This window comes from Pogoniulus pusillus, chromosome 21, assembly GCF_015220805.1.
Source record: "Pogoniulus pusillus isolate bPogPus1 chromosome 21, bPogPus1.pri, whole genome shotgun sequence".
NCBI lineage: Eukaryota > Metazoa > Chordata > Aves > Piciformes > Lybiidae > Pogoniulus > Pogoniulus pusillus.
The window spans coordinates 21,644,775-21,777,705 of NC_087284.1; the positions used below are offsets into that span (position 1 = coordinate 21,644,775).

At 45.8% G+C, this 132,931-nt stretch overlaps 3 protein-coding genes and 1 long non-coding RNA gene across 14 annotated transcripts; 2 read left to right on the forward strand and 2 right to left on the reverse strand.

Annotated features, from left to right (window-relative positions):
- Nucleotides 1–9,738: 9,738 nt before the first annotated feature.
- Nucleotides 9,739–30,416, reverse strand: NSUN2 (NOP2/Sun RNA methyltransferase 2). The gene is made up of 19 exons (XM_064161223.1): nucleotides 30,157–30,416; nucleotides 29,930–30,087; nucleotides 29,686–29,790; nucleotides 29,212–29,317; nucleotides 28,433–28,504; nucleotides 26,407–26,491; nucleotides 25,108–25,300; nucleotides 24,147–24,221; nucleotides 23,177–23,307; nucleotides 22,143–22,216; nucleotides 20,990–21,120; nucleotides 19,381–19,477; nucleotides 17,782–17,957; nucleotides 17,093–17,185; nucleotides 16,554–16,689; nucleotides 13,290–13,370; nucleotides 12,389–12,527; nucleotides 11,387–11,426; nucleotides 9,739–10,289 (listed from the first exon to the last, which is right to left on the reverse strand). Exons 1-19 carry the CDS (start codon nucleotides 30,253–30,255, stop codon nucleotides 9,896–9,898), a joined length of 2,385 nt encoding a protein of 794 aa, XP_064017293.1. The 5' UTR covers nucleotides 30,256–30,416; the 3' UTR covers nucleotides 9,739–9,895.
- Nucleotides 30,417–30,576: 160 nt separating this feature from the next.
- Nucleotides 30,577–50,464, forward strand: SRD5A1 (steroid 5 alpha-reductase 1). 8 transcript variants are annotated; one of them, XM_064161230.1, is made up of 5 exons: nucleotides 30,577–30,968; nucleotides 35,596–35,762; nucleotides 37,689–37,790; nucleotides 41,505–41,655; nucleotides 50,121–50,464. In XM_064161230.1, the coding sequence occupies exons 1-5, from the start codon at nucleotides 30,604–30,606 to the stop codon at nucleotides 50,185–50,187; spliced, it is 852 nt and encodes a 283-aa protein (XP_064017300.1). In that variant the 5' UTR covers nucleotides 30,577–30,603; the 3' UTR covers nucleotides 50,188–50,464. The 8 variants fall into 8 exon arrangements, with proteins under 8 accessions (XP_064017300.1, XP_064017301.1, XP_064017303.1 ...); XM_064161231.1 differs by lacking the exon at nucleotides 50,121–50,464 and adding an exon at nucleotides 48,809–48,879; XM_064161233.1 differs by lacking the exon at nucleotides 50,121–50,464 and adding an exon at nucleotides 43,471–43,612.
- Nucleotides 42,253–55,961, reverse strand: LOC135184966 (uncharacterized). Its single transcript, XR_010306280.1, has 2 exons — nucleotides 55,346–55,961; nucleotides 42,253–43,768 (listed from the first exon to the last, which is right to left on the reverse strand). It is a non-coding gene; the product is annotated as an uncharacterized LOC135184966 (long non-coding RNA).
- A 119-nt stretch (nucleotides 55,962–56,080) lies between these two features.
- On the forward strand, nucleotides 56,081–113,991 carry TENT4A (terminal nucleotidyltransferase 4A). Of its 4 annotated transcripts, none has more exons than XM_064161225.1 (12): nucleotides 56,081–57,215; nucleotides 69,107–69,230; nucleotides 74,331–74,377; nucleotides 76,495–76,615; nucleotides 79,250–79,357; nucleotides 80,046–80,174; nucleotides 82,457–82,670; nucleotides 87,860–87,986; nucleotides 96,935–97,035; nucleotides 97,314–97,486; nucleotides 103,447–103,605; nucleotides 111,704–113,991. In XM_064161225.1, exons 1-12 carry the CDS (start codon nucleotides 56,389–56,391, stop codon nucleotides 111,881–111,883), a joined length of 2,310 nt encoding a protein of 769 aa, XP_064017295.1. In that variant the 5' UTR covers nucleotides 56,081–56,388; the 3' UTR covers nucleotides 111,884–113,991. The 4 variants fall into 4 exon arrangements, with proteins under 4 accessions (XP_064017295.1, XP_064017296.1, XP_064017298.1 ...); XM_064161226.1 differs by having other exon boundaries at nucleotides 111,707–113,991; XM_064161228.1 differs by lacking the exon at nucleotides 103,447–103,605 and adding an exon at nucleotides 102,962–103,018 and having other exon boundaries at nucleotides 111,704–111,787.
- Nucleotides 113,992–132,931: the final 18,940 nt, after the last annotated feature.

A 132,931-nucleotide genomic window follows, 5' to 3' on the forward strand; every position in this document is an offset into this window, starting at 1 on the left:
CACTGTTTCCCAAAGCATCCTCTTGGAAAAACTAGCTGCACATGGATTGGATGGGTGCACACTTCACTGGGTTGAAACTGGCTGGATGGCCAGGCCCAAAGAGTGGTGGATGAATGCAGTTAAATCCAGTTGGTGGCTGGTCACCAGTGGTGTTCCCCAGGGCTCACTACTGGAGCCAGCTCTCTTTAATGTCTTTATCAGTGGTCTGGATGAGGGAATTGAGACCACTCTCAGTAAGTCTGCAGATGACACTAGATTGGGTGGGAGTGTTGATCTGCTCAAGGGTAGGAAGGCGCTGCAAAGGGATGTGCACAGTCCAGGTCAATGGGGCATGGTCAGTTGTATGAGGTTTAACAAAGCCAAGTGCCAGGTCCTGAGCTTGGCTCACACCAACACTGTGCAATGCTACAGGCTTGAGGCAGAGGGGCTAGAAAATTGCCCAGCAGAAAAGGACCTTGGGATGCTGGTTGACAGCTCTCAGAACATGAGCCAGCAGTGTGCTCAGGTGGACAAGAAGGCCAACAGCATCCTGACCTGTGTCAGGAATAGTGTAGCCAGCAGTAGTAACAAATTGATCATGCGCCTGTCCTCTGCACTGGTGAGGCTGCATCTTGAATACTGTGCTCAATTTTGAGCCCCCTACTTCAAGAAGGATGTGAATTGCTGGTGCATGTCCAAAGGAGGTCAGTGAAGCTGGTGCATAGTGAACAAATCTTATGAGGAGCAGCTTGGGGAACTGTGCATATTCAGTCTGGAGAAGGCTGAGAGGAGACCTCACTGCTCTCTGCAACTACCTGAAAAAGGGGTTGTAGTGAGGTGAGAGTCAATGCCCATAGTCTCAAGTGATAGGATGAGAGGAAATGGCTTCAGATTGTGCCAAGGGTAGTGTAGGTTGGATATTAGGAAACATTACTGAAAAAGTGGTCAGGCATTGGACTAAGTTGTCTATGGAGGTGGTGGGGGGAAAAAACCTGTAGAGATGGCACTACAGGACATGGTTTAATGGTCATGGTGGTGTTAGGTAGACAGACTTGCTCTTACAGGTCTTTCCCAACTGGAACAATTACATGATTCTGTGGTCAAATAATTGGCAATCCTTAGTGGGCCACCCTAACAACATACAGAGGAGTCATAGAGTCAACCAGATTAGAAGAGACCTGCAAGACCCTCCAGTCCAACCTATCACCCAGCCCCATGTAGCGCTGTAAAGCATAAGGTTTGTTATTTCCCGTTGGAAAAACTCTTCCCTCCTGAACCCTGCAATGCTATGTTAAAAGCAGTGTGAAAGTGGTAAGTCTTTGGAGGGGCTTATTTCATTCTCTGTGGGTTTTTTATAACCTGCCCCCTCCCCTTTTCTTTTTTCTCTTCTGTCAGTGGGTTATTTTAAATCTGCCTGAGAACCAGATCTTTAATATTAAATTAAAGGGTTAGCTAAAAGGAGCATAGTGGGTGGATTGCTACCACTTTCCTCAAACCTACTTATTACATGTCTTCTTATGTGTGCTTTATATAGTTAGAGCAAACATCATCGCTAAAAATCACAGTTACTTTCTGGCTGTGGGAGGTTCTCTGTATCACTCAGAGTCTTGAAGCAGGAGGAAAGGCAAATCAAAAAAAATCTGGAGTGCTCTGAAGCTGTAGCAGAAGGGGAGCAGAGAATGTGTGATAAGCCATAGCGAGAAATCATGCGAGGAGGAAAGAAGGAAAAGTACCCTGCATGAACTAGGGCAGGACGAAGTTCCAGCTACACCAAAAATAAGCTTGCTGCTATTGAAATGGCTACAGCAGGATCAGCCTGTGCTAAGGGAGATGCAGGGAAAAGGGGACAGCAGGAAGCACTGAAGCATGAGGGTGATGATGCTGGTGGGAGGCCTGGAGCACAGCCCTGTGAGGAGAGGCTGAGGGAGCTGGGGGTGTGCAGCCTGCAGAAGAGGAGGCTCAGGGCTGACCTCATTGCTGCCTACAACAGCTCCCTCCAGGTTGGACTGGATGATCTTGGAGGTCTCTTCCAACCTGGTTGTTTCTGTATTTCTGTGATTCATTCTCCTTGTCCAAAGCAGTACATAGCATCCTAAAATGGAGCTTCTTGCATAAATAGCAGGGTAGGGACAAAGCCTTTCTACTCTAACAAATAGATGTGATATGACTGTGTAATACATATACTTTTGGAAAACTCATTTAGAAAGCCATTTAGAATCACAGCTGCCAAGTCATGAGCTCTGCAATGGCAGTGGTCTGATGTTTATGTACTTTCCATTCCACAGGAACTTGCAATAGAGAGGAATCTATTCTGGGTAGGCTGACTGCATAGAGAAAGCAGTGTACAAGGAACTGGCATTTGGGCTTTAAATATCAGGGTTTTCTTCACCATATTTTACTTCTAATTTATTTTAGCACTGCCCCCCTCCCCCCCCCCCCCCCCCCCAAGAATTTTAGGCACAGACTTGGAGCCATAGTCTGTTTTAAACTAGCGTAGTGGTCAGTATGGTTATCTACATGACTCCAGTAAGGTTGTTGATTACAAGTGGACAATTTTTTTAGAGGCTAACTGTCTTCCAGCTGAACATCTGGATGTGGAGGTTGGCTTGGTGTACTGGAGATTTACTTTTTAGCATCACACAGACAGATTTGGTGCATGCTAAGGCATCTGAAAGCTTAGCGAGAATCACACAGGGAAGCATTTGCTAACTCCTGGAGAGGAAGGCTCCTCATGAAGCGCAGTTTGAGAATTATGAGCAGTAAAAATAGAATTAAGGAGGTCAAGCTGCTGGTACAATGTCATTTTCCAGTTATATATCCCCTCCCTGACAAACACCAACCTGTGTTCTGCTATAGACATCGTGTTTCGGATGATGGTCAGCAGAGGTGATGAAGAAAAACTATGCATTTCCTCCAACCTTTTCAGTGTACTTCTCAAGGGAAGATGCAGCCCTGACCCAGATAAATGAGACAGGCTGACAGGGCACTGCATATGCTCTGAGGGTATGCACTGCCCTGCAAAGTGCCAGATGGGGGAAGGCTGGAACACAGCCCTGTGAGGAGAGGCTAAGGGAGCTGGGGGTGTGCAGTCTGGAGAGGAGGAGGCTCAGAGGTGACCTCATTGCTGTCTACAACTACCTGAAGGGAGGCTGTAGCCAGGTGGGGTTGATCTCTTCTGCCAGGCATCCAGCAACAGGGCAAGGGGACACAGTCTCAAGTCATGCCGGGGAAGGTCTAGGCTGGATGTTAGGAGAAAGTTGTTGTCAGAGAGAGTGATTGGCATTGGAATGGGCTGCCCAGGGAGGTGGTGGAGTCACCGTGCCTGGAGGTGTTGAAGAAAAGCCTGGCTGGGGCATTTAGTACCATGGTCTGGTTGATTGGCTAGGGCTGGGTGCTAGGTTAGACTGGATGAGCTTGGAGGTCTCTTCCAACCTGGTTGATTCAATGATTCTATGATTCTACAATTCATTCTCCTTGTCCAAAGCAGTACATAATATCCTAAATTGGAGCTTCTTGCATATTCTATGAATAAGCCTCTGATCTTACCTAGGCAATGTACATCCTGTCCTGTATTCCTGTACTGACCTTGCCAATACTTTACCAATATGTATATTACTTGGATTGAGTCAAAACTCTGGCCTGAGTTTAGGTCTGCAGAGCAGATGGTTGCTAAATATGTTCTGGAAGTTTGTGTGTAAGTTAGTGACACCTTTGAAGTTTTGCTTTGCTCACTTTGAAGAATGAAGTGGCTGACAAACTGGGTCTGAGGACAAATAGGTTGAAAGTGAAGTCATCTGCTATTATCAGCACAGCTGCACTGGAGAGATGGTTTCGTTTGTGCATGGAAGGGTAGAGGTGAGGTACTGCAGCAAGAGCAGCCAGCAGGACCCCACAAGAGGTTGTGAAGTCAGAGCTCCCCTCTGTATTACTGATTAATTAACTGCATCTTCTTAAGTGTACGTTGCTCTGCTTTGTCAATTTTAAGCCCCATATAGCTTCCAAGTTTTACTGATAAGCTAAAGGAAACTTAAGTGATGAAAGATCACGCTTAAGGCCTGCATGTCAATCTAGAAGCATGCAAATGCCATGCTGACTTCCATCAAACTGCACCAAAATGCCCCAACTTCCACCAAAAGCTTCTTCAGGCTAGAAAGTCTTGGACAGGTAGAATCATAGAATCAGTCAGGGTTGGAAGGGACCACAAGGACCAGCCAGTTCCAATCCCTCAGACACCTCACACTAGATCAGGCTGTTCAGAGCCTCATCTAGCCTGGCCTTAAACACCGCCAGGGATAGGACCTCAACCACCTCCCTGGGCAACCCATTCCAGCCTCTCACCACCCTCATGGTGAAGAACTTCTTCCTAACATCCAACCTGAATCTACCCATTTCCAGCTTTGCTCCATTCCCCCCAGTCCTATCACTCCCTGACAGCCTAGAAAATCCCTCCCCAGCTTTCTTGTAGACCTCCCCTTCAGATACTGAAAGGCCACAAGAAGGTCACCTCTGAGCCTTCCTCCTCTCCAGACTGAGCAGCCCCAAATCCCCCACTCTGTCCTCACAGCAGAGCAGCTCCAGCCCTCTGATCATCCTCGTGGCCCTTCTCTGGACACCTTCCAGCACATCCACATCCCTCTTGCAATAGTGGCTCCAGAACTGGATGCAGTACTCCAGGTGGGGTCTCAGCAGTGGGGAGCAGAGGGGGAGGATCACTTCCCTCGCCCTGCTGCCCGCACTTTCTTGATGCAGCCCAGGCTCTGGCTGGCTCTCTGGGCTGGAAGAGGACACTGCTGGCTCAGATTTGGATCACTTGAGTTCAGCGATGACAGTAGTTAACATGAAAATAGAAGCTCTGTAATTTGAGTGTTTGCCTTAGTCTTTTCCCTGATTGCTTTGTCTTTCAGTTTGATTGACTTCAGGCAAGAACACCAAGCTAAAGGCAGTGAAACTGTCATGGTGGTGTTTATTTATAACCGTTCCTTTTGTTCATGCTGCTAAAAAAGGTGGCAGTAAATACTGCAATTGGGTTGCACCAAATAGGAGTTCAGAGATAATTGGCTGAGGCACTCAGTGCCATGGTCTGGTTGACTGGCTAGGGCTGGGTGCTAGGTTGGACTGGATGAGCTTGGAGGTCTCTTCCAGCCTGGTTGATTCTATGATTCTAACTCCTCACACTCTGAAAACTTTACCTTTTATACTTAGTGTTTTCCACCACGCTTACCTGTTGCTGGCAAATGTTCTGTTTTCTCCCTCAGTGACCTCATGTGCTTTGGATTATTCGTGGTTTACTAACAAAACATTGAAGTATGTTGCAGGTCAGGTCCTTTTAGCAAGATCAGTGAAGTCAAATAGAAACTTAGAATCACAGGATCAGTTCCCAGACAGGAAAGCCTTCTCTGTGCTTATTTTGACCCCACTGCTGAGATAAAGTTGTGTTGTCAAGGACCCTTCCCTCACAAGCACAGTCAGAGCCCTTGGAAAAAAACCAAAGGGATCTAACAAAAGGGCTAATGTGTACAAAGTGAGTAGCTCTAGAGCACAGCTGTTAACATTGCAGCAGCCAACAGTGATGTGATTCAGCTCCAGCATCCTCGGCGCAGCCAAAATGGAGTAAGGCTGGAAGAGCAGTTGGTGTGAATGCTAAGCAGTGCAAGAGGAGTTCTGCTGCTTTCAGGGAGCACAAATGGTTCCCAGCCTTTGCAGAGTCTTGCACAGGAGGTGTACCTACGTTGGCTTGCCTGACACCACTCCTCCATTGCCAAGCAGAAAAGAAATCTGTCTCTGGGCCTCACTCTCTGTATTTTTTTACTTTTATAATGTGTTTTATTTTATATATATATATATATCTGCATCCATATACACAGCTAATGTATCTAACAGATAACAGACATTGTGTATACTTGTACAGAGTCATAGAATGAATCATAGAACCATAGAATGGTTTAGGTTGGAAGGGACCTCAAGGATCATCCAGTTCCAACCCCCCACCACAGGCAGGGACACCTCCCACTAGAACAGGTCACTCAAGGCCTCATCCAACCTGGCCTTGAACACCTCCAGGGAGGGAGCAGCCACAGCCTCCCTGGGCAACCTGTGCCAGTGTCTCACCACCCTCACTGCAAAGAACCCTTTCCTAACATCCAGCTTGAACCTCCCCTCTGCCAGTTTAAACCCATTACCCCTTGTCCTGTCATTACAAGGCCTTGTCAGTAGTCCCTCCCCAGCCCTCCTGTAGGCCCCTTCAGATACTGGAAGGCCTCTATAAGGTCTCCTTGAAGCCTTCTCTTCTCCAGGCTGCAGACCCCCAGCTCCTGTAGCTTGTCCTCAGAGCAGAGCTGATGCAGCCTCCTGAGCATCTTTGTGGCCTCCTCTGGACTGGCTCACAGTTCCCTGGCCTGTAGCTGTAGTTCTTTAGTCAAAAAGCAATACTGCCTTGGGAAGCACAGAGCAACAGTTATATCCTAGTTAAATACAGCCACAGGTCTGGTAGAAGGCTCAGTGGCAAGTGTGGGCAATACCCCTGGAGTGACGGAGGCATGGATGCTCCATGAGCAACACCACACCCTGAGGGCATGCAGCACTGAGCTGCCCTTGGTTCCTCCAGAGCAGGCCCTTGCTGGGGCTTGGCATGGGCAGGAAGGAGCCTCAGACGCCTCTGCAAGGTGCAGGCCTCCCCACGCCGTGCACTGACTGCCCTGAGTGGCAGCTGCAAAGCAGAGCAGCAGACATGGGGTGCCACAAGTGCGCCTGCTGAGTTGGTCAGAGCATTTGCTTAGCAGTAACAGAACTGCTCTTGTGTCCCTTCGCTCTGCTGGGGGTTGTTTACAAGATGTGTCCTGGAGCCACAGCAGTGCAAGATGCCATGCCCAGCTCAGCTCTGGCAGCAGCGTGGCACGGGCACACTGCTGCTTGTTTGCATAGAATAGAATCACAGAATCAGTCAGGGTGGGAAGGGAGCACAAGGAGCAGCCAGTCCCAAGCCCCTGCCATGCCCAGGGACACCCTACCCTAGAGCAGGCTGCACACAGCCTCAGCCAGCCTGGCCTCAAACACCTCCAGCCATGGGGCCTCAACCACAGCACAGTGAGGAGAGGCTGAGGGAGCTGGGAGGGTTTAGCCTGCAGCAGAGGAGGCTCTGGGCAGAGCTCATTGATGTCTACAACTACCTGAAGGGAGGCTGTAGCCAGGTGGGATTGGGCTCTTCTGCCAGGCAGCCAGCAACACAGTCTCAAGCTGTGCCAGGGGAGGTCTAGGCTGGATGTTAGGAGGAAGTTGCTGCCAGAGAGAGTGAGTGGTATTAGAATGGGCTGCCTGTGGAGGTGGTGGAGTCATCATCCCTGGAGGTCTTTAAGAGGAGGCTGGATGAGGCACTTAGTGCCATGGTCTAGTTAATTAGAAGGGTTAGAACCATAAAAGCAATCATGTTGGAAGAGACTTCCAAGCTCATCCAGTCCAACCTAGCACCCAGCCCTAGCCAATCAACCTGGTTGATTCTATGATTCCATGAAATGAAGCTTAAACTGCTGCTTAGCAACACTGATACAGCATCAGCAGGCATAATTCAGCACAATTTTGTTTCTTCACCGAAGTTTTAACACTTGACCTGATAATTTGCAGAGATCATGAAAGCACAACAAGATTATATGGATTAAAATCATTCCTCATCAGAATTAAGTACTGCAGACTGTGACGCCGCTGAGAACTTCATCATGACACTCATCTCCTACCCTTCTCCTGTTTCAAATGCTGCGTGTCAGAATAAATGCTAGGGTATGAAAACCACTACTGAGTTTCAAGTCTGAAGTTCCAAGTTGCTTTTATCTTTCTTCCTTGTATACTTTTAAGAATGAATGGCTGTACTTTGCATACATCTCTGTTCAAAAGAAAACCCTGCTGTGCTGCTCTTTCACCCCAGTCACAGCTCTCAGTTCCAAGAACAAACTCAAACCTTAGCAAACTGCAAGGGCAAGGACTGATTTTTTTTTTAACCTATTTTACAGCCTCTCAAGAGAAAAATGAGTCCCTGTCACTGGCTCTTCACGTGAGACTACTATCAGAGGACATGGCATTATTTTGCTTTTGTGTCTCTCCCTCAAGAATATTCCCTTTGATGAATTAGTTCAAGGGCAGGCATCAGAAGGTCTGCTGGGGCGAGGCACAGCAAATGGATCCAAGCCACATCAAGAGTTCATCAATAAAAACAGAGTAAAGTTCAATTTGAAACACACCACAAATATTTGTTATCTTAGAATGGTCTAGGTTGGAAGTGACCTCAAGGATCATCCAGCTCCAACCCTCTGCCATAGGCAGGGACACCTCCCCCTAGAACAGGCTGCTCAAGGCTTCATCCTGGCCTTGAACACCTCCAGGGAGGAAGCAGCCACAACCTCCCTGGGCAACCTGTGCCAGTGTCTCACCACCCTCACTGTAAAGAACTTCTTCCTAAGACCTAGTCTAAATCTCCCCTCTGCCAGTTTAAACCCATTACTTGTCCTGTCATTACAAGACCTCATCAATAGTCCCTCCCCAGCCTTCCTGTAGGCCCCCTTCAGATACTGGAAGGCCACTCTAAGGTCTCCTCAAAGCCTTCTCTTCTCCAGGCTGCACAGCCCCAACTCTCCTAATCTGTCCTCATAGCAGAGCTGCTGCAGCCCTCTGATCACTTTTGTAGCTCTCCTCTGGACTGGCTCCAACAGTTTCATGTCCCTCTTGTGTTGGGGTCTCCAGAACTGCACACAGTACTCCAGATGAGGTCTGACAGGAGCAGAATAAAGGGGGACAATCACCTCTCTTGCCCTGCAGGCCACACTGCTCTTGATGCAGCCCAGGACAGAGTTATCACTGTGGTCCCAGCAGCTGACGATCCCTTGTGTTACTGCTCACTTCATCTGAGGTCGACTTGATACAAGTATAAAGAGTACTACTGAAACTAAGCCCTAAAGGATGGCATCTATGTTGTTAAGTTTCTGAGGCAGCCACCTTTCAATTAATTGATTGGTTGATTTAAAAGTCAGATTAAGTAAACTACCTTTTTGAACCTAACCTCTTTTAAACTTTTACTACCCAAGATTTATGCCAACAGACTTCATTTAAAGAACTGTTATTTCAGCTCCAAAAAGGTATCTTGCAAAAATGAAAGATGACAGAGAAACAGATGAGCACAGTAGACACTTTCCTGTATGACCTGGTATGGGTGATCCTGCTCTGGCCTGGCGGGTGGTGGACAAGATGATCTCCTGAGGTCCCTTCCAGCCTCTGACATTCTGTGATTTGAGGGAGTCACAGACTTAAAAAAAGGCAATTTCACCCTAAGAGTTTGAGGCAGAACAGCCTGCCTGAAGGCCTAGTTAATGACATTGACTAACTGTGCCTAACAAGCAGTTTGTAACTCTGAAGAACCTCACACACACATTCTGCTGCTCCTTTTTCCTAGGATGCTGTGCACAGCTTCTGCTAACCAAGTTGCTAAGGTACCCTGTATGTTCACACTGCCCTAAGTATTCACACTGGGTAATAGGTGGGGTATCTAATCTTAAAAGAAGTCTGCTTATATAGAAGACCTTGAGTAAAGCCCCAGTTTTCAGTTGTGAAGGAATTCTTAACCAGTGACCCAGGCAAGTTCATTTCCACCTGTCCCTATTCCAGTTCACATAGGAGCTTTAAGTTTCACTTGTAGAGGTTGTGTTGCCAGCAACAGACACACAAACCTACCCGTTCTGTGGAGCTTGAAGTGTCAAAAAGAAGACAGACTCGAAGAGAAAAAGCTCATGATAATTTTAATTTAAAAAATAAAGACAGGTGAAAGGTTAGAAGAGGAACATCCCATTCCAACTGAAATTTAAAAACACATTTCCATGATAAAAGCAGAACTCTGGATCCGAGCCTCATGGAAGCGACCAAGGAATAGGTGAAGAAATTAATCCGTGGCAGCACTTGGATCTATGGTTTTCTTTTCCTGGCTTATATGACTGTTTTTACTGGATTGATCTAAATCCTCATTTTCTGTTTCCATAGCACTGCTTTCCACAGGACTGTGGGATGATTCTTCACCTATTTCTGCTTCCATTTTTGTGACTAAATCATGTTCTTTATCTTCCACATCCATTCCTTCCTCTGTTTGTGCCAGCCTCTGCTGAACTTCTTCCTCCGTTTTACCGTCTGATTCCTCCTCTTTCCTCTTTGCTTTAAACACTTCAACTCCCATCATCCTCAGGTAATGAAGCCTCTCGTTCTTGGGCACAAAGGCACGGAGTGATGTCTTTCCTTGCCAACCACACAGCACTATAGGACACTGAAGATCACCAGGTTTTCTACAAACAAGCAGTTATGTTTAGCCAACTAAGAAAATGTTAATCATCAAGACTTAATTTTACAGCCATACCCTGATAAAGAAGTGCACAATCTTTAATAGGGACTGTGTTTTAGTTCTTTATTTGTAGATGCAGTGTATTGATCTTAACCTCAATATCTAAACCAGCTACCACCTGCTTGTCTCCATGCAAGCAAGCAAAACCCCTTCATCTCAATGCTCTTGGATTTCTCCAACAGGCAAAAGAATTTCCTGGTTTTAAAAAAACAGCAAGTCCCAGCAAGACAAAATGTGACATTTCAAAACTTCTCAAGAGCTTCTAATACTCTGTCAACAGAAATGAAGAATTTCAACATTTTCTGGTCCTCATACAGAAACAAGTAATTAAGATGCAGGGATAGTGTGGACCTCTGGCAAAAACACTAATTCCCTGTTATAAAGCTCCTCAGTTTCAGAGGGACAGGGATCTGCTGGAGAGGGTCCAGCAGAGGGCTACGAGCATGCTGAGGGGACTGGAGGGCATGGCTTCTGAGGAGAGGCTGAGGGACCTGGGGCTGTTTAGTCTGGAGAAGACTGAGAGGGGATTGGATAAATGTTTATAACTATCTGAGGGCTGGGGGTCAGGAGGGGGGGGACAGGCTCTGCTCACTGCTCACTGGACAAGGAGCAATGGGAGTAAGTTGCAGCACAGGAGGTTCCACCTCAACACAAGGCAGAACTTCTTTCCTCTAAGGGTCCCAGAGCACTGGCACAGGCTACCCAGAGAGGTTGTGGGGTCTCCTTCTCTGGAGCCTTTCCAGGCCTGTCTGGATGTGTTCCTCTGTGATCTGTGCTAGGTTGTGTGGTCCTGCTCTTGCAGGGGAGGTTGGACTCCGTGATCTCCTTGGGTCCCTTCTAACCCCTAACATCCTGTGACCTCCATTTCCTTTAAGAACACACAGGCAAGATGGCCTCTTTCCCTCTTAGATTCTTCGTATCCTGTCTGGCTTTACAGTTGACCTGACTGCATCTTTATGCTTCCACTGCTGTTCTTGCTGACTGAAAAATTCTTCTCCAAGATTTAACAAGGTATGAATGGAAAACATCACATCTACTTACCCAGGGTCTGGGTCATACTTCAGAACTATGCTTCCCATTGCTACCGTGCAGAGGGGAGGGAGGAACACAAGCAAAACAGGTATGTTACTTAGTACAGTGCTAAACTGAGTGTAGTTTGAAAACAGTCAAGAAAGCAAGTTGTTAGCCATAGAGGATGAACTGGTTAGGAGCTATTTCCAACAGTACACTAAACTAGAGACAATACAGAAATAAACCTTTTCTTTTCTTCCTTTTTTTACATCTCAAACCAAAGTATTTATAGTTACAAAAGCAGCTGTCGACCCTGCCCTCCTCCCAGACAAATTAAAATGCCAAAGCAGGCAGTAGATTAATTTACTCAGTAAATCTAAGAAGGATCTTCAGTAAAACGATCCTAAGAGTAGGCCAGGCCAAGCTTTAAAAAACTGTTCTTCCTATTTTGTCTCACTGCACACTCAAGTACAAGGACCAGCAATGACCTGGAAAGAAAACAACATCAGCCAAAGGCTGAATGTGAGCCTTCATCTCTTCATGTATCCAGAGCAGAGGAAACAAAACTCAGGCATCAGTAGAAAGCACTCTTCATATGCAAGAAAATCAAGTTAAAATCTGAGTAACTCTATTTGATACATAAAATCTTGGGGTTTTTTTTATGGACAAGCAGTTGCAGATGGCAAAGAGTTGCTGCTGGAGCACTAAGAGGCATAAAGATCAGTCTCACCTATAAAATCTTTGCCTATCAGGTATTTTGAACGCTGCCTTTACAGCGCTGCTGCGCAGAAGCCACAGCTTTGGCAACTCTTTGGTTCCCTGGACATCACAAACCTGCAAGGCTGTGATCAGAAAGGACTACAGTTTCTAGCAGCAGACTGGCTTTCAACAATGTTCCTTCACCTACCTAATAAATGTATTTAAGATCAATTTAGTCAGCATTTTTTTAACCCATTTCTGTGACAGGGTTTTGAGAGTCTTCCCTGTAATGAACAGCAATCATTTTGGCATAGCACAGATGAAAAGGCTTACCCATGTCTTTGACCTTCTTCTGTGTTTCACTGCTAAATTTACTTAAGAATGGATTTTCCTGAGTTAGCAGAATTTTAACATCTTCTATGCAGACATTTATAATCCTTGCATGAATGAAGGGGTAGAGAGTATAAATTCCCTGTTTCATAAACAGATACAAGTATTTCAAAATGCAATCTCTACTTTGATGGAAAAATGCAAAAAAAACAGTTATGTCCTTTAGCTACTAATAGAAAATAATTTACTCTGCTCTTGTCAGACCCCACCTGGGGTACTGTGTGCAGTTCTGCAGCCCCCAACTCAAGAGGGACATGGAACTGTTACAGCAAGTCTAGAGGAGGGCCACGAAGATGCAGAGAGGGCTGCAGCAGCTCTGCTATGAGGGCAGGCTACAAGAGTTGGGGCTCTTCAGCCTGGAGAAGGTTTAAGGAGACCTTATTGTGGCCTTCCAGTATTTGAAGGGAGCCTACAGGAAAGCTGGGGAAGGACTACTGGCAAGGTCTTGTAATGACACAAGGGGTAATGGGTTTAAACCGGCAGAGGGCAGATTTAAGCTGGATGTTAGGAAAGGGTTCTTTGCAGTGAGGGTGGTGAGACACTGGCACAGGTTGCCCAGGGAGGCTGTGGCTGCTTCCTCCCTGGAGGTGTTCAAGGCCAGGTTGGATGAGGCCTTGAGCAACCTGTTCTAGCGGGAGGTGTCCCTGCCTATGTTGGGGGGTTGGAGCTGGATGATCCTTGAGGTCCCTCCCAAACGAAACCATTCTACGCTTCTGTAATTCTTACATTTTACAGCACTCTGCGCAATGCAATTTGCTGTTAAGCTGATAAACCTAACAGCAGCTGTGCTACAGGCTCTAGAGGACACCCAAGTCCCTCTGAAAGTGCAATGCTATCTCATTACCTCTTGTGCTAATCTGAAAGCGCATCCAAACTGTTCGCCGTCACTGTTGCGCGACCAGACTTTGATGCCTGTGTTAATAACCTGCCAGCAGTAAAGACAAGAAGCATTGTTAAGGAGTGTAAATTCTACATCACCACTCTGAACTTTGTTTCTAATGACCTGTTTACTTGAAAGGAGGAAGAAAGAATAACTCTCCTGCAATGTTTCTCATTTGCACTGGACACTTGTGATGGTTTGAGTGTTACCTGACCCCCAACTCTTATGAAATCACCCAGACTAGACTCAGCCAAACTGGAAATTAAGGAATGAAGCTTTCTATTTACAGCTCAGCACAACGTACAAGCAGATAGTTACAATCTATACAGCTATAGACAGAAATAGACAAGCTGAAAAGTACTACAGAAACACAACAGCCCTCCCAGAAACCAGAGTCCCCAGGAGGGGCTCCCAACCACCCTTCCACCTCCTTTCCATCCCTCTACCTTATCCCAGAGTTTGCCACACGAGCAAAGTGGGTTTGGAGGATCAGCCACGGGGGTTAGGAAGCACAAGGATTAGTTACACAGAAAGCAGGATAGGGAGAAAAGTGCAGGCAGCCAGAGACATACAGCAACTGTGTTACCCATGTTTATGTCCTTGTTTCTATACATCTCAGCAAGTCTATGAGTGAAGCAGACATCACCACTGTTTCCTTTTGACAGCCTACAATCTACACAGACATCGCCACTGTTTCCTTTTGACAGCCTACAATTCTTCTCACCAAAATATTCCAGTTAGGCTCAAACTAGCACAACACTGAGTTAAATTTGCATGAAAATGTATACAAGGAAAAAAAGCAATTCCCAGTACTTCACCATGAATGCCTTTTACTCCTTCCTTTCCATGCTGAAAACTGAATGCTGTGCAGAAGGGGCAGTATAAAAATGAGGGCAACAAACTACTAAGATCTAATTTTAATTTCAGGTTGAGTAAGAGTTTTCCAGGTGATTCTGGGAAAGCCAAAGCAAGGACATGACTTTAAAAAACACACAAGGGCTTAATATTAGGACACTGTATCCTTTGCAGTACCCAAAGTCTTGCTGTCTAATATAATGCACCAGTTTCTCAGCATCTTGTCAGTTATGTGGCCCTTTCCTGCATGTTTAGCCTGGAGAAGAGGAGGCTCAGGGCAGACCTCATTGCTGTCCACAACCACCTGAAGGGAGGCTGTAGCCAGGTGGGGTTGTTCTCTTCTCCCAGGCAACCAGCAACAGAACAAGGGGACACAGTCTCAAGCTGTGCCAGGGGAGGTCTAGGCTGGATGTTAGGAGGCAGTTTTCCCAGAGGGAGTGACTGGCATTGGAATGGGCAGCCCAGGGAGGTGGTGGAGTTGCCATCCCTGGAGGTGTTCAAAACAAAGACTGGATGAGGCACTTAGTGCCACTGTCTAGTTGACTGGATAGGGCTGGGTGACAGGTTGGATCTTGGAGGTCTCTTCCAACATGATTGATTCTATGTAGGATAAAAGGAGAATTATTTCTACATCTCAAAGATTCAAATATCCTTGGGAAATTGTCAATATTCAACTAGACAATGCCCCAAACTGAATCTGATCTAGCTTCAAAGCTAGCTCTACTTGGGACAGAAAGCAAGCTGGGCTCCAGGACCTCATTCTAACTGAAAGTCCTCAATAAATTTTAAGACAATCTTTAGCATTTGCAAAGTACTTTCCATGGGGAGTCACATTAAAGAAAAAATCAAACCAGCAAAACCCCAAATCCCTCTATTTCACAAAATACACTTTATCCTACTGTCATTCAGCTCAACAACTTTTCAACACGTTCAGCTGTTGAAATCACTTTGAGATCATGTCCCCATGTAACCCAGCCAGCCAACAGTGCAGCTGGAGCTATGTGTTGCTTTTAGTAGGCTCTCAAAGCCTTTCATACTTTTATAATTAAGGGACTCCTAAGCACCACAGTTTGAATGTCATCTGCTGAATACACACAAAGGCCACATAAAAAGGCTGGTACAGTGTAAGAGGGAAGAGCTGGTTTGTGTGTGATCAGGAGTTACAACACGCAGGGGACTGGAGCACTGCTTGATGAGGAGAGGCTGAGGGACCTGAGGCTGTTTAGTCTGGAGAAGAATGAGAGTGGATTTAATAAATGTCTATAAACATCTGAGGGCTGGGGGACAGGCTCTGCTCACTGCTCTCTGGCATTGGACAAGCAGCAATGGGTGTAAGCTGCAGCACAGGAGGTTCCAGCTCAAGACAAGGAGGAATTTCTTTCCAGTAAGGGTCCCAGAGCCCTGGCACAGGCTGCCCAGAGAGGTTGTGGAGTCTCCTTCTCTGGAGCCTTTCCAGGTCTGTCTGGATGTGTTCCTGTGCGATCTGTGCTAGATTGTGTGGTCCTGCTCTGGCAGGGGTTTGGACTGAATGATCTCCTTGGGTCCCCTCCAACCCCTAACATCCTGTGAGGCTGTGACAATCACTAGGTTATAAAGATAAGATCCGGGGGAAGCAGGGCTTGCAGGTGTGCGCATGAGCAGTAGGGAAAGATGGGATGGAACAGAGAGAGGAGGAGTTTGGTTCTCCTCAGTTCAGAATTCTGGGATGCACTGGACACACCACACAGAATTCTGAGCAGATATAAACTGAGAGCATGGGCAGGGGAGCTGGAGCAGCACCAGTCTTACCACCGTGATGGTGTAGTTCCTGCTGGGGATGCCTAGCTGCTGAGATGGCAGCTGACTGCCTCTGCTAGCTACACATCTTGGGAGCTCTGCTGGCCACTGGGATAGGGCGAGCAGAGCCTGCCCCTCCATCAATAGAGCTACTCGGGATTGTTTGTCCTATCCTGTTCAGCGTTGTAGTGTCTCCCTGTGGCTGCAGCACGTAAGCCACAGGTATTTTGTATATATCTTTCTCGTGATGCTTTTAGTGTTTAAGCTATAACAAAGCATTGAAACTCTACCCAGAGTGGGGTACCCATGTGTGAGAGCATTCCCTGGTCCCATAGAGCTCACATATATATATATATACAGAGCAGGCATGTACTCTTCTCCTCTGCTGTTAAGCTTACACCTGACAAAAAGCATACTGATTTTAATTTTGAAGACTGTTATTTACTTCTTAGAGACAATTTTTCATCTCTAACAGACAAGGGATAGAGAAAAAAATGGTCTATTCAGTGGGCTAATCCTCTACAACAAGCTCAAAGTTTGAGACAACCACTGATGCTCATGATCTCTGTTGTGAGAAGCTGAAGAGATGGAGCATACCTTCATCTTCTCACTGTTGTTCAGCAGCACGTTCCTTAGCTCCTTAGAAACCATGTACAGCTGTCTCTTCTTTCCTTCTTGAGTTCGAGTTAGCAAATTCATCTTGGGAAATGATGGGTCCAACGCATAGAACTTCCTGTGGGCATAGTAATTTTCTGGTTAACAGTTCTCAAGCTGGCTCTGCAAACACTTAACACTTTGGGCCCACACAAAGATCAGACTTTCTAGGATGCATGACATCACGTCCCTGCCCATGGCAGGGGGGTTGGAACTAGATGATGCTTGTGGTCTCTTCCAACCCTGACTGATTCTATGTCACAGACACTGAGATGGACTTAAAAATATCCAGTGCAAACTGCAGTTGGCTGTTTTCATTTAAGGAGAGTTTAAGTGTTGAGACAAGAGGCACCTGGGTGCAAAGTTAAGGAAAAAGTTCTCTGTGTGACCATCCAGAGCCCTCTTTTGTGATCAACTGAACTACAAATATTCTTGAACTACTAGGAATCTTGCTGCCAAAACAGAAACGTTCTGTTACTTACTGGATAGGAAGGAACAAGGGATCATCTTCAGGGAGAAACACAAAAGGGTCTTCTTTAAAACCAAACAACTTCATTTTTTTAGATGGTGGTGGTCTGAAAAGAGAAGTGTTGCATTGTCAATGTTAGTAACTAAGTATTTGTTTCAAGCCCAGTATATTCAGTTCATTTAGTCAACACTTGCCTAGTGCAATACTATGCCAGACAGAGTAGTCATAGAATCAACCAGGTTGGAAGAGACCTCCAAGCAGATCCAGTCCAACCTAGCACCCAGCCCTATCCAGTCAACTAGACCATGGCACTAGTGACATTTTTCTGTGCTCCAGTAAGACATTACCCACAATTTAACTTCTACAAAACAAGGAAGTGAAAGTAGTGCTTGAAAACAGAAACCACAAAACCAACTAAACACAGATTTCAGAGGGAGTAATTGTAAAGGCAGCAGATACGTGCCAAAGGTTAACTTCTGAAAGCATTTTTTTTCCTAACAGTGAAGAAAAGAAACAGACTTTGACAGTGCCAGCAAGCACTCCTAAGTTGCTGAAATATGAGACAATGTGGAAACAGAGGACAGCTGGGCAGATTCATTAACTCTTCTTGATCAACTTCTAAATGAGTCCAGTAATAAAAGAACTACAGAACAGTCAACGATTACAAAGCTGTCACAGGGCAAATAATTAACAGCTTCTTACCCACACACTCGTTCCTTTTTGCTTTGCTCAGTGCCCAAACTCTGCTGTTCTTGAGCTTCTTTAGACTCCTCATTTTCAGCAAGTGCTGGTTCTCCAGTAGTACATTCACAACCATTATCTGAATTAGCTGCTGTCACTTCAGAATCTGCTGCTCTTTGTGGTAAGTTCTGATGAACCTATTTCAAATTAGTTATTACCAAGGAAGCAGAAGTAGCATCTAACTTGGAACAAAAGGTACCTATATTTTCTTTCTGCATGTGCTTCATTCTTACCAGTCTGGACACAAGTACTTAAACAGATCCATTTAGGGAGTTAATCTGATTACTACATCAAAAGACCATTTTAAGATACTGATCTGGACAACTTCTCCCCAGCTGCCCAAGAAAGTTATCTTTGCACCACTTACAAAATGGTGCACGAGAACTCCTAGAGAAGAGGAGGCAGGATCTGCTCTTTTCCTCCTAGTGCTCAAAGTGACACATCCTACTGCTGCATGCTTTCTGCATGCAGAACTTTGACTAGCACAAACTATTTGGACCATGCTTGCTTCTGAGCAAGTGCTTTTTCCTTATGGCTACACACCATTTGCACATCGTGTGCTCTAATGAGGCAAATCAAAGAAAGAGAAACAGCTAAAAGGGATTCATAGCATCAGTCAGGGCTGGAAAAGGACCACAAGGATCATTCAGTTCCAACTCCCCTGCCATGCCCAGGGACATCCTACCCTAGATCAGGCTGGCCACAGCCTCATCCAGCCTGGCCTTAAGCACCTCCAGGCATGGGGCCTCAACCACCTCCGTGGGCAACCCATTCCAGGCTCTCACCGCTCATTGGGAAGAGCTTCCTCCTCACGTTCACTCTGAATCTCCCCACCTCCAGCTTTGCTCCATCCCCCCTAGTCCTGTCACTCCCTGACAGCCTAAAAACTCCCTCCCCAGCTTTCTTGTAGGCCCCCTTCAGATACTGGAAGGCCACAATAAGGTCACCTTGGAGCTTCCTCTTCCCACAAGCAGTTTCTCTCAAAGACATGAGCAATCTGAGAGATCAAATGAATCACACAGGCTTTAAATCCTGTTGACAGGCTTTTAAAGAAAATTGACAACAAATGGATTAAAGTCAGATATCTGACTGTCAGCTGTAACAGTTTTACATCCAATCCTGCTGCTGCTGATCTGCTAGACTAATCTGCCTGTGAATCACTCCTGAGTAACCCACCAGAGTAAGATGAATTGAAAGCATAATTAGCTTACAAGCTAGCAGAAAAAAGCCTGCAGCAGGAAGGACCACACACAGCTGAAGGAAGTAACAGCTTTAGCTATCCAGTTTAGTCTGCTTCTGTAATTCTTTCAAAGCCTTACTTTTATGTTCAAGTTTTACCTTGGTATGATTTCCAAATCCTTTTTTAATTCTCTCTTTTAAAAAGAGCATTTAAAGAAAGTTCTTAAGGGATTGCAGTGAGAGACACACTGAACTAAAAGTGAGGGGCAGACACAAAACAGTTACAGTATGGTTTCTGTTATGTAAGCATTCGAAAGAAACAACTCCAAAACGTTTAGAAATAGTAGAGGTTCACATTTTAGATCTTTTAAATGAAGTTACCTTAGGCTGGCGCTTATTCCATGGCATTGGAGACTTCTTTATCAACACAGCTACAAAGAAACCTCCTGTGTTCTGGTGATGGGGCAATATCCTAAGACTAGGGGGAGGAAAAAAAGACTAATCAATGTAATGCTGTGTATTCAGCAGCAGCATTCAGGCTCTCAGAAAGTATTAGAAGTGTCACACTTTATATTTACTTTTAATATAAATTAATTATTCCCAATAGGATTGTGCAGATTTCATTTAGCAAGCTAGAAACCCCAGCTGAAATAGAGCACTCTGGCAAAAGAGCATTCATTTCACTTAGTACATCTGAGCTTTACCCACTCAGAATCACAGAGTTACTGTGGCTGGAATAGATCTCTGAGATCACCAAGTCCAGCCTATGACCTAACACCACCACAGTGCTGTCTACAACTACCTGAAGGGAGGTTGTAAGCCAGGTGTCCAGAGAAGGGTGATGAAGCTGGTGAGGGGCCTGGAGCACAGCCCTGGGAGGAGAGGCTGAGGGAGATGGGAGTGTGCAGCCTACAGAAGAGGAGGCTCAGGGCAGAGCTCATTGCTGTCTACAACTACCTGAAGGGAGGTTGTAGCCAGGTGGGGTTGGTCTCTTCTGCCAGGCAACCAGCAACAGAACAAGGGGACACAGTCTCAAGTTGTGTCAGGGGAAGTATAGGCTGGATGTTACGAGGAAGTTCTTCACAGAGAGAGTGATTGGCATTGGAATGGGCTGCCCAGGGAGGTTGTGGAGTCACTGTCCCTGGAGGTGTTCAAGAAAAGACTGGCTGAGGCACTTGGTGCCATGGTCTAGTTGACTGGCTAGGGCTGGACTGGATGATTTTGGTTAGCTAGGTTGGACTCAATGATCTTGGAGGTCTCTTCCAATCTGTTTGATTCTATTCTAGTGTTATTTCTAGAGAAATTTCATCAGGCAAAGCTATCTCCTATACACATTGCCTTAAAACACCTCCAGGGTTGGTGGCTTCATCGCCTCCCTGAGCAATCCATTCCAGTGTCTAACTGTCCTCTCCATGAGGAAGTGCTTCCTAACATCCAACCTAAACCTCCCCTGGTGCAGCTTCGGACCATGTCCTCGTCTGGGAGAAGAGCCCAACCTTATTATAGCTTCCCTTCAGGCAGTCATAGAGTGTGATAAAGTCTCCCCTGAGTCTCCTCCAAGCTGAACAGCCCCAGCTCCCTCAGCCTCTCCTCCTAAGACTTTCCCTCCAGTCCCTTCACCAGTCTTGCTGTTCTTCTCTGGACCCACTTTTAGAGTAGCTTGTAAAGGTTTTCACAGCAAGTAAGTCACACTGCTACAACATTAAAGTTTTACATACTTTCCCACTAGTTTTGGCTCTGTAGATCTCTTGGATGCAAGGAATTCAAGCTGTCTGCATGAGTACTTATTCATTCTTAGCAACCTGCAATACTTTTTCAGTTCAATGGAATTAAATATTGTGTATTGGCATTACAAAGGACATAATCAGAACAGACATATATAAGCACAGGCATGTACTGGAACAGATTCCTAGTTTGACCTGGTTATAATTTGCCCACCATCAGGCAGGGGAACTAGCAAAACCTCTGGATGTACTCTGCAAAATCCTACCAACGCTCTAGATTCATTGCCTTTAGCTTCTCTTCATCTGTCACGGGAAACATAGTGGGACGTATTTGTGTTTGTCTGTTTGAAGGCACATCTTTCCACTCTTCAAACCACTGTCCATCTTTCAACATAACCTTCAAAGGAGTAAATATAAACACTGTGAAGAACATAAGTCACCAGTTAACAAGTTTTCATCAAAATACTTTCAAACCAAGGGTCAGATGCCCCCAAAAAAGTGAAGTTATTTTCTAGTAGAGGAAATGAAGTTCTTTAAACTGCATTGGTTCCTTTGTGCACTGTATGTAGTGCAAGACATTCCTTACACCTGGGCTTTTGTGCAGTGTATGTGTGCAAGACATTCCTTACACCTGGGCTTTTGTGCAGTGTATGTGTGCAAGACATTCCTTACACCTGGGCCTCTGTGCACCATAAGTGTGCAAGACATTCCTTACACCTGGGCCTCCGTGCACTGTACGTGTGCAAGACATTCTTTACACCTGGGCCTCTGTGCACTGTATGTGTGCAAGACATTCCTTACACCTGGGCCTCTGTGCACTGTATGTGGTGCAAGACATTCCTTACACCTGGGACTTTGTGCACTGTATGTGTGCGAGACATTCCTTACACCTGGGCCTCTGTGCACTGTATGTGGTGCAAGACATTTCTTACACCTGGGCCTCTGTGCACTATAAGTGTGCAAGACATTCCTTACACCATACAGTGCAAGACAGTCTTTACACCTGGGCCTCTGTGCACTGTATGTGTGCAAGACATTCCTTACACCTGGGCGTTTGTGCACTGTATGTGGTGCAAGGCATTCTCTGCAAGACATGTACAATCTCACACTCACAGACTGTGAAAATGAAGGAGGAAGGATAACTTAAGAAGTGGCTGAAATGATGTTGCCATCTACAGGCCACATGCACACAAAAGAAAAGGGTATTACGTGAAAAAACATAGTAAACAAGACAAAGAAATTAAGAGTAAAAAGAGGAAAGCAGATGACAAGAAAGATTTTTAGCCCTCTCCTCAACAATGCTACATTGCCTAAAGCTCTAAAGAGTAAACTGCTGCCATTACTTCGTTTCCATCTCACAATTGCCTGATTTGACACTCCACCAGATCTGCCACTTTACAGACATATCAAATTAAGTACCTTCCATTTTGTAATTCCTGGCATCCTCTTCAAACCTGGTAACTCAGAAGAGACATCAGCAAGTTCTAAGGCACCTGAAACACCAAGAATATAAACACTCTTGAGAACAGAATTTGAGTTATATTCCTAATAATTACCTTTTATGAAAACAAATTTGAACTCTCTCAAGCAGTTCCATGCCCCTCTTGAACTGGGGTGCTCAGAACTGGACACAATACTCCAGATGTGGCCTCAGCAGGGCAGAGTAGAGGAGCAGGAGAACCTCTCTCAACCTACTAGCCACACCTCTTCGAGTACACCCCAGAATGGCGTTGGCCCTCCTGGCCACAAGTGAGCATTGCTGGCTCACTGTCAACCTCACATCAACGAGAACCCTCAGATCCTTTTCCTCTTCACTGCCTTCCAACAGGTCAGTCCCCAACCTATACTGATCCCTAGGGTTGTTCCTTCCCGGGTGTTAGACCCTACACTTGCCCATGTTGAAGTAAAAAGATACTAAAGGTATCACCTACATGTGCACAAAAACCATTCCTCTAACTGCTTAAGTACACCCTTAGTTTTTTACTCCTATGCAGTACACAGCAGTAATGTCCTATGTAGTGTTTTCAAAAGGAAACAAGGATGTCAGACAAGGAAACAAGGATGTCAGACAAGGAAACAAGGATGTCAGACAAGGAAACAAGGATGTCAGACAAGGAAACAAGGATGTCAGACAAGGAAACAAGGATGTCAGACAAAGACTCCAACCAGTGGAAATGCTAGAGGAACCCAACTAATGCAGATGGAATTCCACAGGTCTGCAGAAGTCTTTTGTGTTTCATTAACAGTACTTCTTTAGGCTTTGCATCTGCACCTGATTTAGGCCCATTTAAGACTGCTCATACCAATACTAACGAAACCCTACAGGTACCAAAAAAGTTACTGCTGCTTTGCTTACCAGGAGCATTTTACTCACACTATGCTCATCACATGCACATCCTTTTTAAGGCTGGGAAAAGCAGATTTTGTCACTCTGTCCAAGCTTGCCTTCTCACCTTGACTCTTTTCCAGCAGAGATGCGATCACGGCTTCGTTTTCAATGGGATTCAAGGAACAGGTAGAATACACCATCCTCCCACCTTCTGCCAGCTGCTCCACACCACGGGTTGCAATTCTTAACTGCAATCTAACAGAACACACTTGGTCTAGCCAGGCTTGAAGAGCCAGAAAGACTGTCCCTCAAGTTCATTATAGGTGAAGCTATACTGCAGTCACAGCCGTTCACTACCTGATAAGCTTTGAGCCTAATTGGAGTATTTTAATGGGAGAAATTAGGTCACTGGCTGTGAAAAGAAAATAACAGTGATGTCTACATTGCCCATTCATTCTGCTGAAACATGTAAGAGCTTATAGGCTACCTGTGCACCTGCAACTGAAATAAACCCTGCAATTGCAAAGGCAAGCAGTAACAAGTCACCACAGGCCAGCTGAATTGCCATTACTGATGGCATTCCTAGTTTGTTACAACCAGGCAGTAAAAGGCCCTAAGATTTTTTTCATCAGTGTTTTAAATTAGTTTTTACTGTGCCTTTGCTAGGCTAAGTACTCATTTATCATTAAGCAACATAATTCAGTGTCAAGTAACTGAAATTGTTCGTGTATTGCCTCTAACACTCCATAAAGTCTTTAAAACATTACTATCAAATTTTACAAGTCTCTCTATTTCCTAATAGTCTTTTATCTGCCTCATGTTCAGAGCCTCAACCAAATGATTCCTTCCCTGTTTTATGAGCTGCCTTGTCTAAATTAATTCAGTGTCAGACATTCATAAGAATTTAGATTCATATTCTTCACTTCTCACATTTGAAACGCTACACTTTCTCTGAACAGCACATAAGCTCAACGTAACAGAAAAATGATTCTTAGTCTTTGCTTTGCTGCATAGGTGAATGCATGCAGATGTTAAAGACACAGGGAAAAGAGGAGACAGAAACCAAAGTGCAGAGGCATAATAAGCATTTTTACCCATGAAGCTGCAAACTGTTCTGTGTTGTCCATTTTTTCCATACATCAATGTTTTTCCTCATAGTTCCATCTCCACTGTAACAGATTAAACAGATTTGTACTAATTATCATTTACAGGGGCAAAAAACAAGTCCCTTTCCCATGTTAACTGGTTCTCCTGTGCTGTACTCTTTGCTTCTCTGCTATCTTTGTATTTTAGCATCCTCAGTGCAAGTCTAAAACTTGAAGGTCTTCAGATCATAGAATGGTTTAGGTTGAAGGGACCTCAAGGATCATCCAGCTCCAACCCCCTGCCATAGGCAGGGACACATCCCACTGGGGCAGGTTGCTCAAGGCCTCATCCAACCTGGCCTTGAACACCTCCAGGGAGGGAGCAAACACAACCTCCCTGGGCAGCCTGTGCCAGAGTTTCAGCACCCTCACTGGAAAGAACCCTTTCCTAACATCTAGTTTAAATCTCCTCTCTTCCAGCTGAAACTCATTACCCTTTGTCCTGTCACTACAAGACCTTGTCAATAGTTCCTCCCCAGCCTTCCTGCAGGTTCCCTTCAGATACTGGAAGGCCACTATAAGATCTCCTCGAAGCCTTCTCTTCTCTAGGCTGCACAGCCCCAACTCTTGTAGCCTGTCTTCACAGCAGAGCTGCTGCAGCCCTCTGAGCATCTTCATGGCCTCCTCTGGACTCACTCTAACAGTTTCATGTCCTTCTTGTGTTGGGAGCTCCAGAACTGCACACAGTACTCCAGGTGGGATGACCAACTTTAAATACCACTTGGAATGAATAAAGTTCACCTTGATCTGGTATCCCCTTAGGTAAGACAGGTTAAACCATTCACCTGTTTTGAAAGCTACTATAAATCCTAACTTCCTGTGCAACTCCAAAACAGTAACTCAGCCAAACAATTCTAGCACTGCACTTCATGCAGCAGCTTCGGTGCCTTGACGATTACATGCAAGATACCTGCAGGGGACATCACATAATATCCTGTCATAGAAGAGAATCTCTTTTCTTCCATCAACATCTATTTGTAGATTAGGAATGCTGGAGGCATCATGATTTACCACCATGATACACGGACTGTTTAATCTCTTAGCCTGATGAACCAGCAGATAGCAGCGTTTGTTGTCGACATCATTAGCAATTACAAACCCCTCTGGGAACACAAAATAGTGGAAAGATGTTTTACTGTTCAGCAGCTAAATAGTTTTACACAGTTTATTGCCTTATCTTCAAAGTTTTGTAAAGCTTACACTAGATATTTATACCCAAGACTGCTGATGAATACCTTAGCAAACATAAAAGAACATAAAGATGTCAAGGATTAAATGATGCACCAAATGCAGCCTCAAACGTTTTGTCTTTCATGCAGTGGACATACAGCACTAGCCAGGGTCTTTCAACTTTTCACTCTCAAATTAGAGAAAACCTCCACTGCCACCAAAGGGTGCATCAGATTTTCCACAGAGCAGACTTGCTCTCAACTGGAAGCGTTCCATGGGCAGTATGTATGTGAGCATCTAACTGAAAGCTTCTGTAGCTTAAAAAAAGGTTAAATATCCTGACCTCCAAGATCAGCCAGTCCAACCTAGCACCCAGCCCTAGCCAAACAACCAGACCATGGCACTAAGTGCCCCAGCCAGGCTTGGCTTCAACACCTCCAGGCATGGCAACTCCACCACTTCCCTGGGCAGCCCATTCCAATGCCAATCACTCTCTATGCCAACAACTTCTTCCTAACATCCAGCCTAGACCTGCCCTGCCACAACTTGAGACTGTGTCCCCTTGTTCTGTTGCTGGTTGTCTGAGACAAGAGACCAACCCCACCTGGCTACAGCCTCCCTTCAGGTAGTTATAGACAGCAATGAGCTCTGCCCTGAGCCTCCTCTTCTGCAGGCTGCACACCCCCAGCTCCCTCAGCCTCTCCTCACAGGGTTTGTGTTCCAGGCCCCTGACCAGCTTTGTCGCCCTTCTCTGGACACATTTCAGCATCTCAACATCTCTCTTGAATTGAGGGGCCCAGATGACATACAAAAATTAAGCCCTAATCACATCCACTGTAGTCTCAACTATGAAGACAAATACCTAACTCATATCCTTCAAATCAAGTCCACAAGAGTTCAAGTACTTCCCATGCCATTCACTTTGGGAACTTGCATGTTGTTAGATGCACTACCTATCTGTGGTGTCAAAAACAATGATCTTCAAGAAAGAGCAGAAATTTGAAGTCACAGAAGCATTTGGCACTTTGAGCAGACTTACTAGGAAAAGCAACATTCATGTCTGCGTGCAGCATTTCAATAAGTTGTGCAGTCTTGGATCCAGGTGCAGCACACATATCCAGAATCTACAAAGACCAAGAAGTTAAAGAAAGAGCTACTTGGTATTCTTTAAGTACTTGAGAAATACACTACTTGCTCTTGTTCAAATGAAGCATTTCTTGCATATACTTGCAGAATGATGATGGTTCTGAACGTGAGACTGGCAAAAACAAAGTACAGTTTCATTTTTTCTGTATGCTTCATCTCTGGGGCTCTAAAATGTAAAGAAGGCTTTGGTTTGCAGCAAACAAATACATCAGCTGAAAAAAACCCAACAAACTTGTGCTGGTTTGGGACTAACTGAAATATTTTACTGAGGGAAATTAAATCCTTAGCTGTGAGAAGAAAGAAAATACCAGTACCTTGGATCACTCACTCGTCTGCTGAGAAATGCAACAGATCAAAATATAGGTAAGGCACTCACTGCTCACACACTGCTCAGCTCTCACTTTTGGGCTGTGCCTGCTTTCTGGTGGTCTGGTCTCTGTGGCTGCCTCTGCCTTAACTCTAATCTGACCTAACCCTTTCTCCTCTAACCTCCTTGTTGTCTTTCTGGCACCTCGCCTCAGACCTCCAGATATACATGGGTTGATCTGGTTATTTCTGAAGGGAGGGAAAGAGGGAGAGGATGGGGGGATTGGGTCAGGAGCCCTCCTGGGGACTTTGATTGTTTCTGGGAGGGGTATTGTGTTTCTGTACTACTTTTAACTTGTATACAACTGTATATCTCTGCTTGCATATTGTGCTAAGCTGTAAATATAGCTTCATTCTTTAACCTTCAGCCAGATGAGTCTAGTCTGGGTGATTTTCTTAACTGGGAGGGGGGCAGGTAACTCCCAAACTATCACAAACTGAAAGAGTAATCTGCATATATATAGGGGCAAATAGTCCTTTTATCAGCTCACAAGTAATTATGGCTGAAGTCATCTGGATCTGTACTTACACCCATATACATTGAGAGTTACATTCAAGTGCAAGTAGCACTTCAACTATGAGTAAACTAAACAGAAACAATTCAACACATCTGCACTGTAATGCAAAACAATCAAAACACCATAAACTGTTCCTTTCTATAACCTGGAAGAAGTACTTGCAAAATATTCAAGTTTCCCATAAATATTCAAAAGGCAGCAGAACACCACAGCACCAACACCTGATTTCAAGCATATTTCTTCCTCCTGGCACATCACAAACTTGATAATTCACAGAATTCACTTTTGCAGCAAACCATTTGACAGCTAACACTGTTTTCTTAAGTAGAGAAACTCCAAGTCTTTCTTCTTGCCTACTTATCTGAAACATACAACTCTTATCTTCTGGACCTTTAGCTTCAGTAAGACTTAGCTAAAATCAGACAACAGGATAGAAGATGACAATGAACATGACTTAAACCAACAGAAACCTAAAGAGCATTTGCTGACAGCTTCAGAGAAGATGTGTAAGTGCTGTACACAGCAGTGTTAATGTATCATGAAACACAGTCAGTAACACAGTGCTGTATCTGCCTAACAGATTTACAGAGCATATAAACCTATTAGCATTTAAATGTGAGGAGATTTATAGAGCTTCAAAAAGCAGAGAGGGCTGAAAACTACCCAGTACAGAACATTATCATTTGGCTCTGGAAAACGACATCTGTTCAGAACGTGATGGGTAGCAGGAAGTTAAAAACAGTCATCTTACTTTAAAATGGGATTGAAACATGAATATATAACATAAGTGAAGCTAATTACATTTACACTTTGAAAGTAAGATTATGCAGCTGCTTAGAACCTGTTTCTTACAGGGTGCTGCACATAGCTGTAACAGTGTATCTGTGATCTGAACACCATTGTGACCCGCTGTTTATGTGCAGAATGCAAACCACACACCAACACAAAACAGAACTGAGTGGCAGCATGGATACTGCTGTCATCTGTTATAGTTCAATCAAATCATGTTCTAGGGAAAAAACATTCGAGAGTTACCTTATGATGAGGGCTAACATTAAGCAGCAGAGGTGGGATCATACTAACAGCCTCTTGGCGACTGATGTTTCCCTTGAAAGGAAAAACAAACATCAAAACCAAACTCCTTCTAATTGCACAAAGGAATGCATTTCTTTTGCAGCAATTTTTTCTCCATCTCTACACAAAAATATTGTAGTAGAAGAATCTCTATATAGCAAAATAAGAAAGCAATCCAAACCATAGTATTACAAACCTAGGATGAAATTTGGTTAATATTTAACAACAACAACCAACAATATTTTACTCTACTAAAATTTCTGATAATTGCTTTTTTTTTTTAAGGTCCATAAGTGTAGTTTTGGCTCAAGAGAGACAAGAAATTGGCTTTAATCATGTGAGAAACCTCCATCACTAAAGGTAAGTCTTTTTAGGTACAAACTTTGATCAGATTTTTTCATATATATATATATATATATATGTATTACAGGACCATGTTTTCATATTCTCAAGCCAAAACCCAACCAAACAGCAACAGCAACACCTTCCCCCCAATAAAAAAAACAAACCTACAAACCAAACCAACAACAAAAACAAAAGCCCCAAACGAAGAAGCAATTAGTTTAGGAGAAGTACTTGTAACTGCAGTTAATGTGCCAGAGTCACAGGCTGAATCACTGCAAACAGCAACCTGATTCTTCTCAGAAGAGAACATATACTCTCGATTTCTCACAGCAGATTTAAATACAACACTGCCCAAGAGCTGAAATACAAAGAATCAAGATCCACCCCAAACTTACACATTCTGTCTCGCTAACCAGGAACTGATGAAACTTCTCCAGCTGCGGTGACTTACGCAAGATTTTTCTACTTAGGTTAGTGTGCCAGGCTAACTCTTCTGGATACCTGGGCAAAGAGATGGAAAAAAGGCAGTGGTGAAAACGAGAACAGAACCAGTTGGTCAGGCTCCACCTTGGAACACAGCCGGGTGCCTTATTTCATTTCACAGAATCACAGAATTAACAAGGTTGGAAGAGACCTCTAGGACCAGGGTCCAACCTATTCCCTAACCCTTCTAATTAACTAACCCCTGGCACTAAGTGCCTTATCCAGGCTGCTCTCTCCTCCAGGCCTGAAGCCCCCCAGGTGCTCCCCCCCCTACCTGCCCCATAAGGGCGGCCATCTCTTCCTCCTCCTTCTGAAGCGGCTGCGTGATGCGGGGCAACCTCAGCAGGCACATCGCCCCAGCTGACTTACACTTCCAGCTGACTCACCAGCTCAGCGCCTGTGGCATTTCGACTTTCTGGCCATCCACCTCCAGGTCCTGCAGTTCCTTGAAGTACTTTTCCTTCAAGCAGTGGAGAATCTCTTTGGCGTGGCTGCAAGGGAGACACCCACAGGGTAGCTGAAGTCACATCCCCAGCAAGCCTCGGAATCAAAACCGGCAGACACTTGCCCGTCCCAGGCACCTGGGACAGCGGGGCGAGGCACGTCGGCTCCGAGCCCCACGGCGCCTACCTCCGGTAGCCAGTGATTCGCAGGGTGGCGGGCAGTGGCTCTCTCAGCGCCGCCATGAAGGCATCCCACTCGCCGGCAGGCACGATGCCCATCTCCCGGTAGTACCGCTCGAACAGTTCGTTCTCCTTCACGATCTCGGGGTAGCCGCTGGCCCAGCCCTGAAACGCACCACCACTGTCAGCCCAGCATCCCCGCTGCTCCCCGCCCCGCCTCGGCGCGGCTCTCACCGCTTGGTTTCCGCCGCCATCGTCGCCGCCCAGCTCCTGCTGCCGCTGCCGCTGCTGTTGTTGCTGCTGCCGCCTGCGGTCGCGCGCCCGGCGCCCCATGGCGGCCAAGCGCCGGACGATGCCCAGCGCCCGTCCTGCCGTCGGGGCGGCCGCTCTCGTCCCCTCCACCCAGAAGTACCGCGGGGCCGAGTGCCCTCCGCGCCGCGTGCTCGTGCCGCTGCGCGCATGCGCGGTCCCTCCCGCAGCACCGCTTCCGTGCGGCGGCGCGGCGCGCCCCGACGTGACGACATGTGCGGTGCGTACCGTACCGCGCCGCGCCGCCGCCGCGCCCGCAGAGCTTCCGCTCCCAAGCGCCTCTCTACCCTGCCAGCGGGCGGAGGAGGCGGGGCAGCCCCGCCCCCGCTGCCGATTGGTGGCGGCGGCAGTGGGCGTGCCGCCCGCCGGCCGATGAATGGAGGGGCCGCAGCGCGCCCTGCTGAGGGCTGCTGGCGCGGGATGGGGCCCGGCGGCCTGTGCGGGCTCTGGAGGCGAGCGGCTGGCCCGGAGGAGCAGCGGCTGCTGGAGCTTCTGTCCTATGGACTGGTGGCCCTGGGTGCTGCCTCTGCCCTGCTGCTCTGCTTCATCCCCATGCCCTACGGCCGGTACTCCTCGCGGCGCTTCGGCTGCCTGCTGCCCGCTCGCCCTGCCTGGGTACTGCAGGAGCTGCCCTCCCTTCTCATCCCTCTCGGGCTCGCCGCCTGCGGTGGGCCTGTAACCTCCGACTGGCCCAATCGCTGCCTGCTGGGCTGCTTTGTCGTTCACTACGCACACAGGTGCGGGGCCTTGGGACGGGGCGGGGGGAGGAAGGGACACGCATTGGCAGCCAACACTGGCGGGGTGCTGGCGCTGGAGCGCTTAGCTGGGAGGCTTCTATCGGGTGCTCCCGTTTGAGGCTTGCCCGAAAAGTGAGGGGGGGCAGATGCGGGACGGGTGCAGGTTTGTGACAGCTCACGGTCAGTCTTGACAGAAATGCCCGGTTGCTGTTTTCTAGCTTCAGGGATTGAGGTTCTACTGTTAATATTGACTATAGTAATCACTAAGGCATTTTCTCCTTTACATTAAGGCACTCTATACTTTTATACGAGCAGAGTAAGTAATTGTGTCAGTGCTGTGCTCAATGCGTTGTTCTGCTGCCATTCAGCGTTGGCATAAACGGAGCGTTCGGTCCTCTCTCGGCGTGCTGTGTCGTCAGTCTGCTCTAACTTCTGTCATCAGCTTTGCAAAAGCAACGACTTGCTCGTCTAATAATGATGCAGCATTCCAACAAGGAAAGTTCAGCTCTGGATGCTGATAGAGTCTTCTTGTTGTGGAGCGGTAGCTACTTTTCAGTTGCACCTGCTGGTTTTGGGAGCTGGACTCCATGATCTCTGTGTGTCCCAGCTGAGGACGTTCGGTGGTTCACTGAAATACTGTCGAAGCTGAGGCTTAGTGCCCTATGTTGCCATGTAGCCAATGGTATCTGGGTACGTTGTAAAACTACTGGGGAGGAGGGAGCTTATCAGGGGTTCAGGTAAGTTTTTTTGTTGTTCACTTCCAGTCATTGACCACAGTGACTGGTAGTAATCCAGAAGTAATTCTGCCACCGTACTAATACGGTGGAGATTTGCCAGACTAAGGTGAAGCCTGGTGCGTGTCTGACAGGCAGTTGCTTTCTGCTGCTCGTGGGAGGCTGTCTCCCTTGGCTGAAGGTGTTCACAGACATGTTTGTGGCCAAGAGGAATGGCATGTGCTCTTCACCTGGTGGCTGATTGGCTTTGCAAACCCGGGACTGCATCTTTACTCCCACTTTTCCTGTTATTAAAAGTGAAGGGATTAGCTTTTGCATAGAATCTTAACTCGCCCTCGATGACTGGGGCAAGCTGGAAATACAAGGTAAAGGTTTGTACAGAAAGCAGAACTGAGTGGCTGTGCCTTTTGTTCAGTCAGCTGTCACTAGACTAAGGGCAACAAAGCTGGTGAAGGGCCTGGAACACAAACCCTATGAGGAGAGGCTGAGGGAGCTGGGGGTGTGCAGCCTGGAGAAGAGGAGGCTCAGGGCAGAGCTCATTGCTGTCTACAACTACCTGAAGGGGCATTGTAGCCAGGTAGGGGGTGGCCTCTTCTCCCAGGCAACCAGCAATAGAACAAGGGGACACAGTCTCAAGTTGTGTCAGGGGAAGTACAGGCTGGATGTTAGGAGGAAGTTCTTCCCAGAGAGAGTGATTGGCATTGGAATGGGCTGCCCAGGGAGGTGGTGGAGTCACCATCCCTGGAGGTGTTCAAGAGAAGACTGGATGAGGCACTTAGTGCCATGGTCTGGTTGACTGGATAGGGTTGGGGGATAGGTTGGACTGGATGATCTTTGAGGCCTCTTCCAACCTGGTTGATTCTATGATTCTGAGGCTGTTCTGTAGGTGAATATAGACTGTTTGAGACCTTTGTTATCCTGTTCTGCCTGTGGTAAAGTAGTGGGCTTTAAATAACCATACTAATGAATTGGTTATGTGTTCTTGAGAACTTCCTATGGAGAGGCTCCTTTGAAGCAGTGGTCCTTGAAAAACTGGCAAACATGTGGAGAATGTTCTGGCTGCAGTAATCATGCTCCTATGTCGTTATAGATTGTAATTAAATCTGTAGGAGATAGGGAGTTGGCTACCTACACCAGACAAAACAAAAACATTCACCTGCTTTTCTTGCTTGGAGCTTGTTTACTCCAGCAATCTCCAGAAAAAGCAATCAGCATTCCTTTCCCAGTTGGGATGGCAGTGTGGATTTGTCATGCCTTAAACAGTTGTCATAAGGTGTGCTGGTTTGAGGCTAATTGGAATACTTAACTGAGAGGAATTAAATCCTTAGCTGTGGTAAGAAAGAAAGAAACAAGTAACCTATTATCACTCTTTCTTCTGCTGAGAAACACAACTGGTCAAAATACAGATAAGAAACTCACTTCTCACACATTTCTCAGCTTCATTCCTTAACTTCCAGCCAGCTGAGTCTAGTCTGGGTGAGTTCATTGTGTGTGTGGGGTGGGTAATATAATGCAGTACTCTGCTTATCGTGTATGAATATAGCCCTAATAATTCTGATTTTAGGACTAGTGGTAGCATTGTGCATGAAAAATTCCAATGTGGCTGTTTTAAGAAAACAAAAGAGGCAGATTTGCTCCCAAACAGAGTTAGAGATAAGGTCTGGAGAACTTGGTCAGAATCCTGGACAACTTTCCATTTCTGTTTGGGGGGAGAGCACAGGGGTCTGCCATGTCCACTGCTGCACCTCCTCCCAAAGGTTTTGGGACAACTGCCTAAGTCTCAGTTGTTGACAATATCATGGCAGGCAGCCAAAGACCAGGTCCAGCTGTTGAAGTCTATGCTGTTTCTTCACCTAGTTCAAATCCTCTGGCAACAGTTTCTAAAACTAAATTGAAACTTAAAGATAGCAGTTCATACCCCCTAGAAGGAACATCTACAGGTTTTTTGGCTCCATCCAAGGCACAAGATAAGACCAAACGTTTGACAGTGATTCAAGAGACTATTTAGGGGAGGGGACTTCTGGTAGACAGAGGAAGAGGAAAAATACAGCCTTAGAGATTTGGCCAATATACTTAGATCACAATACAGTGATGAGCAGAACTATGTGAGATTGGCTGCCAGGAAGGAGAATGTCTCTAAGGAGTTTAAGAGTGCTCTTAGTAAAGTCCACGTTTTAGACCAAGCACAACCAGAGGAAGAGGAGGATGATATCTAGGATTCCAATGATCCCCTCAAAGAGATCAGGGAAGTTAGAAAGGAATATTCAAGTGAATCAGGAGAGCCAATCCTAAGCTGGCTGGTGAGATGCTGTGCTATTGGTGCAAATGCCCTACAGGTGGGAGATGAGTCTGCAAAGCAGCTAGGACCACTCACAAAAGCGAGTGGAATGGACAAATACATGGCAACTGCTCTCAGTAAGGCAATTTCTCTGTGGAATACACTGGATTTCACCATTCTCCTGCATTACCCAGTATGTGTGACCAAGACCTTCAGCAGAAACCAACCCTTGGACAGGTTTCCCTTCACCTGAAGGAGAAAACACTCAGTTTTCCCTATCAGATTCTTTTCACATACAACAGGAACTTTATCACCATCCACTGTTGATAACAAATCTGATTGTGCAGGTCCTGCACTGTTTACAGAGCCTCTACTACCAACCAGGTAGCTTGTGCTAAATGTCTGTCCCAGTTTTTCAGAGTTCCACCCCCTGGTGGCCTTTAGGGTATTTTTCAGCAAACCATTGTAGCATTCAGTCTTTCCCAGAGCCAGTGCACAGTAGGGTATGTGATAGATCCACTCAATGCTGTGCTCTTTGGCCCAGTTTTTCACAAGATTGTTCTTGAAATGAGTGCCATTGTCTGACCCAATTCTCTCTGGAGTTCCATGTCTCCACATGATCTGTCTCTCCAAGCCAAGAATGGTGTTAGGTGCAGTAGCATGTGGAACTGGATAGGTTTCCAGCCATCCAGTGCTGGCTTCTACCATCGTTAGCACATACTGCTTGGCAGAACGAGATCAAGGTAAAGTGATGTAGTCAATCTGCCAGGCTTCACCATACCATAAGGGCTTGATTTGCTTAGCCTGCTTAATAGCAGCACAAATGTCACAGTCATAGATGACTTGGCTGATAGCGTCCATGGACAAGTCAATTGACTTATCACGAGCCCATCGGTATGTTGCATCTCTGCCTTGATGTCCAGATGAGTCATGGCCCCACCGAGCTAGGAACAGCTCACCTCGGTGTTTCCAGTCAAGGTCAGAGTTTGTAGCAGCTTGGTCTGCCTGCTGGTTGTGTTGATGCTCCTCAGTAGCTCTGCTCTTAGGCATGTGTGCGTCTATGTGCCACACCTTCACTGGAGTTCTCTCCAGACATGCATCAGTGTCCTGCCATAGATCAGCACACCAAATAGGCTTTCCTTTCCTCTGCCAACCATGCTTCTTCCAGTCCTTTAGCCAACCCCATAGAGCATTGGCTACCATCCATGAGTCGGTGTAGAGGTAAAGGATAGGCCAATTTTCACGTTCAGCCACATCAAGGGCAAGCTGGACAGCTTTTACCTCAGCAAATTGACTGCATTCTCCTTCTCCATCTCTTGCTTTAGTAACTCTCCTGGCAGGACTCCAGACTAACAATTTCTGTCTTCAGTAAACCATACAAAGCTCAACATTTCTGCCATGACAGGAGGGGAGACACATCTTAATGTTCTGATTAGACAACAAAATTAACATTTAGGTGTTAAAGCAAGCATAATTATCCTTCCCAACTGGAATCCAAGACTCCATTGAGAGTTCCATAAGCAGGAGAATACTGACTATGGTTTACTGGCTTGAATATTAAAAGTGTCCTTTCTGTTTATTCATGCAACAGCTTTTCTTCCCTTGTTTGATATAGGTCACTCATATTTCCTCTCCTGATCCGGCAAGGAAAACCAACACCATTTTTCACCTTTGTGCTAGCACTTCTCTTCTGTGTTTACAATGGATACTTGCAAGGTCGAAGCTTAAGCAACTATGCAAAGTACCCCTCAGGCTGGTTGCAAGATCCATGTTTTATTACAGGTGAGTTAAAACATGCAGTGAGAGCATTAGGTGTGGTTTTCTTTTGTCTTCATGGCTTTTTATTTCTTACTGTAATTTTAGGGCATCTTCAATCCCATTTTATTGCAATGAATTGTCCTGTTTGCTATAGCTTAAAGCCTTTTAAGCTCTTTTATTTCAGAGCTGTGAACTGACAGTTCTTCCCACAATGTCAGTGTCAGATTAGTTGACAGATGAGCTGATGAGGCCTGGAACACAAGCCCTATGAGGAGAGGCTGAGGGAGCTGGGGGTGTGCAGCCTGGAGAAGAGGAGGCTCAGGGCAGAGCTCATTGCTGTCTACAACTACCTGAAGGGGCATTGTAGCCAGGTGGGGTTGGGCTCTTCTGCCGGGCAACCAGCAACAGAACAAGGGGACACAGTCTCAAGTTGTGGTGGGGGAAGTACAGGCTGGATGTTAGGAGGAAGTTCTTCCCAGAGAGAGTGATTTGCATTGGAATGGGCTGCTCAGGGAGGTGGTGGAGTCACCATCCCTGGAGGTGTTCAAGAAGAGCCTGGCTGAGGCACTTAGTGCCATGGTCTGGTTGATTGGACAGGACTGGGTGCTAGGTTGGCCTGAATGATCTTCGAGGTCTCTTCCAAACAGGCTGATTCTGATTCAATGAAATAAGGAATTTCAGTCCTAAATGACTAATTATGGCAGTAGGTGCAGAAGGAGACAATCTATTTCTGTGAAAGCCTGGTATAAATGATTCAGCTGTTTTGGTGAATGACCCAACTAAATAAGTCATTAACTCCTTCACCGTTTCATGATTCCTTTTATTGCACAGAAGTCTGCTGTGGAAAGGGGAGTGTTGCCAGTAAAAACCCCAACAAACCAACCAAATGACCAAACCCTCCAACAAACCAACCAACAGAAGAAAGGGCCACTGAGATTTGTCCCTGTGGCAAAAATGAGAAAGACTCATTATTTCAGTGTTTAAAATTCTGGTGTGTGTGTTTTGCTGTGGAAGCTAGGGAAATGTACACATTACATCTGAATATATGTTTATATGTCTAACAACATAAAAATACACTACTCTTCCTCTCTAGAGGTCTGTTGGTTACTGTGAGCTCTGCTTGCTGAAGAGCTCAATGTGAGACTGGGATTGTACAGCATGTCAATAGAACTGCTCATGCTGCTTGCATGACTGTTGCTTGGAGATAAGCCCAGTGTGTCCTAGAATCACAGAATGGTTTAGGTTGGAAACAATCTCAAAGTTCATCGAGTTCCAACCACCCACCAAAGGCAGGGGTGTATCCCACTAGAACAGGTTGCTCAAGGCTTCATCCAGCCAAGCCTTGAACACCTTGAGGGAGGGAGTATACAGTATAATCTAAACAATTCACCAACTTGCTGTGCTGGCTGACAGATTTATTTCAGTCAGAGGCCCTCTACAATCTCTCTAATCAATTACTCATCTTGTGATCTACAATAAAATATACAGAAAAGATCCACAGATAAAAAAGGCTACATGACTACATCTAATGAATTAAACACTCTTACAAGTCATTGGCTGTGCTACAATATTCATATTGGCTTCAAATTGTCATTAAATTGTGATTCTGGCTGTATACAGATGTTTAGGCACAAGTTACCTTTATCAGTCATTACATAGTTCTTGGTTTTTGAAAGGCCTGGCTGTATCTCATGACACAAATTGTCAAAGTTGTTTGTGTCAGCTGAACTGTGGAAACTGAATATGGTGTCTTAGACTAAGGCAAGTTAAAGGTACTGCTTCTTAGCTTAGACCTCCTTCTTCAAAAGCTGTACCAATTCATGCAGAAATATCCATAAGAGCATCATAGAGTCATGGAATCATAGTGTGATATATATGACCGTAGCTTGCTTTTGAAAGAGCACTTGGGTTCAGTGTACCAAACCCCAGATTTTACATCTTTCTTTTCAGGTTTCACAGGGTGGTTGGTTGGCATGGCAATCAACATTCATTCTGACCATATCCTCAGAAATCTGAGAAAGCCAGGGGAGACTGGTTACAAGATACCAAGAGGTGAGTAAAGATGCTACAGAAATGTAGATAACAAAAGAAGCATCTCTCATTTGAGGTGACTCGGAGAGGGCTGGGACTGTTCAGCCTGGAAGAGTCTCAGGATGAGCTTGTCCATGTATATGCACAGATGTGATGGTTTGGGTGTTGCCTGCCCCCCCCCTGCACTTAAGAAAAATCACCCAGGCTAGATTCAGCCAGCTGGAAGTTAAGGAATGAAGCTATATTTACAGCTTAGCACAATATACAACCACATATATACAAGGTGAAAGTAATGCAGAAACACAATACCCCTCCCAGAAATAGAGTCCCCAGGAGGGCTCCTGACCCAATCCCCCCTTCTCCCTCCCTCTTCCCCTCCCTTCAGAAATAACCAGATCAACCCATGTATATCTCACATGATAAATCTGGAGATCTGAAGTGAGATGTCAAAAAGACGACAAGGAGGTTAGAGGAGAAAGGGTTAGGTCAGATTAGAGTTAAGGCAGAGGCAGCCACAGAGACCAGACTGCTAGAAAGCAGGCACAGAAGTGAGAGTTAACTGAGCAGTGTGTGAGCAGTGAGTGTCTTATCTATATTTTGACAAGTTGCATTTCTCAGCAGAAGAATGAGTGATAGAGAGTCCTGGTGGGATTTTTCTTTCTTCTCACAGCTAAGGATTTCATTTCTCGGTAAAATATTCCAATTAGCCTCAAACCAGCACAATTACATTATTGGAGGGAGTGAAGAAGGAGCCAGACTCTTCTCAGTGGTCCTCAGTGAGATTAGAAGGGGCACTGGACACAAACTTTGAACACGTGGAATTATAGATGAACACATGTTTTGTGGTGAGGGTGTCCAAACACATGAACAGATTGCTTAGAGAGGTTGTAGAATCTCCAATCAGAGGTACTTCATACTGGAGCAGACATGGTCCTGAGCAGCCTGCTGTAGCTGACTGTTTGGTCTACAGGGAGTTCACAGGCTCATATGATGTTAGGGGCTGAAAGGCACCCAAGGAGATAGAGTCCAACCCCACTGCCAGAGCAGGACTATACAGTCTAGCTCAGGTCACACAGGAACACATCCAAACAGGCCTTGAAAGTCTCCAGAGAGGGAGACTCCACAACCTCTCTGGGGAGCCTGTTCCAGTGCTTTGTGACCCTTTCAGTAAAGAAGCTCCTCCTTATGTTGAGGTGGAACCTCCTGTGCGGCAAGTTACACCCACTGCTCCTTGTTGGACTACATAAAGCTCAAGAGGTCCTTTCTGACCTGCATAAAGGTGACCTTCTAAAGCTTGATGTGTTTGATCAGAGATGGTAATTTATGACACAAGAGGAAACTGGAAACAGCAGTTTTTCTGCCTCAAGTGATTTCACAGTGTGTCAGCAGGTGAGTGGAGAAAGACCTAAATTATCATCCCAGTGTGGGTGCAGAAGGGTAAGTCAGAAGGTAATCAGCAGTTGTGTGACTGGCCCATCTTATATTGTCCCAGGTGTGAAGAGGGAGGTGTCTTAGATGATGGGAGACACAGGGAAAAGGTGACTGAAGTCCAGAGGAAGTTGGGCATTTAGGTATATTCTGACCTTTCTTGGGAAAACGGAGACTCTGAAAGGACTTAGGGAGCTTACTGGAGCATTAAGGTTTATTGACATGTGGAAACAATAGACTCTTCTGGGTTTACTACCTTGAGCAGAAAACCAGGCTACCTCTGAATTCTGCTGGGTTTAAGTCTGCTTTTACTGAGATGTTAAATGAAATGGGAAGAAATAAATACACAGACAGGAGACTGTTAGATTTATGCCTATGAAAATTATCAAGTCACCTTGATTAAATAAAAGCAAGTACCCATGTGGAAAACCTAATATGAACCTACTTACCATGTTGACTGCATGAAAAAAGTTCTGCAGGGAAGAAGATGCTTACTGCACAGTCAAGTGGAATTGGTCTTTATGTTGCTCCTGCACTTCAAGTGCTAGAATTCTGCTTCTCTTTTGCTGCAACAGTGAATTAAAGCTAAGTTAAAATGTCCTTTATTACACTTGGCAGATATTTGTTTGTTTAGTCTCACCAGTAAAGCACATGCAGGGATGTTATCAATTTGTACTCTAACTTTGGAGTTCAGGTGAAAGTTCTTGTTTTATAAAATTCCCAGCAGATGAATATTGATTGTTTAGACATAATTTGCTGCAAAGCATATTCAATGCAGACTGCCAGTTACTACCTTCACTGAATTTCAGGACTGAAGAGGTAGAATTGATGGAAGCAAAACAATATAGCATCAGTTGGGGTTAGAAAGGACCACAAGGATCATGTAGTTCCAACCCCCCTGCCATGCCCAGGGACACCCTACCCTAGAGCAGCCTGCACACAGCCTCATTCAGCCTGGCCTCAACCACCTCCCTCTCACCACTCTCGTGCTGAACAACTTCATCCACACATCCACTCTGAATCTCCCCACCTCCAGCTTTGCTCCATTCCCCCTAGTCCTGTCACTCCCTGAGAGCCTAAGAAATCCCTCCCCAGCTTTTTTGTAGCCCCCCTTCAGACACTGGAATGCCACAAAAAGGTCACCTGAAAGCCTCCTCTTCTCCAGACTAAAAAGTCCTAACTCTTTCAGTCTATCCTCATAGGAGAGGTGCTGCAACCCTCTGATAATCCTCATGGCCCTTTTCTGGGCACACTCCAGCATCTCCACAGCCCTCTTGTCCCAGGGGCTCCAGAGCTGGATGCAGTACTCCAGGTGGGGTCTCAGCAGAGCACAGCAGAGGGGCAGGATCAGCTCCCTGGCCCTGCTGGCCACACTGCTGCTGCTGCAGCCCAGGCTCTGCTTGGCTTTCTGGGCTGCAGGTGCACACTGCTGACTCGTGTTGAGCTTCTTGTCTCCCAGCATCCCCAAGTCCCTCTCCTTAGGGCTGTTCTTCATCCACTCATTGCCCAGCCCATATTTGTGCTTGGGATTGCCTCAACCCAGTTGCAGGACCTTCTGCTTGGTCTTGTTGAACCTCATGAGGTTGGCTTGTGCCCACCTCTCCAGCCTGTCCAGGTCCCTTTGCATGGCATCCCTGCCCTCCAGCCTGTCTGCTGCACCACACAGCTTGGTGTCAACAGCAGAATTGCTGAGGCTGCACTCAATGCCTCTGTCCATGGCACTGACAAAGATGTTGAACAAGACTGGTCTCAGGACTGATCCCTAAGGGACTCCACTTGGACATGGAGCCATTGACAGCCACTTTTTGGATGTGGCCATCAACAATCTACTTCAAGCTGGATAGTTGAATTTGGAACTTTATTTCATCATCATAATAATATTATTAATAATTAACTTAATTTCTGAAGTACTTAACCATTGCATGCTAACCAAGCCTGGGAGTATTCCCTGGGACACTCAAAGGGGCAAATACACATGTATGTATCTGAGAAAGGTGTAGTTTATGTTTGAAGAGCTGGTTTGATAGAACTAAGTGATTATTTACAGAGCTATGAACTTGCTTCTGATACTGGTAAACCTACTTTTGGTTAGTGATTTTTTTAAAGAGGGAAAATGGAGCTGGTCTGTCTTAAAATGAGGCCTGAAGTGATCCTTAGCAGTGCAGCTTGAACTGAGAAATGCTGCTTCCACTGCCTTCAAAAACGATATATAGGGACATTGGTGATACAGCTCTTGCTTGACTCAAAGATAGCACTGAACATCTCCTTGATTATGCTGCTTTAAAAGTAACTCTGTCCTGGTTTCAGGAGGCCTGTTTGAGTACGTCAGTGGAGCCAACTTTTTTGGGGAGATCCTGGAATGGTTTGGGTTTGCTCTTGCCTGCTACAGCATTGAAAGCCTCTCATTCGCCTTGTGTACGCTGTTCATCTTGGGTTCGAGGGCAAAGCAACACCACCAGTAAGTGCCTGTGTCTTATTTCTGTGGCCTCTATGCCACACTTTGCGTTTCACAAATTATGCCTAATCCCCTAGGGATGTTGCAGAGCAGCTCTTGTGAAAGACACTGATATCACAGTGGCTGAGAGTGAGCAGAAACACGAGTGTCAACACAGTGAGCTAATCAATTATGTTGAAGTTGACAGTTCATCCTGGATCTGTAAAGACAAGTTCTGGAGAACTGGTTTAATTCATCATGTACTATATCCCCTTGTGCCTTAAACATCTCTATGATACTGACAGTTTGGAAATCACTCAAAGCTTCTGTAACAGGCACACTTTACACACAATCTGATATGGAGTTGACTATAATCAAGTGTACAGGCAATAAGAGAACAGTTGTGGTAGGTTATATTTAATACAATCTCTACTCTGTAACTGCAAGTCTTCATCCAGTTGCATTCTGAGTGTCTCCAAGGGTGCAAGCTTCAACACACCTCTGGCCAAGCACCAGCTGGTGGTTTGGCCCTGGCTGAGTGCCAAATGCCAATCCAGCTGCTCTGTCACTCCCAGTCTTAGACGGAAAGAGCAGAGGCAAAATACAACAAAAGGCCTGCAGTAAGATAGAAGCAACTTTAATGCAAAGCAAAAGCAAACAAAGATGTTATCATCTGGCTTGAGACAAAGTAGAGAAGTTCGGAGCACTGCTTCCCAGGAGTCACCAAATGCACATAGTGGTTGCTCTAGAGGACAGACACCATCAACGACTGTCCCCACACTTCCTTCCTTCACTTAGCTTATACATCTGAGCTGATGTCATATAGCATGGAATCCCCTTTAGTCACTTTGACAGAATCAAGCAGGTTGGAAGAGACCTCCAAGCTCAGCCAGTCCAGCCTAGCACCCAGCCCTAGCCAGTTAACCAGACCATGGCACTAAGTGCCTCATCCAGGCTTTTCTTGAACACTTCCAGGGATGGCGACTCCTCCACCTCCCTGGGCAGCCCATTCCAATGTCAATCACTCTCTGGCAAGAGCTTCCTCCTAACATCCAGCCTAGACCTCCCCTGGCACAACTTGAGACTGTGTCCCCTTGTTTTGTTGCTGGTTGCCTGGCAGAAGAGACCAACCCCACCTGGCTACAGCCTCCCCTCAGGTAGTTGTAGACAGCAACGAGGTCAGCCCTGAGCCTCTTTTTCTGCAGGCTGCACACCCCCAGCTCCCTCAGCCTCTCCTCACAGGGCTGTGCTCCAGGCCCCTCACCAGTTTTGTTGGCCATCTCTGGACATGTTCCAGTATCTCAACATCTCTCTTGAACTGAGGAGCCCAGCTGGCCCAGCTATGTCCTCTCCCAAGATCTTGATCACCCCCCCAGTGTACTCCTGTAGGGTGAAAACAGTGGAGAAGCACAGCCTTGGTACCTGGCTCAGCAGCAGCTGAAACACTGTTGTCAACACCCAGTTACAGCACTGCAAAAGACACCAGCAGAAAGGTGCTCTGCTGAGAGTGAACTCCAGCTCAGACAAACCCCATACACACTGAAGCTGAATTTTTCTCATTTTCACAGGGAGGAGTTATTTTCCTTGCTTTCAGTTGGCATTCTTTAGGCTGCAGCTTTTATGCCCATCCACTTGTCCATTTGCTGTGCACATCCAGGAGGTGTATGGCTATGCCTTCTCTCTTGTATCACCACAGGTAGTGGAAGACTGCATGTAGATATGCCTTCTAATTTCTTTTGTGTGCTGAACAAGCCCAATTGTCTCAACCTTATGATCCAGCCATGCAGACATCTTAACTCTGGATTCTGTATCTGGTTTGTGCACATCTTTATTTCACAGGAAGCTGAAAAATTGAGGCAGTAAAGCAGATGCAGGCTCTCAAAATGATGATTAGTGGAGAATAAGCACTTCTTTTGGCTTGGTGGCTCTCTGTGTGCTAAAGCAAGCTAGAATGCAAATAGCCTTCTCGACTGCAAGGATCCATTGCTGACTCATGTTTTATTTGTCTATATCCATGTGCAGAGCCATTCAGTATCTGGCCTGAACTTCTGCTTGGTGCCATTGAATTCCAGATGCAGGAGTTTGCTTTTGATTCATAGTTTTGCTCCATTGTCTTAAATAATTTCCTTTTAAGTACCTGTAGACAATAATAAAAGCTCCCCTTAGTTTCTTCTTTGCCAGAAAAAGGAATGCCAGGTTTCTCAGCTTTTTCTTGTATCTTATCACACAGAATACATCTCTTTAGAAGAGGTCTCAGAGATCGTTCAGTCCAACCGAGCCCTGCAGGGTCAATACTAAACCACATCCCGAAGCATCAGGTCCACATGCTGCTTAAACATCACTGGGGACAATGACTCTACTACTGCTCTGGGCAGACCATTCCAATGTTTGATCACCCTTTCAGTGAAGAAATATTTCCTAACATCCAACCTGAAACCATTTCCTCCATTCCTATCACTTGACAGCGGGGAGAAGAGGCAGGCCTCCTCCTCACTCCAGCTTTCTTCAGGTAGTTGTAGAAAGGGATCAGGTCTTCCCTCAGTTTCCCCTTATCTAGACTGAACAACTCCCTTAGATGCTCCTGGAAGGGCTTGGAGCACATGACTTACATAAGCCTTGTTGCCCTTCTCTGGACACACTCCATCACCTCAATACTTTCCTCTAGTAACTGGCCAAGAGCTGAACACAATACTTGAGGTGTGGCCTCACCAGTGCTGAGTACAGGAGGATGATCACCTCCCTCTTCCTGCTGCTCTATGTGTTTCTAATGCAAGTCAGGATGCCATTGGCTTTTTTGGCCACGTGAGTCAGCAGTGTGCTCAGGTGGTTGACTGTCAACCAATACCCCCAGGTCTCTCTCTGAGTCACAGCTTTCCAACTACACATCTTCAAGTCTGTAGCTTACCATGGGGCTGTATCCCAGGTGGAGGATCTGGTACTTGGCCTTATTGACTTTCATAGAGCTAGCCTTGGCTCAGCAGGCTAACCTGTCCAGATCTCACTGTAAGGCTTCCCTGATGCTGTAGCAGATGGGACACTGGCATACATCTTGGTGTCATCTGCAAACTTACCTAGGGTATACTCAATCCCCTCATTCAGATCAGTGATCAAGATATGAAAGAGGACAGGCCTCAGCACTGAACCCTGGGGGCCACCACTAGTGACTGCCACCAGCCAGACTTAATTCCCTTGACCACCATTCTTTGTGCCTGGCCACCCAGCCAGTTTTTATTCCTGTGCTCATCCAAGCCTTGTGCCATGAGTTTCTGAGGGAGAATGCTGTGGGAGCCAGTGTTAAAGGCTTTACTAAAGCCCAGGTAGACAACATCTGTGGCATTTCCCTCATCTCCTAGGCAGGTCACCTTGTTGTAGAAGGAGACCAGATTAGTCAGACAGGACCTGCCTTTCATAAACCCACGTTGGCTGGGCCTGATTGGCAGGTTGTGGTGTTAAGTGCTGTGTGATGGCACTCAGGATGACCTGCCATGGGTGAGTTCTGTCTATATTAAGCCTCAGCAGCACTTTTTCAGGGCTTTACACTTACAGTGCATTATGAAAAGCTGAAGTCATTAAAGAAAGTAGTTAGGACTAAAGGAAAAAGCATTTAGCCTGGAGAAGAGGAGGCTCGGGGTGACTTCATTGCTGCCTACAACTACCTGAAGGGAGGCTGTAGCCAGGTGGGGGGTGGCCTCTTCTCCCAGGCAACCAGCAATAGAACAAGGGAACACAGTGTCAAGTTGTGCTGGGAGAAGTCTAGGCTGGATGTTAGGAGGAAGTTCTTCACAGAGAGAGTGATTGGCATTGGAATGGGCTGCCCAGGGAGGTGGTGGAGTCACCATCCCTGGAGGTCTTCAAGAAAAGATTGGCTGAGGCACTTAGTGCCATGGTCTGGTTGACTGGATAGGGCTGAGTGCTAGGTTGGACTGGATGAGCTTGGAGGTCTCTTCCAACCTGGTTGATTCTATGACTAAAAAATGGAAATGGGTACAGGAAAACCAGTAAAAATAGAGACTCAGTGTAGGTAAGGATATTTTGGTGTAGGCTGTTTAGTTTGAGAAACTTAAAAGAAGTTGACAAGGCTGAAAAGGATAAATAGTATGATGCAGGTATTCTGCAGCTGCAGGTTATCATAGAGTGCATGCTTTATTTTCTGCTTATTCCAGCTTTGGTCTTGCACTTAGCCATTGAAATATAAATATCTGCACCTTTAAGGAGCCCAGATGAAGGTAATTTTTTTTATTGTTGTTTTGGAGATACAGAAGAGTCAATATCTGAAAATAAGAGTAAAGGTGTTTGTTATATAAGATAGGCAGACAAGTGAGATTTGGTAGTGCTATGCATCAGGAATGGTGTGGTCAGCAGGAGCAGGGAGGTCATTCTGCCCCTGTACTCTGCACTGGTCAGACCACACCTCGAGTACTGCGTTCAGTTCTGGGCCCCCCAGTTTAGGAGGGACATCGAAATGCTTGAGCGTGTCCAGAGAAGGGCGACGAGGCTGGTGAGAGACCTCGAGCACAAGCCCTACGAGGAGAGGCTGAGGGAGCTGGGGTTGTTTAGCCTGGAGAAGAGGAGGCTCAGGGGTGACCTTATTGCTGTCTACAACTACCTGAAGGGAGGTTGTGGCCAGGAGGAGGTTGCTCTCTTCTCTCAGGTGGCCAGCTCCAGAACGAGAGGACACAGCCTCAGGCTGCGCCAGGGGAAATTTCGGCTCGAGGTGAGGAGAAAGTTCTTCACTGAGAGAGTCATTGGGCACTGGAATGGGCTGCCCGGGGAGGTGGTGGAGTCGCCGTCCCTGGGACAGTTCAAGGCAAGGTTGGATGTGGCACTTGGTGCCATGGTCTAGCCTTGAGCTCTGTGGTAAAGGGTTGGACTTGATGATCTGTGAGGTCTCTTCCAACCTTGGTGATACTGTGATACTGTGATTTCACAGAATCAGTCAGGGTTGGAAGGGACCACAAGGATCATCTAGTTCCAACTCCCCTGCCATGGGCAGGGACACCCTACCCTAGAGCAGGTTTGTTCTTTTCAGATTTTCCTGATTTGAAAACAGAGATGCTCGTTGAAGGGGATCAGCAGTAAGGCTAGAGTAGTGTTTGTCACATTCAGTTTGATACCTGGGAATAAACAACCCCAGGGATCAGTTTAGGTTGGGGACTGACCTGTTGGAAGGCTGTGAAGGGAAAAAGGATTTGGGGGTCCTAGTTGATGGGAGGTTGATCATGAGCCAGCAGTATGCACTCATGGCCAGGATGGGCAATGCCATTCTGGGGTGTATTAGAAGGGCTGTGCTTAGTAGTTCAAGAGAGGTTCTCCTGCCCCTCTACTCTGCCCTGCTGAGGCTGCATCTGGAGTACTGTGTCCAGTTCTGGGTGCCCCAGTTCCGGAGGGACATAGATTTGATTGAGAGAGTCCATCACAGAGCCACAAAGATGATTAAGTCTCTCTTACAAGGAGAGCCTGTGGGAGCTGGGGCTCTTCAGCTTGGAGAAGAGGAGCCTGAGAGGTGACCTCATCAATATTTATAAATACATGAAAGTGAGTGCCAGGAGAATGGAGCCAGGCTCTGCTGGGTGATACCTGAAGACAGGACAAGAGGCAATAGGTGGAAACTGAGGCATAGGAAGTTTCATGTAAACATGAGGAGGACTTTTTTGCCTGTGAGGGTGACAGAACATTGGAACAGGCTGCCCAGGAGAGCTGTGGAGTCTCCTTTGGACACAAACAAAACCTGTCTGGATATGTTCCTGCGTGATGTGATCTAGGTGATCCTGGTCTGGCAGGGGGGTTGAACTGGATGAGCTTTTGAGGTCCCTTCCAGCCCCTGACATTCTGTGATTCTGTGATTCTCCATATCCTTACTGGAACTGAAGATGTTTCTCTCCAGAACAGGACTGTTGTTCCAGTACATGAAGTACCTCTTGCTTCCTCATGAAGTCATTACACAATCTGACACGTTAGCTCCTTGAATGTTTTTGATTTCCCCTCACATCCCTCTTTTCCTCCTAAAATGCAAATACTCAGGATGTGCAGCAACATGTGTATTGCAACAGCAGGCTATTCCTTCCCTGGCTGTTCTCACCTTGCTATGATTTCCTACTGCAGGCAGCAGTAACTGGTTTTAGCTGGCAATTAAATGTCCTTAGGATGAGTGGTTGTTCCAGTCTGGGGCCATGAGCATACCCAGTTCTGGAGAACACAATAAACTAGGTTCAGCTGGAAACCTGTAAACAGTGAAGTCCCCCAGGGATCAGGGCTGGGTCCAGTCCTCTTCAACGTCATCGATGAGGGCACAGAGTCTGCTCAGCAGGTTTGCTGAGGACACCAAACTGGGAGGCTTGGCTGATACAGCTGCAGGCTGTGTGGCCATCCAGAGAGACCTGGACAGACTCAGAGCTGGGCGCAGAGGAACCAAATGAGGTTCAGCAAGGACAAGTGCTGAGTCCTGCACCTGGGGAGGAATAATAAACTGCAGCAGGACAGGCTGGGAGGTGATCTGCTGGAGAGCAGCCCTGTGGAGAGGGACCTGGGAGTGCTGCTGGATAACATTCATGGCACAGCAATGTGCCCTGGTGGCCAAGAAGGCCAATGGGATCCTGGGTGTATTAGGAGTGTGTCCAGCAGATTTAGGGAGGTTCTCCTGCCCCTCTACTCTGCCCTGCTGAGACCTCATCTTGAACACTGTGTTCAGTTTTGGGCTCCCCAGTTGAAGAGGGACAGGGATCTGCAGGTGAGGGTCCAGCAGAGAGCTATGAGGATGATGAGGGGACTGGAGCATTGTCTGATGAGGAGAAGCTGAGGGCCCTGGGGCTGCTTAGTGTGGAGAAGACTGAAAGGGGATTTAATAAATGTCTATAAACAGCTGAGGGCTGGGGGTCAGGAGCAGGGGGGACAGGCTCTGCTCACTGCTCCCTGGGAGAGGACAAGCAGCAGTGGATGGAAGCTGCAGCACAGGAGGTTCCAGCTCAACACAAGGGGAAACTTCTTGACTGCAAGGGTCCCAGAGCACTGGCACAGGCTGCCCAGAGAGGCTGTGGAGTCTCATTCTCTGGAGCCTTTCAAGGCCTGTCTGCATGTGTTCCTGTGTGGTCCTGCTCTGGCAGGGGTTTGGACTGGATGATCTCCTAGGGGGTTCCAGGCCCTAACACCCTGTGAGCCTGTGACTCTTACCCCTTTTCAGGAGTGAGAACGAGGCTGCTGCACACTGAGCAGAAGTTGTAAAGAGAGGCTCTGTTTACAAGAGTATTTATGCAGAAGACTATCAGGTAGAATGTGCATAAAATCCACTGGGCCCAAACTGGCCTTCTAGAACCCTGCACCCTCAGTCAGGCTAAGGGTAGGCTGACACCACCTTGCCCCTGCTGGAGCCTGCAAGGCCTCGGTGGCTCAGCTCCCCTGCGTACAGAGACAGCGGCACACACTGCTGGGAGAGGCAGAAGCAAGAAAAGCAGGGAGGAGAAGGGACAGGGATCAAATCAGGCACGGTCTTTTAAGCTGTGATACTGAGAAAGGAATAGAATATTACAGCACCCTGGGATGGGCTGGTCCATCCCCCTGGCATGGGCCTCTATCCCTATGGCTTTGTGTAAGGAGGACCTGGGTGATGGTTTGGGTGTTACCTGCCCTCCCCACTGGTATGAAACCACCCAGACTAGACTCAGCTGAGCTGGGAATTAAGGGATGAAGCTTTCTATTTACAGCTTAGCACAATGTACAAGCAGTTCATAGAATCAATCAAGTTGGAAGAGACCTCCAAGATAGTTACAATATCTACAGCTATATACAAGGTAAAGGGAATACAGAAACACAACAGCCCTCCCAGAAACCTGAATGCCCAGGAGGGGCTCCCAACCACCCTTCCACCTCCTTTCCATCCCTCTACCTTATCCCAGGCTTTGCCTTACGTGTAAGGTGAGTTTGGAGGATCAGCCAGGGGGGTTAGAAAGCAGAAGGATTAGTTACACAGAAAGCAGGTTAGGGAGAAAAGTGCAGGCAGCCAGAGACACACAGCCACTGTGTTGTCTGTCTGTGTTCTTGCTTTTATACATCTCTATGTTTGTGTTCTTGCTTTTATACATCTCCACAAGCCTGTGAGTGCAGCAGACATCACCAGTGTTTCCTTTTCACAGCCTGCAATCTAATTCTTCTCACCAAAATATCCCAGCTAGGCTCAAACTTAGCACAGCCTGGAATCCCTCGAGCTACCACAATGGTAAATGGCAGTTTTTTAGCCAAAGTAGGTCCTGAAGGTAATTTTTTTTGTTTGTAGCCAGAAAATATCAATTGGATTGACATATCTCTGTCCAGACTGATCTAGGGTAGTGTGTCCCTGCACGTGGCAGGGGGGTTGGAACTAGATGATCCTTGTGGTGGTCCCTTCCAACCCTGAGTGGTTCTATGCATTGAATCGAACATGTTGTACAGTTACTTATTTTCCCTGACATCATTCTGAAAGGTCCATACTCATTAGATGTCTTTTTTTTTTTTTCCAGGTGGTACCTTGAGAAATTTGAAGACTACCCAAAGTCCAGAAAAATTGTGATCCCATTTGTGTACTGAGCTCTGCTTTCTGGATGCGTTCCTGTGTGATCTGATATAGGACATCCTGCTCTGGCAGGGCAGTTGGACTGGATGAGCTTTTGAGATCCCTTCCAGCCCCTGACATTCTATGCTTGTCTGCTTTTGAAATGAAGGCTTTTTCTAACAGTTAACACTTTACAGCACAAAGTGTTAACAACACAGTCTGATCATCACTGTGACAAAACCTTAGCACCAGTGCTGCTATTAATTACAGCCTTTCCTCTTAATTAAATCCCAGGTTTCCTCTTAATTAAAACCCAGCTCTAATGGATATGATGAATAGGAAGAGAAATGCTTTTCCAGCAGTGGAGCACCATTGTAAATGTGTTAGGCAATGGGTCTGAGTTCACATCATGCAAAGTGCTGTACAGGACTTCTGGCATTTCTTTGTCTGCCTATGCAGGCTTTTGCTGTTTTCTCTTGATCTGGCTGCAGTGTCCTGAGGAGTGTGCTATGAGCCCACTCACCTTCACCGCAGTCTGGGTGGTCTGTTCTGGCTCTTATTTGCTTGCACACACAAATGGATCAGTTTCAGTTTTTGCTGTTTTCTCCCTTGCTGGTGATGCAGACCAAGGACATTGGCTTTGGATGACATTTAACAAGGCCAAGTGCAGGGTTCTACACTTTGGCCACCACAACCCCAAGCAGCACTACAGGCTGGGGACAGAGTGGCTGAGAGCAGCCAGGCAGAAAGGGACCTGGGAGTACTGGTAGATAGTAGCTGGACATGAGCCAGCAGAGTGCCCAGGTGGGCAGCAGAGCCTATGGCATCCTGGCCTGGATCAGGAACAGTGTGGCCAGTAGGACAGGGAGGTGGTGGAGTCGCTGTCCCTGGACGTGTTCAAGCAAAGACTGGATGGGACACTTAGTGCCATGGTCTGGTTGATTGGATAGGGCTGGGTGCTAGGTTGGACTGGATGAGCTTGGAGGTTTCTTCCAACCTGGCTGATTCTATGAGTCTATCATAATGTGGTTTAGGGGGAAAAATACAGCATTCAAAGACCACTATCTACTTTAAATTCATGGTGAATTAATCTCTTCTTTAGGGATATTCATTATAAAAAAATCACTAATGGGACAACCAGCCATTAAAAAAGATCAGGTTGAAGCACTTTAGTTTCTTAATCTGCTACCTCTTTTTTTCTGTTGGTTTGATTTTGTGTGTTTTGTTTCATTTTTCCTGGCCTTTTACAAAAGGGCAAAGATCCTTTTAATAGTAAGCAGTGAGAGAAACAGTGTAGTGTTCAGTATGTCTTTTTATATTCCTCTCTGGCATTGTTTTATATCATAGCTCACCAAGACTTTGTACTGATGACTGTTTTGTTGTGGCACTATTCTGCTAAATATGTGGAATGTGATCAGAGAAGGGCAATGAAGCTGGTGAGGGGCCTGGAACACAGCCCTGAGAAGAGGCTGATGGAGTTGGGGTTGTGCAGCCTGGAAGAGAGGAGGGTCAGGGGTGACCTTATTGCTGCCTACAACTACCTGAAGGGAGGCTGTAGCCAGGTGGGGTTGGGCTCTTCTGCCAGGCAACCAGCAACAGAACAAGGGGACAGAGTCTCAAGTTGTGCTGGGAGAGGTCTAGGCTGGATGTTAGGAGGAAGTTCTTCACAGAAGAAGTCCCAGCTGCTCTCTGACCACAGGCTGCCCATGCAATGGAAAGAACTGGTGGTGAGGCTGTTCATCATGTCTCAAGTGAGACAGAGGATGCTGTAAAGAGCTATATGGGTCCATTATTGAGCTAGGAGGATTTGGTGCAAGAAAAGTGGAGTGCTGGTAGAAAGTCTGGGAGAGAGGTGTCTGATTACCATTCTGCTGGTCCCTGGCCTTCAATTCCTTCAAAGCATAGATGGCAAATGTGTGTGCTGATGGATGAGTCAGTGCACTGTCAATTATCCTGCCCTCTGGCCCACTTCACTTCTTTTGTTTTACTTATTCCTAGTCCAGGTCTTTCTTTAAATCAGATTAAGTGTTCAGGTATGCTCTCTCCTACTGACTCACACTTTTCCCTTCCTTTTTCTTTGTCCTTGTCCTAAAGGACCTGCTAAACCATATTATTCTTTCCTATCAGTCCATAGCTATCTATCTTGCAGCTGCTGCATATTAATGTCCCCTAAAAACTCTGCCAAAAAAAACCCTTGCTCTCCTTTGATCTTCTCTACTTCTCTGCTCACTTATCCATGGGCCAGCATGAATATGGCTCGGGTCAGCACTTCCATGCTGGCATCAAGCTGGTTTTCTTCTAGAAATCTCCTTCCTGAGGTGGCCAAGTGATTAAGTTGTGGTCCAAGAACAGTTAAAATAAGAACTTTGAAGGTGGCAATGCAGGACATACTTAAGGAAAGGTAGCTGCATTGCAACACAGTGCAATTCCTATTTTAAGGGCACATGCTTATAGGTATGTGCATGTGCTGCCTAGAGATGAGGAACAGTGGGCAGGATTAAGCAATGAAAAATATTAGGCAGCTAGACAAATTAGCTTCTAGAAATGTCTGCAAGATGAAAATATGGATTTGACCTAGCTTGGAAGCTAATAAAAGTGAGATACATCTCTCACCATGATAGTCTGCTGACACCCAGTGTAACTTTAATTCTGTTCACAGTCACCCTGCTATGCATAAATGAGTCTTCCAGGCTTAGTACCGAAGCAGCTGGTGCCCTACCTGATGCCACATTAACATGCATGGCAGATGAGGGCTCTGGGGTACATCCTCACTAAGCACATTTTACATCAGCTCTCTCTCAGTTTGTCCCATACATCTTAGCACTTTTTAATCCAATTTTTATGGCAGTGCCTTGGTCTCCTCAGCAGAAAGCTTTCACTGCAGTTTTGTTCTTTGAATGAACAGTGCATTACTTACAGATACTTTTCCTAGCAGAAGCTCTAGCAAGATCTACTTTGCCCTTCCATTCTAGAGCACATGTAACCACACTGTGATCTCTCCCCCTTGCCAGGATTCACACAGTAGGTTCTGAATGTCCTTAGCTGTCCTCTACACAATGGCCTAGAGAATGACATCTTAAAGATGATCCTGGGATAAAGTAGATTGTAAACGGGAGTAAGGGAGGAATCCTGACCAGCTGCCATGAACATTCATGAGTCTCCTTGCGCTAGTTTGAAGCTAGCTAGAATATTTTGGTGAGAAGAATTAGATGATAGGCTGTGAAAAGGAAACAATGATGATGTTTGATTCATTCATAGGCTTGCTGAGATGTATAAGAACAAGAACACAAACATAGATAACACAGTGTTTGCTCTCTGGCTTTGGGCTGCACTTCTGTCTCTCTAAACTGCTGTCTGTGTGAGTAATCTTTCTGCTTCCTAACCCCCCCTTGGCCAATTCTCCAAACTCACCTTGGGCATAAGGCAAAGTCTGGGAAGAAAGTGGAAGGGTGGTTGGGAGTCCCTGCCGGGGACTCTGGTTTCTATATTACTTTTACTTGTCTATTTCTGTCTATAGCTGTATAGATTGTAAGTATCTGCTTGTATCTTGTGCTGAGCTGTAAATATAAAGCTTCATTCCTTTATTTCCAGCTCGGCTGAGTCTAGCCTGGGTGATTTTCTTAAGTGTGAGGGGGTGGGTAACACCCAAGCCATCACACTCCTGAAGATGTTCTTTCGAGTTGTCATTCAAAGGCAAGTGATCCTTTTCACAAAAGCAACTCTGCAGGGTTCTGCATTAACCAAGACAGGGAGATGGAGCAACTGCTACCATACAACTCTTCAGATCCCACTTAGAAAAATACTTTCACAAACTTTACAGATATACAGTACAAACTTCAGCAGTTTATGATCTCTCTCACGGGTTATTTTCTACACCTAAAATATGCTTAAACCTCTCTTCTGTGCTTGTTATCTTTCCAGTAATAAGCCTTTGAAGTTAGAAAGCCTGTAAGATTTAATAGTCTTCAATTAGGTGCTACTGCTAGCAGCATATTCCCTCTTAAGAAAACTTATGCCAGAAATTCCTAATCTGAGAGTTTAAAAACAGACTTCCCAAACTGGTATCCTTCCAAACTTTCTCTAGATGAGAAACAAAATAGCACACAAGAACAATTTCAACATTCGTATAGGCTATTCCTGATGCACAACAAGTAAATAATTATTTCTGTTCTGGAAGACAAACATCTAGTGTTAAATATTTCACTGCTGTGTAATAAGATAAACCAGCACTTTTAAAGTAATACTGATGGGAGGCTCAAATACATAAATGGAAATAGGAAGTGGATATGTCAGAGTGATATGTTTATCTTGCTCCTCTTGCAGTACTGAAGGGAGGTTGTAGCCTGGTGGGAGTCGTGCAGCCTGGAGAAGAGAAGGCTCAGGGCTAACTTCATTGCTGTCTACAACTACCTGAAAGGAGGCTGTAGCCAGGAGAGGTTGGTCTCTTCTGCCAGGCAACCAGCAACAGAACAAGGGGACACAGTCTTAAGACTGGATGGTCTTGGAGGTCTCTTCCAACCTGGCTGATTCAATGATTCTGGAAAGTGGGGCATTCTTCACAGAGAGAGTGATTTGCCATTGGAATGGGCTGCCCAGGGAGGTGGTGGAGTCATCATCCCTGGAGCTGTTCAAGCAAAGCCTGGCTGAGGCACTTAGTGCCATGGTCTGGTTGACTGGACAGGGCTGGGTGCTAGGTTGGACTGGATGAGCTTGGAGGTCTCTTCCAACCTGCTTGATTCTATGATACTGTGGCAGTAAGATGTTAAATCACCTATGATCTAGATCACCTTAGACCACCAACTGCACTGGAAGGCTGCTGTAACTGGGATTCTCTGTATTTGTCATCACACATGTAAAACCTTTCTCTGTGCTGTTCTGCAGTCAGGTAAGAGCTGTATCAAACTGAGCAATGATTTCTGGACCACTGGAGACTCTGGGGGTAGTTGTGGGGAGAAGACACTTGACTCATGCATGCTGAAGCTGCTCATAGAAGAGGCCATATCACTGCATTATAACGAGGATAGTTACCAACATCGTTCTGGAAGGCTGGCTGTTAAAGCAAATCTTTAGACCACAGTGGCAAACCAGCGTTATCTGCATTTGAAACCATGCCAACACCCGTATGCATTTTGCCCAGGGATCGCTGCACATGAAGCCTGCCCGTTAGAGATACCGCCTGGCACAGGCACTGACCTCCAGAGATTTCAGATGAGCACCCAGCGGGAGAGCACGGCGCTCTCCGCCGCTATGAAGGCAGGCAGGCAGGCAAGTACACCTCCCCTTCTTCCACGAACCTGTGCTTCTGCCTGCAGCCGCACTTCTGGGCTCACCTTTGCCCTAGGGCATCAGCACGGCGCAGCTCAGCCCTGCGCTGCCGCCGTTCAGACCCTGGAGACGTCGGTAACCGCTTCTCGGCTGCACCCTTAAACACTCCTGTATTTCTGTGGGCTCAGGGGTGCACCTCTTCAGAGCGACAAGACCCAGCACCCAGGCCACAACGCCGTGCTTCTGCAGAACTGCCTCTGGGCCAGCTCTGCTCTCGCCTCTGACGGCCGCGGCTGGCCACACGCACCCAGCAGCAGCGGCCAAGCTGGCGGCGCCCGCTGGCAGTACTGCGCGCTCCACAGCCAGCCTGCCAGCCCTCCTCCGTGCCCGGGGGCGCCCGGGCCCAGCGCAGCCCCTCGCAGCTCCACCAGCGAGCGGCTCCGCGCAACCGCCGCGGACATCCGGACAGCCTCCGCTGCCCTCAGCCGCGCCGGGGCACGCATGCGCGCTCGGCCGGAGCGCGGCGGCAGCAGCCGCGCTCCCAGCGCCCTTCTCCTCGCCCCTCCCGCGGGCGGCAGCGCGCATGTGCGGTTGCCAGGGCGGCCGCCTCCTGCGAGGGTTTAAACTCCGCGGGGCATGCGCACTGCCGGCTCTGGCCCAGGCGAGGGGGACGCCACATTGGAGCGGCGAGGGGAGCGCTTCGAGCGGTGCCGGGCCGGGTACAGTTTGCGCCGCCGCTGCTCCTGCCGAGCTGCGCTCGCCTCGCTTCGCCGCGCCTCGGCCGGCTCTCTTCCCGGCCTCCGGCCGCCCTCCTTTCCTCCTCCGCTCGACACATGCCGCTGCTCCCGGTCCGTGTCTAGCACCGCTGCCGGGCCCGGCGCTCCGAGGCGAGGGAGTGCGCGGCGGGCGGTAAGCGGTCGTCGGCGCGGCGCTCTGGCCGGGCCGTGAGGGTCGGAGGTGGGCGGGCGTGGATGGATCCCCGCGTGGCCTGGATCCAGCCCGAGCAGAAAGGCCCCGCGAATGCGCTGTGGATGCAGATCTGGGAGACCTCGCAGGGCGTGGGGGGCCGGGGCGGTGCCAGCTTTTCGCACTACCTCTGCCTTAACTCCCCGGCGCTGGACTCTGCCGTCGCCGCGTCCCCGCCCTGCGACCACAGCTGCGTGCGGCTCGGGGCACCCGGCGGCAGCGCCTGCTGCTCTTCCTCGCCGCCTTCACCTTCGCCTTCGCCTCCGGCCTTGCTGAACGGACTCGTTCCTGCTGCCACCGCCGGCTCTGCGGCCATAAGCGGCGGCGAGGGAGGGCGGCGGCTGCAGAAGTCGCCTTCCGTGTCTTCCTCGTCCTCTTGTTCGTCGGTGGAGTCCGGCACCGAGAGCCCCGGCTTCTCCTCCTCGGGATCGTGCAGCGGCGGCGGAGGCGGCGGCTCCTCCTCTTCCTCCTGTGGCCCCCGGGCGGCGGCGGTGGCTCCTCCCGGGCTACTGGGCAGCGGGGCCGGACCCGGGGAGTTCTTCAACTTCCACGAGAACAAAGTGAACGGTGTGAACGGGCACCACCAGCCCCCGCACCTGACGCGCAGCCCTCACCCGCCGCCGCCGGCGTCTCCCCAGCAGCATCAGTACCACCCGGGACGTAGGAAACGAGAAAATAAAGCCAGCACCTATGGGATGAATTACTTGCTGTCCGGTAGTCGAGGTGTCGCCATCAACAGCTCCCCGCACCAGCAGCGGCAGCCGCCTCAGCCAGCACTGCAGAGCCCCGGCACACCCTGGAAGACCAGGAAATACAGCCCCGGCGTGCAGGGGTGAGCAGCCGGGCACCGGGCGCTGCTGCAGCCCGAGAGGAAAGGGGCACATCGGCAGCTTCTCCTGCGGCCCCTCCGGGCGCGGGGTCGGGTGATTTGGGGCCACACACACTGCTCTGGAGCTTGCAGCGGCAGTGAGGTTGATCACGGGGTGGGGTGGACCAAACCAGTGTTCTGTAAATCACCTTGATCTGTGCCGGGTGGATGGAACCTGGCCAAAGCGGTCGTGCAGGCAGGACCTGGAAACCCATAGGTGGTAGGGGCTTAGGCCTGTAGGTTGACAGGTGAAGTTATCAAACGGCACCTGCAGTGGTTAAAGAGAACAGGGATGAGAGGTACTTGTCAAAGCTCCTAGGGATCACTTCAGTTCGAAAGAGTTGAAAGGAAACCCTTGCACTAGTTTTTAAGTGCTGTTGCTTAGGCTGTAGCAGACTGGTTACTTTGAGGAGTGTTGAGAGCATCAGTTGAAGTAGGAGGTGAGAAAGGCAATGTGATCTTAACATTTTTGACGGAGTTGTTACAACTCTTTAATAGATTGAGGCAGCCAATATCCCAGCAGAAATCTCGACTTCCTAAAGAGGACGTTTCTATGTTAAAGAGCCAGCTGACCGTAACTCTTCCCTAGAAATAGTTAGCAAGGCTTGGTAGCATATGGAAGGAGCTAAACTTGAGCAGATCACCTCTGGGATGCTCCGTGGAATTTCTGTGTTTCAGGTGTCACATTTCACAAGGGGAAATGTTGCTTTCGGTGTTAAGGTTATTTTATTCGTGGAGTAAGTGCTAGCTGCACTGACTGACCATAGCAGATTTCTCATGTAATTAGAAAAATAATTCTTTGGAATTCCTAAAATCCAAGATCCTTGGATGTCCATGGAGTAAAGACACTGCATATTTGTATAGAGAAATAGATAATAGGGTACACTTTCAGAGCTGGAGAGCTTGAAGTGAGATTTAACTTACTGATAGTGTCTTCGTTTTCTGTTTTGGTTTGATAGAGTCAAGCACTGAGTATGTTACAGTTGTTTGGAAGTATTGAAAGAGGTTTTAAATGTTCTGTTTCTGCAAGCCATAGTCCTCCTGGGGAGAACAAGGCTACTGCTTTTTAATTTTAAAGTAACATTGAAAATGAGAACTGCTTATAGGAAGCTGAGATTTAAATGTTTCAGAGGTGGCATATGCTAGCAGCTTAGACTCTTGTACTGATAAGATTGTCTAAAATTTCAATAGTATCTCCAGGGTAGTCTGAGTTTCTTGAGCTTATCTATCTAGAGGTACAGGACAACACTAAATTAATGTGTGAATTTCTCCAGGACAGGTTTGACTCACTGAGGTAGATCTCCAGACAAGTGAATGAGGGAGTTGCTTGAGATGACCTAGCAGGTCTATGGCAAATCTGGGAATCAAATCTAGGCGCTGCAGGTTCTGTTGTCTAGCTGTTAGGTGCCAATCACTTGTCCTTTATTTTCTCCCCTTCTGCTTTCTGTTGGTTTTCCTTTAATTTATACTTTTCAAGTATGAATGTGCAGAGAATCTGTACATTAGACAATGGTTTAGTTCACGCATCGATGGCACCTTTAGTTCTGTAGTATCTGTTGTTCTTTTGCTGATATGTTAAGGAGAAGCTCTTTGCTAAATATCTTTGAAAGTGGAAAGTGTTTCCTGATATTGTTCTAGTACAGTAAGACTGGATTATGGGAGAGGGACACTAAGTGCAGCATGTGCACGATCCCATCTTTCCTTAGAACAGTAGGAAACTAGTGTGGAAGGAGAGCATGGGAGTTGAAACCACAGACTTAAATGAGGGAAGTGATTTCTGCCTTAAACTGTTGAGTTCTGTTACCCAAGGTAAATCATGGAGAGGTGTGCATTTTAAAGCAATTTTCTGTTTGATGTTAGAAATTCTTCTGTGAAGTGCTTCTGTGGTTGAAATAACAAAAACATTGACACTGATGGAGTGATTCTAAATGTCTGTCATCTTCTGCAGTAGTTCTTGGCTACTGGTGAGTTTAACTTAATGTTCCTGAAGCCAGCCTGTTGTATTATTTGGCTGTCCAAATGAAGATGCACAGGAAAAAATGGGTGGGAACAGGAGCCTACAGAAGTTTCTCCTGGATTCTTTACCTTCCTGACTTGCTGCACAGAGTTACTTGGAACTGTCAGCCCAGTCCTGAAGCATCGTGTTCATAACTGATGGTCAGTTGACAGTGTGTTCAGAGGTGTTGAACTGGTGTACACAACGGTCAAAAAGTGCAGTCCTTACCATTTTCAGTTGTAGTCTGCTTTGGTTATAGGTAAAGGAAGAAAGATTTCGATTATAGATGCTCTTATGTTATGCATGAGTGTTACATCTTGCTCTGACGTGAATATTGTTCTCTGCAAAGCCTTTTCCTACAGCACACTACAATTTCCAAGTGACACACAGTATCTCACAGTAGTACAGGATTGTCTTTTGTTAGTAGACTGAGAGGAATACTCTCTGCCCTCTCCCAGGCTACTGTAGTACATTCTCACGAAATGCATGCACGCTTTGAAATAGTGCTGTGCTCCTTCCACTTTCTCATTCAGAGCTGGAGGTGGTCTGTAGCAGTGCAAGTTGTCACTTTTATAGGGGGCTCATATGCAGTGTCTTTATGGTGGTAGGTGTGGTGATATTTAGAAATGCTTTATGCTGCCCTGCCAAGACCAAACCTGGAATACTGTGTCCAGGTTTGGGCTCTCCATTTAGAGGCAGAGATGTTCAAGATTAGGTTAGATAGGCCTCAAGTGACCTGTTCTAGTGGGAGGTGTCCCTGCCTATGGCAGGGGATTGGAACTGGATGATCTTTGAGGTTCCTTCCCACCTAAGCCTTTCTGTGATCTATGGGAGAGAGTCCAATGCAGAGCTACAGGGATGACTGGAGGTCTTGAACATCTCTCCTATGAGGAAAGGCTGAGAGAACTGGATCTGTTTAGTCTTGAGGAGAGAGAAGGCTGAGATTGGATCTTACTACCATCTAGAAGTATCTGAGGAGTGGGTGTCAAGATGAAGGTGGTGGTTGCTCTTCAGTGATACCCAGTGATAGGAGAAGGAGCAACAGGTTCAATCTGGAACATGGGAGGTTTTCACTTCAACATGAGGAGAAATTTATGTTGAGGGCACAGAGTGCACTGTCAGCAAGTTTGCTGATGGCACCAAACTGAGTGGAGTGGCTGCCATGCCAGCTGCCACTCAGCCAGACTGGGACAGGCTGGAGGGGTGGGCAGGGAGAAATGGAATGAAATTCAACAAGGGCAAGTGTAGAGTCTGGCACCTGGGAAAGAACAACCCCAGGGAGCAGTATAGGTTGGGGACTGATCTGTTGGAAGGCAGCAAAGGGGAAAAGCATCTGGGGGTCCTAGTTGTTGGGAGGTTGACCATGAGCCAGCAATGTGCTCTTGTGACCAGGAGGGCTGTCTTGGTTCTAGTTTAAATTTCCCAGAGACTCAAATATAGCTAATAGAACCAACACAATTACAGGATGCCTTCCCCTCTTCCCCCCTGCTTTTGGAAAAGGAAGGAATTAGATGAAGAGAGAAAAAGGTAAAGCACACCAAATAAATAGTCTCACTTTGATTTAGAAGGTAAAAGATAAAACTTTAACAATAAATAAAAGGTATTTGAGGTGGGAGAGATACAAAGAGCTATAGGGAAGGGGAAAAAAAAGATACAAATATATATATATGTATATATACAAGCAGATTGAGGGTTTGGCCACCCCGTGGAAGGATGGCCGTGTGGGAAAAGAAAGAGCAGCAGGAACAAAAGGGTGGTGCTGGCAGGCAGGGCAGGAGAGAGAGAAAGAGGCAGTTCCTCTGTTGTTACAGGGGGCTAGACAGGGAGTGGGTGAACCACTACACCTGGGGCAAGGTTCAGAGCCCCCCCCCTTGGAGGAGTCAGGAGGACCCTGGGGGGCAGGGTCAAGGCCACCCCCCCAGGAGGCTTAACCCTTTATAAGGGCCAATGCCATTCAGGGGTGGATTAGAAGGGCTGTGGTTAGTAGGTCGAGAGAGGTTCTCCTGCCCCTGTACTCTGCCCTGGTGAGGCCACATCTGGAGTACTGTGTCCAGTTCTGGGCCCCCCAGTTCGAGAGGGACATAGAAGTGCTTGAGAGAGTCCAGCACAGAGCCACAAAGATGCTGAAGGGAATGGAACAGCTCTCTTACAAGGAGAGCCTGTGGGAGCTGGGGCTCTTTGGCTTGGAGAAGAGGAGACTGAGAGGTGACCTCATCAAAGTTTTTAACTATGTAAAGGTGAGTGCCAGGAGGCTGGAGCCAGGCTCTGCTGGGTGATGCCCGATGACAGGACAAAGGGCAATGGGTAGAAGCTGAAGCAGAAGATGCTTCATTTAAACATGAGATTTTTTTTCCCAGTGAGGGTGACAGAACCCTGGAATAGGCTGCCCAGGGGGGTTGTGGAGTCTCCCTCTCTGGAGATAGTCAAAACCTGCCTGAATGTGTTCTTGTGTGATCTGTTCTAGGCAGTGCTGCTCTGGCAGGGGTGTTGGAATGGATGAGCTTTTGTGGTCCCTTCCAGCCCCTGACATGCTCTGATTCTCTGATGTGGTAATAGTTATGTTTCATGCTGGTTTATGTACAGAATTCATTTTTCTCTGGTGTACTCATACCTATTGCTTCTACCTTCTTCTGACAGCAGCATGCCAGTCTTTTCTTGTAAAGGAAATTATCTCTATCATAAAACATGACTGTGAATAGCCATGTTTAATTAGATTTCATAGCTTTAAGATGCCCTAGATTGACTTGTGTTACCTTTTTTTCCAGATTTTTAAGAGCTAAGGAGGGAGAATTAAGCTATATTTGTTCCAGTACTTAAGCAATGATTGAAATAACAATGATGTACGTTCTTCAATGTCTGAGTTTAGGTTAGGAGCACAGATGGCAAAATGATTTGGGTTCAGGTGTGATTAAAATGTCCTTTAAGGTTAGCTTGAACTGCTGTGACTGATGTTCAGAACTACATGTGGCTTCTTGCTAATGTAAGCTATCCTCTTCAGTGGCTTTAAACTACATCTGATTATCTCAGGGTCTGCCTTGTTTGTACATAAAAGCAGTATGTTCTGTTGCAATAAAGTCAGTAATTAAATACATCTAATTTAAGCATTTAGGGTTTAAAATTGTTGGAATTTTATTTCAGACTATGCAACCAAACTATTCTGGACCTTATACTAAGGAGTCTGCTACTAAATTTGCACTGCTTGGGTACACAGCTAATAGGGCACTTGATTTAAGATGTACCTAGTAACTTATAGTATAAAATAATATTTGATTTAATTATCCCACTTCTTGATATGAATTTAACAAAGTAAACTTTGTTTCAACTAAGTGCTTCAGATTAATTGTCAGTGTTGAGTGAAATTGATGCTGCAGTGCCTGGTATATCTACACTGTATTACAGCGCTGTGTGGAAACAACTTGTTGAGGATTACTGTGGCTGTAAGTGCTGTGGCACATTGGAATGGTACTCTGCCTGGACTAATTAGTGTTAGAAAGCATCTGATAACTTCATGAATGTAGTGCCCTCCACACCTGTTGTCCTTACCCCTCTCTTGATTGTAACACAAGTTCTGTCACAGAGCACAAGAGTATGAAGACCTCAGTCTTTGCTTAAACTGAAGGAGGATTCAGGCTAGCATTGTCTGGTGACCACAGCAGAGACCTGGGTGGAGTTCTCATAAGCAAGGTAAGCTTATGAGGATGCATCCCCAGATAATTAGCTCCAGTGTTCACCAGCTTGCAGCTGAAGGATACTGTATACCTAAAGTGATGTCCAGAGATGAATTTTTGTGGCTGCTCAGATGTGGCAGTGCTGTATAGTAAGTGTATTAGGCTTTGTTTGTTTCTTAACCTGTATGTGGGTTTCTAATTCTAGTCTTAGTGCTTGTTTTTTGCTTTTATGATACACTGATGAACTTTGGTGACCAAGATAAGTTTAATGGGTTTTGTGCTATGTGCTGTTAAAATTGCACTGCATTCAGGACCTTCCACAGCTCTAGTTCCATGTTCATCAAACTTTGCTTCTTATGCTGCTGTCAGAGCTGGACAGTGTGAATTAATGTGTAGGGATGCCATGGTGTCAACCTCTTGTCGATTTTTTTCTTGTACTTTAAGCTGAAAAATGCTGACTGGAAACTCTGTGAAGCTTTTGCTGTCTGTACTGGGGTGTATAAGCAGTGGTAAGAGCTTTAAGGTATTCTCCTCTGTATATTTAACAGTGCTATCTTACTCTAACACCTTCCAATAAAGACTCATCACAGTGGACTATGCTTCATCCACACCACTGTTAAATCCTTAGTGTCTCTATCTGCAATGGTAGATGAATACTTGAAGATCTGAATGTAAAATGCAGGCAGTGCTGGCAACACATACTTGCCTTGTTTTGTCTGGCTGTGGGACCAGGGCAGAGCTTGGCAGTAGATGGAAGGAGGAATCATAGAATGGTTTAGGTTGGAAGGGACCTCAAGGATCATCCAGTTCTAGCCCCCCACCATAGGCAGGGACACCTCCCACCAGCACAGGTTGCTCAAGGCCTCATCCAACCTGGCCTTGAACACCTCCAGGGAGGGAGCAGCCACAACCTCCCTGGGCAACCTGTGCCAGTGTCTCACTATCCTCACTGGAAAGAACCTTTTCCTAACATCCAGTTTGAATCTTCCCTCTTCCACCTTAAACCCATTACCCCTTGTCCTGTCATTACAAGACCTTGTCAATAGTCCCTGCCCAGCCTTCCTGTAGGCTACCTTCAGATACTGGAAGGCCTCTATAAGGTCTCCTTGAAGCCTTCTCTTCTCCAGGCTGCAGAGCTTTGACTCTTGTAGCCTGTCCTGATAGAGCTGCTGCAGCCTTCTGAGCATCTTTGTGGTCTCCTTTGGCCTTGCTCTGACAGTTCCATGTCCTCCTTGTGTTGGGGTCTCCAGAACTGCACACAGGACTCCAGATGGGATCTGGTGAGAGCAGATTAACCAAAGAGAATCACCTCCCTTGCCCTGCTGAAGGTAGGATGTGAGTAGTTTTCTGTTAGGCATAGTAAATTTCTAGAGGCATGTGAACATCAGGTGTGGTTGAACAGATGCTTTCATGCTTGAAGGTCAGTATGCAGCAGAGTTCAAGGGTAGCTGCTGGATTATTCTTGTCAAAGAAACAGGAACTCCTGGTTTTGTGGTTGATGAAGGTGACGAGGCAAAGCTTGAAGTTTCCCTGCAAACTGGATGCACAGACAGTGATGGAATGAAAGCAGTATCAGGAAGGCTGAGCTGCAGTATCAAAGTGTGAGAAGGCTTTGTATGACAGGTGCTCACATCTGTGTAAAAGAGAATGGGACACCGTTTGGAGCAGTTTAATCCTGGCATCAATGTTGTTGCTTTTCACTGTTGTTAGGCTTTGGCAGTAGAGAGAGTTTACAATAAGAACCTAAACAGCTGTATGAGGAGAGTCTGTTAGAGGCCAGTACCAAGTACTGGGAGAGGAACGTACCAGTGTGGGCTTGTAGTGATGTTTCCTGGAAGAGTGTCTCAGATTTGAATGACCTTGCACTGCCTGGGCTGCAGGCACTGCATTGTTGAGGTTGCTGTGAAGTTTATGTATGAGTTTGCTCCATTGCAGCTTGAGCTGGTATGAGCTTCTGGAATCATCTGTGTTCTGAGGCAAGGCATTTCTCAATTAAGCCATGCATGATGCAAAGGTCTATTTTTGCCATTGTTCCAAGGCTGTCACTAGGGTTGTAGTTGCAGCCAGTCACAGGTCTAAGCGTTAGGGCAGCAGTTCATTAGTACTCTTTACAACTGGTTTGAAAGAGGGAAGAAAAAAACTGAATCACCTGACAGTTACCTGGTTTTTCTCCTGTGTGTAGTTATACCTTCCACTGAAGCTGTTTCCTGCCTCTGGGTACTTATCACCTCTGTATGCTTTGCAGTTCTGATTTATCTGTGGGGCCTGGCTGAAGAAGCTGTGTGATGCTGTCACTGTGTTCTTACATCTTAGGCTATCTTGTTCTATCTTGTACTTTGTTTGCTGATCGCTAATGTGGGACTTGGTGTTCTCTTTGGCTACAAAGTATGGAACAGATCTTTAGAACAGCATTCTTATTTCAAGATCTTGATTTTCAGTGTTGAGAGCTGGTGCAGAGCACCTCATTGAATCTTGGTCAAAATAGAGTTTTCTTGTATGCCTCTTGTGCTTATTTATCTCATATTCTGCTCATTGCTTTGTTGTGCAGTCTGTATTTTAATGTCCATCTGCAGTTCTTGAGCTGGCTTATTCTAGATAACCTGGCAGCCTCAGCCTTCCCTGCTTCTCTATTTCATCTCTTGCCAGTTCACGTGTGAGAATGTTGAGGGCACTGTTGGGCTTCAGTAGTGATCTTCCTTTAATATGGAAACTAAGAGTACCAGCTTCTTGCTTTCTGCTTAAGAAAGTTCTTTGTGTGAAAAGGCTTGCTCTTGCTGCTCAGTGTTCCTCTGATAGGAGCACAATATGAAGTGAGTACTGCTTTGGGAGAATACCAAATTGCCAGGAACAGACTTGGGACAAATGCTCCCTGCATAGTCAGGGATCAGGGAAACTGAGGGATTAAAAGTATTGATTAAAAATACTAGCTTCTCTGCTTGTCACACACTGTGATCGCTTCAATTTCTCTCTTCTGATCACTTAATTCACTTAACAGAAGCAGGGTTTTCAGCTCCTGAGCTAGTTTCTTACCTCAAGCATAGGTTTGCATCTTGTTAGGTTATTCTTTGTAATCCTTTTCTGATATCCCTAATCTTCCAATCCTCTTTTCCTGCTTTGTGCATGACTTCAGGTCTTCCGAAGACATCTTTTGTGACAAGGTGGTAGAAGCTCCTACCCCCTGAAAATCTGATTAGTGATGCACACTGTTGTTAAACAACCAGTATACCTTTTAATAGTTTGTGAAACACCTTATTCCTTTTCCAAAATGATGAAGCTTCCTCTCATGACCTGCAGCAAAATTTAAATATGGAAAAGGCTTCCCTAGCTTCTCTTGCCTCGCAGGCAATCTGACTTTGGATGTGCAGGTTTTGCTGCTAGCAGTGCTTTGATGGATGCATTTTCAATTAGTCTCTGCTGCTTGAAATAGTCAGGTGTTCTTTCTCTTAAATGTTTCAGTGGTTCACCTGGTATAATGCCTGTGTCATCTACATGGCAATCATTAGTCTCTCATTGCTAATGTCTTTCTGTTGTTACAACTCTTTTGACTTGTGTGGGATGTGAATAGAATGAAGTGTTATCCCACATGCTGCTGCAATAGGGCCCGTAAATGGAGTGTTAGGTGAGGGATGAAGGCTCATCTTACCAGGACACCATTCCAGCAGCCCTTCCTGGATGTGAGAGTCTGAAGAGTGTCCCTATGGGCTCAGCACTGGGCATGGCATCCCTGATGGGCATGACATACTTGCTCATAGAATCAGCCAGGTTGGAAGAGACCTCCAAGATCATCCAGTTCAACCTATCACCCAGCCCTGGCCAGTCAACCAGACTATGGCACTAAGTGCCTCATCCAGGCTTTTCTTGAACACCTCCAGGGATGGTGACTCCACCACTTCCCTGGGCAGCTCATTCCAATGCCAATCACTCTCTCTGCCAACAACTTCCTCCTAACATCCAGCCTGTACCTCCCCCAGCACAACTTGAGACTGTGTCCCCTTGTCCTGTTGCTGGTTACCTGGCAGAAGAGACCAACCCCACCTGGCTACAGCCTCCCTTCAGGTCGTTGTAAACAGCAATGAGGTCTACCCTGAGCCTCCTCTTGTCCAGGCTGCACACCCCCAGCTCCCTCAGCCTCTCCTCATAGGGCTTGCTGTCTTTGGGCATTTGGAAAAGGATAGTATTAAGAAAGGAATTTCAGTCTTCAGGGGTTCTATTTACTGGCATAGTGAGCTTGCTGTTTCACTTCTGAAGTTTACCATATGGTATGCACCCTCACTGAGGCAGCAAAACACTGATGTGATGTTTTATTGATGGTGTTTGTTGATGACTTAGGTGCAGCCTAAGTCATGAGTAATGTACAGCTGTTCAGAAGCATAAGTAGCAGATGTATTTTGCCGTGTATTAACTTGGAGAGGTGTCAGTTTCTTTTCTGGATTTTTGTAATACAGCTTTTTCAAGTACATCCAACCATTCATAAGGTAGTTGGTTGAGTTTTATTGGATTTGCAAAAATAGACTAGTTCTTGGTTACTCTTTTCTTTGCAAACAGCAAGCAAATTCTGTTGCTTAAGTCTGCAAATCTGCAGTGCAAATCAGTCCATCAAGCCTGGTTTCTTGAGTGTGTGAACTGTCAAAGTGGTCATAAGAGGTAAAGTTCAGTTGGGAGGAGATGCCATCTAAAATTAGGGTGGGCTCTGACATGCAAAAGTGTGGGGCAAGGAGAAGGTTTGAAGAGGAAATAAGAACAGCACAATCACTTGTGGCAAAGCTAGAATATATTTTCTAAATCTCTTTATTCTGTGAATGAGAACAGAAATACTTTTCCTTCCTTTCTCTAACTTGCAAAGCAAGCTTGATTCATATTGCAGTTTAACATTTAAGTTACCTACCTATGAACCATTTCACAGCTCTGACTCATAAATTCCATATAGTTGAGATTTTATTCTGCCAGTCTTTGAGTTTGCTGCCTTCTATACAATTACAGTGACAAAGATAATTGCTGTCTGAATTATAGTAATGGGACTGATTTGGTGTGGCAGTAGAGTCTGAGTGTAGCACTATTTTTGTAGGGGATTTGTTCAGCTGTATGCCCAGAATGTTGTATAGAGAACTATTGCCTGAATGTACCCTGGTGGGTATTGTGTGTGTGGGTGGGAAGAGAAGAATTGCAAGTTTGTCTCCTTGGTCACACTTCTGTTTTTCTGCTTTTGCAGATGTCCTAATCTGGACCATACTGGAAAAAAGTTTGTCTCAGAATAAACTATTGATTTAAATCATATGTTCCACCACCTCCCTGGGCAGCCCATTCCAATGCCAGTCACTCTCTCTGGCAACAACTTCCTCCTAAAATCCAGCCTAGACCTCCCCTGCCACAACTTGAGACAGTGTCCCCTTCTTCTGTTGCTGGTTGCCTGGGAGACCAGCCCCACCTGGCTACAACCTCCCTTCTACCACTTTAAGGCTTCTCACTTTGTAGTTCAGGTGAAAGATCAATTCTTATGTGAATGAATGGCTTGTAAAGGGCTTGAGTGGTCAAAGTAATCCTTATTTGTCAAAGTGGATGTTTTCACATCAAGGAATATTCAAATATCTCTTTTATTGCCCTCTACAAAAGCATTAATAGCAGTGGTCTGCTTCCAAGTCTGTGTAAAGTTCCACATGCATGGAAGAAAAAGACCTCTGGAAGAGTAAGCTAGCTTGAACGTTTTAGCTCTCCTTGTGCTGCTTCAGGTCCAGATCACTATAGTTTTTAGAACTCTTTTGGGCTTTAAAGGAAATAATCTTCAGGAACCATGAACTGAGTATGCCCTTCGTTGTTGAGCCAGTAAGAAAGTTTGTACATACTTGCTTGTGTCCTTTGTCTTTTGGCATCTTCATTTAGGTAACGTGTTGAGGGCTGACATGTTGAGTTTTTGAACCTGAAATTGCTATAAGGTCCTGGCATGAAAATAAAGTAGGAATATGTGTCCTAAATCTCAGATCAAAATCCTTCAGTTTACCATCTTGAAAGCCTGTTTGCTGAGCCTTGGGTGCTAGGTTGGACTGGATGATCTTAGAGGTCTCTTCCAACCTGGTTGATTCTGTGATTCTATGACTGCTACTTCCAATGAAATGATAGTAAATGAAGCTGCCTTGTGTTGAAATTGACTATGATAGTTAAGCTGTCATTGTAACTGATGCTGCTTTCTCTTTTAGCCTACATGAAGAAATAATTGACTTCTATGACTTCATGTCCCCTTGTCCTGAAGAAGCAGCTATGAGAAGAGAAGTGGTAAAAAGAATAGAAACGGTCATCAAAGATCTTTGGCCTACAGCTGATGTGAGTGTAATTTTAAGTGTTGGTTTGCTTCCTTGGTAAATCATAGAGCTCAGTTCACTTAACTTTGTTTTCTTTCTGTGCTTTAGAAAGGAATAGATAAGACTTCAGCTGTGATGTTAGGTCAACGGCCCTGTGCAGTACTTCACAGTTTACTTTAGAAAGTGGAGGAAACTTAAGCTAGTTTTCAGGTTAATGGAGGCTCCTGATAAGTTCCTCATTTGGAGAACTGGGGATGTGAACTGGCCACTTTTAAGTACGTTTCTTGAAGCAAAAGCTTATCACATTGATTGTCTGACTTCATGGTTGAATATGAAAGTAAAACTTGCCTAGTTATGTATCCATTTCTGCAAGGAGCCTTGCCTCTATGGACATGTGTGAATAGAAATATTTGACAAAAGAACAGTTTAAAAACCCATTATTCTTTTGTACTCCTCACAAATACCATTTCAGGAAATAAATTTTGTGTGACTTCAGTGGGACAGTTTGACTTGATTTCCTGAGATCTCGCAAGCAAAGTTGTGTTTCTAAATGGAATCAGAATGCTACAGGTTGGGAGGCACTTCCAGAGATGAAGTCTAACCCTGCTGCAAAGCAGGACCACTTAGGGCAGGTCACACAGGAATGCATTCAGGCAGGTTTTGAAGGTCTCTAGAGAAGGAGACTCCACAAGCTGTCTGGGTACCATGTTCCAGTGCTCCATCACCCTCATAGTAAAACAGTTTTTTCTGATGCTGAGATGGAATTTCCTTTGAGTTTACATCCTTGTCTGGTCACTGGACTGAAAAGAGACTGGTTCCATCCTCCTGACAGCCACCATTCAGATAGTTGTAGACATTGCTAAGGTCTCCTCTCAGCTGTCTCTTCTCTAGACTAAACAGCCCCAGCTCTCTCAGTCTTTCAAGAGAGATGCTCCAGTCTCTTAATCAGAATTGCTAGAGGTTGGAAGTGACCTCCAGACCCAGTCCAGTACACCTGGCAAAGCAGGATCACCTCAGGTAACCTGCACATGAATGCACCCAGACGGGTTTTGAAAGTCTTCAGAGAAGGAAACTCCAACTTCTCTGGGCAGCCTGTTTCAGTGCTTTGTCACCCTCACTGTGAAGAAGTTCCTCCACAAGTTGAGGTGAAATCTCAGCCCTCTTAGCCATCCTTTTAGCCCTCTGTTGAACTCTCTCCTCTAGTTCCTTGTCCCTCTTGAACTAGAGAGCACAGAACTGTACACAGTGTTCCAGATGTGGTCTCACTCGACCTGCTGGACACACTTTTAATGCACCTCAGTATCTTTTTGACCTTCTTGGCCACCAGGGTGCATTATTGTCCCACGGATAACTTATCAACCAGGCCTCCAAGTTCCTTCTCTGTGGAGCTGCTCTTCACCAAGTTGACCCCTAACCTGCATGGTGTTATTTCTCCTCAGATGCAGGACTTGACTCCTTGTTGAACCTCATTATGTCTGTGTTTGTCCAGCAGTTCAGTCTGTTCAGATCTCACTGAATGGCAGCACAGCCCTATGCTGTGTTAGCTGCTCCTCCCAGTTTTGTGATAGCAGCCAGTTTGAGGATACATAACCACATTTTGTCTAAGTCATTGATGAATGTGTTGAACCAGACTGGACCCAGGACCGACCCTTGGGAAACACCATTAGCCGCAGGCCTCCAGCTGGACTCTGCCATTGATCACAACCCTCTGGGCTCTGTTTAACCAATTCTCAATCCATTTCATTATCCAGTCCTCACAGTCACATTTCCTGAGCTTTCCTGCCAGAATGTTAGGGATGACAGTGTCAAAACCCTTGCTAGAGTGAAGGTAGACAAAATTCACTATTTTCCCTGTATCTACCCATTCAGTCACATCGTTGTAGAAGGCTACTAGGTTAGTCACATAGACCTTCCCTTTGCTAAAGCCATGTTGGCTGCTCCTGAGAACCTGATTTTCCTCCATGTGCTTAGAAGTGACCTCCAGAGTGAACTCTTCCATCACCCTTCCAGAGATGGAAGTGAAGCTGACTGCTCTGTGGCTTCTTGGGTCCATCTTCTTACCCTTCTTGAAAACTGGAGTGACATTTGCTTTCCTCTAATCCTTGGGCACCTCTTCTGTTCCCCTTGATCTTTCACAGGTGGAGAGTAGTAGAGGAAGATCATCTGCCAGCTCTCTCAGCACTCATGGGTGCATCCTGTTGAGACCTGTGGGTTTATGATCGGCTTACTCAAATGATCTCTAACCCAGTCCTCACTGACCAGTGGAGAGTCCTCCCAGAGCCTGGGATTCCTGGAGGCTGGTCCTAGCAGTAAAGACTGAAGCAAAGAAGGCATTCAGCAACTGCCTTCTCTGTGTTCTCAGTTACCAGGGCTCCCTCATCATTCAGCAGTGGGCCCACATTTTCCCTGTTCTTCCTTTTGCCACTGTTGTATTTGAAGAAGCCCTTCTTGTTCTCTTATTTCTGTTGTTTCTTGTTGCATCTCTACATACCCTGACTATGTTCCTGTAATTCCTCCAAGTGAATGGTTCTTTTTTCACACATACTGTAAACTTTCTTCCATGTTACTTTTCTCAGCAGGTCTTGACTCATCTGTGCAGGTCTCCTGCCTGCTCTACTTGATTTTCTTACTCAAAGGAGTGCACCTATCTGGAACTTGGAGGAAGTGCTGTTTGAGCTAGAATTCTAGTTCAGACATATAAAAAATTTGGAACAGAGAAACTTAGAAGTGGAAGCTCTGTGTGGAGAGGTGAACATTGTAGGGCTAGGCCATATGTTGGCAACAATGGATAAGTTTATATAATTCCATTGGAATATCAAGAGCTTTATGTCTGGAAGCACAGCTTGTTCCTGCCCTTGCTGCTTCTGCTGCTGTTTTGGCTGCTGCTGCTTTGCTGCTGCTTGACCCCTTCCTCATCTTCCTTAAGGTTATTCTATGTCTCTAGTAGTTTATTCTTAAACTATTATATTTTGAACTGTACAAAAATACAATTTCATTTTTTCTCTGACTTTCCAAAATTCTGAGCTGCAGTGAATTTACTGGGGGAGGGATTCGCTCTAACCCACCACAACTACTATCTTTTACCATTGACCCACCTCTCCTGGACTCTCCACCTTCTAGAGTTTTGGCCCACAGGATTCCTCCAAATAGGTCTTTGAAGGGGACAAAGTTAGCCCTCCTGAAGTCTAGGGCTGCCATCCTACTGAATTCCCTAATTCTTTGTGTCATGCTGAACTCTACCGTGTCACTGCCTTTGTGTCTTCAAGCAATCCATCTTTGTTTATTAATACAAGGTCCAGCAGCACACCTCTCCCTCTTCTACCACCTGTGCCAGAGGGTTATCATCAGTACACTGCAGGACCCTTCTGGATTGTGTGTCCTTGCTGTGTGGCCTTTCCAGCAAATACCAGAGTGATTGGAGTCAGCCATAAGCACTGGGGCATGTAATCTTCAATCTACCACCAGGAACCTTCTGGATTGTGTGTCCTAGCTGTGTGGCCTTTCCAGCAAGTATCAGGGTGACTGAAGTCAGCCATAAGCACCAGGACATGTAATCTTGACTCTACCTCCAGTAGGCTTCATATTCCTTTTTTTCCCCCCCTGGTGTGGTGGTCTATAGTAAACACCCACAACAAAATCTCCCATTTTAGCCTGCTCCTTGGTTCTTAACCTGTAAACTTTCAACAGGTTCTTCATCCCCTGTAAGCAAAGTTCAGTAGTTCCAGTTGCTTACACATGCTTTGCCTGCCTGCTCTGTCTTTTCTAAATAGTAATAGCCATCCATGACCAGATTCCAGTCATGTGAGCTGTTCATCTGTCTGGCAGCTGAGGCCAGCGTGCCTGGTGCTGTGGAGGCTAACCCACTGTGAAAGAACCCAAAACTCTGCTGCTGTCACCAGCCACAGAGCTATGTGTTAATGGAATCTATTTGCCTGTTCCTTCCAGTGTCTCTGCCTGCTACTGGGAGGATAGAGGAAAAGATAACCTGTACCCTAGATGTCCTCACTGTCACAGGACCCTGTAGTATCTTTTAATAGCACTTGGGCTCTGTGCTACTACTACAAAATCAGACCACTGATTTCATAAGCCTTTCATGAAGAAGAGGGAGTGTTGTGGCCATAGTAGTGCAGTATTCAGCTAAAGAGACTGTAAAGCTCATCTGCTATGTCCTTACCTGTGGCCTTCCTTACTAGCTCTTGGGAACAGATACAAACAGTGAGATGGATCAATGTTGCCCAACCTTTTTGTAGGTCACTTTGAAGTGAACTTATAAATTGTGCTCTGTTGTAGTGGAGTGAGAAGGATGTCTCAGTTGTCTAGGCTGGAAGCATACCAAAAATTGCAGCCTGAGGACATCTCTTCATCACACCTTCTTTTCCATACACAATCATTACCATAATTTCATAGTAGACCTTACTGTAAAACCTGGAGTACTGTTGTTTGTCTGAGATCCTGTTTAGATGCATTTGCCATTCTTTAAACCTAAATATTTGGAGGGGAGAAAAGTTTCCCTTTGATCCAGTTTCAGTAATGCTGTCCTATGAGGAATAAAGAGAAGGAAGGAAGTCTACAACTACCTGAAGGGAGGTTGTAGCCAGACAGAGTTGGTCTCTTCTCCCAGACAACCAGCAATGAAATGAGGAGACAGTCTTGAGTTGTACCAGGGGAGGTATAGGCTGGATGTGAGGAGGAAGTTCTTCCCTGTGAGAGTGGTGAGAGCCTGGAATGGGTTGCCCAGGAAGGTGTTGGTAAGGCCCCATCCCTGGAGGTATTTAAGGCCAGGCTGGATAAGGCTCTGGCACCAGCCTGATTTGGGTAGGGTGCCCCTGGCCATGGCAGGGGGGGTAGAACTGGATGATCCTTGTGGTCCCTTCCAGCCCTGACTGATTCTATGATTGGCATTGGAATGGGCTGCCCAGGGAGATGGTGGTGGAGTTGCTGTCCCTGGAGGTGTTGAAGAGGAGAATGGATGAGGCACTTAGTGCCATGGTCTAGTTGATTGGCCAGGGCTGGGTGCTGGGTTGGACTGGATGATCTTGGAGGTCTTTTTCAACCTGGCTGTTTCTATGATTCTATTCTATGATTCTAAAAAAGTATTTCACTGGTGTGGGTTCTTTTTCAGGTCCAGATATTTGGCAGCTTTAGTACAGGGCTTTATCTTCCAACTAGGTAAGTAATAATTTATTTTTATCTAAAAGCTTTGCTGTCTTTTAGAGTAATGGTAAATTTCAAGGGAGAATTTAGATAGAAACCTGTAAACCTGTCAAACATCACCTAATGTCCCAAGTGACAAAGGGAAGAGCTTTTGATCTTACTGGTTTGACACAAGTATTTGACTCACAGTTGTACTCCACTAGGTACTTACTGACCCTTTGGTGAATCACCTCCACGTTTTTGTGTTTGGCATTAATCTCTGACTCTGTTTTCAAGATACAGTGAAAAGATGTTCAGTATTTCCCGTGTAAAGATTGTGTTTTGCTGAATACAGTGAATTACTGAGGTGTCACTTGTCACAGAGCTCCCAGAGCTGCAAAGTCAGTCATCATCACAATTGTGTTCTGCTTTTTTGAAAGCAAACTGTCTGAAGTGTTTCATGTGATGGTTCAACAGAAGGATGTGGAAAACCTGTGTAGCTGTGTCTTAAAGACTGTTGTCTTTACATCAGTGAAGTGTTCATTTCTATGAATCACTTGATAAAACGTTTTGACTACTAGCATGCCTGTCAACGTGGGTAAAGGAGGAATGAAATCAGGCTGTGGAAGTTGGAAAGAAGGAAGAAATCCAAAAGGGCAAGTTGCTCAACTCATCAGAACTGGAAGCAAGAAACTAGAGTGCTAATTTGTATAGCAGTGCACACTTAGACCATCTCTTGTGCAGGGAAGCTTATTAAGAGTCATAAAGCGTTTGGGGTTTGAAGAGATTTTTCAAGGCAATTTAGTCCAGCTGCCCTGCAGTGATCAGCAACATCTTTAACTAGGTTGGGTTGCTCAGAGCCCCGTCTAACCTGACCTTTAATGTTTCCAGGGATGAGGCAGCTGCCACATCTCTGGGTAGCCTGTTCTGGTCTTTTACCACTCCCACGGTAAAAATGTTCTTGTATGTAACCTAAACCTGCTGTCTTTCAGTTCCAAGCCATTAGCCCTTATCCTCCTGCTGCATGCCCTTGTGAAAAATCCCTCCTATCTTTTCTGAAGGCCCTTTTTAAGTACTGAAAGGCTGTTGTAAGGTCTCTCCAGAGCTTTCTCCAGGCTGAACAGCCCCACTTCTGTCTTGCTTCACTGGAGAGATGTTCTGTCCTCCTGCTAATTTTTGTGTCCAGAGGAACTGACTTGCTTCAACAAGTCCATGTCTTTCCCATGTACCAGTTCTGGACTTGGTACTTCAGGTGATGTCTTACTATAGCAGAGGGGCAGAATCACCTCTCAGTCTTCTGGCCATGCTTTTGTGGAAGCCCAGGATGTGATTTGCTTTCTGGGTTGCAAGTACACATTGTTGGTTCATGTGCAGCTTTTCATGTACCTATGCCCTCAAGTTCTCTGCAGGACTGCTCTCAGCTCCTTTATCTCGCAGCCTTGATGATAGCAGGGGTTGCTGTGATCTAGATGCAGGACCTTGTACTTGGCCTTGTTAGACCTCATGTCATTCACACAGTCTCACTTCTCATTTTTTTTCAATCTTTGTTTAATTCAGGGTCCTAACTTTGCTCCTTGCTTGATCCCTCAGGACTGAAGTCCACCAGTCACTGCAGCCCAAGCTGCCTCCAGTGTTGATATCACCTGTTAGTTTGCTTGCCTTAGTAAGCATTGCATTCTCTCTGGTAGGATTGCCTGTTACATGGCTTAGAAGTTATCTTTGATGCATTGCAGGGGTCTCCTGGACTGCCTGCAGCTTACCATTTCACTTCTCCAGCAGGTGTCAGGCTGATTCAAGACTCTCATCAGGAAGAGCCTGAGTGTGCAAAGCCTCCCGTAGCTGGAGTAAGGAGGCTTTGTCAGTAGGCTCCCCTTGTTTAGGTTGGTCGAGACACCAACCACAAGGTTCTCTTTGCTGTGGTTCTTACCCATCAGCTTGTATCCATTTCTTGATGTAGAGGGCAATGTTTCTTGCCCTCTTTCTTGCCTGTTCCTCCTGAGCAGCCTGCACCCATCCAATAGCCACAAGCTTACTAGGAACCTAGACTAAAGTTGCAAAATGGCTATCCTGCAGTATTCTTAGCATCTGGAATGCCAGTTTTACTGTCTTTGCTTCAGACCTAATGAGCCTTGTGCTGTATTCTCTTTGCCTAGTGATATTGATCTAGTTGTTTTTGGGAAGTGGGAACGACCCCCTTTACAGCTGCTGGAGCAAGCACTGAGGAAACACAATGTGGCTGAGCCCTATTCCATTAAAGTACTTGATAAAGCTACGGTAAGTAGTAGTCTTTTGAATGCTACCCTGAAAGTCTTTCAGACCCCCTAAGATGTTGGTGGGAAATAGTGTTTGTGTTCCTTGAAGCAAACCATGCTGTCTTAAGCACTGCATTTTGCTCTCTGCAAGGTTTTAGTCTGACATGCTTGCTTAGCAATAGCACATAGTTTTTTACATGGACAATAATAATTTGCACTGTTTGCTGGGAGGCCATACTTATGTTGTCAGTATTTGCAAAATCTGTAGTAAAATAAACGTTTGTATTAAAGTGCTACCTTTTGAGAGGACTTTTTGTAGCCAGGGGCCAGTAACTAGAGCTGCCTGGCTTGAAATCCTGATTTTTCAGGTTGCTTTGGTTCTGGTGGCATAGTGAAGTGCTCCAAAGCTTTGCTTTTGCCTTCCAAAGCGTGCTGTGTGAGAGCTTTATTTTGCTTGTTAATCTGACATTTATTGTGTCTTGCATGTCTTGTAAGCCTAATCCATCACATTGAATATGTTAAAAATAGGAGCATTTTCTCCAGGAGATTTAAGCAGAGTATTTCAAACTTCTACTAGCAGGCTGCTGTTTCTTGTGGTTTCTGAAGTAGGGTCACTCTTAGGTCCAGAAGATTCCTATAACTTGTGTTGGAGTAGCAGGACACAGCTGTAGCTCTGATAGCCTTTGGCTCGCCTGAGAATGAATGGAACTTGCCCAGTCAGTGATACCAGCTAGTGATGGACTATGGCACTAGGCTTAGCAGTTTTACTAGCCTTTCTTATTGTATCCCTGCTGCTCTTGGTGTAAAATGGTGTCATATGTCCTGTTTCCCATTTCAGATTAAAAATGCAAGTTCAGCTAATAACTTCTTCATTAGTAGTTCTATAATAGTTTATTGCTGATAGAAGAGGAAGTGTTGGCTACACCTGCTTTGCTCTTTGTCATTCTGGCTTTCATTTGATTCTAGAGAACTATAGAGGAGTTGTCAGGGCATGTAGGAAGGCAACAAGGAAGACCAAAGCCCTCTTAGAACTAAAATTGGCAAAGGAAGTAAAAGAGAACAAGAAGGACTTCTTCAGATACATCAATAGTGAAAGTGTAGGCCCACTGCTGAGTGAGGTGTCCACCCTGAGGACTGAGGATGCAGAAAGGGAAAGCTACTGAATCTGCTTCAGTTTTTACTCCTAAGACTGGCCCCTGTGAACTCCAGACTCTGGATTAAGGGGCCTGGAGGAGTGAAGAGTCTCCACTGGTCAGTTACACAACTTGAGTATTCACAATTCCATGGGCCCCTGATGAGATGCACTCAAGAGTGTTGAGAGTACTGGGCTGACCTTGTCGCTCTGCCACTCTCCAGTTTTTGCTAAGTGTGGCAAACAGGAGAGGAGCCTGAGGACTGGAGGAAGGCCAGTGTCACTCCAGTGTTCAAAAATGGCCAAAAGGTTCCAGGAAACTACAGACCAGTCAGCTTCACCACCACCCCTGCAAAGATGCTGGAGTGGCTCATTCTGGAGGTCATCTCTAGGCACATGGATGAGAGGAAGGTTAACAGGAGTTGTCAGCATGGATTTAGCAGGGAGAAATTGTGCTTGACTAATCTAATAGCATTCTGTGCTGCTGTAATTGAATGGGTAGATGCAGGGAGACCAGTGGATGTAGTCTACCTTGACCTTAGCAAGGCTTTTGACACTGTCTCCTATAATACCCTTGTGAGCATTCAGTTTGAGGCTCCCCATTTAAAGAGTGTTAGGGATCTGTGGAGAGAGTCCAGCAGAGGGCTATGAGCATGATGAGGGGACTGGAGCACTGCCTGATGAGGAGAGGCTGAGGACTGCTTAGTCTGGAGAACTAAGAGGGGATTTAGTAAATGTCTGTAAATATTTGAAGGTTGGGGGTCAGGAGGGGAGAACAGGCTCTGCTCACTTGTTGCCTATGATAGGAAAGGAGCAATGGATGTAAGTAGCAGCACAGGAGATTCCAGCTCACCACAACGGGGAGCTTCTCTACTGGAAGTGCCCCAGAGCACTGGAACAGGCTCTCCAGGGAGTTGTGGAGTCTCCTTCTCTGGAGACTTTCAAGACCCATCTGGATGCGTTCCTGTGTAACCTGCTCTAGATTATGTTCCTGCTGTGGCAGAGGTTGGACCTGAATATCTCCTTGGGTCCCTTCCAATGCCTAATGTCCTGTGATCCTTTGATCTTCAATGTACCAGTCTGGCTTGATTAAACCAATAGTCAGTTTTAATTTTCTCCCTGCTAGGCAAGTTTCTGTCAGTTCAGCAAGTGACTGGGGCAGTGCTGGTCAGATGGCTGTAGTACTTGCAGGCTATGAATAGAATGTCTCCAGTTAACATCAGTGAGGCATTTTGAGTTGTTCTATGAAATACAGGTGTTGCCCTTATGAAGGTAGATACCTAATAGCTGTGGGAGAGTACATGAGTGAGCAGAAGTTAACATGATCATACAGGCCTGGTTTTAAAGACCTCAATTAAAAAGTCAGCCCAGTTAGCTTTGTTACCTTTCCCAAACACTTCCTTGTCTTGATAGTTGCATTCATTTGGACTTAATAATATCCATGTGTGTTAAGTACCTAAGCTGGAGAATTGCACCAGGGTTGTGTTTCTGGGGATTCATCAAACCTTGTTCTAATCCTTTCAGGTACCAATAATAAAACTTACTGACCAGGAAACAGAAGTGAAAGTCGACATCAGTTTTAATGTAGAAACTGGTGTGAAGGCAGCTCGATTTATCAAGGAATACATGAAGGTATCAGCCCTATAATATGTGCTATATTACTGAGCAAGGGTGTGCTAGGAACTTAACAAACCTCCTTTGGTGTTCCTTAAGACTTTAAAAAACGTATTGGTGAAGTTTGTTGTCACAAGTATCTGGTTAATTAGCATTAGACTTTATTTTCTACTAGTATCTATTCAGTGTTCCCTTCCAGTGCTAGGGGTGTGGATAAACCTGTGCACTGAATGGCTTCTGCAGTCATAGCTAAATCTGCAGATAGCTACTAAACTTTGCTTCTAAAACACTTGTTCAAGTGTTGCTTGTTTGGAATGTAAGAGATGCTTACTTATTCTATCTTGCTAAACAATGTCTAAAGCATGCTTGATTTTAAGTTTGCTCTTATGCTCTGCAGTAGAAGTACTGTTTACATGGAAAGTTTTGACTATGAGATTGGCATTTTTAGAAGGATATAAAAATATTGGTTGGGGGAATTCCATTAAATCAATTTGTGAACTGATCAAAAAAGAGCTGAAGCCTGTTCATCTGCTTCTAGAATGAAAAGGTTTTAGTTCTCCCCTTGGAAAGGAAGTGTACTTTAAAGTACACTGTTGAATAACATTTTTGTGTGAAATGAGTTATCTCCTTGTGCTGTGATTGGTTTTCTTTCTCTTTGTTTTGGAATGGTGACATGGTCATTGATAAGACTTATTTTGCTTTGCAGAAATATTCTTTGCTTCCTTACTTGATTTTAGTATTAAAGCAGTTCCTCCTACAGAGGGACTTGAATGAAGTTTTTACTGGTGGAATTAGCTCTTACAGCCTAATTTTAATGGCAATCAGTTTCCTGCAGGTAAGTCTATTCCTTCTTTGTGTTCTTTAAAGCTTTGTTTTCTGCACTTATGTCCTGTTATGGTGGTGTTTCTTCAGACTCCTCTACCAGTGCAGTTTTACTGTTAGGGCTCCAGTTGTCCAATAATTAGCAGTTCCTGTGGACTGTCAAAACTCTAGGAACTTATATTCACTATGCAAACTTAAAACAGCAGCAGGATCCTTGTGAACAGGAGCCCTTTGTGCCCTGCAGCACTGTGTGAGTTGCCACCCTTGTCCAACCCTTTCATAGGGGCCCTTTGAAGCAGGAGGACAATGATGAGGTGGGTTGGATGGGGCATCCAAGCTACCCTTAAGCACCATGAAGCAGTGGTGTTGTGTCCCCTGGTTCCTGGGGAAGCAGGGGACTCCCTTCAGAGGAGGTCTGTGTGACTTCACATTGGTGATGGGCGATGTGCAGCAGAGGCAGAGCACACTGGGTGCAGAGGTGAGGTCAAGCACCATGAGGAGATGAAGAAGAGACACAAGGGGCAGTAGATGTAAACCACAGCACAGGAAGTTCCACCTCAACATGAGGAGGAACTTTTTTTCTGTAAAGGTCACAGAGCTCTGGGACAGGCTCCCCAGAGAAGTTGTGGAGGCTCCTCCTCTGGAGACTTTCAAGCCCTGTCTGGATGTATTCGTGTGCAATCTGCACTAGATTATGTGGTCCTGCTGTGCCAGAGAGGCTGAACCTGATCTCCAGAAGTCCCTTCCAATCCCTGACATCCTGTGCCTTTCTATGTATGTGCCACCCAGCAGCACACCTGAGCTGCACGAAGCTGCTGGCCATGGCTGAGCAGCGAGAAGTCAGAGATGCTCTTCCTCAGGAATCCACCTGCCAAAACCAGCAGGTCCAGCCCAAAGGTGGAAAGCAGGTCCTGGGTGAGACCTCTGTAAACAGCTTAGAGGCTGTGCAGTGCTTTCTATACCAAGGCCTGTGGCATTTCTTATGGTACCTTCCTGGGCAGCCTGTTCCAGTACCTGAATAATCTTACTGTTGTTCTGTAATTCTGCCAGGATGTAGTTGAAGTCTGTTGCTTCCTACACTGCTGATCCTGAATGTGCAGAGTAGTTGATTTCACTTAGCTAAAATGAAGTCAATCAGGCTGGTTTTAGTTCATGACAGTTAGTTTTTTGACACACCTGAAATATCTGACAGTTATATGTAACCAGTGAAGTAGCTAACAAGCTAGAACTTCTTCTGGGTGCTGTGACAAACATTGTACAGGTATGGCAAGGTGCAAAGTTAGTGTCTCCCAGCAGCTGTGGTAATGGAATAACCTCCATCTGCTGCTGCTGTTAACGATTTACTGAAATAATTGCTGTTTCCATGACAAAATTGAGAGCTGTTTCATTTGGGGTAAACAGATTTCCCCTCTTCTTGCCCTCCCTCTGCTTCTGGAAACATTAAGACTGCTGGATTTTCTGTGGAAGAATCATGGATTGCTAACTAAGCTGTAATGTGCATCAAGAAAAGTGTGGCCAGCAGGTCTAGAGAGGTTCTTCTCTCCCTCTATTCTGCCCTGGTGAGACCACACCTGGAGTATCTTGTCCAGTTCTGGGCTTCCCAGTTCAAGAGAGACAGGGATCTGCTAGAGAGAGTCTGACAGAGAGCCCCAAGGATGTTTTGAGGGCGTGAGCATCTCCCCTATGAAGTGAGACTAGGAGACCTGGGGCTATTTAGTCTTGAGAAGACTGAGAGGGGAACTGATCAGTGTCTATAAATATTTGAGGGGTGTCAAGTGGATGGGGCAGTCTCTTTGGTGCTGCACAGTAATAAGACAAGGAACAGTGGATACAAACTGGAATCTAGGAGGTTTTACCTCAATGTGAGGAGGCACTACTTTACAGTGAGGGTTACAGGAACAGACTTCCCAGGGAGGTTGTGGAATCTCCTCCTCTGGACACTTTCAAAACCCTCTGGATGCATTCCTGTCTGAACTACCCTGGGTGATCCTGCTTTGGCAAGAGGGTTGGACTCGATCTCTGGAGGAGATAGATAATATTCTATGATTGCTTTTGGCTTATGCAAAATAATTTATTAGTCCTTAAAAAGCTGGAAGAGGAGGGAATTCTTCAGCTTTAAGGGACTGCTGATGTGCTGCCCTCTTTTGGTTACACGAAAGTGATTTAAGTGCTAAGGGCTCAGTTCAGACACCTGTAAAAGATATGTTCAGCTGTTGAAATGAGAGCTTTTTATTGCAGTAGTGTTGGTCTGAAAGGCATTAATTTTTAATAATTCAAAACTCTTTTGTGTCTCAGCTGCATCCAAGAATTGATGCTAGAAGAGCTGATGAAAACCTTGGAATGCTTCTGATAGAATTTTTTGAACTCTATGGAAGGAATTTTAACTACTTGAAAACTGGTATTAGAATAAAAAATGGAGGTGCCTATATTGCCAAAGAAGAAATCATGAAAGTCATGACTAATGGATACAGACCATCCATGCTATGTATTGAAGATCCTCTTCTGCCTGGTAAGATTGTACATTTCTTGCAGTGTTCTGGAGCTCTGCCTTAATTTAACTCTTGCTCTCACAGGTTATGTTAGTCCCTAAAGCCTGGGAAACAGGTTAAGAACTGCATTGGGAAGAGATTGTTTCTGGTGTTGAGGTAGAGATGGGATAAGAGATAAGCATATGAATTGCCCTAGGATTCATAGGCTAAGTAAATCAGATTGCACACAAACACTGTATGTACTTAACTCATTGGAGATTTGCAGCAGTCAAGTGTGTGAGATTCTCTTCACAGTGCTGAAGGTCAGTGAAAGGAGGTCAAGAAAATCCTGGGGAGGGATTTGTTAGTTAGAGCAGCTCTCCATTGTTCATTATTGGAGAATGAGGATGGAAGGTGTCTCTCCTCCTGCCACACTTCAGACATGTTGTTCTGTAAGGGAAAGACATGTCCCAGGTGAGATATGTGTCCTACAAGGTGGTGCAGTAGGCAATGCACAGAAACTTGGGTATATATATATGGCCATGAGTTATATAACAGGGGAGCAGCTGTAGTAGAGTGTTGGTGTGAAGAGTGGTGGCTTCTGTGCTGCATGGAGACCTTTAGAGAATGCCAATTTTAGTTGCATGTACTTTTTTGAAAGTAACTTCAAATATTTTTTTCCTTCTAAGCTTTCACATTGATTAAGGAACCTTCAGAGCAATCAAGATTAATTTCACTGTTGTCTGAGCTCCTGAAGAATAATTCCAACTTCACAGTCAATTTGGGTTCTATTTAGACTGTCACAAGTAGCTGAAATTCCAAGCCAGCTTTCTAACATGTTCAGTTTTCTCTTAATTTGGATTTTAGCATTAGTATTTCTAGAATGCCACTCAAACTCCAGACTGTTCCCTCTTATGGGTAGGCTGCTTACATAGAACTCTTCCAAAGCAGATTCCATGGATCAGGAGCTAAAGTCTGACACCTTTGTAAGTGCTCAATGTGCTGACTGTTCACAGTTCTTTAGAACAGGTTGCAAGCTAAGATACTTGTTTGTGTAACTACATCTGATGTGTTTGCAGCTCTGAGTTCTTGACCATCATGACTGTTGCACTTGGCTAGGCTTAGGTGTGATTTTGCAGAACTTCAGTTCCATTATTGGTTTGCTTCAGTAGCTCTGTACTTACCTGAAGACCCTTTGGAGTATCAGTATGAGCCACATTTCCTTAGAGTCAAAAACCTTTACTGTCTTCTGTTCTTTCCTATCTGCTGAGGACTGAGAAGAAATTCTGTATGTTGCACAATGTTTTAATCACTAATAGTAGTGCTTTGGATTTTTTTCTTCTTTGATTCTTCAAATCATAGAATCAACCAGGTTGGAAGAGACCTCCAAGCTCCTCCAGCCCAATCTAGCACCCAGCCCTGGCCAATCAACCAGACCATGGCACTAAGTGCCCCATCCAGTCTTTTGAACACCTCCAGGAACAGGGACTCCACCACCTCCCTGGGCAGCCCATTCCAATGCCAGTCATTCTCTCTGGGAAGAACTTCCTCCTAACATCCAGCCTGGCTCTTCTCCAGCACAACTGCTGGTTGCTGGGGAGGAGAGAATGTATTGTCCTGCTCTGGCAGGGAGGTTGGACTCGATCTCTTTGGGTCCCTTCCAACCCCTAACATCCTGTGAGTCTGTGAACTCCCTTCAGGTGTTTGGATACTGTCTGGTATGGTTTTGTGAGTAAATATTCAAAGCTTCTCTCTAAGAAATTCTGTAACTAGATTCTATTGTGCCTTTTGCCTTAGTAACAGAGAGGAGCCTCTCAAGTCCCCTGGTGGGCAAGAGGTATAACTGAAACTAAGAACCTCTTTTCAGTTTAATGTGTGTATTTGCTAGTTACTTCTTAAGTGTTACAGCTTGCCTGTTCCCTGTGTTTATAAATACCTAAACTGTGCCTTTCTAACATTGTAAATAAGTTTTCTGGCAAGACTTAACAATTTTCACAGTATTAATCTTCTCCTGGATATCAAAATTAATATCAATTCTTCATTTTGCATAAATCATAGAATCAACCAGGTTGGAAGAGACCTCCAAGATCATCCAGTCCAACCTATCACCCTGCCCTATCCAATCAACTAGACCATGGCACTAAGTGCCTCATCCAGTCTTTAACACACTCTTGTAAGGGGCAGCCTTAACTTTATGTTCAGTAGGATTAGGTCTTTTAAGTTTTTAAGTTAACTTTTTTTCAGGGTGAAATGATGATGCCTGCCTGACAGAAATGTCATCAGGAGAGTGTGATACTTTCTAGTTCTACCTGCTCAGTACCTGCTGGTAGTTCCTGTTTCAGTTGTAGTGGGTTTTGCTAAGGTTCTTTAGGTTGTTCTAGGGTTTCCTCAGATTCTTTAAAGACTGTTTTTTGGGAGCTAGACAGTTATTTCTGTAACTTGAGAACCAAGAATGCAGAAAGCTGGATTTGGGAGGTCAGACTGATCTAGATGGTGATGAGCTTATGCAGTGGAAACTTTGTTTGATCTTTATACATAGGCTAAGATTCTTCATCTTGAGTTAGGGTCTGTCCTGGGTTACCTGCTCTCACAAGCCCCTCCACTCCCCCCACAGACAAGAAGGAAAGCAACACAAAAAACCTAGATTGAGGTAAGGAGTTTACTGAGATAATGCAGTGCAGAAAGTGTGCAGCACAGTGCAGAAACAGCAGCAGGAAGCAACCATAGAATGATTCCCCCCACCCCAAGTGCTCCAGCAGCCTCTAAGCACGCCGCAGAAAAGACCAACACCCCAAGCCTAGAAACAGCAACCAGAGCATGAAGCCTTTCATGTTAAAACTGAACTTCAAGCCTTGTGATGCTGTGCTCCAGTCAGCACTTTGATTTTGAAGATGGCATGAAGGCAACCTGGTATCGAATAATACATGTCAGCAGGTTCAACTCAAGCCATGACAGTGTCCTAGAACAGGGTGATGAGATGAAAACATTTCTCTTAGCAAGGTCCAAAGAAGGGAGTTTCTGTAGCTGCCTGTTTCTGTTTCTCAGCTGTATTTCTGTCCTGTCTTTGGCCTGCAGAAAGTGAAAACATTGCCTCTGGCCAGCCTGATCTAGGGTAGGGTGTCCCTGCCCGTGGCAAGGGGGTTGGAACTAGAAGATCCTTGTGGTGCCTTCCACCCTGGCTGATTCTATGATTGAGGAGAATTTCAAAGCTAGATTAAAAATTCAGGAAATCATTTCAAGCTAGCTTTGAAATTGGCAAGAGCTGTTGAGATTATTTGCTCTATCCTTAGTGGCTGCCCAAAGTTATTCATTGCAGGTTTTCAATATCTGCTATTTGTCATTAGAACCCACAAATAAGTGTGTATGTAAAACATGTGCACACATCAAAGCAGACAAATGCATTGAAGCTAGTGTCTGAAAGATCTCTTCTGGAAGGCTACCTGACAGTGGGAATACTGATAGTCAGTGCTGGGAATCTTAAACAGGCTTCTTCAGTGTTGAAGGGTTTTGGAGAGTGAGGACTGAAGTCACACACTGTTGTCATCAACTAATGTGTGTCTGAGGATGAAATCAGTGATTTTCTTTCAAAGGTGAGAGCATTTTGGTTGTGTGCTTTAACTGCTCTTGCTGTAGATTGTGACAAGGGGAGGCTTGGGTTTGTAAGATGTAATCTGCTAATACAAACAGTCCTTCAGAAGAAATATCTATTCAGGGCAGCAAATGCAAACATATGATCTATCTTCTTTATTATATTGCTTTCTGTGATGGTTTGGGTGTTACTTGCACCTCCCACTTTGGAAATCACCCAGACTAGAGTCAGCTGGACTGGAAGTTAAGGAATGAAGCTTTATATTTACAGCTTGGCACAATAGATAAGCAGATAATGACAGTATCTACAGCTATAGACAGAAATAGACAAGTTGAAAAGTAATACAGAAACACAACAGCCCTCCCAGAAACCTGAGTCCCCAGGAGGGGCTCCCAACCACCCTGCCACCTTCTTCCCACCCCTCTACCTTACCCTAGATCTTTGCCTTATGCCTAAGGTAGCTTGGAGGGTTGGCCAGGGGAGTTAGGAAGCAGATGGATTAGTCACACAGACGGCAGGTTAGGTTAGATAGAGGTGCAGCCTACGAAGCCCAGAGAGTGACTGTTATCTCTCTGTGTTCTTATTCTTATACATCTCAGCAGGCCTATGAGTGAAGTAGACATCACCACTGTTTCCTGTAATCTAGTTCTCACCAAAACATTCTAGCTGGGCTCAAACCAGCACTTTCTCTAAATTGGGTAGAGGCAGCTTCATACTGAATCAGAAGTTCTGCAAGTGGTACAGTTGCATAGGATGTGTTTATGCAGTCGTTGCCATGAGCAGGTGCAGAGTAAGGCAGGTCAGGCGTGCTGTGGCATGAGCTATCCTGCCTCTGCTCAAATCTGCTTCAGTCTGTAGTTTAGGAATGCAGTTGGAAGGAAGTTTTTATCGCTTTCCTAAGCAGAGTGGAGGCAGTGAATCTTTGGTATCTGCTGCCAAATAGATCTACAAAGACCCCAAAATGTTTCTTTTTGGTACTATTAGCCAGATCTTTCTTGGTGTCAAATGAGAGACAAATGCTTGTGTGTTATCAGTCGTACAGAAACTTTAGCATGTTCTTCACTGCTGAAGCTCCTCACACATGGCATTGGATTTGATGAGAGTTGTGCTGTAGATGTCATTCATGCTTGAAGAAGGGCAGTCAAGAAGTGCCACTGATGATCAAAAACCACACTGCTGTATGAGCTGCCAAAATCCTGTCATAGTTTTTGACAAACTGCTTTATCCTGGGGAGATGAATAATCTGCATGAGATGGTTTAGTGTTCTGGTTGATTAGGGGTTGGTGGAAGTATGCTTGGCTCTGTGGAGGTAATGTGGTTGCAGAAGTGGAATTTTAAGCTGAGTTTGGCCTGGGTGAAACATGATGTTCTTTAAGATCTCCATTTAGCTTCTCTCACACCCTGGTGTGCGTATATGTACTTAAAAACTGGTAAATTGAATGCATAACACTAAGTGTCATTCCTAAGCATGGTTTCTTTTGTTGAGATAGGCACAGGTAGTTCCTGATACAAGCAGGATGGGCTAACCAGTGTAAAGAGTCAAGCTTATATTGTTAAGGCTTCTGAGCTTTTAAGAATGAATGGTTTTCTGGTTACTCTGTTTAAAACAAAGCTGATCTGATGCCTGTCACATTATTGCAGGAAACGACGTTGGCAGAAGTTCTTACGGTGCCATGCAAGTGAAACAAGTTTTTGATTATGCCTACATTGTTCTTAGCCATGCAGTATCACCACTTGCAAGATCATATCCAAATAGAGATTCTGAGAGGTAATTAGTCCATTTTTTGAATATCCATTTGTTTGTGTAATCACTTGGGAGTGCTTGGGTCTAAATTGGTAAAAGGGATGCTGTTATTTATTAACTGTGTCTCTATTGACATCTAGTCAGAGATTGAGGCTGCCCGGTGGTTATGAGATCATAATACCTCAATGTGCAGCATTAAAATGAAGACAACATAAGGGATGAGTCCAGCACAAGGTTCTTAGTGTGGAAGGGAGCCAAAAGACAATTGGTCCTTCCTCAAACACTCTGCTTATAGCATCTCCAAAGAAGGTCCACTGATTTATTCTTTGCTTGTACTGTGGCAGAAAGAAATGTATAGGATAAAATTGATTGTTTAGACACAACTAGATGACAGAGCTAGAAATGTTCTTTGTTCTTTAATGCATGCTTCATAAGCTGTTTCAGAAAGATTTGCTATGCAAGTAAACTATTAAAAGAATCAGTTTGGTTTGGCCATAATAATGCCATAACTGCCATGAAAAGTAGCATGCGACTAAACATGTTGGTTTAATGCAGTTGTTACTGCCTTTCACTGCACAGCTAGTACTGTCTCAGCTCTCACCATGGCAAGGTTTCTGCTTTTTGAAAGGGCCATGAGGAAGTCAAAGCATTTCAGTCATGTTCTATTTTCATATATCTGCTCTAGCATATGTTGGTCTCACCTACAGTACAGGTTTGGTCTCGCTCAAAGGATGTCTCAAACCATTCAGAGACTATTCCAAACTCTAGTCAAGCTGTTCAGCATAAATATCACTCTAAGGTAAAATAGTTCTCCCATAGGAAGTTTACCACAAAGTGGATGCAGTCTTTCACTTGTGCATGTAAAAGTGACAGGATTTTAAGTGTGCCTGTAACTCTCTGGGTTTTCTGTGGTAATGAATTCATAAAGGTTGAGGCTGCACTTGTGCCTGTCATGGAGATTGTGACGGTTTGGGAGTCACCTACTCCCACCCCACCTCCTAGGAAATCACCCAGACTAGACTCAGCTGAGCTGGAAATTAAGGAATGAAGCTTTATATTTACAGCTTAGCACAATAGACAAGCAGATAGTTACAATATATACAGATTTGTGCAGAAATATGCAAGTTAAAGGTACTACAGAAACACAACAGCCCTCCCAGAAAACAAAGTCCCCAGGAGGGACTCCCAACCACCCTGCCACCTCCTTTCCACCCCTCTACCTTATCCCAGACTTTGCCTTATGTGCAAAGTGAGTTTGGAGGCTTAGCCAGAGTGGTTAGAAAACAGAAGGATCAGTTACACAGAAGCAGCCCAGGGAGAAAAGCACAGGCACCCACTGTGACAGACACACACACTCTGGCTCTCCTGCTGTCTTATCTGTGTTTTTATACATCCCAGCAAGCCTGTGAGTGAGTAGATATCACCATCATTTCCTTTTCACATCCTGTAACCTAATTTCCTTCATTAAAATATTCCAGCTGGCCTCAAACTAGCACAGCCATAGGAAGAGTGGTACATAGTGTTACACACTGACACTAGAGAGAGCTGGTTTAAGATAGATTAGAAGTTTATCAGTTGACAATTCTTATTCCTGAGTGAAACTGCATTTTTTACATAAGCATAGATAAGCAAAACTTCAGCATTTCTAAAGTTGTTCTGCCTCAGGTCCTGCCCTTCAGCAGCTTCTCTACAGTTCTCTAAAGGATGGAGTTATTCTCTTCTGAGCTACCTACAGACATCAAAAAGTGTATCTGTAGATGCATTTAGCAGAAGCCTCAGATGTCATCAATGCTTGCACTTCACATGTTCACTTCTTACTGTGTTTGGGAGCACACTTGAATTTTATCACAACTTCAGACCTGGGGAGAAGTCCCAGCAGCAGTGCTCAGGAGTCATGCATGTGACTTGCCTTTCTGCTACTTCTGGGCTGTTTGTGCCAGTGATGTCTCAGTCTTGGAACTCCTCATGCCAGTGGGTTGTCATTCTGTTAGAGGGAGTGCTGTTGCAAGAGGAACAGCATTGCAGAAAGCCCTGTATACATAGGGCCCACAGGTGGATGATGAGCTGTTTGCTAACAAGTTTGTTGCAGAACCTCAACAGCAGCTCATGTTTGTGCTCATTTTTTTTGTTAAACCTGATGTGCTTGAGCTATCCAAGTGGGTTTCACTTTCTTCTTCCACCTGTTTAGCAGAGTGGACATGGCTCTGTGTGAAGACTTCTGTGCTGGCCTGACTAAAGCCTTATCCATCCTGGAGCCCTTTGTCTTGATAGGCTTTTTCCCTTCTTCTAGGCTTGTGGTAGGCTAAGTTGTAAAGAGTGGGCTCCCTTTAAGACCAGTGACCAGCTCTGTGACATTTCACTAAAAGGATCATCAAAGACTAAATAAAGAGTACTTGGAAGGGTAGGAACTTGCAGGAGACTGAACTGCTCAGGCTGACTTAAATTGTTTTCAGTTTTGTCCTAAGTGGTATTAGCTTTCCCCAAAGTGGAATGATTTATTCTTGAGCTGCCTGATGGGCTTGAATTCATATCAGCTTGTTCCTAAACAAAATTCTGTGTACAGAGACTTATTTTGTAGGTGACAATCTCAGAAGGTGTCAAATCTGTGTTGGGTGATCATCATTACACCTTTTTTTCAGAGACAGTCCAACTCAAAAGAGCATAAAGCATAAGTTAAAGCTTTCCACCCAGCTGCTGCTTCTCTTTCCAGTGGTGGTGGTAGAAGTCAGATTTTGGTCCTTCAGCACAGGACATTTTCTTGTCTGTTCTGTGGTAATAATTCCTGCAGAACAGTAAGGGGTAGGTTGTCTTACCAGCATCTTCATTCAGCCTTCCAAATGTAACATCTGGAGTGTCATAAGAGTTGAAAGTTAAGTTAGATGAGGCCTGGGGAAACATGTTGTAGTGGGAGGTGTCCCTGTCTATGGTGGAGGGTTGGAACTGGATGATCTTTGAGGTCACTTCCAACCTAAATTATTCTATGTGGTGCAGCAGACAGGCTGGAGGGCAGAGATGCCATCCAGAGGAACCAGAACAGGCTGCAGAGGTGGGCACAAGCCAGCCTCATGAGGTTCAACAAGACCAAGTGCAAGGTCCTGCATCCGGGTTGGGGCAATCCCAAGCACCTCATTGCTGTCTACAACTACTTGAAGGGAGGCTGTAGCCAGGTGGGGTTGGGCTCATCTGCCAGGCAAGCAGCAACAGAACAAGGGGACACAGTCTCAAGTTGTGCAGGAGGAGGCCTAGGCTGGATGTTGGGAGGAAGTTGTTGGCAGAGAGAGTGATTGGCATTGGAATGGGCTGCCCAGGGAGGTGGTGGAGTCGCTGTCCCTGGAGGTGTTCAAGAAAAGCCTGGCTGGGGCACTTAGTGGTTGATTGTCTAGGGCTGGGTGCTAGGGTGGACTGGATGAGCTTGGAGATCTCTTCCAACTTGGTTGATTCTATGTTTAGTACTAGAATGACAGCTAAAAGGTGTCCCTGTGAACTGAGAGCTTGCAGTGTGTAGAAAGAGACTCTCCTGGGCTCATAAAATGCAGTTAAGTATGTAAACAGCTTATTACTGGTTTTATGAGATGATCTTAGGGAGGAACCTTAAAGGGACACCTTTCATAGCAGAGCTGATTTTATGAACGAGTTAACTGTTTATTTTCCACCACATCTTTCAACAGAGCATCTTTGAGGTATTGTGAGAGTGTCTCTAGAAATCTCAGAAACCCCAAAGTGTTGAATTTCTGTGAAGTGAAGATGGGGCAGATGAATGTTGTGTGCTCCTATGGAGTATTTTCTCTGTTGAAAACACATGGAGGCACAGATTTGTAAATGCTGCTCTCTTTTTTTTCTCTAACCCTGTAGATGTGCTTGAGCAAAATACAGAGGAAATGATAGAGTTTGAGAGCAGTGTCTCATCTGATTGCACTTGCTTCCTCTTTCTTTGCTGCAGTATTAAATGAATGGCACTAAAGCCTTAATCACTTCTCAGTTTTTATGTCTCTCAGTGATTAAATTTAGTTTTGGTGTGCCATCAACATAGCGTGGGCCTGCCTTTGAACTCCTGACCTGATGGCTTAGGGAATTTGCTCCTTTCACAGAGAAGGGATTCTCAGGCTCTGTATGTGCAACTCTGCCACAACCAGAGGTGTAGCAGGAGTTTCCCCCTTTACATTTGGTAGGCAGTTTTGCTCTGTCAATCACTCAGGCTGATAAAAATACCATCATTCTTTTTCCTTCTGATGTATGAAGGCCTGACTAGTTATGTGCTCCTGGGAATGTGCTCCTGAGCAGCTTCAGATTTGACAAACTCCTCCAGAAGATTTTTTACATTATTCAACCCGTATTAATTTTCTGGTTCTAAGCCCATGGCTTGTAGTATCATAGAATCAACCAGGTTGGAAGAGACCTCCAAGATCATCCAGTCCAACCTAGCACCCAGCCCTAGCCAATCAACCAGACCATGGCACTAAGTGCCTCATCCAGGCTTTGCTTCAACACCTCCAGGCACAGCCACTCCACCACCTCCCTGGGCAGCCCATTCCAATGCCAATCACTCTCTCTGGCAACAACTTCCTCCTAACATCCAGCCTAGACCCCCTTCAGCACAACTTGAGGCTGTGTCCCCTTGTTCTGTTGCTGGTTGCCTGGCAGAAGAGCCCAACCCCACCTGGCTACAACCTCCCTTCAAGTAGTTGTAGACAGCAATGAGGTCCCCCTGAGCCTCCTCTTCTGCAGGCTGCACACCCCCAGCCTCTCCCTCAGCCTCTCCTCCAGGCTGTGCTCCAGGCATCTGGGAGTAAAAGCTCCTATCTATTTGAAGGTTATTATCAGATGAGACTTCTCAGCTGCAAGGTTTCCTTCTGTGTCACAATGCTGAAGAGACTCATCCTATGTGAGTCCAGTACTGGCATTGGTGTCTTGAACTGCAGCTCCTGGGCCACAGCTGATTCTCTGCAGTCTTCATTGTCTCCTCTGGCTTAATTTCCACTTCAGAAACATGACCTGCATCAAGTATTTAAAGTGCCTGTACCTCATAGGAGTGTGCATTTGCACCAGTACAGGCTGGGAGGTGATCTGCTGGAGAGCAGCCCTGTGGAGAGGGACCTGGGAGTGCTGGGGGAGAGCATTCATGGCACAGCAATGTGCCCTGGTGGCCAAGAAGGCCAATGGATTCTTGGGCTGTGTTAAGAAGAGTGTGTCCAGCAGATCAAGGGAGGTTCTCCTGCCCCTCTACTCTGCCCTGCTGAGACCTCATCTTGAGCACTGCCTTCAGTTTTGGGCTCCTCAGTTGAAGAGGGACAGGGATCTGCTGGAGAGGATCCAGCAGAGAGCTACAAGGATGATGAGGGGACTGGAGCATTGTCTGATGAGGAGAGGCTGAGGGACCTGGGACTGTTTAATGTGGAGAAGAGAAGACTGAGAGGGGATTTAATAAATGTCTATAAACATCTGAGGGCTGGGGGTCAGGAGGAGGGCACAGGCTCTGCTCACTGCTCCCTGGGATAGGACAAGCAGCAATGGGTGTAAGCTGCAGCACAGGAGGTTCCAGCTCAGCACAAGGGGAAACTTCTTGCCTGGAAGGGTCCCAGAGCACTGGCACAGGCTGCCCAGAGAGGCTGTGGAGTCTCCTTCTCTGGAGCCTTTCAAGGCCTGTCTGGATGTGTTCCTGTGTGATCTGCGTTAGAGAGTAGTGTCCTGCTCTGGCAGGGGGTTGGACTCGATCATCACTTTGGGTCCCTTCCAACTCCTGACATCTTGTGAGCCTATGATTTACAAAACACTTTACTGTTTTATTTATTCCTTTCTTAATCTGCTCTACTTGATTATCCAGCTGTGGTTTCCAAAGAATTACCTGTTGTAACTCAGATCTTTCTGTGTTGAGTGGTGACAGTTGTGCTGTTAATTCTGCATGTGAAATTCAAGGGTTTACTTTGGAACACACATCCTTTTATCTACATGTATAGAACAGTGGACACCATTCTGTCTGTGCAGCCCTGATGCAGCTATTTGACTTCTAACTTAGATGCTGTTTCACTCAATAGTTACTTAACATGCTGGACTGCCTTTTTCCGTGCTGTCAGTGTGATGTCTCTTTAAAGATGGAAGACTGAACATGGCACAGGTGGAGTTTAGTCTTGCATGAAATAGTAGACCTGAAGCCAGTAGGAGAATCATAGAATCGTTGAATCAAGCAGGTTGGAAGAGACCTCCAAGCTCATCCAGTCCAACCTAGCACCCAGCCCTGTCCAGTCAACCAGACCATGGCACTAAGTGCCTCAGCCAGGCTTGGCTTCAGCACCTCCAGGGACAGTGACTCCACCACCTCCCTGGGCAGCCCATTCCAATGCCAATCACTCTCTCTGCCAACAACTTCCTCCTAACATCCAGCCTAGGCCTCCCCCAGCACAACTTCAGACTGTTTCCCCTTGTTCTGTTGCTGGGTGCCTGGCAGAAGAGACCAACCCCACCTGGCTACAACCTCCCTTCAGGTAGTTGTAGACAGCAATGAGGTCCCCCCTGGGCCTCCTCTTCTGCAGGCTGCACACCCCCAGCTCCCTCAGCCTCTCCTCACAGGGCTGTGCTCCAGGCCCCTCGTCAGCTTTGTCACCCTTCTCTGGACACCTTACAGCACCTCAACTTCTCTTTTGAATTGAAGAGCCCAGAACTGGACACAGTACTCAAGGTGTGGCCTGAGCAGTGCTGAGTACAGGGGCAGAAGAACCTCCCTTGTCCTGCTGGCCACATTATTCCTGAGCCAGCCCAGGATGCCATTGGCTCTGCTGCCCACCTGGGCACACTGCTGCCTCATCTTCAGCTTCTCTCTACTAGCACCCCCAGGGCCCTCTCTGCCTGCCTGCTCTCAGCCACTCTGGCCCCAGCCTGCAGTGCTGCTTAGGGTTGTTGTGGCCAAAGTGCAGAACCTGCCCTTGGCCTTGTTCGGTCTCATCCCATTGACCTCTGCCCACCCATTCAGTCTAAGTCCTTCTGCAGGGGACCTTCCAACAGCTCCACACCTGCTCCTAGCTTGGTGTCAGCTGCAAACTTACTGATGCTGGACTCAGTCCCCTTGCCCATTGTAGAATTACTGCTCCATTAAAATGTCTTACTATGAAATGACCTAATAAGACTGAATGCATTTAGGCTATGTATGGCCTCCCTTCCCATTATACAGCTAAACCAAAAGAAAGTTCTCCTACATGTACAGTATACCATTGTGATATGAAATACAAAATAAGCTTTATTATATCTATTGGAAGATTTTTTTCCAGCTAAAATAATGTCACTCTTCAGGCCTTTCAGTATCTGAAGGGGGCCTACAAAAAGAGACTGGGGAGGGAGTGTTTAGGATGTTAGGTAGTGACAGGACTAAGGGGAATGGATCAAAGCTGGAGGTGAGGAGATCCAGAGTGGATGTGAGGAGGAAGTTCTTCATCATGAGAGCCTTGAAAGTGTTGCCCAGGGAGGTGGTTGAGGCCCCATCCCTAGAGGTGTTTCAGGCCAGGTTGGATGAGGCTGTGACCAGCCTGCTCTAGGGTAGGGTGTCCCTGCCCGTGGCAGGGGGTTTGGAATTAGATGATCCTTGTGGGCCCTTCCAACCCTGACTGATTGTATGATAACTTTTTGTACAATACTCTGTGCTTCATGTATCTTAAGCATGGAGTTCATAGTTGGTGTTTAGCCAACTGGACCCTGGTGAAAGGAAAGCCTGAAAGTTTAGCTCTCAAACAGGGAGGTGACTTCTGCTGGTTGATAACTGATCAGTGTTCAGAAGGACCAGGTAGGCTTTTATTTTGCACCACTTAATGTTATGAATTTTGTTCAGTTCTAACTTCATTCTGGTTTTGGAGCCAGTCTGGTTTTAGTTCCTTTACAATTGGAGATGTTACACCTTTGAAGCTGTCTTGTAAATCTGTAAGCAGGAACTAGTGAAGGTCTATCTCCAGCATGGGGGTCGACCAGAGGGGCTAGGTGCATCACTTAACTGAGGAAGGAAAAATGGTTTCTGTGCAGAGGAGTGCAAGAACCTGTCAGTTGTTGGGGCTGTTGGTCAACAGCCATCTGAGGATGAGCCAGGGTGTGCCCAGGTGGCCAAAGCCACCAGCATCCTGGCCTGGATCAGCAGTGGTGTGACCAGCAGAATGAGGGCAGGAATTGTCTGCCTCAGCACCATACTCAGTGCTGTATCAGTACTCAGCACTGGTGAGGCCACATCTTGAGGGCTGTTTTCAGTTTTGGGGCCCTCAGTCCAAAAAAGGTATTGATGTGCTGGAGTGAGTGCAGAGAGGGGCAACAAAGCTGGTGAAGGGACTGGAGAGCAGGTCTGCTGAGGAGCAGCTGAGGGAACTGGGGTTATTCAGTGGGGAGAAAAGGAGACCTCATTGCTCTCTGTGACTCCCTGAAAGGAGCTTGGAACCAGGTAGGTGTTGATTTCTTCTCCCTATTAACAAGTGATAGGATGAGAGAAAACAGCCTCAAATTGCACCAGGTTGGACATTAGAAGAAACTTCTTGGCTGAAAGGGTTCTCAAGCACTCTCACAGGCTGCCCAGTGAGGTGGTTGAATCTCTGTGCCTGGAGATGTGTCAAAGAGGCAGAGATGTGCTGCTGGGGGACATGGTTTAGCACTGCACTTGGTTGGACTGGATGATGTTTAAGGTCTTTTCCAACCCAAACAATTCTGTGATTCTGTGATTTGTCAAGTATAGTGCATCTGTGTGTACATCCTTGATAGATACAAAGTGAAAATGTCCTTGATGCCTCAGTGCTTGCCTGTTAGTATGGTAGAAGATAAGTAACATACTACCTTAAAAACTAATGCTTCACTGGGTTCAATTGTGCACTAAAGAAATGAAAGCTCAAATGGATTATTTGTTTAGGGGTCTCTTAAACTGATTTTTAGCATAATATGATTGCTTGTTGAATTTGTTTGCAAATATGTAACCAACCATCTTTGTTTAATATTTAATTGAAAAATTTTTTTAGCACATTAGGTAGAATCATCAAAGTGACCCAAGAAGTGATTGACTACAGGGCCTGGATTAAAAAGAAGTGGGGGAGCAAAATTAATATATCACCTGAACTTGGTAGGTATAGCAGGAATCTTTGGAACCAGCTTAAATATATTTTCTTTTCTTGAATTTGCTGTAACTCAAAATACTGAATGCCTTGAAATGAAGCACGTTCAGATCTGTAGGGGAAAAAAAAACCCACACCACAAAGGAATTTGTGACTTTCTAACCCAAGGCTAGTTTTCTGAGTCTGCTTTTCAATTAGCTCGTTAAACTGGAGCTGCTCTTCAACTTCAAGGCCCCTATGTTTGTGTTCTGTGCTCTTAAATGATGCTTATGTTTTCTGTTAACAGATAATAGGTTGAAAATAAGAGACAAGCTAGCTCCGTGCAATGGAGAGCAGCAGCAGAACAGGGACTCGGAAGCGTCTTACAACCAACGCTTGACTTTGTCATTGGCTGGCACACAGCAGCTGTCCTCTGGTTCTTCTGCCTCTTCTGTGTCATCACTCTCCAGCAGTGACATTGTAAGCTCTTCTTTTTTTAATAAGTTAAGCCAGTAAGAATCAGAATTTACCATACTCAAAGTCTCAACTAATGTAACAGCAGCTCATGTGATACTACCCCTAAGCTGGTAGAGCAAACTCATTGCTTCTCCTGCTCAGAAGAGTTACTAAAATCCATTTTTTTTTCCATGAAATGGGTCTCAATTACAGCCTAAATCTTTGGTACTCTTTGAGGTAGTTGTCAGATGTAATAAAGTGTAAAAACCCAACTTAACAGTAGCCAATTAAGTAGAACAGTAGAAGGAGATTTTCAGAGATCTTGCCATCAAGTGAAATTTCCCTTTGGCAAGTTCTAGTCCTTTTTCCCCATGCCTCAAATTTAGCATGGGCATCACATGCTGTGAAGGTGAATAATACACCTTACTCTTTCAGCCAAGAAGCAGTCAGTTCATCTTTTAATGGTAATAAGACCCCCATGTGAAGTTCTACTGTTTAAAAGTGTGATTTGAAAGGAATTGCAGGACTGTATTGTAACTTCCTGGAAGAGGAAGATTATAGAATCATAGAATCAACCAGGTTGGAAGAGACCTCCAAGATCATCCAGTCCAACCTAGCACCCAGCCCTGGCCAATCAACCAGACCATGGCACTAAGTGCCTCAGCCAGGCTTGGCTTCAACACCTCCAGGCACAGCCACTCCACCACCTCCCTGGGCAGCCCATTCCAATGCCAATCACTCTCTCTGGCAACAACTTCCTCCTAACATCCAGCCTATACTTGCCTGCTGCCCTGACAAAAAGGCAGTGTGCATTCTTTACTTAGACTTAGCAGGTAAGTTGCAAAATACTATGAATTGCCACATGATCCAACAGTTGTTGAAGCTGCTAATGGAAGATGTTTTGAGAATATCTTTGCTGTCGAGTGCAAAGTGAGTTTCTGCTTTATGGAAGCAAGAGTCAAACTGGTCCACAACAGAAAAGAAGCTTCTGGTGTTAGAAAAATCTCACTTTAACCTTGCTACTGAGTTATGTGATTATGAGAATTTGACACCAGATTAAATTAGCTATGCTTGCCTCCAGCTCTTTGCTTGTTCTGACTAGTTCCAGATGTCAGTCTGAGAACCTAATTCATCTTGAAAAATGTCTTGGTTTGTTTTCCTGGGTGCTTTTTTGTTCTGGCCCTGCACTCTGTAGCTGGTAACCTGGATTTTTTTCTGTTTGCTTAAGATTGGAAAGCTGTTTATTATCTCAGGAAGTAGTAGAGTAGTGCTGAAGAGCATCTCCTGTGAAAAGTAATCCTAGGTGTCTTGCAGCCTCTCCTCACAGGGCTGTGTTCCAGGCCCCTCACCAGCTTTGTCTCCTTTCTCTGGACATGCCTCAGTATCTCAACATCTCTCGTGATTTGAGAAGCCCAGAGCTGGACACAGCACTCAAGATGTGCCCTGAGCAGTGTTGAGTACAGGTCCAGAATAATCTCCCTTGTCCTGATGCCCACACTGCTCCTAATCCAGGCCAGGATGCCATTGGCTCTGCTGCCCAACCTGGGCACACTGCTGGCTCATCTTCAGCTACCGTCTACCAGCATCCCCAAGTCCCACTCTGCCTGACTGCTCTCAGCCACTCTGTCCCCAGCCTGTAGTGCTGCTTGGGGTTGTTGTGGCCAAAGTGTAGAACCCTGCACTTGGCCTTGTTCAATCTCATCCCATTGCCCCCTGCCCACCCATCCAGCCTGGCCAGGTCAATTTGCATGGTTGTGTAATTTGGTGCTTAACTGGGTACACACTAGCTTGAAATATTATTGTACTCTTAACAATATAAACCAATTGAGAGCCTCTTAAATGAATGTTTCAGAGGTGACAAAGGGAATTGGAAGTGGCACACTCCTGGAGCATTTTATATAAGATAGCTTACCTTCAATACAGTGAGTGTTGATGGAACATGAAATAAGCCTGCAGTCAGGCCTGGCAGTATATAACAAAGTGAGGCTCAAGGGGTATTGTGCTTGTTTAATCTTGGTGGGTAACTAATCAGGTTACCTTTTAATTGTCTCTCTGTAAAAGGTACACAAATGTTGTAGGAGTATGCACATTTTTCAGCTCGCATGTGCATCCTGCATCTCTTTCACTTTTCCCCTCCTGTAAGCACAGTGACCAAGATATTTTCCTGTTGTAATGCATTTGACCTCAAGGCAGAAAAATCAGCCAGTTGCATCTTACTTGAGGTTGTTTTGTGCTGTTTACAGGCAGGTAAATGGAAATGGTGTAAATGCACTGAAACAAATTTTCTACTTGTAGCATCCCATAGAATTACAAACTTTGTTTTCTTGAATTCTCATTTATTTAGACCATAGTTTAAAGTTATGGCTCCACCTACTAAAAAGTGAAATAGGACAAGCAGATATGAAGAAAATGAGATGGAGAGGTGTAATCCATGAATCCACCTCTTGTCAGAGAGAAGTAGGGTGGGGTTAAAACCTGTTAAGGAAGAGTGTGCATTTAAGTTCTGCTCCTGCATGTGGGCTCAAACTGTGAGAAGATTTCTGGTGTTGCTGTATGTTCCAGGGAGCATTGCTTAAAGGTTTTGCTAAGCTACTCCAGTTCTTGTGGGGAATATTCCTGTTCACTACCTACTCCTGCTTTTCTGTACTGGTCTTCAGCTAATCCTGTGGTGAGCTGATGCAGAAGGTCAAGCTAGTAAAATGAGGAAATGACTATTTCTGTGGTTCACTTCTAAATTAGCTGAGTGTCAGATGCTGATGGGTAAGGCTAGAATGGGGAAAGCAGCCTGAGGGGCAGCAGTTTTCTGTTCAATCACTTCACTTGTGAGAAAGGAGAAGAGCAAATGGAGAAAAATGTTTAAAGTGTTAACTACAAACACCAATTTCCTCAGTGTTTTCAGTTCTTTGCTTTTAAAGGTGCAGCACAATTTTTACTGGAGTGGTTGTTCATTCACCCTTCATCTCCTGAATGTTGTTGGAAAGAGGGAAAATGTTTTAATAAGAGGAATTTGGAGAATGGAAACAATAAGATCTTTTTTGTCAAGGCCTCCATAGTTTGTTCTTGGCAGGTGGAAAGTGCAAGGCAAGAGCCCAAATCTGTCACATCAGCAAGAAACTTGCATTCTGCTTAAGTTCTGATTTATGAGTGCTGACTTCTATGATAATTAAACTCTTTTATAGCCCTGAGCCAAATAGACTGAGATAATCTCCTTAGGTTACTCTAGCTTTAAAAAAACAGCCCAAACTGTCTTGGAAATAGAAAGTTCCAAAAATGGTAGCTGTTATCAGTCAACTGAAACCTCCCCCAATGACATTCTGAAACAAAGCAGAGAGCAGCACTTCTTCACACATGACCATGGAAAGGAAGCTTACCAGTGTCATTAAATGCACATATATCAGTAGAGCTTACCTTGTGTCTGAAAACTTGAGTTGTTAATGCAATTGAAATAAGTGGTGTACCTAGTTAGCAAGGAGCTTCTGGGGAGAGTAAATAATCTCTTGCTGGTGAGCTCCTGGTGTGTTTTGTAATGGGATATGCGTTTTGGTGATTTCTGATGTCAGGAAGGTACTTTTGGATTGGAGAATTGGTTCAGTTCCTCATCCTCCACGTGGCTACAGCGTTTCACTCTTTGTCTAGGCAGAAGGCTAGGGGATCTCATTTTGCAAGCCACATTTGCAGTTAGTTGAAGGTCATCAGTAGCACTTGAGTTTCTACATCTTTTCTGTAACTGATCTCCTTTCCCATGTTAAGATAAATTAGAGTCCTTAGTAATCAAGACTATGAATAGTAGAAATCTCCCTTCCAGATACTTAGGTCTTCCTCAGAAAGCTGAAGCCAGTTAAAAGAGGGTATTGTAAACTGGAAACATCTCAGTAGGTTAAACCTGTATCTTTCAGTCTCTTTGTTTCTTGAAGCATCTCTTCACAAGACCCATTCCTTACAGGACGTGGGACTATGTATGATTTGTATTTGCAATAGCAGTGTTCCAGAGATCAGGAACTTACCTTGACTCATTGTACAGTCATTGGAGCCTCATCCCTAGATGCTAAAATCAATTAAGGGATGTTGCCTCCTTAATTTACATTCAGCCTTTTACAGTGTAGCCCTTAACGCAGTAAGGATCAGAACTGTTGTCATCTGGAGATGCACCTTAGGTGTCATAGAATCAACCAGGTTGGAAGAGACCTCCAAGATCATCCAGACCAACCTAGCACTCAGCCCTGTGTAGACCATGGCACTAATTTCTTGTTCCTCTTCTTCAAAATATTTTCCTAGACAACCTGTCCTCTAACCAAAAAAAGTCTGATGTTGAAAACAAAGTCATTTAAGGACAAGCAGTGTAGTGCTAGAAGTCTATTTAAAGCTTGCTGGGTTTAAATGAAGGGGTTTTGCTTCCAGGTAATTAATCTTCAGAGAATGAGCAATAAAACATTTCAATCATGATTTTAACAGTAAAGATCCGTGATGATGTGAGCCAAAAATGTCTTTTAATATGGTAACTTCTTTCAATTGGCCGAGCCCCATCTCTAGCTGTACTTTGAGCCAGATGGCTGGGAATGGAAAAAGCACTTGCAGTCTGTGTGATGGTTTCAGAGTTACCCACCCCCCACGCACTTAGGAGAGTGATCCAGACTAGACTCAGCCAGCTGAAAGTTAAAGAATGAAGCTATATTTGCAGCTTAGCATAATATACAAGCAGATATACACAGATGTATACAGTTAGATACAAGTTAAAAGTAATACAGAAACCAGTACCCCTCACAGAAACAGCCCAGGAGGACTCAACCCAATCCCCCCTTCCCCCTCCCTCTTTCCCTCCCTTCAGATATAACCAGATCAACCCATGTGTATCTCACATGATAAATCTGGAGATCTGAGGTGAGAGGTCAAAAAAAGATGCCAAGGAGGTTAGAGGAGAAAGGGTTAGGTCAGATTAGAGTTAAGGCAGAGGCAGCCACAGAGACCAGACTGCCAGAAAGAAGGCACAGCCAGAAGTGAGAGCTGAGCAGTGTGTGAGCAGTGAGTGCCTTACCTATATTTTGACCAGTTGTGTTTCTCAGCAGAAGAATGGCTGATACAGGGCACAGGTTGGTTTCTTTCTTTTCACAGCTAAAGATTTAATTTCTCTCAGTAAAATATTCCAATTAGTCTGGGATAAAGTATAGTTGGGTGTTTTTATGTTTCAGTAGTTCCTATGCATCTTTGCTTGCCTCCTTGGTCGTTGTCTAAGTCTTCCAAGCACATCATCACTATGCTTTATGGTACGTTGTGATTGTTGCTGGTGAGACTGGAAGTAGGGCAAATAGTAAGCAGAATCCCCAGTTCATTGCAGCTTTTTTTACCCTGTGCTCCTACCTCCATCTCGCTTCCCTGGCAGAATTGTCACTCAGATTTCTGGTGGGAAGGGAGGGAAACAGGACTCCTAGCTAGCAGTGAGGTGGGTGACTGGTGCACAAATAGTAGTCTTGACTGGCAGACCATCTCCTTGTTTCTTGGTAGGTGCAGCCCTAATTTTGCTGTTGCTGGGTAGAATGGGAGAAGACTATAACAATTACAGTGAGTAACTTTGCTGTACTGGTGTTATGCACACTCTTCAGAGGACTGATTTATGTCATGGCACCTAAAATGCTAGTCCTTGGATCACTAACAGTATTGCTGTTCTTGTTCTGTTGTTTTCCCAAAAGCAGTTCCCATCTTTTAATTCAAATTGGGTAGCTATAGATTGCACTAACTGGAACTGACCTCTGATTGCCATAGGCTTGTTGACATTGTCTCCTTGATGCAGGTTCAATTGAACTTTTGCTGGATGTGTAAAATAAACCCAGTGCTGGCTTGAGTTTTATGTTTTACCATTGGGAAGAAAACCCCAGTCACCTTAGAGTGTTCACACGAGTTGGTATGGGGGTGCATTTTCACGTGCTAGCCTGTATAAACTGTACTTTCTGTAAAGTTGCTTTTCTTTTCCCCTTTTTCTCTGCCAAAAGGATTCTGATACTCCACCTTGCACAGCTCCTAATGTTTACCAGTTCAGTCTGCAAGCAGCGACTCAGCTTATGGCCACTTTACCACCCGCATTGCCTATGCCAAGGGGTAAACCCCAATCTGCGCCTACGAGAACCTTGCTAATGGCCGCCAGTAATCAGGTATGAGCCAACTAAGTGGAGCAACTTTGCAACAAGAAAGCTATCAAATAGGAGGTGTAGCTCGTTTGCGCTGTGCTCTCTGCTACTTTGAGGCTAGCTGGAGTGTTTTAGTGAGAGATTAGATGCTAGGCTGTGAAAAGGAAACAGTGGTGATGTCTGCTGCACTCGTAGGCTTGCTGAGATGTGTAAAAACAAGAACACAAAACACAGATAAGGCAGTGAGTCACTGCTGCAGCTGGTGCCTGTACTTTTCTTCCTACCCTGCTTTCTGTGTAGCTAATCCTTCTGCTTTCTAACCCCTCGGCAGATCCTCCAAACTCCTTGCATGTAAAGCAAAGTCTGGGATAAGGTAGAGGGGTGGAAAGGAGGTGGAAGGTGGTTGGGAGCCCCTCCTGGGGACTCTGCTTTCTGGGAGGGCTGTTGTGTTTCTGTATTACTTTTTACCTTGTGTATTTCTGTCTATAGCTGTAAACACTGCAACTATCTGCTTGTATCTTGTGCTAAGCTGTAAATATAAAGCTTCATTTCCTTAACTTCTTGATCAGTTGGGTCTAGTCTGGGTGGTTTCATAACAGTGGAGGGGTGAGTAACACCCAAACTGTCACAGCTGTCAGTCTGAAAACCTTTGAAGGTGACATTCATACAGCATGTGCTAAGCTTCATGTAATCCAAGTTATCCATGGGGAGAACGGTGGGAAAGGGGTTGGCGATTGAGATGTATCTGAATATCAGAGCCCTTCCACAGAAAGCTGCCTCCCAGAAAGAAGTTGAAGGGAGGGTGTCAGATGCCTGACTCCTGAAGTGGTATTTGGGACTTCTGATGCCGAACTGCTGGCAGATCTTTAGGCTATTTAACTTCCCCTTCTTAAGATAGAAACTTCACGTAGGTGGTGTGTCTGTGAGCTAGGCTTTGAGTTTGAAGAGATAGTTCTGACCTGCCTTGGCTTCTTTAGCTGTCTTGATTTTTAATGATTAGAGTAGATGACAAGTGCCTGCACATGTAATTTCTCTATCTCTAAAACGTATTGTAGGAGCAGCAGGTTGTGTACAAGAATTTCTACCAAAATATTTCATGTGCTGCAGGTAAATGTAGAGGGCACCTCTGTGTTACCCAACCAGCCCCAAGTACTTTAGCTAATGTATCTCTTGAACAAAAGAAAGAAGAATAGACTCATTGGATCAAGCAGGTTGGAAGAGACCTCCAAGATCACCCAGTCCAACCTAGTGCCCAGCCCTGTCCAGTCAACCAGACCATGGCACTAAGTGCCTCAGCCAGGCTTTGCTTGAACACCTCCAGGGATAGCAACTCCATCACGTCCCTGGGCAGCCCATTCCAATGCCAATCACTCTCTCTGCCAACAACTTCCTCCTAACATCCAGCCTAGGCCTCCCCCAGCACAACTTCAGACTGTTTCCCCTTGTTCTGTTGCTGGGTGCCTGGCAGAAGAGCCCAACCCCACCTGGCTACAACCTCCCTTCAGGTAGTTGTAGGCAGCAATGAGGTCCCCCCTGAGCCTTCTTTTCTCCAGGCTGCACACCCCCAGCTCCCTCAGCCTTTCCTCACAGGGCTGTGCTCCAGGCCCCTCACCAGCTTCATCACTCTTCTCTGGACATGTTCCAGTATCTCAACATCTTTCTTGAGCTGGGGAGCCCAAAACTGGGCACAGCACTCAAGCTGTGGCCTGAGCAATGTTGAGTACAGGGGAAGAATGACCTCCCTTGTCCTGCTGGCCACACTGTTCCTCCTTCTTCCAATTCTCTATCATCTGCAACTGTGCTGAGGGTCCCTTCTCCCACCACCCAGGTCATTAACTTTTTATTCAGCCTGTGAGTTTGGTTTATTTATCTGGAAATGATAACTGCCACTTACTGCAGAATTAAAATAAGGAAACCTGTTATTTTGGAAATTGGAGCTTCTGCATGAGCAATTTCCACCTGGACAAGCATTTTCAGTATGCAGTAATATCAGCATTGAGTTAGGATATATTACAGTTCTATGCCCAAATTCTTCCTTGTTACTTCACAGATGCTTGTTTTAGGCACTTCACTGAGATGCCTTTCACTTTTTCATCTGTACCAGGATGTTTTCCCTTGGCACACTGCATGTGTTTCACTCTTTCCTTGCAGGCAAGCTAGCATGGAAGGGGCACCAGCTTTTGAAAGCTCTCCCTAATTAACCCTGCAATCCTCAGTCTGCAAAGTACTGCTTGTATCTTAAGGTGTGCCTTCTCCTTTCATCTTCTGAGTTGCTACACAGATTCCTACCCTCTTCTTCCTCCTTTTTCCCATCTTTCCCTACTGCCAAATCATACCTAGGCAAAAGCAGCTCATCTGTGCAGGGAGTGTTTTCTGGTGGTGAGAAGCTGTTAGAGCAAGGAGTTTCTCCTTCAGGGTCTGCAATTGAGTATTCACATACTACTAATAGACAATCTGAAACTTCTGAGGCTTGTTTTAAGTGGGGGAGTTATTTTAAGTCTAGCTTACTACTTTCCTTAACTCTGCTTTTCTGAAGCCTAACTTGATCAAAACTAGAGGATTTCAGTTCCAAGGCATGCAGTTGTTAGTACAGAACAAGTTGGCATCTGGAGTTGTGAAAGAGGCAATGTGTTTCATGAATTTTGGATCTGAGTTGGAAACCTGAATCTTGGAAAACAACTGCTTTGTAGCTCTCTTTGCTCCTGGCTTCCTGTTACTTGGCTGCCCTTTCCAGTACTTGGTAACTGCTTTTTAAGTAGTTTCTGCAGTACTTATATATGTAAAATTGGGAATGTTTTTGTGGCCGTTGTTTGGCAAAGATGTGCCTCTGAGATTGGTGTTAAGTCAGAGGAATTCCTTGCAATTTACACTTCAGAAATGGGATGATGGCTTTTCTGCCTTCAATTTGTCAAAGCTTATGCGTTGTGAAGTGGAAATGTTATTTGTTGAGAAAGATTATGGCCAAGTCAGGAACAGGAAATTAAATCATTCTACCCAGAATACTGTAAATGTCTCCTTCAGTTTGCAACTTCTGGGAGCATGGATTAGCTACAGTAGGTTGACTTTCCTTTTGCAGCTGATGTAACTTAAGACTATGCTACTTTAATTCATAGAATCATAGGATCAGTCAGGATTGGAAGGGACCACAAAGATTGTCTAGTTCCAACCCCCCTGCCGTGCCTTGGGACACCCTACCCTCATCCAGCCTGGCCTTAAACACCTCCAGCCATCGAGCCTCAACCACCTCCCTGGGCAACCCATTCCAGCCTCTCACCACTCTCATGGTGAGCATCTTCCTCCTCACCTCCACTCTGAATCTCCCCACCTCCAGCTTTTCTCCATTCCCCCCAGTCCTGTCACTCCCTGAGAGCCTAAAAAGTCCCTCCACAGCATTTTTGTAGATCCTTTTCAGATCCTGGAAGGCCACAAGAAGGTCACCTGGGAGCCTCCTCTTCTCCAGCCTGCACAGCCCCAACTCTTTCAGGCTGTGCTCACAGCAGATCTGCTGCAGCCTCTGATCATCCTCCTGGCCCTGCTCTGGACACTCTCCAGCATCTCCACAGCCCTCTTGTCCCAGGGGCTCCAGAGCTGGATGCAGCACTCCGGGTGGGCTCTCAGCAGAGCAGAGGAGAGGGGGAGAATCACCTCCCTGGCCCTGCTGGCCACACTTCTGCTGCTGCAGCCTAGGATATAAGGTGTGCATGAGTCAGTCATTCTTGCTCAATAATACTGGAGAGGGGTGCAGGAGAATTCTTGCTCAAAGTGCTCCCCCAGTCTTTCTGGCTACTCATCTCCCTGCTTGCATATCTCCTCCTAATGTAATATGTACTACAGGCTTGGCAGGAATGAGCTCACAGGTGGTCCCATCCCTCCTGCTGTGAGCCCTACCAATGGTCAAGAGCTTTGTGGAGCTCACCATGCGGTAGGGAGAACTGGTGGAATTTGCTGAACTGTGCAGAGTTGGCTGCAGAGAGTTTCCTAGACCTCATTTTACTAGCTCAAGGGGACTCCTATCCTGATAGACTTGACCACCTGAAAGCCTTTTTCCTGACAGCAAATGGTGTTTCATATTCAAAAAGTCTGCAGAACTCATTTGTCTGTGTAGTGTCTTCAGCCTTTTGCTGTCAGTTTTCTCCACCTCAGTTTAGCTTGGAAGCTGTAGCTAGGAGTCCAATACTAGCCTCAAAGGCAGGAGGTGCCAATGCCATTTTGAACAGCTTGCAGCTGTCTAGCCAAATTCTTTGCTCTTAGTTTCCTCATGCTTTATATATATTTTTAAACAGCTGTGCTGTGATTACCAATTCTATTTTCATAGTGCATGACTAATGAAAGAATTTCCAGGTAGTTCAGGAAGCAATTAAGCTCCTGATACAGGTCTGTGGGCTTTTGTGACCATCATACTAATTTTTCCAAGGTAATTTTCTTCTACTTTGCTGACAAGCAGTTTGAAATTGGAGTTGGGAGAGCAGAACAATTAATGCCCTCTGTAATAAGCAGGAAAACAAATACTGGCATGTGAGGAGGAAGTTCTTCTCCATGAGACTGGTGAGAGGCTGGAATGGGTTGCCCAGAGAGGAGATTAAGGCCCCATGCCTGGAGGTGTTTAAGGCCAGGCGGGACGAGGCTCTGTCCAGCCTGATCTAGGGTAGGGTGTCCCTGCCCTGTTCCAGGCTCCTCACCACCTTTGTTTCCCTTCTCTGGACACATTCCAGTATCTCAGCATCTCTCTTGAATTGAGGAGCCCAGAACTGAACCTAGGCCTGTGAGGAAAGGCTGAGGGAGCTGGGGGTGTGCAGCCTGCAGAAAAGGAGACTCAGGGGAGATCTCAATGCTGTCTACAACTGCCTGAAGGGAGGTTGTAGCCAGGTGGGGTTGGTCTCTTCTGCCAGGCAACCAGCAACAGAACAAGAGACACAGGCTCAAGTTGTGCTGGGGAAGGTATAGGCTGGATTAACATTAAGTTGTTGTCAGAGAGAGTGATTGGCATTGGAATGGGCTGCCCAGGGAGGTGGTGGAGTCGCTGTGCCTGGAGGTGTTGAAGCAAAGCCTGGATGAGGCACTCAGTGCCATGGTCTGGTTGATTGGCCAGGGCTGGGCACTAGGTTGGACTGGATGATTTTGGAGGTCTCTTCCAACCTGCTTGATTCTATGAATTCTAAGGTACTGTGCATTATAGATTGCCAGATATTTGTATGGACTGTCTTTTTGCTGGGATGTGTCCTGTGTGTGCCAACTGACTCAGCTTGACTAGACCCTGAATAACCTAAGCTGACTCTACAAAAGAAGGTTGTGTTAAATGACCTCCAGAGGTCTCCATATAAGCATCCAGCCTAGATGTTTGTGTGACTGTGTGAAGGTCTTTGGCCACCATGGTGGTTGCTTCCTGAGTGCTTTTTGAGTTGCAGGAAAGGCATTAATTCTAACTATAGTTTCTGTGAGCATAAGCAAGCCCACCACATGCAAACTTACCTAGATGTAGAAGTAATTTGGTTGTTGTTAGCATGGTTTACCAGTATCTTCCAGTGGCACAATCCAATTTGGATATTCATATGCATTTCCTTTGACTTCTTCACATATGCTGTAATTGATATCAGCTCATCTGGAGGGTGCTTTGGATCTGCTCAGTGCTCTAAATTAGAAGGCCAGGAGTTTCATTGATGTAAAGCTTTTTAAGGTTTGAATTTGATAGCTTTGTGCTAGAGAAGCTATTTCATCTTGTTCCTCCTTAGTGACAGGTGTGCAGATAGTGTCACAAAGGTGGCAAAGCTGCAATAAGAATTCTGTCTTCTGGTAGTGTTGTTTTGCCTCTCCCCTCTTGCTTTGGGATCTTGACTGCTGATAAGATCAGACAGGGTATTTTTGTGTGTCAGATTCTACTTTCTTTACCATGAGGTACTTAAAAGCATGCTCAGACTATGATGGTAGTCTCCACTGTCATCTGGCCTGCAGCTTAGGCTGTCTGAACTCTCAAATAGTAGTTTATCTTTGAACTGGTCACATTGATAGGTGTCAGGCTTGGTATTCAGTGTGAAAAAAGCCCAAAAGGAGGGGCCCAGAGCTGTAAGACTGCTACTGTAAGACAGACTTCATAAATTCGGGTTTGGGGCTTTTTTACCACCCTGCAGTTAACTTTTATTTCTCAGTTCTAGTCTTCACTGCTTTGTCTTCATGTGTGCTCAGAGCTTCTTCTGATTATAATTTGGCAGTAAAATCTTACAGAATTTTGCCTTCAATAACTGCTTTGGTTCTGTGTTGTAAGGGTGGTGTGGTCAGCTCATATTTCTTTCTTCTTGTTTGGAAAAACAGGTTAGCTGCAGATGTTTTGCATTCCTGATCAGTTGCCTCAAGTGTTAACTTTGTGATGCTTCTGTATAACCACATACAGCCTTTTAGTTCAGGTACAGGTAGAGAACTCAAGGAGGACAGTTAGGATAGGATAGTAGTAGTGCTACAGGCTGGGGACAGAGTGGCAGGAGAGCAGCCAGGAAGAAAGGGACCTGGGGGTAGCGGTAGATAGTAGCTGGACATGAGCCAGTGTGCCCAGGTGGCCAAGAGAGCCAATGGCATCCTGGCCTATATTGGGAGCAGTGTGGGCAGCAGGACAAGGGAGGTTATTCTTTCCCTATACTCAGCACTGGTCAGGCCACACCTTGAGTGCTGTGTCCAGTTCTGGGCTCCTCAATTCAAGAGAGATGTTGAGGTGCTGGAAGGTGTCCAGAGAAGGGTGACAAAGCTGGTGTGAGATCTGGAACACAAACCAGGAGAGGCTGAGGGAGCTGGGGGTGTGCACCCTGCAGAAGAGGAGGCTCAGGGCAGAGCTCATTGCTGTCTACAACTAACCTGAAGGGAGGTTGTAGCCAGGTGGGGTTGGTCTCTTCTGCCAGGCAGCCAGCAACAGAACAAGGGGACACAGTCTCAAGTTGTGCCAGGGCAGATCTAGGCTGGATGTTAGGAGGAAGTTGGCAGAGAGAGTGATTGGCATTGGAATGGGCTGCCCAGGGAGGTGGTGGAGTTGCTGTCCCTGGAGGTGTTGAAGCAAAGCCTGGATGAGGCACTTAGTGCCATGGTCTGGTTGATTGGCCAGGGCTGCAGCCCAAGACTAATGGACCTTTGGGCACAGATTAGCCAATCAGAATGGCATTTAGATGAGCTTGACCATGTTAGGTGAACCCATAGGCTTGCTTTACCCAAATTTAGGGAAAACATAGGCCTTGCATGAGGCAGGCACAAGCCAAGTGTATGCACCTTGTTTAGCACAGGTTGCAAACAGGAGCTAAACAAGTCTGAGCAAGCCAGGGTCCTTAGACTCAATGGCACCAGGTTCTTTGATCTCTTTCCCATGGTTGTTTCTCCCCAAAACAGAGAGAGAGAGAGCAGAAGAACATGTCTGGGCAAATCAGGACATGTATAAGCCTATTTTGGCTTGTTTAGGCCTACCACAACACCAAGTTACTGGAAATTCCATTCTACCCCACTCTGCTCCCCCTGCCCACACCAGTGTCACACTGTTGATGTTCCCAATCATTTAATCAGTCTGCTTTGGTTCAGATGTGAGGGTGTGGTGTAAGAGCTGTGTAAGCCTATGATTGGGCCAGTAGGATTTACAAGCTCCTTACAAGCCATAGCTAGTTTACCTCTAACTGAGCGAGGTTGTGGGCAGAGCACACGTGGGCTTTGTGCCAGCTCACACGATCTTACCTGTACGTTTATCCTCGATGCTTCTGAAGCTTGTGTTGGTCGTGCCCTTGCTAAGGCCTTTAAAAGAGACTCGACTGCCACAAGTAGTGTTTAATGTGGAAGGAGTCTGATTTTGTAAGGGTGATGTACAGTAAGTGTATTTCATTCTGAAATCCAAGGGCTTCTAAGGATGCTTTGAAATCTGCACCATTTCACTTGCAGGGCACTTGTCTTCAGAAAGCACACCTTAAGCTGTTGGTGCCGCGGACTTGCGCAGCTCAGATTAGGCAAGCACCCGAGGACCAGCTGCCTCAAGCAGTGTGCTGTGGGAATGGCTTGTATGCGAAGGAAATGCCAGTGGTGATAGATGTGTGCTCTGTCTCACTTGTCTGTGTGCCCAAACTGAGTGCTTATCTCGTGCTTTTGTGTTGTTGTTTTTTTTTAGCAGCACAGTGGAATGAAGTTTTCCATGAAAGGAACTCATAACCAAGGCAACAGCTACAGCCCTGTCAGCAGTGGAGGCATGAGGCAACCGGTTGGTAACCGAGGACACCACCAGTACAATCGTAATATATGGAGAAGGAAAAAACACAGGGACAGCTTGCCCATTAGTCTGAGCAGATAATGGCAGGTGCCAAAATGACCTTCCCTGCTCAGACAAACCGAGCGAGTGCCACTCGAGGGATGGAGACCAGCGTCCAGCACATCGTTTTATTGGTGTTGCCAAATATCTGCCGCTGACTTCTTTGCATGTTTCTTTGTGTGGTGGTTCAGTCCATCTTCAAGAAGTAGTTGTGCTTATCTGTGAAGCCTTATTAAATGTGGAAGTTTGTTTTCTGCCTTCCCACAACGGTTCATCCAGTGCCGAAGCAGCTCTGACAGTGGAACTGCAAGGACATTTACGAATGCTGTGGCGTTTTTGCTGTGGCTACATCTGTTCCTTTGTGGGTTCAGTTTCCTTTTGGTTTAGAAGTGAAAGAAACTTCAGCCCCCTGGAATTTTGGTTTGTTTTTTTTTTCTTCTTTGCAGCAAATCAAGTTGGGAATCCATAAATTTGCTGCTCTTCTGGGTTTGTTTTTTTGTGTTTCACAGCTCAGAATTGTTTTGCTCTGTAAATACTGGAAGTCTAATTTGTGCAATAACTTGGAGTTTTTAATTTAATTTCCTATTGTCACCTAAGTTATATTTAAGGGGAAGAGTTTTGGGTTCGTGGGTTTCTTTTTTTTTTTTTTTTTTTTTTTAATTTCCAGATCCTTTCCCAGGTTGCATTATCTAAGTTGGGTTCATAGTTTTGGCAGGTTGTCTGAGCAGTGTTACAAACATGATATTTGGTCATATTCGAGGCTTCTGGGTTGGCAGTGAGAGCGCCATCGGCTTTTGGTTTTAAGGAAGTACTAAGCTCCAAAGCGTTTTGACCCTGTGTTTTTTAAGCTCATTGTCTGGCCTCTATCAATTGTCTTGCTCTGACCGATGAGTTTTAATTTTATCCTTTTAACTAAACGATGAATTCAGCAGTTGTAGTACCAGAAGTAAAACTTCAAGGAGGGGGAGGAGGAAGAAGGTTGGTTCGAGCCCCGATGCGGAGCAGAGGTTGTGAATTCCACGCTTTGATCCATTTTTAGCGACGTAACCTGTTAACGTTTGGGTTCAAACAATGTTAGTCAATAGCGGTACCCGGCTTAAGGAATGTGGAGAAAGGAAATATGTTGATTCCATTAAGGAATCTGTATAGCAGTATGCATTAGTTCTGTTAAGAGCAAACCTATACAAAGTACTTCAGCTGCTCCAAGCATTACGGGAAGTATCTTTTAATGTCTTGCGGGAGAGCACAGCCCGGTGTGGTACGCGGTGTGAGTGGCTGGCACTTAATTTACAGATGCATACAGGTATACTATGCAAGTGTGTATTGCCATGACAAACACTGTCTTTAACTTTTTGGAATATGTACATCCTGCCTAACCCTGAGTTTTTACAGCACCACAGTTGTCCTGGGAGTAGGTCACATCTCATGCCCTCTGACTTCCTGTGTTTTTACTGAGAGTTCTTAAGCTGTATAGAAAATTACAGATCAGTTCTGTAAGTCCACTGGCGGAGAGAACTGAAGACTCCTGTTAACAGGACATCTATACTGTGTACAGAGGTAGAAGGTTTTAAAACTGATATCTGACTATTAAAATGAGGTGTTGAGCATGAAGCTTTTTAATATACTGTAAGCCTTCGGAGCAGAAGTAGTTCATGTTATTACTGAATCTGTCAAACACAAGCAGGTCCTTGAGGGGAGAGAGGGCAACATTCCAGAGTAGAGTAGTGCATATCTGTTTGCAAAACAAAAAGTTTGTCTTAAATGCTCCAGACTCATCACAATTGAAAAGTTTTAAACATGGTGAGCTGTTTCATCAATACTATCTAAGGGCTGTTACATGAGCCTGTACTGCTTAGTCTTCACACACTAGCAATATTGAGCATCACTACATTAAAGAGCCCTCAGGGGCTTCAGTTGGTGTCTTATACTAGCGTCCATTTTGAAGCAGAACTCATCTGAAAAGTGGTATCATGTAACACTTCAGTCATGGTGAACCAAATAAATTGGCCTGGCTATCACTGTGGTTATGTGCTACAGGTTTAAAAATGTTTGAATTTTTTGTGTGGACAACTACGTGGAAGCTAAAATTGACATATTTTTATGTAAAGTTTTCTATTCTTTGATTTTTAATAAACTTTGGAGACCAGTCACTCTTCTGTACATTTTTGTGGGGACTTTGGTGTTTGCCCTGTCAGGCCTTCCTGCCACAAGGTCTCTTCCAACCTGGCTGATTGTGTGATTCTGAGCTGCAGCACAGGAGCTTCCACCTCAGCACAAAGGGGAACTTCGTTACTGTAGGCGTCACAGAGCACTGGCACAGGCTGCCCAGAGAGGCTGTGGAGTCTCCTTCTCTGGAGCCTTTCAAGGCCTGTCTGGATGTGTTCCTCTGTGACCTGAGCTAGATTATGATCCTGCTCTGGCAGGGGGGTTGGACTCAACGATCTCTTTGGGTCCCTTCCAACCCCTGACATCCTGTGACCCTGTGACTGTAGTAGCACTTGACCTTCCCTCCTTGCTTGAGGAACAGTTTCAACATCTGCTTTAAACTGTTCATTCTGAAGACATTAAGAATGAGGTTGGAATGTGGATGTATGCCCTCCACAGCCATTTGTGACGTGTACAGAGAGAGTGATGAGCTTGGCTGTTGGTTTTGTAGTTGTGAGTTGGATCCCTTGATAATGAGACAGCAAAGGAGCTGGAAGTAGTTCTCATCAATATACTTAAAAGAGAAGGTGGACTAAGGGATCCCTTGGGATACCTTAACTTCCCATCAAGATTTTTAGTCCTTCCCTGTAGTTTCTAAATTAATTTCAAACCCTTCACTTTTCAGCCTCCTCAGAAAATGGATGTGTCCTTTCTTAAAAAAAAATCTATTAACCCTCTGAGAGGACTCTGAAGTGTCAACAACTGACTTGAAGGCAAGACTGCAGAAGCTGAGTCTTCAGATACATTGCTCAGCCCTACCACCTTGTATCCTCTTCATGGGCAAAATGGAGCCATGGGCTTTGTGTGTAGAAGACAGAAGGGCAAGTTGAATGGATGGACAGGACCCCCATGGTACATCACAGAAAGGGCTCCCTTGCTATCTGTGACCATTTCCAAGAGATGTCAGTGCTGGTGTAACATCATCCCTCCATGCACTGAGACAGGATAAGAGGACAGAAATGTGACTGCTCACCCAGCAGTGTGGCTTTCCATGGGAACAGCTTATGGGACACTGTCTTGAGAATGGGCACAGCAATGGTCTGTCAGTAGTGTTGAAATGTAGTATCATAGAATCAGCCTGGTTGGAAGAGACCTCCAAGCTCAACCAGTCCAACCTAGCACCCAGCCCTGTCCAATCAAGTAGCCCATGGCACTAAGTGCCTCATCCAGGCTTTGCTTGAACACCTTCAGGGATGGTAACTCCACCACCTCCCTGGGCAGCCCATTCCAATGCCAGTCACTCTCTGTGTGAAGAACTTCCTCCTAACATCCAGCCTAGACCTCCCTTGGCACACCTTGAGACTGTGTGCCCTTGTACTGTTGCTGGTTGCCTGGGAACAGAGACTGACCCCCACCTGGCTACAGCCTCCCTGCAGGCAGCTGCAGGCAGCAATGAGCTCTGCCCTGAGCCTCCTCTGCTGCAGGCTGCACACCCCCAGCTCCCTCAGCCTCTCCTCACAGGGCTGTGCTCCAGGCCCCTCCCCAGCCTTGCTGCCCTTCTCTGGACACCTTCCAGCACCTCAGCATCTCTCTTGAATTGAGGAGCCCAGAGCTGGGCACAGCACTCCAGGGGGTGGCCTGAGCAGTGCTGAGCACAGGGTCAGAAGCAGCTCCCTTGTCCTACTGGCCACATTGCTCCTGAGCCAGCCCAGGATGCCATTGGCTCTGCTGCCCACCTGGGCACTGCTGGCTCATCTTCACCTGCTCTCTCCCAGCACCCCCAGCTCCCTCTCTGCCTGGCTGCTCTCAGCTACTCTGTCCCCAGCCTGTAGTGCTGCTTGGGGTTGTTGTGGCCAAAGTGCAGAACCCTGCACTTGTCCTTGTCCAATCTCATTCTATTGCCTCTGCCCACCCATCCAGCCTGTCTAAGTCCCTCTGCAGGGCTCTGCTACCCTCCCACAGCTCCACAGCTGCTCCTAGCTTGGTGTCATCTGCAAACTTTCTGATGCACGACTCACTGAAACAGATTGCAGCAAGCATGAACTGTATGAACTGTTTTGTTTTCTATCTTTCAGCACTGTTTAAGCAGGTTGCTGTCAGTCTCTTATTTCTTTGCATTTGCAGAGGTTTTGGAGATTTTAAGTGGTGCTCCATGTGGAGTTCTGCAGCCGAACTCCTCTGGCAACCGTTTTAAATTGCCTCAAGCATAGGATTTTTTTTCTTTTAATTAATAAATAATCCCAGACCTCCTGTCGGGGTACGACAAGGTTTTTCTGCTGTTATAAAACAAATTAGATGAATGAGATTTAAGAAAGAGACAAATTCGTTCGCTGACTGCAATGGCGGAGCCTGCCGGCAGGCGGCGCCCTTGCCCCACGCCTGTGTGCTGCTGCGCCAGGCGCAGACCCGGCTGGGAGGTGCTGCTGCCGGCCCCGAAAAGCCTCTCCGGAGCGCAGGGGAGCTCTAAACGTGGCTATGTTTCGCTTCCCACGGGCAGTACTCAGACTGCCTTATTTGCAGGAGGCGATGGATCACTGTTCGTCCCGTAAAATCGTGCCTGGGAAACCCTGACTGTGTTTTGCACTGCGATGCAATAACATTTTATGCTTCCAGATGTTAAACTGTTGTTTCCTTCTTAGGGGTCTCTCAGGCTCTTGGCTACACACATCCAGCTCCGGTGCATGAGCCCCTAATTGCTTTAGCGTGCAGAGGAGACTTTTGTATTCCTGAGGGCTTCTGAGAGTAGAACTGGGAGATTTTCTCAGACTAGCCTGGACTGTCTGATTTCTCCCTTTTATTTTTCCTCCCTTCAAGTTTAAGATGTCAGCTGAAAACAGAGCATGGATGTAAAAGACATTCTTGAGAAGAGCTCCACCCATCACCCAAATAGGGAATTCTGTGACTGGAGGGGGTGCAGAGAAGGGAGATGAGGCTGGAGAGGGAGGTCTGGCAAACATGACCTATGACACAGTCTCAAGCTGTGCCAGGGGAGGTCTAGGCTGGATGTTAGGAGGAAGTTGTTGGCAGAGAGAGTGATTGGCATTGGAATGGGCTGCCCAGGGAGGTGATGGAGTCACTGTCCCTGGAGGTGTTCAAGCAAAGCCTGGATGAGGCACTTAGTGCCATGGTCTGGTTGACTGGATAGGGCTGGGTGCTAGGTTGGACTGGATGATGCTGGAGGTCTCTTCCAACCTGGTTAATTCTATGATTGTATGATTGAATCCAAACCCCCTGCTAAAAGGAGGATCACAGGAATGCATTCAGGCAGGTTTTGGAAGTCTCCAGAGAAAGAGAGAGGACTCACTGTGACACTGATTCTATGATTGCTGCCCAGGAAGGTGCTGGAGTTGCTGTCCCTGGAGGTGTTCAAGCAAAGCCTGGATGAAGCACTTGGTGCCATGGTCTGGTTGACTGAATAGGGCTGGGTGCTAGGTTGGGCTGGATGATCTTGGAGGTCTCTTCCAACCTGGTTGTTTCTATTATTCATTTCAGATTAAGTTAATCTAAAGATCTATTCAAAGCACACTCATATTTGAAAGGGCTAATTTTCATAGAATCATAGACTTCAGTCCTGTTCAGTAACAGTATATATATATCATTTTATACATATATATAAATTAATATATATTTTTATATGCTGCCAATTACATAGCTTCCATATGGTACTGCACAGAATATGCAGAATAGGACTTTCCACCTTTGAAAGGTGAGGTTGGATATGACAAAGGGGTGAAGTATCAGGTGAAGGAGTAGTTACCAGTCTCTTCAAGTGACAGCTGACCAGCATCAAACAAACAGCACACATGTAGGTTGAAAGGGAAGAAAGGGAATGATTTCTGCAACTTCTGGTTTAGCTGCAGAATTTCTTCCTGAAAGGTTTTGTATGTGAATTCTTATCTGAATTTTAAAAGCAATTAGCTAAATCCCAAGAGAAGAAGCCCTTCCAGGCCTATCAAATGTGAGATAACACCTCTGGATGCAACAACCGAAGCTGCAAAGGGATTGGTTTGGGAAGGGGAGCTGTGCAGTCCAGATGGACACATCTCTTTCCTGCTCCATCTCTTTTCATCTCCCTTCAGAGGCAGACAGCAGTTTCCAGAACTTTGGCTGGCTTCATGATGAGGTAAGCTGTCTCCAGATAAGCTAAGATTGGTGTGTGGAGAAAGAGAGAGATAAATCAGAGAGGGAGTCTCTGCAATGAAAAGGATCTGGGAAAAGTCATAATAAAAGCACAGAGACACAGAATGTCAGCAGCTGGAAGGGACCTCGAAAGCTCACCCAGCCCACCCCCCTCTGCCAGAGCAGGATCAGCCAGAGCAGATCACACAAGAACACATCAGGGCAGAGCTCATTGCTGTCTGCAACTACCTGAAGGGAGGCTGTAGCCAGGTGGGGTTGGGCTCTTCTGCCAGGCAACCGGCAGCAGAACAAGGGGACACAGTCTCAAGTTGTGCTGGAGGAGGCCTAGGCTGGATGTTAGGAGGAAGTTGTTGGCAGAGAGAGTGATTGGCATTGGAATGGGCTGCCCAGGGAGGTGGTGGAGTTGCTGTCCCTGGAGGTGTTGAAGAAAAGCCTGGCTGGGGCACTTAGTGCCATGGTCTGGTTGACTGGATAGGGCTAGGGGATAGGTTGGACTGGATGATCTTGGAGGTCTCTTTCCACCTGGTTGATTCTATGACTAGTGCCTTCTGTAGGAAGCTTATGGCCCATGACTGGGCATGTTAAACTGCTTTATAAGGCTACATGTCAAAGTATCAATAATTTGAATAATCTGTAATTGTTAGTAAGTTGGGATTTGATCAGCTGTCTTCAGATCCATTGCTTCTTTTGGGTGACTTGTGCATAAGAAACAAGAGTTAACAAGGATAGTAACTTGTTGGCTTCCATCATCACATATTGGATGCTGCAGTGTTGCTATCACAATAAACTATCCCTGTTGAGTTTAATGGCCATGATGCCAGCCTCCAGAAAACACCATGCATAACACATGAGCTTTAAGATGCAAATTATACATCTCTTGGGCTGTAGCAGTACTTTCTGTACTTAGACTGTATAAACATCCCAAAGTGCTTTTAGCTCAGCTTATTCTTCACTGCAGGCTAAAAAATACCTCAGCTATGTATATTGAGGGAAGCTTCTTGCTTACTGTGACAGTTTGGGTGTTACCTGCCCCCACACTCTTATGAAATCACTCAGACTGGACTCAGGCAAGCTAGAAAATAAGGAATGAAGCTTTGTATTTACAGTTTAGCACAATATACATGCAAATATTTACAGCTACGTACAGAAACAGACACCTAAAAGTAGTACAGAAACACAACACCCATCCCAGAAACAATCAGAGTCCCCAGGAGGGCTCTCGACCCAATTCCCCCTTGTCCCTCCCTCTTTCCCTCCCTTCAGAAATAACCAGATCAACCCATGTGTATCTCACATGATAAATCTGGAGATCTAAGGTGAGATGTCAAAAAGACAACAAGGAGGAGGGAGGAGAAAGGGTTAGATGAGATGAGAGTTAAGGCAGAGGCAGCCACAGAGAGCAGACCACCAGGAAGAAGGCACAGCCAGAAGTGAGAGCTGAGCAGTGAGCAGTGAGTGCCTTATCTATGTTTTGACTGGTTGTGTTTCTCAGCAGAAGTATGGCTGATATAGGGCACAGGTTGTTTGCTTTTCTTTCTTCTCACAGCTAAGGATTTCATTTCTCTCAGTAAAATATTCCAGCTAGTCTCAAACCAGCACACTTACTGCTTTTGAGAGCATGGATTGATACCACTTTCACTGTCAGTGCTCAGCTTTACCTGTGTTATCTCTTTCATCTGTCTTTTTGCCTTTGTTATACCTCAGATTAAGTTGAGTGCAGGTGAGCTACCTCATGTTTGCATTTTCATTGCCTTTCAGACTACTGCCATGGGTCCTGAGGGAACTGGCAGATGAAGTAGCCAAAACACTGTCCATTATATCTGAAAGCAGCTTGGTGAAGCTCTTGCTGATTGGAAAAGGGGAAACACAGCCCCCAACTTTAAAAAGGAGATAAAGGAAGACCCCAGAAACTATAGGCCAGTTATTCTTAGCCCTGTGCCTGGCAAGACCATAGAGCATATCCTCCTGCAGGCTTTGCTAAGACATGTAGGAAATAAAGAAGAAGTTCTTCCCAGAGAGAGTGATTGGCATTGGAATGGGCTGCCCAGGGAGGTGGTGGAGTCACCATCCCTGGAGGTGTTCAAGAAAAGCCTGGATGAGGCACTTAGTGCCATGGTCTGGTTGATTGGATAAGGCTGGGTGCTAGGCTGGACTGGATAATCTTGGAGGTCTCTTCCAACCTGGTTGATTCTATGAGTCTATGATTCATTTTGTCTACAGGAAGAACTATTCCCTTAGGTCTTCTACAAGAGGCTTTGAACGTTTCAGTATCAGGTAAGTCAATTAATTTTCATTAAAGACAGAACCTTCAGAACACTCTGCTGGAAAGGTCTGAGAAATGCATGTTGCACCTAGCTGTGGAGGTGAATAAAAATCTGTTGGTTAATAGCAAGGAGGAGGATGGCTAGGAATAGAAAATGATCACTAGCAGTTCTTTCAGATGCAGCTGCTCATAAATAGATGAAATCTTTGAATACAAAGCTAGTTAAATAGTTTTCAAAATACCAGTGGAAGACTCAGTTGCCTGAGAGTTTTTTTTAGTATGGTCTTCCACTTTCTGCTTCACACAGGCCATTCTCATAGGTTTAACTGATTTCATTTTCAACTTCGTGGTACTCTACAGATAGGGAAATGGCCATGGCATCATGGAATCATAGATCAGTCAGGGCTGGAAGGGAGCACAAGGAGCAGCCAGTTCCAACCCCCTGCCATGCCCAGGGACACCCTACCCTAGAGCAGGCTGCACACAGCCTCAGCCAGCCTGGCCTCAAACACCTCCAGCCATGGGGCCTCAACCACCTCCCTGGGCAACCCCTGCCAGCCTCTCACCACTCTCCTGCTCAACAACTTCCTCCTCATATCCCATCTGAACCTCTCCACCTCCAGCTTTGCTCCATTCCTCCCAGTTCTGTCACTCCCTGATATCCTAAAAAGTCCCTCCCCAGCTGTTTTGTAGCCCCCTTCAGATACTGAAGATGCTTATGCTCCTGGCCAAACTTTGATGTTCACTGTTGACTGGAACTTGCAAACAGATCTTGGGTGGCCAAATGAGTCCAGATGTATTGCAAACATGAATCTACTACGACCTATTTTTAAACTGAGGTTTTTAATCCTAATTGGCTTCTTAAAATCCCATTTCAGAACTTGATTGCATCAGTAGTGTAGATATCCTCTTCTAATTTCCAATGGTTATTTATTCATGGTTCATTAAGAGTCATTTGTTCTCATGCATAATAGTTCATTTTCTTCCCTGGATGATCTTGGAGGTCCCTTCCATCCTGGTTGATTCTATGATGTTAACTCAGATGTCTGCTATTATGTGCATAGGTATACAGGCTAGAAGATAGATATGGATCCAGGACCTGTTCTGCTATAAATACTCTGAGATGAAGGGGTTTGGGACTTAATTTATTTCCACCTGGTGTTTCTGCTTTAAGAAACCAAAGGAGGTGTTTACTTCAAAAGGTTTCTTTCTCTTTTTGGAATGCTACCTTACACAACCCTTTAGATGCTGCAAAGGGAAAGGAACAAGTAGCAGGCACGTGATGGTTAATCAGCTTTCAAAGCAATGGGTGAAATCATTCAAGTTTGCATGCCTGTAAGACACATGATAAATCAATAATGTGCTTTTCATCACTATTGTGTTTGTCAGTTGATGGTTTAGATATGTGCTGTGTTTGTAGACACAGGGAAGAGCTCATGATCTGTATCTTTGGAACCCACATTTCTTTGGGTGTGCACTTCCAAATCCAGTTGTGGGGGGTGAATATTTAAGGGTGAGCTCCCAGTGATACAAGACAAAACAACCAGTATCCCTCACTGATCAGGTCAGAGGAGAGCCACAGTAAGGAAATAGTTCTTTGCCTTTTAGAAAAGGATTGCTTGCAACCAAACCCTATGTGGAGAGGCTGAGGGAGCTGGGGGTGTGCAGCCTGGACAAGAGGAGGCTCAGGGGGGACCTCATTGCTGTCTACAACTACCTGAAGGGAGGCTGTAGCCAGGTGGGGTTGGGCTCTGCTGCCAGGCAACCAGCAATAGAACAAGGGGACACAGTCTCAAGTTGTGTCAGGGGAAGTATATGCTGGATGTTAGGAGGAAGTTGTTGGCAGAGAGAGTGATTGGCATTGGAATGGGCTGCCCAGGGAGGTGGTGGAGTCACCATCCCTGGAGGTGTTCAAGCAAAGCCTGGCTGAGGCACTTAGTGCCATGGTCTGGTTGACTGGCCAGGGCTGGGTGCTAGGTTGGCCTGGATGATCCTGGAGGTCTCTTCCAACCAGGTTGATTCTACAATTCAAACAGCAAATAGTTTCCCACAGTCTCTGTCAACACAAGCCCCCACATTTTTCAGGTAGGCTTTCTCCATATGCCTTTTAAGATTAATCTTTCTTGGGTTTAAGTCATCAAACTTGGATTCACTTCTGAGCTGATGGCTCACAACAGCAATTTTCCACCTACTGGAAATCCCTCTGCTGACAGATTTTATGACTGTATTTTTTGGGTGTTTAGTACTGTATCACATTAGCAATTTGTGTAGGTGTAATGGTATGGGTGGGATTTATTATATCAAAATTAATATAGTTTATTATTTTTTATATTTTAATATACTTATGCTTGTTTTTAATCAGGTTCTTTGCATGGTCATGAAAAACATTACACATAGGAAAAAAAAAAGAGGCAATCTAGAAGGCTTGAGAAATAACTAGCAAAGTCCAACCAACATTAAGCTACTCGAATTGGAAAGAGGTCCTTGCAGTCTATTATACCATTTGCCCATTAGAGGGACTCGAGAGGCTTCTTTCCAATCAAGGCAGAAGGCACTCAGAATAATTACAGAATGCCTTACAAAGAGCCTTTGGAATATTGACTCACAAAAATAATATCTCTGGATTCCCAGGGCTGAATTATAGTTCCCAGACAGTACCCAAACACTTGAAGGGAGTTCTGTTGGTGTCTTAGAATCATAGAATCGACCAGGCTGGAAGACACCTCCAAGATCATCCAGTCCAACCTAGCACCCAGCCCTGTCCAGTCTCCCTGACAGCCTAAAAAGTCTCTCCCCAGCTTTTTTGTAGGCCCCTTCAGATCCTGGAAGGCCACAAGAAGGTCACCTGGGAGCCTCCTCTTCTGCAGACTGAACAGCCCCAGCTCTTCCAGGCTGTCCTCATAGCAGGGGTGCACTATTAAGGTCCCCTTTTCTTCTGAAGCATTTGAAGTAGCTAAACAGGCATGCTGGTTGGGTGTCTGGTTGTCAGCTTAGATGCCTCCTGAGCCTTTTCTGCCAGTTCAACTGACCATTAACATACTGAAAAAACGTCTGCCAACATCCAGCACTAAATGTTGTAAGGGAGATCCTAGGGAGGATTCAGAACAACATCCTGCCTTGCCATCAGCACAGGCTTGGAAGTGTGCTGTCCTGCCCTCTGAGGTACTCAGAGTTATCCCATCAGTCACTCTGCACATGCCTAAACATGTTTCTTTGGTGTTGGGCTTTACTAGAAAATACAAACCCAACCCCACAACTGTTTGGTGTCTGTCTTCACAGTTAGACTAAAGGCACACATCTCCTGTGGTTTATTTATTTATATGCATATATATATATATATATGTTTATAAATATGCTGCCCATGATCAAATTAACAGTGGTGGTCAAAGCCCCTGCAAAGTATGTTTCTGCTTTCATGTTTTCTATTTGAATTAAGGAACAGTGATCAGCACATTGCTGATCTGGAGACAAGTTGATGGCAAACATGTTACAACCAGGACCAAAATCTTCCCTGTTGGCTGACAGCATATGTGCTCCTTCATAGAGCTGCCCACCCTCTGTAGGAGCTGCACATCTTCTCTCACACAACAGCCATTCCTAATATCAAGCTGCTGTGGCTTCACTTGGGTTTGTTCTGCAGCCACAAAATGCACACCTACGTGTTTGAAGTTGAAAGCATTCTAAACATAATTGCTGTTAAAGGCATCATTATCTACCAACACAATAACAACAACCTCGGGCAGCTGTCCCAGAAGCTAATTTTCCTGGTGTCTGATGTGGCTGCCTGTCTGTTATGTGCAATGCTCTCATGCCCAGCCGGTCAACCAGGTACTTAGCAATGGTCATGTGTAAACACTCCACGTGTCCCAAATGTACCCTGCCTGCCACCCACGCTCTCTTCACCAAGAGCAACCCACAGGTTAGAAGTGGCTTGCAGGCCTCTGTTGCCAGTGAGCTCATCAGACAAACGCTGTCTTTGCTGCTCTTCAGCCTGATTTTTAAATCCATTCAGTTGCACAAAAGCTTTTCTTCAAAGAACAGCTGATGGCAGAGTGCCCAGTCCTGCTCGGGGCCATGGGCACTGGGCGCTGTCTTGACTGCAGAGCTGTAGCTGAGAGCAGGGAGGATGCTGCTCATCCAGGGCAGCAGAGCAGAGAGAGCACCGCAGGAACATCACCTGTCTGTGCAGGGCTGCAGACAGGCAGGCAGTTGGTCTCTTCTGCCAGGCAGCCAGAGACAGAACAAGAGGGCAAAGTCTCAAGTTGTGCTGGGGAAGGTTCGGGCTGGATGCTAGGAGGAAGTTCTTCCCAGAGAGAGTGATTGGCATTGGAATGGGCTGCCCAGGGAGGTGGTGGAGTTGCTGTCCCTGGAGGTGTTCAAGAACAGCCTGGATGAGGCATTTAGTGCCATGGTCTAGTTGAATGGACAGGGCTGGGTGCTAGGTTGGACTGGATGATCTTGGAGGTCTCTTCCATCCTGGCTGATCCTATGATTCTATGACCCCAGTGCTGGTCAGTGCAGGGATGTACTTGTGCCTACTGCATGTGTATGCACCCACTGCTGTTGATCATGGAGGCCTGGAGATGTGCCTGCCATGCCTCTGTTTGGCTGCCAGTCCTGACATGTCCTGCAAGTACCCATGCACTGGCCCCACCACAGCTCCTCTGGGACTCTCTAGGTTTGCCTGTACTCCCAGTGCCCCCATACTGTCAGATCACCTGCTCAGGCTAGTCCAGAGATCTGGTCCTCTCCTTATTCCCCACTGCATGCAAACACATCTGCTGCGGTGCAGAGCCGGGGAGCAGCTCGATGAGAGCCAAGTTCCGTCTATTGTACTTTCAGCATTTGGTTATATACTCTTAACATACGAGCTAAAGGTCCTGTCAAATCCTAAGTGGTCATCAAGGCAGACCTCAAGACAGACCTCGTACCCTAGCAACTAGGTAAGCAAGGATTACCAGCAGCCGCAGGTTCCTGCTTTGCGTTGTTTCATCTGTCGCAACGCCCTCTAAGGCCATCTCGACCCTCTGCTTCACTTAACTCAGCACTTGTCCACTTACACATTCTGAACCCGTGGCTTATGTTCCAGCGTGGCAAGATCAAGCAGCTGTACAGCACTAAAAGTCCTACCATTCCCAGCAGTTCCCCCTTTGTGCTGTGCAAAAAGAGTCATAGCAGTGGAGTGCTCTGTCATCTTCTGAATACACTGCAATGAGCAGGGCAAAGGAAGAGATAAGAGAAGAATGACAGCCAGGGCATATACTAAGGTTGTTACAAAGCTCTTAATCCATCCCTTTAAACCCCATTCTCCTAATATCTTATCAAGCCAATCCCACCTATCTGATTCTTTTAATGTAGAAATTCCTGGTTTAAAATCTTTTGCATGCTTGCATATGTCATCCTCTGCATCCAATCCAGAGGAAACCAAACAGTGGCTGAGAGAAGAAAGCCAAGTAGAGGGCAAAAATGAATGTAACTAAGTCTATGTTCAGGGCTGAAGACATGAGCTTCCTTTGTCTAAGTCAGTTGCTTTGTGGGAAGACCTTTTGTACACTGAGAAACCTTCACAACAAATCTCAGCACGTTCACCACGAGAGGATAATTCCACTGAGCTGCAGAGAAAACCTCTCACTATTCCTCTTCTCTACTGTTGGCTACAAAAGAATAAGGCAGCAGCATCAGAAAGGGTAAATCTGTGGACTTGAAGAAATTTGGACCTCAGGGTCAAAAGCCTTGATGGCTTGCAGTTTAAATGGGAGTTCCAGTGCAAAGATCAGAGCAAACATTGTGAGAGTACGAAAAGAGACAGCTGGAAGGTCAGGACACAGGGGCAGGCAGGACTGGCAGCTTCTTTAGGGGCTACTCAGACTCCATCTGTATCTGAGCTGCCCACTGTAGCCATCTCAGGAGCTGGCCGAGAGACCTGGGCTTGCTCACCAGTACAGATCATGAGAAAACAAGAGCAGATGCTGCTTTCAGCTATGCAGACACCCAAATGAGAGGAGTTCAAACCAAGTTCTTAACACCTACAGGCCACATCTTCTCCTGCAGTTAGGAAAGGCATGCAGACTGTCATGTTCTGCCTGCTGCTGCCAACAGAAGGGCCAGTGAGACAGCTGGGAGCTGGCTGACTGACTCTGAAGAGTTTCAAATAAGAGTTGCAGTGGACACCCTACTCATACCCACTCCCAAAACTGAGCAGAGGTCTCCAGATTCAGCCCTCATGCTGATCCCCATCTGTAAGCAGTGAGGGCAGAAGCTGCTTCTCTAAATCTCCTCTGAAAGGCACTCAGGTGCAGGCAGATGCTTTGCTTCCCCAGCTCCCTGCTGGGAGATTGCATTAGAAGAAACTAAAATTACCAATTCTCTGCATTTTCAGGTGCTGTGCTTAGTGCAGGGATGTGTTATTTACCTGTCAGGAGAAAGACAAATTAAGGTTTGCAATAGGAACTGCTGGAGACATTCCTTAGACTCCTCTCAGCTCCATGTAATGGTGCTCAGGGGCTCCCAACTTCAGTGTGTCAGTGTTGCATAATCAGGGTCAACAAGATGAAACTTGAAATCTTGCCTTGTTCTCCCCATTTTTATTTTTCTTCCCCCCCTATTTTCTTTTTCTTTTCCCTTTCTTATTTTTCTTTTTCTCTTCCTTTTCATTTTCCTTTTTTTCTTTTCTTAAAAATATTTTTCTTTTTCTACTTTTTTTCCTTTCTTTCCCTTTTCCTTTTTATTTTTTTTCTTTTCCTTTTTTCTTTTTCTTTTAATTTTCTTCTTTTTATTTTTATTTTTTCCTTTTATTTCTATTTTTATTTTTCTTCATTTTAATTTTATTTTTTATTTCCCTTTTCCTTTTCTTTTCCTTTTCCTTTTTCTTTTTCTTTTCCCTTTTCTTTTTCTTTTTTCCTTTTATTTTTACCTTTTTTTTTTTAAATTTCCCTTTTCCTTTTCTTCTTTTCCTTTTCCTTTTTCTTTTTTCTCTTTTTCTTTCCCTTTTCTTCTTTTTCTTTTTCTTTTTCTTTTCCCTTTTCTTTTTCTTTTTTTCCTTTTATTTTTTCCTTTTATTTTTTCCTTTTTTTTAAATTTCCCTTTTCATTTTCTTCTTTTCCTTTTCCTTTTTCTTTTTATATTTTTCCCTTTTATTTTCCTTTCCCTTTTTCTTTCCCTTTTTCTTTTTCTTTTTCTTTTTCTTTTTCCCCTCCTTTTCTCTTTTCTCTTTTTCTTTTCCTTTTTCTTTTCTCTTTTACTTTTTTTTCTTTTTTTCTTTTTCTTTTTCTTTCCCCTTTTCTTTTTATTTTTTCCTTTTATTTTTCTTCTTTTTTAATTTCCATTTTCCTTTTCTTCTTTTCCTTTTCCTTTTTCTCTTTTTCCCTTTTATTTTCCTTTCCCTTTTTAATTTCCTTTTTCTTTTCTCTTTTTCTTTTCCTTTTTCCTTTTATTTTCCTTTCCCTTTTTAATTTCCTTTTTCTTTTCTCTTTTTCTTTTCCTTTTTCCTTTTTCTTTTTCTTTCCCTTTTCCATTTCCTTTCCCTTTTCCATTTCCCTTCCTTTTTCCATTTCCCTTCCCTTTTCTTCTTTTTCTTTTTATTTTTTCTTTTCTATTTTCTTTTTCTTTTTCTACAGTAACATGAATGCCAGAAAGAAGGTGCTGGCATTCTCACTGGTTATTTGCATGCAGAGCTAGAACAGAAAACATACTTAAAAATGAATACCAGGAGAATCTGCCTATCCTTAGACAGTTTCTTCAGCTATTTGCAGTCTTAAAAAAGGCTCCTTTCCCCCAGTTCTATAATTAGAAGAATTCATCCATTTCCTTTCAGGAAAGCAGCCACTTTCAAATGTGTCCTAGCAAACCATTTTATGACAAGAAGCATTTGCAAATCAGGCTGTTCCTCTAAGTGCACCAAAGCATGAAGCATAATTAGGTTTCTTGCCTTAGAATTTAGAGGGAAGTGTTTAAAAAGAGCCCAGCCTGCCTTTTACTTTACTTCAGATGAGTCATCAGCAGAATGGGGGCCTGAAGCACCAGAGCACAGTCCTCTACCCCTCTGTTAACAAAGGGATGCTCGTATGTGGATTTGCAGTTACAAAAATAGAGCCATATGTTTTGCTGGTGGTATTCCCACAGATCTGCAGAGAGGTGCTGAGAATCTGTTCCTGTCTCTGTTTCTAGGACTCCTGCTCCTGTTATACGAGGAAAAGCAGGAAAAGAGCCTGTCTATTGGCTTGGACAGATTCACTCTGAAATGGGTCAAGAACTGGCTGAAGGGCTGGGCCCAGAGAGTGGTGGTGAATGGTGCCACATCCAGCTGGCAGCTGGCACTGGTGGTGTGCCCCAGGGATCAGTGCTGGGCGCAGTCTGGTTCAATATCTTTATTGATGATCTGGAGCAGGCATCAGTAAGGTTGCAGATGACAACAAGCTAGGAGCAGCTGTGGCTCTGCTGGAGGGTAGCAGAGCCCTGCAGAGGGATCCTGACAGGCTGGATGGGTGGGCAGAGGCCAATGGGACGAGACTGAACAAGGCCAAGGGCAGGTTCTGCACTTTGGCCACAACAACCCCAAGCAGCACTACAGGCTGGGGCCAGAGTGGCTGAGAGCAGGCAGGCAGAGAGGGAGCTGGGGGTGCTGGCAGAGAGCAGCTGCAGAGGAGGCAGCAGTGCCCAGGTGGGCAGCAGAGCCAATGGCATCCTGGGCTGGCTCAGGAGCAGTGTGGGCAGCAGGACAAGGGAGCTGCTTCTGCCCCTGTGCTCAGCACTGCTCAGGCCACCCCTGGAGTGCTGTGTCCAGTTCTGGGCTCCTCAATTCAAGACAGATGCTGAGGTTCTGGAAGGTGTCCAGAGAAGGGCAGCAAGGCTGGGGAGGGGCCTGTGAGGAGAGGCTGAGGGGGCTGGGAGTGTTTAGCCTGCAGAAGAGGAAGCTCAGGGGTGACATTTTCAGCCCTAGCCAGTGGACCATGGCACTAAGTGCCCCAGCCAGGCTTTGCTTGAACACCTCCAGGGACAGTGACTCCACCACCTCCCTGGGCAGCCCATTCCAATGCCAATCACTCTCTCTGCCAACAGCTTCCCCCTAACATCCAGCCTAGACCTGCACTGGCACAGCTTGAGGCTGTGTCCCCTTCTTCTGTTGCTGGCTGTTGCTTGGGAGAAGAGCTCAACCCCACCTGTCCATCTTCCCATTTAAGCAACATCAAGGTGTGGGCAGGTGATGGATCTATGGCAAAGGCATCCTATAAATTGTTATTGGTTCTATTAACTATATTTGAGTCTCTGGGAAATTTAAATTAGAGCCCAGACACTGAAAATACAGCTTAGCAGCCATGAATCTGCAGTCTGCTCTGTTGGGTGTGTTTAAAATAGCCTCTTCTTAAAGAGCTCCAGGACCTGATGCAAAATACAGCCTTTGGAACATATTATTTCAAATCTTGTTTGAACATACTGCTTGAAACATACTGCCTGAAATTTTGTTTGAACATACTGTCTGAAACATAGTGGCTGAGGTGTGGTTTGAACATACTGCTCCAAACATATTGTCTGAGGTGTTGTTGGAACATGTTGTTTGAGACACATGGGTTGAAATTCTAAAGGCAGCGACCCACATCGTAACAGAGCAGGTGAAACTGCCAAATGTTTCGTATTAAGTGCATCAGTTCATGGCAAATTACTTAATTAAAGAAGCTGAGGCTGGGCTGGCCTTTGTTAAAGATGCTTTGGTCACTGTTAAGAGACCTCTCACACTAATCATGCACTTACTCTGTCAAAACGTTCTTGTCTATTTCACAGAATCACAGAATCAAGCAGGTTGGAAGAGACCTCCAAGCTCATCCAGTCCAACCTAGCACCCAGCCCTAGCCAATCAACCAGACCATGGCACTAAGTGCCTTATCCAGGCTTTTCTTCAACACCTCCAGGCACAGTGACTCCACCACCTCCCTGGGCAGCCCATTCCAATGCCAATCACTCTCTCTGCCAACAACTTCCTCCTATTTCTATGGAACTTCACTCAACCATCATAAAAACTAACAAAAGCATTTAAACAGAGTCATAGATCACAGAATCATTTGGGTTGGAAGAGACCCTTGGGATCACCAAATCCAACCACTGCCCCTACTCAGCAAAGTTCACCTCTAAACCATATCTCCAAGCACAACCTTTCAATGACCTTTACACACATCTGGGGTTGGTGACTCAACCACCTCCCTGGGCAGCCTATAGACCAGATAATGATTTGGGTCAAAAGGTACCTTAAAGCTCACCCAGCTCCAACCCCCTGCCATGAGCAGGGACACCTCTCACTAGCTCAGGGTTGTCAAGACCCCATCCAACCTGGCCTTGAACACCGTCAGGTTTGGAAGCTCAGCAACTTCTCTGGGTGACCTCTTCCAGTGCCTCACCAAATCCCATGGGGAAGAATTTCTTCCTGATGTCCAATCTCAATCCAGCTTCTTCCAGTTTGAAGCCATCACCCTCATGCTGTCACTACAAGCCCCCTTATCCTATCACTTAAACATCCTTATGGAAAGTCCTTCCCCAGCTCTCCTTTAGCCCCACCAGATACTGGAAGGCTGCTTCTAAGGCATCCTTGAAGCCTTCTCTTCTCCAGACTGAACACTCCCAGCTCCTTCAGCCTCATAGCAGAGCTGCTCCAACCCCCTGATCATTTTCATGGCTCTCCTCTGGACCCGCTCCATCAGGTCTACATCCTTCCTCAGGTCCAGGATCACCTCCTGCCTCCATGGCCACTGTGTTATCCCACCCAGAGAGCAATTAGTGTTTCAGACAGCAGGAGAAGCTCAGCTGCTGACTGACTAAAGGTGTTAACTCCTTTTGAAACAAACAAACAAACAAACAAAACCCCATAACCACCTTCTCGTGGTATTCTTGTTGAGAGAGTAGCTGCCAATGACCTGCAGCTATAAATGGCTGTTTATTCAGGGAGGGTAAAAATATATCCCATTAGTACACCCTACTTAATGCAAGTGGTAGAGGAGCTGTGCCCTGTAGTGAGCATGCCAACAGTTCCTTAAGGGCTTAGGACTGTTTGCCAAGAATGAACTAACACTGAATAATAAAGGATTCAAAATGAGACCTACTTTTGACTCAGTGCCAAGGTGATATGTTAGCTTTTCTCTCGGCTCTGGTTTGCTTTCCTTCCCTTCCAACTCTTCAGTGCTTCCCCTCGGATTCTGCCAGTTGTGCAGTAAAAAAGCAGTTACAGAGGCACCTGGAATGGCACAGGGTGATAAAAATGTTTCACCATAAAACAAAACAGAGAGAGATTCACTAATGTCGTAGACAAATGTTTGTTGTGACAGAGGATGACAATGGAAAGTATTGCAGTGCTTGTGTCCTGGTTATCAGTGTGCCCATGACTTGTCTTATCCATGTGACCAGGCTCAGTTCAGAGGTTTATTATCACAGCCTCACAGGATATTAGGTGTTGGAAAGGACCCAAGGAGACCATCAAGTCCAACCCCACTGCCAGAGCAGGACCACACAATCTAGCACAGATCACAGAGGAACACATCCAGTCAGGCCTGGAAAGGCTCCAGAGAAGGAGACTCCACAGCCTCTCTGGGCAGCCTGTGCCAGGGCTCTGGGACCCTTACAGGAAAGAAGTTCCCCCTTGTGCTGAGCTGGAACCTCCTGTGCTGCAGCTTACACCCATTGCTCCTTGTCCTCTCCCAGGGAGCAGTGAGCAGAGCCTGTCCCCCCTCTCCTGGCAGCCCTCAGATATTTATAAACATTTATCAAATCCCCTCTAAGTCTTCTCTTTCCCAGACTAAAAAGTCCCAGCTCCCTCAGCCTCTCCTCATAAGGCAGCCCTCAAGCACCCTCATCATCCTCACAGCCCTCTGCTGGGCCCTCTCCAGCAGATCCCTGTCCCTCTTCAACTGGGGAGCCCAAAACTGAAGGCAGTATTCAAGATGAGGTCTCAGCAGGGCAGAGTAAATAAGAACCTCCCTAAATCTGCTGGACACACTCTTCCTAATCCACCCCAGGATCCCATTAGCCTTCTTGGCCACCAGGGCACATTGCTGTGCCATGGATGTTATCCACCAGGACTCCCAGGTCCCCCTCCACAGGGCTGCTCTCCAGCAGATCACCTCCCAGCCTGTACTGGTGCAGTTCACTATTCCTCTCCAGGTGCACTTGTCCTCGTTGAACCTCATCTGGCTCCTCTGTGCCCAGCTCTCAGTCTGTCCAGGTCTCTCTGGATGGCCACACAGCCTGCAGCTGTCTCAGCCAAGCCTCCCAGTTTGGTGTCCTCAGCAAATTTGCTGGGCAGACTTTGTCCCCCCATCGATGTTATTGATTATTGTCTAACTGAACCCAAAGAAGGCCATGAGACTGAGGAAGGAGAGCTGTGCTGGAGCAGTGTATCACTGTGAGGATCACAGCCTGTGGAAGGGAATCACACAAGTGGGAGCAGTGGAGGACTGTCTCTGCTGTGAGGGTTGTCGTGTTGCCACAGTGGAGGGCTGTGAGGAGCTTTCCCCTCAAAGAAAAAGGAACTGCAGAAACAACATGGGATGGGCTAGGACTGA

Excerpts from the sequence above, each read along its gene's own strand:
- NSUN2 (XM_064161223.1), bottom strand. The coding sequence starts at position 30,255 with ATGGGGCGCCGGGCGCGCGACCGCAGGCGGCAGCAGCAACAACAGCAG. Across the intron at positions 28,505-29,211 it reads TGGTTAGCGAGACAGAATGT|GGAAACATCAGTCGCCAAGA; the intron begins GTAAGTTTGGGG and ends TTTCCTTTCAAG. Across the intron at positions 16,690-17,092 it reads CCCTTGTTCCTTCCTATCCA|GAAGTTCTATGCGTTGGACC; the intron begins GTAAGTAACAGA and ends CTATGCCCACAG.
- SRD5A1 (XM_064161229.1), top strand. The coding sequence starts at position 30,604 with ATGAATGGAGGGGCCGCAGCGCGCCCTGCTGAGGGCTGCTGGCGCGGG. Across the intron at positions 35,763-37,688 it reads AGATCCATGTTTTATTACAG|GTTTCACAGGGTGGTTGGTT; the intron begins GTGAGTTAAAAC and ends CTTTCTTTTCAG. Across the intron at positions 37,791-41,504 it reads TGGTTACAAGATACCAAGAG|GAGGCCTGTTTGAGTACGTC; the intron begins GTGAGTAAAGAT and ends TCCTGGTTTCAG.
- TENT4A (XM_064161225.1), top strand. The coding sequence starts at position 56,389 with ATGGATCCCCGCGTGGCCTGGATCCAGCCCGAGCAGAAAGGCCCCGCG. Across the intron at positions 87,987-96,934 it reads CCAAATAGAGATTCTGAGAG|CACATTAGGTAGAATCATCA; the intron begins GTAATTAGTCCA and ends AAATTTTTTTAG. Across the intron at positions 103,606-111,703 it reads TAATGGCCGCCAGTAATCAG|CAGCACAGTGGAATGAAGTT; the intron begins GTATGAGCCAAC and ends GTTTTTTTTTAG.